At 41.7% G+C, this 144,179-nt stretch overlaps 3 protein-coding genes across 3 annotated transcripts; 1 reads left to right on the forward strand and 2 right to left on the reverse strand.

Moving 5' to 3' along the window:
• Positions 1-10,117: 10,117 nt before the first annotated feature.
• ADAM11 (ADAM metallopeptidase domain 11) lies at positions 10,118-79,422 on the reverse strand. Its single transcript, XM_075277158.1, has 27 exons — positions 79,213-79,422; positions 66,417-66,604; positions 60,544-60,620; positions 59,881-59,944; positions 54,312-54,406; positions 52,506-52,566; positions 51,747-51,801; positions 49,465-49,520; positions 46,376-46,450; positions 43,928-43,996; positions 42,094-42,260; positions 37,865-37,949; positions 34,849-34,939; positions 34,704-34,755; positions 32,252-32,351; positions 31,704-31,775; positions 21,765-21,860; positions 21,432-21,512; positions 20,678-20,728; positions 18,119-18,182; positions 16,792-16,891; positions 16,520-16,639; positions 15,917-16,085; positions 14,495-14,609; positions 14,034-14,124; positions 13,867-13,884; positions 10,118-12,098 (listed from the first exon to the last, which is right to left on the reverse strand). Exons 1-27 carry the CDS (start codon positions 79,268-79,270, stop codon positions 12,083-12,085), a joined length of 2,286 nt encoding a protein of 761 aa, XP_075133259.1. The 5' UTR covers positions 79,271-79,422; the 3' UTR covers positions 10,118-12,082.
• Positions 79,423-109,319: 29,897 nt separating this feature from the next.
• Positions 109,320-124,058, reverse strand: DBF4B (DBF4B-CDC7 kinase regulatory subunit). The gene is made up of 13 exons (XM_075278659.1): positions 124,031-124,058; positions 122,526-122,659; positions 120,383-120,517; positions 120,104-120,157; positions 119,108-119,168; positions 117,243-117,298; positions 117,061-117,097; positions 116,771-116,816; positions 114,400-114,519; positions 112,207-112,297; positions 112,008-112,117; positions 110,182-110,899; positions 109,320-110,151 (listed from the first exon to the last, which is right to left on the reverse strand). The coding sequence occupies exons 1-13, from the start codon at positions 124,056-124,058 to the stop codon at positions 109,420-109,422; spliced, it is 2,322 nt and encodes a 773-aa protein (XP_075134760.1). The 3' UTR covers positions 109,320-109,419.
• Positions 124,059-126,706: 2,648 nt separating this feature from the next.
• Positions 126,707-136,878, forward strand: CCDC43 (coiled-coil domain containing 43). Its single transcript, XM_075278660.1, has 5 exons — positions 126,707-126,921; positions 129,113-129,203; positions 130,744-130,879; positions 133,452-133,501; positions 136,297-136,878. Exons 1-5 carry the CDS (start codon positions 126,742-126,744, stop codon positions 136,482-136,484), a joined length of 645 nt encoding a protein of 214 aa, XP_075134761.1. The 5' UTR covers positions 126,707-126,741; the 3' UTR covers positions 136,485-136,878.
• The last annotated feature ends 7,301 nt before the right edge of the window (positions 136,879-144,179 follow it).

Consider the following 144,179-nt stretch of genomic DNA (forward strand, 5'->3'; position numbering starts at 1 on the left):
AAAAATCCTCTGGCTACTGTAGTGAGTCACTACACAGCGTCGATTCTAACAATTCTTAGATTCCATGCTGTATAGTGAATAGGATTGCTTTTAAAATCCGATTTCCGATTAATTAAAAAATGCCATTGACTTGCATTGGGATTGGAATTGGGATCGAGATCGGGTTCGAATGAAAAATGATCGGAAATCGGATTTTAAAATCGATCCTGAAAAGTCAAGATCGGCTCAACCCTAATTGTAGACCCTCCTTGCGGGGAAAAAAAAGTTGTTGTTTTTTTCTGGAGATATAGCTATGTCTTTGTACTTTAGTATTAGTTCATGAATGTTAACAATGTAATATTTATAAAGTAGAAGCTAAACATTTCCTTGTTTTCCATCTTAAAAATAAATCTCCTTTTGATACCATAGTTAGATTGTATGGAAGCCTCCATTGCAGATCCCACACAATATAGCATAATATGCTGCACTATGTTGTCTGGTCAAACACTGAGGAAATCCAGGACGTCCCATTATCACCAGTGGGGTCTGTCTGGAGCTTAGTGCAGGTCCTTGTTCAACAGAGTTATAGCAGGCTTCCTTAGGGTAAGTTCACACAGGGTTTTTTGGACCGGAACCTGAGGCGGAGGTCAATTTTTGTGGGATACTGAGAATTGCGGTCCCATGAGTCCCATTCATTTAAATGGCTTGGCATGTTTTGTAGGGTCTCAAGGTGTTCTTACTAAAATTGCCATGTAGCCTCCAGCCTTCTACTGGGTGGAGAAGGTTGAGGCATAAGGGTAAGTTCACATGGGGTTTTTTGGTCAGGATTTTGAGGCTGTATCAATGGGAGCCACTCAGGTCTTTTCTCTGGGAGCCGTTTCTTCCGGCTCCTGGAAAAAAAGAAGCGAGATGCTCATTCTTCAGGCCGTTTCGCCTCACGATTCGGCCTGAAGACACACCCTCCTCCGGACTAGGCCCATTTAGGTTCCGGACCAAAAATCTCTGTATGAACTTACCCTTAGAAGTCCAGGTTTCATAACACCACTGCAAGTGAAGGCATTGAGGCAATGATGACTGTCTGTCAATTGCAAGGCATCTAATGGGCACCATAACACTTGCTGCTAAGTGTCTGGAAATGTTGTGAGAAAAAAACACTTCTCAGAAAATAAATCTATCTGAGGCCGGGTTCACACGGGGCCACCTTACGTTCCAGACTAAAAAAACGGGTAGCCGCGACTGACTGTCGGTGCACTGGGCCCGGCTGTATGAATATTAGCCCCGTCTGAGCTTATGTGACCTTCACGAAGGGTGTTGATAACGCAGGATTACTACTGCACTTGAAAATCCAGATGCACAATCCTTCATTGTCCTTGTTGTATACATTTTATAAAAGAGTTCACAAATAGACACAGAGGAGCTCTTTATTGGTAGCTTGTGCTACGTTGTGTCTGTAAAGTGTTCAGAATCATTTTGTATATGCAGATTCATTTTACATAAGCCTTGCATCAGCAGTTTCTCTTTTTTTTTGGTTATTTAAAATTTTGACTCTAGAGCATTTCAATCTTCCCACCCTGCGATAAAGATTTTCTCCTTAATCCACTGTCTGCTTTGCATTTTCTTCTAGGCTTTAACCAAAGCTGAGACACAAAGAGAAAAATGTAGTCCTTCATCCTTATATGGTAACAAGCTGAAAAGCAACAGACCAGCGATTAATATGTGACCCACGGCTAGTGGTGACAGCAGCCTAGAATAATGTTGGTGATTTCAGTTTGTCCTCACAATACACCCCCCCTAACATCAGTAGAAGTTTTACCATTCTTGTTATTATTCTTGATAAAAGAATAGCCTATTAATTTAGAATGGAAATATATGAGTGTTCATCTAAAATGTAGAAAGCAATCCTTCTAATTCCTCTGCAAAATAACTAAATGTCAATAAACAAAACACGTATTTGGAGCAGCACTCGCTATTCTGAACAAACTTTTTTTTTTTTTCTTGCAACTTACTCTCGGTTTGCAATTTGTTAGGCACTTTCCTATAGAATTTTGCTATAGGGAAACAAAAACTGAAAAAAGTCACGTACAAACTGTCCTAGCACATGACTTGAGTGCAGCTGTCAGGGGTCAGTTCACTCCACTCACTTGATCTTTTACTCAGGCTACAAATTGAGCATAAATTGCACCCCAACACAGTCCATGCACAACAAATACATGCTGTCATGGCCTATTGCATTAAGAATCGGGATCAATAGGAATCCCAGACATAAACTACAGTTCCCAGTAGTCAAACACACACACATTTTTAGGCTAAGACCTCACAGAGCGTCCTATAGCAAAAAAAAAGCAGGGCTAAACCATGGTGGTAACGTATCGCAGTTTTCCCGGAGTGCTTTTCCAGGTTTACTCTGTGGACTTTCTGCTTCCAATATACCTTTAGGGAAACCACTGGCATTTCCATAGGTATAATTGACATGCTGCACACATTTTTCCACAAAGTTTCCGCAAAGAATTCTCTAGAATCCCATCCACTTTGCTGTGACTGTAAAATGCAGCATTTACGCCACTTGGGGCCCCAACCTAAAAAGATAATGTGTTCAATTTGAACTAGAGGCCGTGCAGAGAAGGGCGGTCAAGATGATTAGGGGAATGGGTGGATTGGAGTACAACGATAGATTAACAAACTTGGGGTTATTCAGTTTAGAGAAAAGACGTCTACGGGGAGATCTAATAACAATGTACAAATACATGAAGGGACAGAACATGATCTTATGATCTAATGATCTTTTTACTCCTAGGCCAGTGAGAGTGACAAGGGAACATCCTCTACGTCTGGAGGAGAGAAAGTTTCACCAGAAACATAGAAGGGGATTCTTTACTGTAAGAACAATGAGGCTATGGAACTCTCTGCCCCAGAGAGCGGCGATGGTGGATTCATTGTGAAAGTTTAAAGAGGGCCTGGATGCTTTTCTCAAACAGAAAAATATTACAGGATATGGGTTCTAGATTTTGGTAAGAACAAGTGGACCCAGGGTTTTATACTGATTGGCAGATTTGACTGAGGAAGGATTGTATCTGCTGGCTTCCATGTGTGACAAAATTCCAAAGCATTCATAGTTTATTGTAAAGTTAATCTCTCGGCTTGTGAAGGCACACCCAATGCCCGGGTGCCCCCTCCTCTCCTTTTTCTCATCTTGGAAAGTTGGTAAATGAACTGTTCCATCTATATGTGGGAAAGATGAATACCCTACAGATGAATGAGGTCACTTTCTGGTCACAACCCCCCTTATTGTGTCTGACTGATTTCTATACGGACAACTAGTTCTAAAGCAATAAAGTGGGGCTTAATAGTGCGTGTAGGGGCCACTATGGGACATAATAGAGAGCGCAGGAATGTGTGTGGGGGGGGGGTGGCGGTCGGGGTCTTCGGCGGGCGTCGGTCCGGGGGGTCCCATGTCAAAAGTTTGCCACAGGACTCCGCCGTTCCTAGTTACGCCACTGCTGTAGATAAAGGTCACAAATCAATCTTGTTTGACATGAATTTCATGATGGCGTCCTTACAAACCCCCAAAAAATTTTGTGTGAAGGAAGCTGTACAACAAATTACTATTAAGGCACTTGTATAAAGATAAGATCCGCAGCTCTTGCTTGTAGTAAAAATTAGCTTTTATTTACTCATATTAAAAAATGGTAAAGACACCATGACGTACAAGTGAACAGAATGAGAAGAAACATATAAGTGGAATAAAAAACGCAGTGGCTACATGCTAGGCTGACTGACGCGTTTCGAGACGCAAGATAGGTCTCTTAATCATAGTCTTGTGAATGCCATCTTGTGAATGGCATTCACAAGACTATGATTAAGAGACCTATCTTGCGTCTCGAAACGTGTCAGTCAGCCTAGCATGTAGCCACTGCGTTTTTTATTCCACTTATATGTTTCTTCTCATTCTGTTCACTTGTACGTCATGGTGTCTTTACCATTTTTTAATATGAGTAAATAAAAGCTAATTTTTACTACAAGCAAGAGCTGCGGATCTTATCTTTATACAAGTGCCTTTGGAATTACCTTTTTCCTTCAAGTCCAGGAAAATTGGATCGTGCACCCTGCTACGTAGATCTGGTGAGCTTATATACTTTATCTTTTTTCTATTGACTAAATTACTATTAAGACTAAAGATACACAATGGGCTGTTTAATTACATTAGTTAATTAATTATTACTGATTGCAATCCTATATCAGTATCCTTGAGCACAAGGCGCGGTTCTGTGTTTGCGTCTTACTGCACTATAGTATGATCGTAATACTGAAAGTTGTCATATCAGTAAATTCCCTGTGCACATTTTGTTTGCTGAAATGTTATTCAGTTGCCGTCTGTAGAGGAAGAAGAGCAGGAGTTGGTTGGACAGACCTTGTTCACGACCCACTTACTCTCTAATTTCAGTCTATGTATTGTTCTGGGGGTTGTCTGATTTGGCTGCCTTCACTGACCACCCACTACAGTATGAGAAGAGTAAGACCAATGTCTACATTAGCCACCAGCAATTAATCGGAGCCACTGATGTTCCCCTCCCTGCAGCCATCCTCTTCCCATCTTACACTGTCATTTTCAATTTGTCTTTTCGCTCTGCTGAGTCCATGTTGTCATAGCCTTGGTTGTAATTACTGAGAAGAACCAGCGGCAAATGACTTTGGATCTCCCACACATACACAGTGGATTCTCCAGCTTGTGTAAAAAGTACAGCAGGTGCCAGCGGCTTCATTCTTTTGTTGCTGGCCCCCTTATCAGTAGACACATCCATCTGGCTTTCTACGGCCTTTGGATATGTCTATTCTCTTAGCCCTTTCCCTGTTCAATTTCTTGAGGTGTGAGTTAAGATGAAATAAGACAAAAAGTTGTGAATTTCTGTCATATATCTGCCATGGTCCTGGTGTAAAAGCAAGTAAAAAAAACCTGTAGGAAATAAATAAGGAAAAAAAACCCAACTTATTCCTCCTTTGATCTGGGCTGATGGATTTTTCACTGTCTGGTGTTATGACTAAGCCTCAGTAATTCTCATGTGCCTGCCCAATTCAACGATTCTCTGAATCAGCTTTGTTAAGAGCAACAACGCAATGCTCAATGCCATAACATCAAGAGGGTAGATTCCAATTTGGTAGGCACAATTTCATGCATGTGGAGAAATCTGGCATGAGCTTTCTGAAATTCGTTTTATATTTAAGATTTTTGAGATTCCTAGGGCTCACTTGGTGGCATGTATGGCTTAGTCCACATGGCATCATGCACAATTTTGTCAAAACTGTCAGTTTGTACTTCTGCAAAATGTGCCCTTTAGCTGTAGCTTTTTCAAAACCATAAACTACTGCAGATATCTCAGCCACAGACTTCTATTAACTTAGGTTGTACAGGAGACGAACAACATGATATTTTCTTACAGAAACAACTCCACACCTGTCTATACCGATCACTTTCCAAATTATGGCAATAGGAATGATCAAACCACCTCTGAATTTGGAAACTTAGGCCAAATGTCCTCATTAAAATACTGTGGTTGCTTTCCTTATTAATTGGAGAAGCCAGTCTGCACGTTCTGGTATTATATTAGGTCTTTCATAAAGAGGACCATTCACCACCTACATCAATTCAAGTTCTTAGCATCTTTCAATAGGTACCACTCCATTGATTCCATCACAGCTGTAATTTTCTCTCTAGCCCCCACCGTTTCTGAGCAACAAGTGCAGTTAATTTTGGTGCCTGATATGTTATTTAATCTCAGATGTAATGTCAGAGGGGCGATGTCAGGCAGGGGGCGTGACTCAGAGTTCCAATCAGAGGCAGCCAGTGTCAGAGGTTAGAATCACACCCCTTGCATGCTCCGGTCTGACACCGCCCTCCTCACAGTACAGAGACTAAACAGCATATCTGGCATCAAAAATAACAGTATTGATTGCTTGGGAATGGTGGGGGCTACAGAAAATATTCCAACTGTGCCAGAATCAGTGGAGTGGTGCCAATTAAATAGCTGGACATTTTATCAAAGGTTGTAAACTTTAAAGAGGACCTTTCACCATTTTGCCCACAGGCAGTTCTATATACTGCCGGAAAGCTGACAGTGCGCTGAGTTCAGCGCACTGTCGGCTTTCCCGATGTGGGCCCGGTGTGAAGAGCTTACGGTCCGGTACCGTAGCTCTTCTATGGTCAGAAGGGCGTTTCTGACAGTTAGCCAGAGACGTCCTTCTGCCTCGCGGTGCCAATCGCGCTGTGCTGTGAGAGCCGGGAGGAACTCCCCCCTCCCTCTCCTGATAATACTCGTCTATGGACGAGTACTGCGAGCAGAGGGAGGGGGCGTTCCTCCCCGCTCCACAGCACAGCGCGATTGGCGCCGCGAGGCAGAAGGACGTCTCTGGCTAACTGTCAGAAACGCCCTTCTGACCATAGAAGAGCTACGGTACCGGACCGTAAGCTCTTCACACCGGGCCCACATCGGGAAAGCTGACAGTGCGCTGAACTCAGCGCACTGTCAGCTTTCCGGCAGTATATAGAACTGCCTGTGTGAAAAATGGTGAAAGGTCCTCTTTAACAATTGGTTCCTGCAGTTTGGTGCCTGTTATAGTGTATACTAGGTGTGTTTAATGTGTGCTTCTCTTTATAACTCTAGTCAGTGTTCCAGATATTCTAGCTCATGTTTCTAATGCCTTGATTTTTATTTATTCTACTTTCCTTAAGGCATTGATTCCCTCTTAAGTTGCAAGTTTTCAGTTCTGTGTAGTTATTTTTTCTTTGCCAAAGTGTTTTCCTGTTGTTATCTTAGGGAGTTTATTAAGACTGATTTTCCCTATTATCCAACCTTTTAAAGAGGACCTTACACCACCTCCTCCAACTCCCACTTTTTGCATCATTCAATAGGCTGTACTCCACTGATTCCAGCACAATTGGTTTTTTTTTCTCTAGCCCCCACCATTCCTGAGCAAACACTACTGTTAATTTTAGCACAATTATATTCTCTACTGTCAGGTGGGCAGCCCTAGGCTCGAACAGAAAGAAAATGAGTGCCCACATGACAGCACATGCGCGGACACTAACAACACTCAGGATTGCTCAGGAATGGTGGGAACTAGAGAAAAAATTCAAACTGCTCCACACTCGGTAGAGTAGTACCTATTACGGTATTCAAGGAGTCAGAGTTGGTAGAGGTGGTGAAAGCTCCCTTTTACTCATTCTGGTGCACTACAGGAAGGTTCAACCATCAGTGACTGGAATAGATCTCAGGTGTAACTCACACCATTTTGCCTCTCAACTCTATCCACATTTTAGTGCAAGCAGAGCGCGGAAAGAGCAAATTAGTACATCTTTGGAGCGAAAAAAAGTGCCATGTTTCAAAGATGCACCACATCTATGCCCATCCATGCCAGAGAAATGCCATAAATGGCCTAGTAAATAACAGTTTTCACCAAGAATATGTTGTGAGACCATGAGGGTTAGCGATCTGGTGTTACAGTCAGCATTCATGAGATAGATCTGGGGAAAGATTTAGGACTAGCTAGAGATGGCGGCATTTTTATCATTTTCTGTATACCAGTAGCACCATAATCTGACTGCAGTGTCATATTTTATTTGTTCCATTACATGACTGATAAACCATCCTGTTACTATTCCAGTCAGTTACTGGTGAGATCCCATTCTATTGCATAGTTATTACGTACTAGTGATACATGTCCCATAAATTGTCCTTTTTTCAACTGGTTGTTGCATAAATGGAGTTTATAAGTTTGTAAGTTCTGGGGATAACTGAATACAGGGAGGCATTGATAGTTTCCAAGAAAGTCCAGTTCTGCCATATTGTAACCTGACATATTGCTACATTTGTTTTCTTGCAAGTTTAGGATTGTGGAATTTTACTGAGAGTATTAACAGCATTATAAACAATAGGAGAAATATTTATTTCTAGTGTAACTGGCACCAGCCAACACTGACGAGAATTTTAAGTAATAATGACAATAAAAATAATAGATTTGCAATGTAAATCTGCATGTAACGTATTTATTGTCCTATTCATGGGCTAGTGCCTTGTTCCTAGATTTTTAGCATAGGTAAATTCTCTCTTATTTTTTACAAAATTATATAAAGATTTATTTAGATTCAGATTAGACTCTTGATAAAATGTATACAAATTATCTTTACTATGATTTGAAATGTCTTTCTTATAATTCTATAGAATTGCTCATTTTTGCCCTGTGATATTTTGAGGATTGTATGTACATCAATATGTAATTTCTCTCAATTAAGATATAATATATGCATGACAGAATTGGAGCTATTTTTTAGATAACCTGCCATAGAAGTGTGGTATATATATATATATATATATATATATATATATATATATATATATATATATATATATATATATATTAGAACTGCCAATGTTTCCTGAGTGCATTCACCCTAATTTAGGACATCAACGCATCTTGCCCATAACATACCATATATACTCGAGTATAAGCCGACTTTTTCAGTATGGTTTTTATGATGAAAAAGCCCCCCTCGACTTATGCTCGAGTCAGGGTCCGAGTCAGGTTCCAACTCGGGGTCCTGCATATATTAAACGAAGGGGGAGGTCCTTTAGTGCTACAGGTATAGGACACTCCCTCTTCTCTAGCAAGAGAGATGAAAGCCCGGGAGGCCGCTGTTGCTGCCCTGCATCGAGGAGAGGAAGCTAGGATAAAGTGAAAGTAAAACATAAAGTTACCTGCTGGGGTTACTATTTCTACTACTGTTAGGCATTTGAGGTTATTAATTTAGTGTCAGTAACTCCATGTGCCTCACATTAATAGTAGTTAACCCCATCATGTCCCTCATGTTAACCCCTGTGTGCCTCATATAAGGGTTACTAATATGTGAGACACATGGGGGTACTAATAAAGGATCTTAATTATGAAGATACCTAATTATTACCTCCATATGTCCCACATATCAGTAACTCTTATGTGAGGCACACAGGGGGTTAATGTGAGGGACATGATGGGGTTAACTGCTATTACTATGAGGCACATGGAGTTATTATGCTGTAATGCACATGACCAGACTTTTTACTGCAATGATGGATACAATTATGGACTATTATATTTTAATAGGCCCGTACACATAGATGCCGTTGCTTTTGAGGCCATGTGTCTGGGCCAAATTGAAGATCTGCAACTTACGACTAGGCTTATACACGAGTCAATAAGTTTTCCCATTTTTTTTGTGGTAAAATTAGGGGCCTCTGCTTATATTTGGTTCGGCTTATACGCGAGTAAATACAGGTAGTCCTCGACTTACGACGTTGATCCGTTCTTGCGCGGTGTCGTAAACCGAATTTCGACGTAAGTCGGAAACCTACCATACCGACGCCGCGTAGGAACAGATCAACGTGATTTAGTGTGCAGCGGCTCGGAACTACCCCCCCCCCCCCCCGAAACAGAATGTGAAACTTACCGAACGGTGCAGGGTGGGCGGGCATTCAGGCCTCCTCTTCCTCCGATGTTCCGTCCTCCTCCTCCGGCGCTCGCAAACTGATAATGGCCTGGGTGCATGCGCAGTAGCCGTAGTAGAAGCATTATGATACTGCGCATGCGCCCAGGCCATTATCAGTTCGCGAGCACCGGAGGAAGTGGTCAGGACATCGGAGGAAGAGGAGGCCTGAATGCCCGCCCACCCTGCACCGTTCGGTAAGTTTCACATTTTGTTTCAGGGTTTTATTTCACAAGCTCACTTGTTACAGCAAGCTGCCAGCTCTCTTCCGATGAGCAAGGACGAGCCTGCTGCAGAACCAGCATTGATTTGCCGCAGGCTAGTCCTTGCTAGCTGAGAGTGCTGGCAGTTTTCTGTTACAAGGAAGCTCTCATCTCTAGTCGTAACCACGAAACGTCGTAACCTGAGACTGTCGTAACCCGAGGACTACCTGTACAGTAAATGAGAAAATTTTCTTTGACTTTCTTAAACATAGGGAAACATATATTTAGGTGCACAATGAATGGACAGGAGTGTTGTTGAGATCGGCTCCCCTCTATTTACGGGGCACACTATAGTGTTTGGGTGCAAAACAATAAACATAAACCTATAAGAAAAGAATCCGGAACAATGTTTCTTCTAGTCCCGTCACTGTGAGAACATTCATTTTATTCTTTTTGTTGTATTAAAAAAAAAAAACTCAATTAGACCCCCAACTCTTTCTGCATCAAAGTCCTGTAGGAGAAAAGTTTCAAAGTTATTCCAAATCCAATGACCTAACTGAGCTCACCCATCCCCTCTGTGGAAGAAAGACATTCAGCATTGTTTTGTATAGGAGTCTTGTGGTTTTCTAGCCTGCATCCAAGTAATAGATGGAATAATTTGATTTCTTCATCCATCCATGTAGAGTCAATAATCACGCCTTCATGTGTTCAAGACGATGCGATTCTTAATACTCACAAGTGCCAGGAATTCTTTTTCCAAGGTTATTTAATATTCATTTCTTTCAGCACATATCTATTATCATTAGATGTAATGATATGCATCTAAGGTGCAATGTCCCGTCCTTCCTGGGTACTACTGTTTGTGCTGTGTAACATCCATATTAGAATCTTGTTCCATTGAATAGCTGCACACTTCTATTAATCCCATCCATAGTCAGGTTCTCTTCCAGGTGTGTTGTGCTGTCTCTAGTCCAGTCTATATACTGTATTTTGTGCAGATACTTGGAACAGAGAAGATCTTGGCAGTGAGTTACTAGGCTGTAGTAATGGCAAACACCTGGACTGCAGAAAGACTTGAATGCTTATACAGATGCTGGAGCCAAGAGGACTATGTTAGATGATGGTTTTCAGATTTGGTTAAAGAACTTGAGCCTCCTCAGATATGGACTTACTGACATACTGTTCTTTCTGTATTTTGATGCGGGGTATAAACATATTGATCCATGCAGCAATCGGATAGTAGTAGTGTCTATATAAATAGCACTTTTCAATACATTCAGGGCAAGAGATTACTACAAATTTCAATTTTTTTGTTCCCAATGTGTATAAAGCGGTCTTAGTCTAGGGTTAATATTAGCAACATTCTATAAAGTTGGGGATATCTTTAACATAATTCAGTATTCTATGTTTTCAGCAGTGTCGGAAGTATACAAGAGGCAGTCATTGGTCTTTCCATCCCTTAAAAATTCTAAATTCACCCCATTCCCTTCCCATCTGATTAATTTGTTAGTGCAATAAACAGGGGGGAATTTTATTATTTTTAGAGCAATGCTCAATTATTTAAAAAATATGTTATAGATATGCTTAAAATTATATATGACTATATTTAGAGAACACTGTTAGTCAGAACCTTCCTCTGCCACTTGGGTATAAGGGCTGAGAAGTCATTGCCTGGAATCCAAGCATATTTATGGCAGTAATATATGGTAACTGGGCACTAGATTCCAAGGTGGTAAACAGGGGGGGCAATGACAATGTTACTTTTAAGAACAGTCCCTCCTACTATCAGTGTCCTAATGGCAGTGACATTGAAATAGTACCTTTCACCTACACAGGTGCCAATTTTCTATTTGTTGAGCCAATATCCATGACCATGTTTCCTAGAAATGTATGACAAGCGACATCTGTACTTTATATTGGCTTAACCCACAAAAAACTGCTGTTCCAACTGTGTGATGTATTCAATAGCAAAAAATAAAATGTTCTTATGTCAATTGACTTATTTTTAGTGGTTGGTCGCTTCTTCCCAGTAAGAAAGTGGACGATCGGCAGTGACATGTTTTAAAGGGTCAGTCCTTCTTGGTTATAAATTGCAGCAGCCTTCAGGACTGACTGACAAGTTCAATACAGCTTGTGCCATGAGAACATACATGGCAGAACCTACTATGTAGCGTCTATTACTGCCCCAGGAAGAGACAGTTTTATTCCAGGTTTGGAAGACAGGAAGAAAGTTCCCATAAATATTCATTGTAGTGTCCCTGCTGCAGGCTTGTCATACCAATGCATTATCACAATGTTTGCTTAATCCGCAAGGCCTAGAGGTGTCATGGGAATGATAGAGAATATTGACAAATGGCGAGAGAGTGTGTCACAGAAGTTTTGTGACTGGCTATCCACCGCCAGACCTGGAAAACAGACAGAAAATACTTTAGACAATGCAAAGGATCGTTTAAAAATAGTAAATATAGTAACTCGAGAATATGACAATGACAAAATACAATTTACAGTAACTGATAAGCTGCATTTTGGGTGCATTCACACTGAGTAAACGCTAGCTTATTCTGAACGTAAAACACGTTCAGAATAAGCGGCGTCTAAAGCAGCTCCATTCATCTCTATGGGAGCCGGCATACGAGCGCTCCCCATAGAAATGAATGGGCTGCTTCTTTCACTCCGAGCAGTCCCATTGAAGTGAATGGGGAGTGCCGGCGTATACGGCAAGCTCTGCTCATGCCGGAGCGTACACGCCGGCACTCCCCATTCACTTCAATGGGACTGCTCGGAGTGAAAGAAGCAGCCCATTCATTTCTATGGGGAGCGCTCATATGCCGGCTCCCATAGAGATGAATGGAGCTGCTTTAGACGCCGCTTATTCTGAACGTGTTTTACGTTCAGAATAAGCTAGCGTTTACTCAGTGTGAATGCACCCTTTGTCTGTACGTTAAGGACAACCAGGTTGGCAAAGCTCTTTGTTCTAGTTTATATTAGGGATGTCATGGAATCCAACTCACTGGCATCCATATGACCTAGTAGGGTACGTGGAAGGAGTTGTAGCCGTAAGACAACCCGTTTCATGTGACTCTATATTATTTTTGGATTCTTTTCCAATTTTTAATAAAATTCTTCCCTTTAGGAGCTGTGAAGACATTCAGTTTCCTGGAGGATTATCCCATCTACAGACATAGGATGAGTTTTGGTATTCCATCCTTCCTGCTCCAAATATAGAATATATCCTGCGGTAATCTCAGTCTATATTCTGCTGACAGTATCACATCTGGGGGATATACTTTATGTGTTAGTTGACAGTTTCCATGGAGGAAAAAATGTCCTTCTAAAAATGATATTGTACTATTTTGCTTAAGGAATGATGATGTTCAGCTTGTAGTTCGATCACCACGAACAACACTTACCCTCTCCAATGCGTCTGAACAGATGTCTGATTTATGGGACCCCCAGCTATCATAAGAATAGGGGGTGGAATGATAGTGTACATGTGTGACCACCCCTGCTTTCACTTGACTGCAATATGCAAGACCAGTGCTTCATCAGATCCATAGAGATGAATGGAGCTGTGGTCACCCATGCACAGTATCGCTACATTCACACAGGGAACTTGGGGCTCCCATTCTCATGATTGCTGAACCCCCAGGGATCACACTTTTATTATCAATCTGTGGAGAGGGAATAAGTGTTATTAGTGGGATAACCCCTTTAAAGATAACCTAAATGGTAGTTTTCCTAAGACTAAATACTCTGTTTGGAGCTCATAATTCTGTTTTCAGTGGGTGCAATGCCCTTCAAATTATACAGGCTGGATCCAAGGTTATCTAAGGAAGGGATCGATCATGTTGTGCATTTATAATAAGTAAAATCTGGTTATTATCAAGTTGGCAAGCACTAGTGTGGAATTTTGGTCTGGCTGTTGTAATGGTCCTACAGTAAAAATTTTGTCCAGGTCTGCTTCTCTTCCAGATATAATGCCATGTCCGTTCAGGGGCTGCATCTTGTACTGCAGTTCAGAGCCATTCACTTCCATAAGCATGAACTACAATACCAAACACAGCCTAATGGACAGATGGAACAAACTATACAATTCCATTGTTGGAGTGAGCCATTGTGATTGAAGTTCTATATAGCAGGGTGCAGAGAAAACTGCAAATGGCTAGTTCTTACCTTCCTCTCCGAATATTCCTTTGCAGGTGGAAGAGAGAAAGAGAGAGGACAAGAAAATAGCATTATTATTAGCGCATCATGTCGGGTGTTCTATCACATACAATGCAGTATCAGCACATTCGTACATCATAGTAAAATCAATAACAAAAAGGCCTTTTTTCACTTACTTGAAACCCCATCCAGTTCCCCCTAACACAATGGCGGCAATGAGTACAGCCCCTGCGATCGATCCAATGATAATATTTGTGCCACTGGGACCTGCAGTAAAGATGCATTTTAGTGAGAGAAGAAAGGACATAGACCAAAATCTATGTCCAAATAGGAAGCACTTTAGTATACTACTATTTAGACAAGAATTTTTGCAATACAAATGGCAATTTGCCTGTTAAAACCTTTTGGACTTTCCATTAAGTGTTTGCCATGTTAATGGAGCGATCAAGTGTGATCACAAGGAAATTTCCGCAATCCAAAGGAAAATATTTTCTTCTGAGGCTACATAAACATTTACATTAAGTGTGGACATTTATCTTTTCCCATGAAACACTCCAAGATTTGTCCTGAAAACATCATAATAGTTATATCAGAGACAAACTGAAGTTTTGACTTATGGATGAAATACATAATGTACCTTTTGATCTCTCCACAACTCCAGTGACTTTTGGAACAGGCAGCGGATCGTACACACTGCAGTCTTTTCCAGTCCAATCCGAGTGACAAATACATTTTCCTTCATTACTACAAACCTGTATAATGACATAAAACACAAGTGACACAAGTGGTATCTATAATGTCCCCAATTCTGAAAAAATGTACGTGGTATCTACAAGGTGGTAGAAGCCATATTGGGGGCTGAAATCACATAGCTAGCTCCCTTCCCCAGCACCACTGGCAATGCATTCTTTCCTTATGAATAGCCTAAAGAAAATTAAAGGGCTTGTAAGAAATTAAAATAACATGGCTGTTTTCTTCCAGAAACAGTTCCACACTTGTTCAGGGACTGTGCGAGATCTTAGGCTGAGTTCAGAAGTAGTTTTTTGGTCAGGATTTTGAGGCTGAATTTGCCTCAAAATCCTGACCAAATAGACAGATCCCATTGAAATCAATGGGAGCCGGTCAGTTCTTTTTTCCGGGAGCTGTTTGTTCCGGCTGTCGGAAAAAAGAAGCAACATGCTCATTCTTCAGGCGGATTCGCCTCGCGAATCCACCTGAAGACAATCACTCCTCCTGACTAGGCCCATTCATTGGGCCTAATCGGTAGCAGAGTGTGCGACTGGATGCCAGTGCATTGCACTGGCATCAACTCGCAGCTACCTGTTTTTTGGTCCAGACCAAAAAACCCTATGTGGCCTTAGCCACCTTCAAGTGAATGGGAATGAACACCGCAAGCAGCACATGGAGTTCAGTTGGGAGCTCTTTCTAGTTAATCTCCTACATCCTGCCCTACATAAGGCAGAAACTCAAATCTACGCCAGATTTGTGCTCTTAGGTGAGGGCCACAAGCGACATAAACGCCCGCAGTTTCCCTATAGGAATAATGGAAGCAAAAAGTCTACAAAGGAAACCTCTGCAGACTTTCTGTAAAAATACCGCAATGTGCTGCCACAGTGTATTTTCCTGCACTGCTTTTTTGCTGCGGGATGCTTCGTGGGGCAGTAGTCTTAACAATTACAGAAAATAGAAATATATAGAATATATAGAAAATGTACAGGGCTGCAGGAGACCATGCTCCCTCCAAGTAAGCCATGTCCACTTACAAATACAAATTTGCAGGCACACTGTTGGAAACTTTTGTGCTAAACACATGGCATAGATATCATCATAGCTTGTTACATAGTTACTTTCATAGGAATTTAATCACTGGCTTTTTTAATGAATTTGAGGACTTTGACTACTTCTTACTGACCCTGGCTTAAAGAGTCTGAGCAGGAGTCAGGCTCTGGAAAAATAAGAGTTGGCGCCCTGATAAATTCCCTCTTTTTGTTTAATAATTTTCTTCACAAGTAAAAAACAATATTTGCAGCCAACAATTTGATATTTACACCCAACATACCCCATGGTCTGAGCACACGACTCCATTTCCACTGCCTGGGCACGTACTGAAGTTGAATGTAGATGCTGGCAGACACTTCCGATCTAGACACATCATATTGGGTCCACAAGGTGTCCCATCCTCAACATATCCCAATCCAGAGCCATCTGGTAGAATCACCTGCCCACCTCTGTAAATATGAGAAGACAGAAACTAATAGCCTTGTGGTGTTACCATAACCTACAGTGCTTTATAAACATGGAAATCGGCTGAAGGGATTTTCTGACCCCTAAAACAAGCATCTGAATTTTTTTTTAAGATATTCGCTACCAACATATCCTTTTAATAAGGTTTCATAGACTGTAACATTAAATGCACATCCACTACACAACAGTACCTGGAAATTCCCTATTTGCTATCTATACCTACATGCTGCATCCTGAGATCCAAACTTTCTTTCCTGCCTTTGATACACCCATCTATTTCCTGAGATGTCACCAGCAATGTCTGTCTAATGCAGGAATTAATTCTACAATATTTTGTCCTCTTCATTGATCACATCACAATGGGGAATAGTCACTTATGTTTCAGGATAAAGTGGTAACATCCTAAATTTTGTCTCACCTGCAATCAATGTATCTGTTCTGGTGATAGAAAGACATACTTGTGATGTCACCAGTCAGTTCTCCGATTCTTGGTAATCCAGAGATATTGGAACATAGGAGGTAGCCGCAGAGCACATCTCTAATGGGCAGAAACAGGGCACCTTGTTAACATCTGTGCAACATACTAGTACTGACTACTAGTCAGCTGTAGGGTGCTTATCACTGTCCTGAGCCTTGTCAATTAATACAAATCAAGGAATTAGGTTTGTAGATGGATCTATTTTTACTTACGGTTTGCTGCACTGAATCCAGTTATCCCCGTCTCTCCCACAGTTCCCCTTCTCCGTCCCTTCAGTGTTCAGTTTTTCATAGCAGAACCTGTCTGATGAATCTAGAGTAGAGTAAGAATCCTTAGATGCCGTCTACTAGATATCTCAAAGTGTCTACAAGAATGAAGGGGACCTGAAAAATAGCTTTTATTACTTTAAGGGTACCACGTTACAGTACCTGCAAAGTGAATGGGATTTTGGCTCATCCACACATTTCAGAAAAAATCTGCAGCGATATCAAAAACCGTTGCGTTTTTGTAAGCCGCAGTATGTCAATTCTGGCAGTTTCCATATAGGTATAATGGAAGCAGAAAGTCCGCAGAGGAGATCTGCTGGAAAAAAAAAGCGATGCGGCCTTTTCCACAGCGCTTTTTTGTTGTGGATCGCTACACATAGGGTCTAAGGGTTGGTTCACACTAGCACTTGTATTCCGTCCGCAAGGAGTCCGCATGGAGACCCCCCCAGATGGAATGCAATCGCAATTGCAAGTGATGTGCTTGCAAAGCACATGGAGCTCCTAGATTATAATGGGCTCCGTGTGCTTGCCGCGCACTGCCTGCACGAATAAATTGTGCAGACAGTGCACAGCAAGCACACGGAGCCCATTATAGTCTATGGGCTCCGTGTGCTTAACTGCACAGCGCTTGCATTAGCGTTGGTATTCCGTTCGGGGGGGGGGTCTTCATGCCGACTCCTTGCGGACGGAAGACGAACGTTAATATGAACTGGGCATTAGCCTAAATGTGGGTTGGTCTGAAGAGGTTCAGCTTGTTGTTCGTAGGCCTGTTAAACTTAGTTGCCAGAGTGAAAACTGACAGACACAGTACATTTTAAAAATAAGCATAGTGGACATGGAAAATGAAAACTCAAAAATTCTTAAATAAAATGTTTGATATAAAAAACTGTTGTTTTGGGGGGGGTTTGTTCCCTTTGCAAATTAGCAGTATTTGCAAATTTTTTAAACTGGTCAGTATTTGGGAACACCTTCATAATGTTTCTATTCTTATCTCTGCTACTGTGTATCTAGCCAAATATGCTTCCCTTATCATGTGCATAGCTCACTCTATGGCTACATTTTATCATCAGCTATGATGTCTGTTTTAGACTTCAATTCCCCATACCTTCCATGATTTTTATTTTCTAATATCTAATCATTTTTTCTACTATGATCTTATTTTAGCTGTTGTTAATCTACTTCATGATGGCGGGTGAAGTTTTACACACTTGTGAAACAGAAGAAGAGGAAGCTAAAATATTGTCCTAGATTTAGCTACAGATTTAACACTTACTTCGTCCCCATAATATATTACATTGACGATCTCTGGTCTTGCATCGGCCTCCATAACATCGACCCTGGTGAAACAGAAATATTTGTTTTTATACACAAGGTCACATATTTTCAATACTCCTAAATCTATCCCATATTGGAAATGACAATATTATTTTGATAAAAAAATGTATACAAGTGACAAAGCTGCTACTATTTGATTTACATAATTTTAGATACTAAATGACAATGTATAGCTTCCTCAGAGGACCACTTATTTAAGAGAACTACCCCCATTACATAGGTTTCCTCTCTTCTATACCAATATACATGTACATGTTAGTGAGCCAAATGTGGCTCACATTGTTGTCTTTTTAGTGGCCCTTCACTATCAGATCACAGACACATTTGTGTATGGGACAATGTGTGGCAGTGTCCATGCCTAGTGCAGGCCTGATGGGGCAAACATAAGCGATATTTTCTCTATGGTGTTCTTTGAATCACTATCTCATGTACCACACATTAGGACTTGGACTAGGCATGTATAGCATATCTACGATACGTGCCATGAATATGTGATAGGTGGAGTTTTCATTTCTGAGGCCCCATTTATTAGAGGAATGGGGATCTGATCCATTGTTCAGGATGCCAGAAAGAGTGACACAAAACAAAAAGGTGGCCTCTGGTCTCTGAACTGTAGTTTATAGAAGTTGTAAAACACAGTTCTCCTAGTTGGCTGGATTTCCGAAAATAGTACCTGAAAAAGATTGATATCACCTAAACACTCATATGCCAGGAATGTCATACATGGAAATACCCACTATTTTGTGGCTCTTGGGAATGATACAATTTGACAATGTGATCTCTGGACTCCGTATCCATAAAATGGGAGATAACTTGGAGATGGTCAGGGGTTTTCAACTACTCAGGCCTAGTTCATATCTGCACATGGGTTTCCGTTCGATGATTTCCACTTGGCAACCCTCTGAACAGAAACCTAATCTGCATAAAAAACCAGTTACCTTAGGAAACCCATGGACCCCACACTCTGTAATGGGTTCAGGGTGGTTTCCACATGAAAAATGCAGAGAGAAATTTGCTGCTTGCAGGACTTTTCTCTCCGCATTTTTCATGTGGAGAGGGAAACAAAATGACTCAAATGCAGATGTGAATCAGGCCTTAGACCACCACTGATCAGGATTAGTGCCCTGGTCTAAATGTACTCCATTCATAGAAGCTCCGGTGATAGTTCAGCTATCTCCAGTGCCCCCACTGAAATTAATGGAGAAGGCCGCATGTCGCCCAACCACTTTATTCAGAACGGGTAGGAAAAACCTTTCTCCTGATCGGTGGGGGTCTGAGTGGTCCAATCCCCAATGAGCTGCAGGTTTCTCCTTTTCCAATTGAGTATTTAAACTTTACAACATAATAATATTTAAAATATTTTTTTACTGTGGACTTTTATTTTAATAAACTTTACTTCACATTATTGAGACCCGATAAGGGAGTTCACAATATGAATTTCTGATCACTGTTTTGATAGCAGAATGTTCTTGGTGCTGATGGCACATGTGCCCCTCATCCAATAGAAGTGACCGTATATTTACTTCCAGAAATGCACTGCCAAAATGGACATACAGTTACAAGAAGGGGTTAAGCTGTAAAGTTCTTGTTCTAACCTTACTTAGGTGATTGCTGAGCCGGGTTCCTACATTTCCCATCCCCTGATTGAACTTGATGGACATGTCTTTAGTCAACCATACTAACTATGTAACTATGTAACTTTTGATTTCATTTATACACAATCCCGTCATATTAATTTGACCACCCCTACTTTTGATGTCAACGTTAAATAACCAATCGCAGAAGGCATCAGCCATCTGGGTGCACTCATGATTGTTAGAGATGAGCGAGTAGTATTCGATCGAATATCTCCCCTGCATAGTTATTGGTGTACTCGGTTGAACACCACGCAGTAAACGCAGTACAAATTCGATGCCCCTCCCACCTTCCCTGGCGCTTTTTTACACCAATAACTATGCAGGGGAGGTATTCGATCGAATACTAGTCGCTTATCTCTAATCATTGTGGAAGGCACGATGGATCAACACAAGGATGCATCAATCCTTGCAGACTATGTCCACCCCTACATGCGAATTGTTTTTCCTCAGGATGAAGGCATCTACCAGCAGGACAATGCGGCATGTCATAAAGCTTGCAGTATACGTCCATGGTTTGAGTAGCACCAGGATGAGTTTACCGTACTCCCTTGAGTCGGCATGGCTCAACATCCCAGTGAATATCATCACAACATCCCCTCTCTTCCTGCACGTCTCACAGCGGTCCGCTATGCCAAAGGTGGTTATTCTGGATTTTGACAGGTGGCCACATTAATGAGACTGGACTGTGTACATTTACAATTGGACACTATAATGCTAAAAACACTTATGTCTAGAAAGTAAGCAGATATATAATGTGGTAACTTGGCATAGAAAGTGACAGCCACCTGTTCTTTAATGACACAGAACATCACATGCCATGTTAACGAATCATTCTACAAAATGCAGTTTTATACATTTACCTGGTCATTGTCACAGAAGTATCCGTCCTGCTTGTGGAGATTCGCTGGGCACTGTGTAAATACAATGAGACATGGATTACCTTATACAAAGCAGATCACCATTCACATACTGAATACTTCTAATTGTTTTTTCTTGAAGTCAATTTATTATAAGCAGAAATTATTTCTTGGCATAGTAACATTGGATTTGATATTTCCAGAACCTTCAATTAAATTCCTAATAACTGATAAGCTCAGGATCAAAATTAGGCTATGTTCACATGTATGTCTAGCGTGTACATCAGCCCTTAATGGCCATGCTAAATAAGTCCATAGCCTTCTAATTCCAGACAGAGCCCAAAGATTGTCTTACTGACATTCGTCTGGTCAGTATATGTCAATAAGGATATGCTGGAGACCTAAGGGAAAGTTCACACCAGCTTTTTTCGTGCGGCTAGTTGTGACAGGTTGCCGATGCAACTCATCAGCATTCCGTTGCGGCATCCCGCTCCTGATTATGCCTGGATGAATGGGCTGGAGGGTGTCTCGAGCCGCAGATGACTCCATGGAATCCGCGTGATGATAGGGCATGCCGCATTTTTTTTCACTAGCTGAAAAAAATCGCTAGAGGAAAAAAAACTGTGAGTGACTCCCATTGAAATAAATGGGATGCGCTTTTGCAGGCGGATCAAAATCCGCCTGCAAAAAACTCTGTGTGAACATAACCTAAGGTTGTCATCCTATCAAGTGGACAGAGGATTATTCCATAACTCACCACGCTGGAGTCTCCAGGACATGACTCTGGTACATCACATTCATTAATAGGCTCCCGACAAACTGTCCCCCTTGGTTCATACTGTGATCAAAGCAAAAAAGTAATATATAACACAACCTGAAGACTCTACAATGCAGTCTCATAGAAAGTGTCTATGCTTTCGCTTGAGGTCTATGGGTCTTACTTTACATATCTGTAGGACTCTCATAGAGAACCTCCAGTTGCATACCAGAGCACCGTAATAATAAAAAATTAGCAATATCTCTCATAATTTATTCCTCAGTTTCATGCGATCATTCTTGCGGATTGATGATGATCATTCATGGTTCTTACCTTACAACGACGGCAACACAGCCCATCACTACACATTGCATCATGGCTGAGGGTGCACTTCTTACAGCAGTTCAGTGCTCCACTCCTTTTACATTCCTGTCAATTACAATAATAGCTCTAATGACCATGACGTGGATTGTGGAACAACCAGCAGCAATATTATTGTAAAACAGAAAAGAATCAGACAGAAGTGTGTTATGTGCATCATTCCTCCGCTGATATCACATGTGCCAATTTTTAATTCTCGTTATCATTTTTTATTATGTGCCTTACAAAACCCATAACCTTTCCATTTTTCCATTTACCTAGACATATTGGGGTTTGTTTAATGCAAAACATATTGTACTTCAAAATGGTATTTTTTAATACTCTGTACAATGTACTGGGAAACTGGAAAAAAAGATTGGGCTGGAATTGAAATGTGGGCTTGCCATTTTCTTATGGGTTTTGTTTCACAGCGATACCAGATTTATATAGATTCATTCGGGCCTAATCAGGAGTGGGATGCCGTAACGAATGCCAATGTACTGCATCAGCATCCCGTCACGGCTAGCCATGTGGAAGTTTGCACAGCGGAAACTATTTTCCACCATGTGAATAATGGTACATTAATACAGCACATTGAAGGACTTTCTACATTCTCCATCTCTCCCTCCCCTCTCCATAGACTGCATGGTAAACTTATCTGCCAAAATGGACCAAAATTACACAGATGAGAAGGAAAGACAAGTAATACTTAAACACACAGACATTTTCTTTTTTCCCTCAATAGATTTGGATACTACAACTGCCAGCATAACCAAATGGGGTGTGGATGATCCCCTCTACTATCCTAAAAGCCACTATTGACCATATAAGTTTCTACCTGTGGCACAGTATGTCAAAATGTGGCTTAAAGGGGTTTGCCATTTTCAGACTAATATTGACAAACAAATGTACAATAAAAAGATATACAATTTTCCAATATACTTTCTGTATCAATTCCTCACGGTTCTCTAGATCTCTGCTTGCTGTCATTCATTCTGTTACTTCTAGAGGATAAAACTCTGACCATGGTCATGTGATTTACGGTCCATGGTCATGTGATGAGCACACAGGTGCACAGCTGATTACCAGGCAGATGTCTGATTACTGGGCTGTGACTGTAACGAGCTCTGCACCTGTGTAGTTATCACATGACCAGGGACTGGAAATCACATGAATGTTAAAGACTGACTACAAACAAGTTTCCAACTCATAACCTGTTATCCAGGAGCGGATATTTTCAGGTAATACCCCAATAGGAGGGGGGAGCTTATTCAAAGGCTTATAGGGAAGATGTGGGAATTCTTTGCTTGGTACTCCTGCCTTCAGGTAGTTATCAGTAAATCCCGTGGGGGTTACGTGGGCATTGTGATAGGTGGAAGGGTTGATGATTTTTGCTTTGATTGCTTTTATGTCTCTTTGATTTTTCTTGTTTCTATCCAAATGGTTTTATTACTCATCTAACTAACATTTTGACCACTAAACCGCAGGACTTACTGGGTGCCCTCATCCAATTCACCTTTATAATTTATGCCATATGTCAAAGTCAACTGTTATTGGCACTTGACTGATTTATTATGCAACTGTCAGGATACGGAGTCGCCGCGGTCTCCTTGCTGCGCGGCGTCTCCCTGGGAGACTTGTTAAGAGTTCTATTGGGTGTGCTTAGGTCATTAAGGGTTAATCTTTTCCTTGCTTTCAGTCTCCATGTCATTAGCCATCAGGTGTGTTCTCTGCTGCTATTTAATCCCCACCCAGGCATGGATCCTTGCCAGCCATTCACTTGGGTTTCCTGGTCCCCCTGCTCAGTCTGATTCCCTGTCTGTTTGTTTTCCATATGTCTCTTGGTTTTTAGATCCGGCTTGTATTTTTGACTCTCCCTTGTCTTTTGATTCGGTACCTTTATTATATCTCCTGGCTCGACCTCTTGCTCGTCTGACCTCGCCTTCTCTTCTGTGTCTTGCTGGGACTTGTGGTCCTCCCTGGCTCCATGCTGTTTAGTCTTTTGTTTTGCATTGCATTTACACTGTGCTTTCTGTTCAGGTGTGACCCCCGTGACTCCAGTCCCTAGGACTTTCAGGGCCTCCTCTCCCCGTATCCTAGCCGCCGGATAGAAGTGTCAGGAGCCTTGGTAGGCGCACTTCAATTAGGAAGTGCATGGGTCTGCCTCATCTCAGATATTACAGCATAGTTATAGCTGCAGGGCCTACGACTAGAGATGAGCGAACACTAAAATGTTCGAGGTTCGAAATTCGATTCGAACAGCCGCTCACTGTTCGAGTGTTCGAATGGGTGTCGAACCCCATTATAGTCTATGGGGAACATAAACTCGTTAAGGGGGAAACCCAAATTCGTGTCTGGAGGGTCACCAAGTCCACTATGACACCCCAGGAAATGATACCAACACCCTGGAATGACACTGGGACAGCAGGGGAAGCATGTCTGGGGGCATAAAAGTCACTTTATTTCATGGAAATCCCTGTCAGTTTGCGATTTTCGCAAGCTAACTTTTCCCCATAGAAATGCATTGGCCAGTGCTGATTGGCCAGAGTACGGAACTCGACCAATCAGCGCTGGCTCTGCTGGAGGAGGCGGAGTCTAAGATCGCTCCACACCAGTCTCCATTCAGGTCCGACCTTAGACTCCGCCTCCTCCGGCAGAGCCAGCGCTGATTGGCCGAAGGCTGGCCAATGCATTCCTATGCGAATGCAGAGACTTAGCAGTGCTGAGTCAGTTTTGCTCAACTACACATCTGATGCACACTCGGCACTGCTACATCAGATGTAGCAATCTGATGTAGCAGAGCCGAGGGTGCACTAGAACCCCTGTGCAAACTCAGTTCAAGCTAATAGAATGCATTGGCCAGCGCTGATTGGCCAATGCATTCTATTAGCCCGATGAAGTAGAGCTGAATGTGTGTGCTAAGCACACACATTCAGCACTGCTTCATCACGCCAATACAATGCATTAGCCAGTGCTGATTGGCCAGAGTACGGAATTCGGCCAATCAGCGCTGGCTCTGCTGGAGGAGGCGGAGTCTAAGGTCGGACCTGAATGGAGACTGGTGTGGAGCGATCTTAGACTCCGCCTCCTCCAGCAGAGCCAGCGCTGATTGGCCGAATTCCGTACTCTGGCCAATCAGTGCTGGCCAATGCATTCTATTAGCCCGATGAAGTAGAGCTGAATGTGTGTGCTTAGCACACACATTCAGCTCTACTTCATCGGGCTAATAGAATGCATTGGCCAATCAGCGCTGGCCAATGCATTCTATTAGCTTGATGAAGCAGAGTGTGCACAAGGGTTCAAGCGCACCCTCGGCTCTGATGTAGCAGAGCCGAGGGTGCACAAGGGTTCAAGTGCACAAGGGTTCAAGTGCACCCTCGGCTCTCCTACATCAGAGCCGAGGGTGCGCTTGAACCCTTGTGCAGCCTCGGCTCTCCTACATCAGAGCCGAGGGTGCGCTTGAACCCTTGTGCACACTCTGCTTCATCAAGCTAATAGAATGCATTGGCCAGCGCTGATTGGTCGAGTTCCATACTCTGGCCAATCAGCGCTGGCCAATGCATCCCTATGGGAAAAAGTTTATCTCACAAAAATCACAATTACACACCCGATAGAGCCCCAAAAAGTTATTTTTAATAACATTCCCCCCTAAATAAAGGTTATCCCTAGCTATCCCTGCCTGTACAGCTATCCCTGTCTCATAGTCACAAAGTTCACATTCTCATATGACCCGGATTTGAAATCCACTATTCGTCTAAAATGGAGGTCACCTGATTTCGGCAGCCAATGACTTTTTCCAATTTTTTTCAATGCCCCCGGTGTCGTAGTTCCTGTCCCACCTCCCCTGCGCTGTTATTGATGCAAAAAAGGCGCCAGGGAAGGTGGGAGGGGAATCGAATTTTGGCGCACTTTACCACGCGGTGTTCGATTCGATTCGAACATGGCGAACACCCTGATATCCGATCGAACATGTGTTCGATAGAACACTGTTCGCTCATCTCTACCTACGACCCCTTTTGTCATTAGCTGCACAGTGTTGCTTTCCCAGCTGTGTCACTTTGCACTGCCTGACCCTGACTCCAATCCTTACATAATGGCTGGCCCTTACCCTAGACAGACCGCCCGGTGGTTTAGTATGGATGCCGAACACTCCGTAACTGACCGCCTGGACGAACTGTCAAGGCAGGTGCAGTGCATGGCTGGGTTAATTAACCAAGTCTCGCAGCGTCTGGATGCTTTGCCTGATCCAGCATCAGCCGCTGCAGGTTCTTCTATTCAAACACCAGTTTTTCCCACATTGAATACCCGTCAGAATCCTAAAATGCTCTTGCCTGACCGTTTTGACGGTAAACCAGACAGATTCCGAACATTTCGGGAATCTTGCCGTTTATTTTTTCGTTTTAATTTCCTTTCTTCTGAAGCAGAGCAGGTGGCGCTGGTGGTGTCCCTTCTACGAGGGTCACCACAAGACTGGGCCTTGGCTCTACCTGCTGGAGCTCCTGAATGGAAGTTGTTAAATACATTTTTTCAAACATTAGGTCAGATTTATGATGACCCTAATAGAGTTGCCTTGGCCGAGTCCCATCTGTTGTCTATTCAGCAGGGAGTTAGAACTGCCAAGGACTATTCTACGGAGTTTCGCCAGTGGAGCTCGCAGTCAGGGTGGACAGACATACCTTTGTTAACCCTTTTTAGACAAGGCTTATCAGATTCTGTAAAAGATGCTCTAGTAAGTCATCCAGTCCCTGAAAATCTAGGAGACTTTATGTCCTTGGCTATTTCTATTGATAGGAGGCTTAGGGAAAGGCGTAGAGAGAAATTAAGCAAACCTGGGTCCTCAGCTAAATCCTGGTCTGTCCTTTCGGAACCTATACCTCCTTCTGCTGTTCCTACCTCTTGTTCTATTCCTAAAGAAGAACCGATGATATTGGGGTCCACAACCGCCTCCAGGAGAAAGTATCGCCTAGAAAATGCTCTGTGTCTGTATTGCGGCAAACCTGGACATATCCTGAGAAACTGTCCAACCAGACCTAAAACCACCGCCGGGAAACGCCAATGCCTGAGTGATTTCCGGGAGGGTCACTCAGGCACACAGGTACCTCCTAATAATATTGAGAAATGTTTACTCCCTGCTATTCTTGTTAATGGTAATAAAACTTTTGCATATCAGGCAATGGTGGATTCAGGTGCTGCCATGAACTTCATCCATGAAGTGGTGGCGCAAGCTCTAGGAATTGAATTAATTCCCTTGCAATACCCATTTCAGGTATCTAGAGCAGATCTAACCCCTTTGTCTGAAGGGAAAATCTTAGCCCGTACTGCTGAGGTGCAGTTTTTTGTCGGCAGTTTACATGTTGAAAAAGTGTCATTTTTTGTTATGAAAAAACTGGCTGCAGATGTTATTCTTGGTTTACCCTGGTTGCGTGTACATAATCCAGTCTTTAATTGGGAAACTTCGGAGTTGGTTAGATGGGGAGATTCCTGTACTTCTCATATTAATACTATTTGTACTATCAAAAATGATATCAAAATTCCGGAATTTATTACCGAGTTCAAAGACGTCTTTGACAAGCTCAGTGCGGAGGCCTTGCCTCCACATCGACCTTATGACTGCGCAATTGATTTGGTTCCTGGAGCTAAACTACCCAAAGGTCGCATTTTTAACCTTTCAGCTCCAGAGCGCGAGTCCATGCGCCAGTACATTAAAGAGAGCCTATCTAAAGGACATATCCGACCTTCAGTTTCTCCTGTGGGGGCGGGGTTTTTCTTCGTTGAAAAAAAAGATGGTGGCCTCCGACCTTGTATTGACTACAGGGAATTGAATAAAATTACGGTCAAAGACCAACATCCTCTGCCACTCATCCCGGATCTTTTTAACCAGGTGGTGGGGGCTCGGTGGTTTTCTAAAATTGACCTCCGTGGAGCTTACAACTTGATTCGGATAAGAGACGGGGATGAGTGGAAAACCGCATTTAATACCCCAGAAGGTCATTTTGAATACCTAGTTATGCCTTTTGGTTTGAGCAATGCTCCGGCGGTATTTCAACGTTTTGTGAATGACATTTTTAGGGATCTGTTAGGTAGATATCTAGTAATTTATTTAGATGACATCCTCATATTCTCACCGGACTGGGAGTCACATCAGCATCATGTAAAAGAGGTTCTTAGGCTACGTCAAAACCATCTCTGTGCTAAGTTATCCAAGTGTCAATTTGGAGTCCAGGAGATAGGTTTTTTGGGATATATCCTTACTCCTGGTACCATTGGTATGGATCCCAGAAAGGTATCTGCAGTACTTGAATGGGAGAAACCTACTACCTTAAAAGAAGTTCAGAGGTTTCTAGGTTTCGCCAACTATTACCGAAAATTTATCCGAAATTTTTCTTCCACTGTTAAACCTCTCACCGATTTGACCAAAAAGGGGGCGGATCCTGCCTCCTGGACACCAGAGACGGAGGTAGCGTTCGCCATCTTAAAACAACTCTTTACTTCTGCCCCTGTCCTGGTCCATCCTGATCCTGAATTACCCTTTATTGTAGAGGTTGACGCTTCAGAAGTAGGTGTAGGAGCCGTCCTGTCTCAGGGCACTGAACCATTTACCAACCTCCAACCTATCGCCTACTTTTCCAGGAGGTTCTCCACTACCGAGGCTAATTATGATGTTGGCAATAGAGAGCTTCTGGCGATTAAGTGGGCCTTTGAAGAGTGGAGACACTTCCTGGAGGGGGCCAGACATAAAATTACTGTACTGACTGACCACAAAAACTTATTATATTTAGACAAGGCAAAAAGATTAAATCCCCGTCAAGCCAGGTGGGCTCTATTTTTCACTAGGTTTCACTTTGTAATTACCTACCGTCCCGGCTCAAAGAATACTAAAGCAGATGCCTTGTCTAGAAGTTTTGGTCTTAGTGGTAGTTCTGATGGGGAACCTGAAAATATACTTGCTCCTGGGGTGGTAGTGGCAGTTTTGACCTCGGATCTTGAAACCCGTATTCTCAACACTCAGGATGCTGCCCCTAGTGCGCTACCGCCAGGTAAATTGTTTGTTCCTAGCCACCTCCGCTTGGAGCTCTTAGAGGAGATCCACTCCTCTGTTCTGGCAGGTCATCCAGGCATTGCTGGTACTGGGAATCTGTTATCACGAACGTATTGGTGGCCATCTTGGCAACGAGATGTTAAAAATTTTGTTCATTCTTGCGAGACCTGTGCCAGATCTAAGGTGTCCCATGAACTTCCAGCGGGTCTTTTACATCCACTCCCGCTACCCAATAGACCCTGGTCACACATCTCCATGGATTTTATTACCGATCTCCCGTCCTCTAAAGGGAAATCGGTAATTTGGGTTGTAGTAGATCGTTTTTCTAAGATGTCCCACTTTGTTGCCTTGAAAAAATTGCCTTCAGCTAAATTGTTGGCCTGGTTGTTTATCCGCCACATTTTACGTCTGCATGGTATTCCTTCAAATGTGGTGTCGGACAGGGGCGTACAGTTTGTGTCCAGGTTTTGGAAAGCCTTTTGTAACAGGTTGGGAGTCTCGCTTTCTTTTTCCTCAGCCTTCCACCCAGAGACTAACGGTCAAACAGAGAGATTGAATCAATCTTTGGAACAGTATTTGAGGTGCTTTGTGTCTGATTGCCAAGATAAATGGAGTGAATATTTGCCCATGGCTGAATTTGCACTAAATAATCATGTCAACTCCTCGACTCGGTCGTCTCCTTTCCACATTAACTATGGTTTTCACCCCAGATTCTCCTCAGGAACAGGCAATGAATTTGCCTTTTCCTCAGTAGAGGACGTTGCTAAATCTCTCTGTACTGTATGGGCTGAAAGCCTGGCATCACTGAAAAAAGCCCAGGCTAATCAAGTAAATTTCGCCAACAGAAAGCGCCGCCCTGGACCTGACTTTGTGGTGGGTGACAAGGTCTGGTTATCCACTAAAAATCTCCAACTTCGTGTTCCATCTACTAAATTTGCCCCGCGTTTTATTGGTCCATATCCCATTTCTGAAATAATCAACCCTGTGTCATTCAAATTATCACTTCCTAGGTCCCTCCATATTCACCCAGTTTTTCATAAGTCCCTACTCAAAAAGTATTTTCCGGCAATGGTCACTCGTTCCCCACCCGAACCAGTGATCGTTCAGGGGGAACTAGAGTATGAGGTGGAACGGGTCATTGATTCACGCAGAGTGCGGAATTCCCTTCAGTTCCTCATACATTGGAAGGGGTATGGACCAGAGGAGCGTGTTTGGGTGGCAGCCAGAGACCTTCACGCTCCTAGATTGGTGGAGAAGTTTTACCGTTCTTACCCTACTAAGCCAGGGGGTCCTCTTGAGGGTCCGGAGGCCCCTCCTCAAAGGGGGGGTACTGTCAGGATACGGAGTCGCCGCGGTCTCCTTGCTGCGCGGCGTCTCCCTGGGAGACGTGTTAAGAGTTCTATTGGGTGTGCTTAGGTCATTAAGGGTTAATCTTTTCCTTGCTTTCAGTCTCCATGTCATTAGCCATCAGGTGTGTTCTCTGCTGCTATTTAATCCCCACCCAGGCATGGATCCTTGCCAGCCATTCACTTGGGTTTCCTGGTCCCCCTGCTCAGTCTGATTCCCTGTCTGTTTGTTTTCCATATGTCTCTTGGTTTTTAGATCCGGCTTGTATTTTTGACTCTCCCTTGTCTTTTGATTCGGTACCTTTATTATATCTCCTGGCTTGACCTCTTGCTCGTCTGACCTCGCCTTCTCTTCTGTGTCTTGCTGGGACTTGTGGTCCTCCCTGGCTCCATGCTGTTTTAGTCTTTTGTTTTGCATTGCAGTACACTGTGCTTTCTGTTCAGGTGTGACCCCCGTGACTCCAGTCCCTAGGACTTTCAGGGCCTCCTCTCCCCGTATCCTAGCCGCCGGATAGAAGTGTCAGGAGCCTTGGTAGGCGCACTTCAATTAGGAAGTGCATGGGTCTGCCTCATCTCAGATATTACAGCATAGTCATAGCCGTAGGGCCTACGACCCCTTTTGTCCTTAGCTGCACAGTGTTGCTTTCCCAGCTGTGTCACTTTGCACTGCCTGACCCTGACTCCAATCCTTACAGCAACACTCTATGTGGATTTCTTGGGAGTTGTCATCAAAAACACTTTGGGAACATGGCTGCCAATTTGTACACATTGGACTTTGTTTATTCTGTTAGCTTTGATCATATATCTACTCTAAGGTTACAGTCAGACGAACAAGGTGCAAACGGCCATGAAATATGTTCTTCTTTTTTTTTTTTTTACAACCGTTTGGCACCCGAGGGGTACCCATTTTAACGGATCCCCATACATTACAGTGTATTAAGAGATTCTTGAAAACGAACAAAATTAGGACATGACTAGGGTTGAGCCGATCTTGAGATTTCAAGATCGATTTTAAAATCCGATTTCCGATCATTTTCCAGCCGATCTCGATCGTGAAATTTGCTCGATCGCCGATCAGAATCCGATCTTTTCCGATCCTGATCCTCAACCCTAGTCAATGCTTTTCTATGGGAAAAGTCACTTTTTGGGTTGAGACGATCTTGCGATAACCCCGATCTCGATCCCGCTGGGAAAGATCGGGTCGAAATTCCGATCTTGATCGTGAAATTTACTCGTTCGCCGATCGGAATCCGATCTTTTCCGATCCCGATCGCTCAACCCCAGACATGACCTATACTTTGACAGTCCATTACAATAATGGTCATGTGAATAACCCTTACTCACTGACATTGAATTCAATGCTGCTGTCTGTTAAAAAAATGGCTCTCACACGGCCAGTATACACTGTCATGTGAATGTAGCTTTGGTTGGAATTTGGTGCAGACTGCACTTGATTTTAGGAAAAAATAAATAAGTTTACTTACACTTAATATAACATACAATAGTACTTGTCACTTAGATACTCACAGTAGGTGAACCACAATCACACTCCTCTCCCACTTCTACAAATCCATTGCCACAGGAAGGAGCATCCAACAGCTGAGAGAGGAAAATTTAAAAAAAAAAGATAATATTAATACAGGATGTATCATGGCAGGAAGACAATGACTCCAGCTTTGGTAGTGTGAGGTCCATTACACCGCACGTATCAACTATACCTAAGCTGTGTCCTTCTATAATCCATCAATATATAGACAATGATGCTCATGAGTAATGCCACTACTTAGGTATCTGCCACAGATATTCCTCCAAAAGACCCCTCCATCTATGTTCTGAAAGGGGAAATGGAGGTGAGCTCCTCCCGAAAAACAGCATCAAACATAGAAAGCATCAAGCATATAAAATTCAAGATGCTTGATCCTTCTTGTGGGACATTCCTTGAGAAGCTCACTTGAAGAGAGTGTGCATATGTTTAATTTCTCAAATACGCAACAGAAACCATCACAAAGGTAAAGCTGTAACACACATGCAATATGTAGCTCCAAACACTTATAAGTTACATGATATAGATGGACCTTATTAGGTTTGTTAAACAAGCATTTCCCTCCTCCATTTTGCAAAAACTGTCTGTATTCATCAGTACTGCAGCGGGAGAATTTCTGGGGAAGGTAATACCTGAAACCAAGCAAATCATTATCAGTGACATCCACAAACACAAGTGATCTGCTTTTATATATACACACATATATGTATACACACATTATCTCTGTACTGTGATATCACTATCTGCATTGTCCCTGTTTATATCTGAACTGTAATATCACTCTGTTTATTACCCCTGTATTGTGACATCACATCACAATGTTTACTATATACAAACATTGTGTTTTCTTTTTTTTTTGTAAAGACATCACAATGTGTATTATCTCTGTACTGTGATATCATAGCGTTTATTATGTCTGCACTATTACATCACTGTGTTGTTCTGTACTGTAACACTGACATGTCTATTATAGTATTCCTGTGACATCACTGTTTATCATCCTCATACTTTTACTATTAGTATGTATACTTTGTCTGCATGTTGCTGCTCACGAAAAAAGAAGCGAGCTGCCCTTTCTTCAGGCGGATTCAGCGGCTGACTCAGCCCCGGCGTCCCCCTCACAGCAGCACGCTCCGGAAGCCACGACAGTCGCAACAGGCTTATTTTGGTCCTATTCTGATGCAGCTTCCCGCGTTAAAATCAGGACCAAAATACACCCCCTTTGCCCCGTGTGAACTAGGCCTACTGTGACCAAAGACTGTTTATTTTCCCTGTAAATGTTAACACTATGTTTATTATTTCATCACTGTCACAACATGCTGTGACATCACTGAGATTATTGACATCCATATGTGCAATGTAATGTGACATCACTATATTCATCAGGGCTGTGAAGTTGGTAAGGGTTTTTTGGGCAAAAAATAAACTAGTTAGTGCTATAAATAGGTTAATAAGTGAAACCATATACCTTTACGCTGGGTTCACACCAGCGTTCGATCTTCATTCTGAGGTTTCCGTCTTCTGCATGCAGAAGACAGAAACCTGTCAGACCGGGTCTAGCCATGAGCGCTGGTGAGCGTTTTGTGCTCTCCGCGGCGAAACCGTTTTTTTTTTAAATCGGACACAAAGTCCGGTTAAAAAAAAAAAACGGTTTAGCCGCGGAGAGCATAAAACGCTCACTGGCACTCTCGGCCGGACACTTTTCAAACCCATTCAAATGGGTTTCGGGCAGGAAACGGAATCCTGCAGAACGGAGACCAGACGCAGATGTGAACGAGCCCAAACAAAGCCCCCTTATCTGTTAATGCTCCCTTATGGCTAATGTTATGAGACATCACCAATACTAACCCACCCCATCATACTTACCTGTCTTCATGTCTGGATCTTCTTGTAATGGGACTGCACAAGTTCAGCATCCATGCCTGTGTAAAAGAACCAGAGTACTGGAATGCGCAATAGCCAGTACTCCGGCTCTATTGCAGAGGCGTGGGTGGCCAACAGATGTCAAGAAGTGGAGGTGCTGGCTACCCATTAGCGACGTCCTATACCCAGAAGATCCGGACTGGAAGACAGGTAGGTATGATTGAGTGGAGGGGGTTATTATTGATGACCTTCCATTTCCGGAAACAGGGAAATGCATTGTCAGTGGTAAATCGGAAAATATGCCTTGAGTGGTCACATGACTGTCCCAGCAATCTATGTAAATATAGATTTTTGGCAACCTAAGTAATTTAGAAGGTAGTTCCTTACGCCAATCTTAAAAGGGGTTATCTGGGGAATGATAAATCTCCCCAGTGCATTCCCTAAACTAGTTAAGCTTTATGACTAATGAAGATCCTGGTCCTCCAGAGCACTGTTTATTACTTTTGCGGAGGGATGTGGGGGAGGGTGTAACTCTCATTCCTCTGACTACCCTGCAAACACAGTTATAACACCAACCCGAGAAACCACACGGACGCCATTATAGTCTATGATGTCCGTGTGCTGTCTTTGCTAATCGCTTTTTGCGTTCAGTATTCCGTTCGGGGGGGGTCCCTAAGCGGATTTCCTGAACGGAATACCAAACGCAGATGTGAACCAAGCCTTAGTATGATTTATTATGTTGAAATTTAGGTTTATTTGTAAAATATGAAAATTGAGGGACAGCTTACACACAGCCAGTCACAACCGGGTATCCACCAAGGACCACTTACTTATACTCGATGAAGAGCTTTTGGTCCAATACTAAAGTATACAGTAAAGGTTGACTATATATATCATATCATATCATATCATATCATATCATATCGCTGTCCTGGTTCTTCTTGATTATTTTACTACTGGAGAGTCCAGCCAGTCCCTTTGGGAATTTGCACCCATCTGTGGTCCCAAGAAGTTCTGCTTGTTTGTCTATGTTATAACTGTCCTGGCTACCAAAGATGCAAAATATCTAAATACCTGGTAGAGAGCAGGTTATGAAACTGTGTGTATAACCTAACACATACCCTGTGTCTTCCATGATGCAGCCGAGCCACAGGTCTGGACAACGGCAGTCACCTACAATAAAGAAATGAACATAGTTATTGTACACCGGTAGAAGCGGAGATGGATATAAAACCATAGAGCAGAGGTCTGTGAGATATATCTTACCTGCAGCCAGGCGTGGTCTATTATACATCATGCCAAGATTTTGGCCCAGAGCCTGTGCTAAAGTCACCGCCATGGCAGCAATGCTCCCAAACTGAATAGGGTAAACATAGCAGATATATCATAACCAATCTATTTTAATCCGTTTAACACCATAACAGTAATCCCATCTTGTCATTTGCATTGTACCATATTAGGAGCTATTCACACTAGTCTTTTCTAAGTTATAATGGATCCATAAAATGTCTGTTGTACCAATAGAAAGCAATGTCGTGAAAAAAGAACAATTACTAGAGCGGTCCAGACTCTACACCAAGATGGGCTAGTGAGACAGGAATCTATTCTATTGTAATGAAGTAGAAGAAGTAAATTCATTATGTGAATTCATGAGATAAATTGCCTTTCACATTAGTAATTCAGCCAAACTATAAGCAGTAAGAAACCGATGGAGCAGGGAATTGTGGTAAAAGGGTCATTGTGAAGAGTCTTTTGGACTCTTAATTCCAAATATAGGAATCTCAAGGCAGCAATCCCATCCTAAACATGTTACCTTCTAATATATAATTATCCCTTATTTTACTACCATCATTACAATACTACAAATTCTCTCCCTGCCCCAGTACACAAAGGAAATAAGGTGCCCAAAGGTTTTATTTACACATCTCCCAGTCATACACCAGCCCAGGATGCCATACTTGTTTCTTTAGTTTCTCAAGCTGTGTCACAAGCACCCCAAGGAGTATACACCATATCTCTAGAGATAATCACATCGCCCATATACTGATCATAGCCTTGGCAGTATGTTGGATGTCATTTTTTGGACTGGAGGATACTTTATTTTTCAGTGTTTTTATAACTTTGCCCTATACCTAACAGATATTTCCAGAAGAAGTTGTGGCCAGCCTAGTAATATACGACTGTACTAAGTCCTCAAGAGTGGAAGTAGCTCTTAGCTAACCCATTCTGTGATGCCCATATGCTCTAATATAACATATGGACTTTTCAAGAGAAGACCCCTTTAGGCTGAGGCCCCACATACAGGAAATGCAGCTTTTTTGTTGCAGATTTTGCTGTGTTTTTTTTTTTTAACCTAAACCAAGAATGGCTACAAAAGGAATGGGAAATATATAGGAAGTTCTTATACTTTTACCTTCCATTCCATCCACTCCTGGCTTTGGCTCAAAAAACGAAGCAAATTCTGCAACAAAAAAGCTGCATTTCCGCAACATGGGGTCTCAGTCTGAAGGATGATTTCACACACACAATGCTGCAACTTTTCTGATACTGTCTTCTACACAGAGCAAATTAATATTTCGGGTGGTATTCTGTACTGCAAGAAGGAATTGGGTTTTTTGTTGTAAGCTTAGTGATAGTGACATAAACTGACATACAAAGTCTGAGATACATTCCAGATAAGAAATTCCTAAAAATGTGGAGTTTAAATAATCCATAACTCAGCATGTACTTCTGGCATATTTTCAGGAAAATTCTATAGTCATAATAGTAACGGTTTCCTTTATTCATCAATCTATGACATATTGGTACCTGGAAAAACGTTATTCTTAAGCAAACAGCTCCAACTAGTGGTCTAGTAGTGCATTACACTCATACTAGAAGGGAAGGACTTAGCACAAGGATTTCCATATTTTAACTTTTAGCTTAATTCAAGTACTTAGTATTAGTCAATATAACGACATTATATCTTAGAAAGTAATTTATGTTGTGTAACCTAAAAACTGATTGGTGGGAGAGCCTGGTATGATCTAATATTCATGACTTCTTCTAAGGACAGGTCATCATATGAAAAGGAATCTGGTCTCATCATTTAGGAATGTGCTCTAGTTTCTGCACCGGCAAAAAATAATAAATGTGATGTAAATTGTTCTAAACTTTTATTATCAAGATATCAGTTTTGTGGCAGTCTGTGTTGCCATAATTTGTACCAAATTTATCAGATGTCTGTAAATTTAACACTTCTGCTCTAAAATGTTACTCTACTTTCTACATCAAAATTTTTTCATCTTTTTAAAAAGTTGCAGACAGACAGACAGGATAACCAAACCCAATTTCCAAGAGCAGAATGATGTAAAAATGCAAAATGTTGCAACATTTTTGCAGAAATAACTTTAAAAATCCCAAACCTCTACTCTGAGAATTGAATAATTTTTACACCAGAATTCTGTACCGAAGGGTGTGATAGATCTCCCCCAACAGCTTAGGATAGAAAAACTAAGGGGTCCTACTCACCGTTCTTTACTTCTACTGGGCTCCAATGTAGGGTGCAGTGATAAATTCTGGGCATCTTCAGGCGTCCTGGATGATTTCAGCAGCCCAGTGGTACCATTGAGCCCTCTGATTAGGCCTCAGTGAACATATTTGGCACATTGACTTCATAAAGTTTAAGTCAAAGGATCATGACATTGATGTGCCGCATGTGATCACCGAGGCCCAATCATAGGCCTCTGTGGTCCCAGAAGCTCACTGATGTCGCCAAGTAGATGGGAACGAACACTGGACACCACATGGGAGCCGAGGAGAGATGAGGGAAGTTCTGAAGAGACCCCAGGGTATAATAATGGCACTTCTGATTCGGACCAAGCAAATCTCCTGAGGCTCAGCCACCTCTAATTCTCTGTATGGGACACAGTAATGATCAGTTCTGCTTTCCTTCTAATGAAACTGGTCAATCTGGCAAAGGCAAGATTTATTTATATAGATAACCAAGCAAGTTCATGAGGTTCAATGCAGAGGAAGCAGGCAGGTAAAGCACTACAATAAAATCTCTGCACAGACGGGTGAATAAAGTCTATTTTCCATTTTTTCTCTACTTATGGAGTGCTGCCATTTTTTTGTTATTTGTGGATAGGTCCTTGGTCTGGATATTTGGACTCTTTTCTATATAATAGTGTGGCTAGTTTTTCTTTTTTGTTTAAGTAAAACTCTAGCAATCTATGTATTGCAAGACCTCATTTTAAGAGGCAAAAACGTATATTTGTATATTTGATTATATTATACCAACCTCAATCACGCCGCCAGCTTTGGTTGGAGAGCACATCCCACCAAAATAAGCTGCCCCACTGCGGCTACTCTTAAAAGTGCGTCCTCTAAATACAGACAAGAGAAAAAGTTAGTACGGTAATTTTCTGTTTAATTACCTTTAAAGGGATAATGGCTGAATATTGCAATATTTATATATGACCAACATGACATGATCTACGGTGGAAATCAACAACTACATTACCACTCAGTCGCTTTTCTTAATGGCTTAACAGAACAGCAATAATCTATCTATAAACAACAATAATCTATCGTACAGACTGCCAATGTTTTTATACCAGTGGTGGTCAATCTGACATATAGTGTAGGTTTTGTGGTCCTTGACTCAGAGAACTGGATGATCATACACTCATTGTCATGCAACATTACCATCTATGGAAGACACAAAAAGAGCAGTATGAACTTTCTGCTGAGGACTGGTCTCCAGACTGTTGGAGGAGGGGGTCTCAAGAAATAGACTCCCACTCATTAGGCGAAGACCCCATGTAGTGAGCCACAGCCAAAAAGCGATGCAGGAAAAAACGCGTCAGAAATGCATCACAGTTTTTCCCGCAGCACTTTTACAGAAAGTCCACAGAGTTTTCTGCAGTCTTTCTGCTTCTGTTATATCTGTACCGAAACCTCCAGCATCACGTGGCATTAACGCAACATGGGGCCTTAATAATTTTTAGGTTGTGATTTGGATGTCCTGAATTAAAAACTATTTGATCTATTCTTTAACAAAAACACAACAAAACAGGAAGCATTTAATCCTGTATAATCTGTTTCATGAACCCCTAAATTTGATATTTTTAAAAACAGAATTACAGTCTACTTTTTGTGTAAAATTTTTAAATAATGGTGAGCAAGTTACAATAGAATGATAGGCAGAACGGGTGAAAATAAAAAAATAAACCATTTCTAGACTACTTCAATGTCCTTTAATCTCTATTGGGTGGCTACTAAGGGCACTTCTACTATGCCAGCTTTTGACGGCATCGCTTCTAGATAAGATTGCAGCGCTGTGATGCAATGTACAGGCTGTTAGTAACAACTGTGGTCATAAGACGCTACAATGAGGGATCAATCTTTCAGCCTATTTCCACCTATAGCCCTCCAACCCCACAATGGCTTAACAGAATGTGATGCTTTATTATAGCATAAGCCTATTAAACAACCCCTCTAATAATTTGCCTGTTAGTACATCAATACAGTATATGTAACGCAAAATAGAACTAAAAAATAATCCTCATTCTGCAAAATAGAAATCCTCATGTAGCTAACTTGACTGAAAAATAAAAAAAGCTATAGCACTGGAAAAGTACTGAAATAAAAAGGCCCCACGTAGTGAGGCGCAGCCCAAAAAACACGGCGGAAAAGTTTTCCTCTGCAGACTTTCTTTCCCTATTATACCTATGTGGAAAACACCAACTTAGGGTGCATTCACACTGAGTATACGCTAAGCTCTTTCTGAACGTAAAACACGTTCAGAATGAGCTGCGTACAAAGCAGATATCATTCATTTCTATGGGAGCTGGCATACATGCGCTCCCCATTGAAATGAATGGGCTGCTTTTTTCCCTATTCCTTTCAATGTGATACAGCCAAATAGCGGCATTTACGCTACGTGGGGGGTCCGGCCTTAAAAAGACATTTTATTGTCCAAAAATACTAAAACTTAAAAAGTATAGTATTTGATTTATTTGACCTCTCTGCATTCGCAACAGAAGAATACAGGTAACTGTTTAACCACATGGTTACCTTCAAACATAAAACAAAAAAAACAGGAAATTAGCACTTGTTGGCCCTTTTGCCTTCACTCTGCGGTCCAGCTCACCCCAAACCATCTCGGTTGGGTTCAGGTCTGGTGACTGTGGAGGCCAGGTCATCTGGCGTAGCACCCTATCACTCTCATTCTTGGTCAAATAGCCCTTATACAGCCTGGAGGTGTGTTTGGGGTCACTGTTGAAAAATATATGATGGTCCAACTAAACGCAAACTGCAGCAGAGGTGACTCTTGGTCTTCCTATCCTGGGGCGGTCCTCATGTGAGCCAGTTTCTTTGTAGCGCTTGATGGTTTTTTCCTTACTTAGCTGCTTTTTTCTTGCCATAAATACAAATTCTAACAGTCTATTCAGTAGGACTATCAGCTGTGTATCGACCTGACTTCTGCACAACACAACTGATGGTCCCAACCCCATTTATAAGGCAAGAAATCCCACTTATTAAACCTGACAGGGAACACCTGTGAAGTGAAAACCATTTCTGGTGACTACCTCTTGAAGCTCATCAAGAGAATTCCAAGCAATTCCAATTCCAAAGCAGTAATCAAAGCAAAAGGCGGCTACTTTGAAGAACCGAGAATATAAGACAGATTTTCAGTTGTTTCACCCTTTTTTGTTAAGTATATAATTCCACATGTTTTAATTCATAGGTTTGATGCCTTCATTGTGAATCTACAATTTTCATAGCTGTGAAAATACAGAAAACTCTTTGAATGAGAAGGTGTGCCCAAACTTTTGGTCTGTACCTTGTACTATATATACTGTCTCATTTGGATGCACCTTAAAGACTTGATTACATTACCCCTGCCACCCTCTCCCCTTTTTACCCATTCCTGTTGGCTACTGTAATGACCGTTTTCTCTACTCTTATTTCTGTGTTTCTTTTGGTACCCTTTAAAAATGTTAATGAAATTTTTTTGATGAAAAAAAAGCACTTGAACTGGTAGAGGTGGTGAAAGGCCCTCTTTAAACCAGCAGATCAAGAGATCTCCAATGAGAATGAGGTTGAAGAACTGATGATTCGCTAAATATTACTGATAAAGAAAAAAATACCTTAGGATTGAATAATGATGGAGAACTACTGCAGATGGAATTTAATGTACTGGATGCTCACTACGCAGAGCTTTAGTTAAGGTTCACAACCAAAAGGAAGAACCTCACCATTCTTAAAGATTTAGTATGATCCCATAGATAGACAGGCTGGCCTAAAACTGCTGGATAAACTCACTAGAGCAATGGGGTCTTAAATGGTAGAAGGACTAGGAACCTTCTGAGGCTTTTGCTTCAGACTTTGGACCACACACCATCCAGAGAACCCTTTATTTCTTTAGAAAATATTAGCAGCAGGCCCCCTGGTCTGACCTGTGATATTTATCAGGCATGATACATCTCAGTAGCCATATAAATCTATTATATAGGAGACAACAGATTTTCCCATATTTCACCTGAAGCATTTGAGTGGATCTTGTATATAGGACTAGTTAAGGTTATGGAAAAGAGAAATTCTAAGAAGGATCTGATCTAGGGTCTAGTAAAGACCTGAAAAGGAAAGAGACTATTCAACAACCTATGCATTGTGCTGATGTAGGGTAAACATTGATTTCATTGTGTAATACTTTATTTTGCCTGTGGTGGTGCTATAGGAAAATTTATTGCTTGCTGCCATGCTCTCCAGCAAAACTACTGATTGTCAGGTCCTATCCTACAGAAGATATTTGTCCACAGTAGACAACCACTTCAACAAGCGAATCTCCACATAGAGTTGACTTTAGAAGCAGGTAGGCCAGACTAAACATTTGCAGATACTATTGCTGACATTGCTATATCTTTCCAATGAGCTGTTAATATAAGGCAGTCTGTGTAATTCTATTGTTGTCTGTTTAGCCCCAAAGAAAAAAATATCGCTACACGTAAATTTTCTCCTAAATCACGGACAGGCTAGCATTCCCTTTAAACATACTTGGGCAGATTTACTATTGAAAATGATGTAGAATTCAGGGGCAATTTTTGCCAAAGCTTGTCGTACCTGCTTTACATCAGTTTCTGCGCCTTGTACAACAGGTGGAAAGAATTTACCAAAAGGGACAGGCTTTGGGGAATGGAAAGGTTGAAGATGTGACCCCAGTACCCAAAATGTACTAAAATATTTGCACTTTTTGTAACTAAGCTAACTGTAGTTGGTGTAACCTCAGACTGGACAGATTTATCATTCGGCATCGGTCACTTTGAGAAATTTTGCACAAACTATCTAAACTTAGACAGAATTAGTAAGTCTGCCCCAGTGTTTTCTGATGACTATATAGGAAAAATCCCAATAATGTAAACAGTCAACTAGTCACAATAGTGAGGTAATGGGGATGTAGCTTGGATGACTGTGGCATGTTTAATGGATTATATAATAAGGTGCAGCTAACCCCATTGGACTCACGAGAAGAGGTGAGTGGTATCACTATGTTCTGGTATCTCCGTGCTCCGATACTTCATGAAATCAGACAGTGTTTGCAGAGGGTCTTCACTAACCGCAACCTTGTCTCCAGAGGTCCACGTTTCCATAGCCACCAGGACGATACTGGTATTCAGCTGTTCCCTGAAAATCTAAGAGGAGAAGCCAGGAATAAACTAGGATGGGCAAGGGGTATTAAAAGGTGGGCAGGGAGTCGAGTAGGGAACCTGTGGAGGTATAAGGGGTAAAGAGGTGCAGGATACTGACAATCCCAAATGATAAAAGGCCAGTTCAGAACGGCTTTGACAAGCTATGGAAGGTCACATATGACATCATCATGCCTGGTCTCTTCTTCAATAAACCATATACCATTGTAAGTAAAGGTAACAGCAAACCATTGATATCCCTATAGAAGAGAAGCTGATTCTAAAAGGAGGGGTTTTTTGTGTATGGGAAACCCATAAATCATCTGATTACTTTTGAAGATCTTGCATTTTTTCCATGATGTTTGCTGATTTGTCTAGAAGTGTCCATACACGTCAGTCTAAAGCTTTCCAAGATGGACGATTTTAACTAAACAATTTTTCACCAAGCAACATTTAACAAAGAATAATTGCTCTGCCATCACTTGGGAAGAAGTTGGCCATGTTTAAAATTTTCACCAAGGTATGTTCAAAGACAATTTAGTCTCAAAGTACTCCATGGACTTGCAGGTGTTGTCCACCATTACACATTGATGACCTATCAGTGTTGGACCCCGCTGATCAGATGACATCTGCATAGTGTACAGAGAAAGAAGCAGACTGATCCAGTGTTCTACTCCAATTGTTTTCAATGGGAGGCCAAATGAGGGAAGAATCTGTTGCTGATTTGGGTGCGAAATATGCTGCAAAATCAGCGCCTGATTCCACAGTGGCCTGATACTGTTAACAGTGCAAGAACACTTTCATCTGTATTAATGGAAGTGCTCAATGCAGAAACTGAGTGGGAACCAACATATAGGCATAACTAGCAAAGACTGAGCACCATAGCAATCTCTTGTCTTAGGCCCCTCCACCCCCACACAGCAAAGCACTCCCTTTTCTGGCCCCTACATGGTATTACGCCCCATTTACACACACTATAATGTCCCACAGATGCCTCCATATAGTATATAATGTCCCATAGTGGCCTCTCCACAAAGTATAATGTACCATAGCAGCCCCTCACCACAGTATAATGTCCCATAGCGGCCCCTTCACACAGTATAATGTCACATAGTGGCCCCTCCACACAGTATCAACAGCTGTTCAGCGTCAGCGACTTCATATGGGACACACAGATCCCTGGAGGGCTGAAGTCGTAGCAAAGCCGCCCATGAACAGAAATGGGCCCATTATCTGCTCAGGTTATTCCAAGAGCCTACTTAAAAAAAACAAAACAAAACAGCAGCTGCAGTCAGTGGGCCCCCTCAGGAGCTTGGGGGGTAAGTGAGAGACCCTGCCTGCATTGCCTGGGCTGAAGAAGGAGATAGTGCAAGACCCTCAGAAGTGGGGCTGAAAGAACACTGAACATTCGGTTCTCCAAGAGTCCAAAACTGTAATTATACAGAATAGAAAATGTATTTTAATACGTAATGATGTGAGTAGGTACAAACATGACAAAAGGTATTGGAGACTGATAACGCCTGCACCTACCATTATCATCTCCGACAGCGGGTAACTTATGGGAGATTTAACCACTAAATCGGGATTAATAAGGTTAGGAAAAATAACTTCAGAAGTCTATTGAGAGGGCAAAGCAAAGCAACTTTGGTAAACACTGGTGAAGTTGTACTCACAGAATCGGCTAGATTCACCACAGATTTGGCATAACTACTTGTAAGACCCACAGATTGTCGGACCTGAAACTAAAAAGGACAAAGCTATGATACTTATAAATTCTTTACTATTTCTTCTACAAACCTATAGTATGATCAATTTATATATAACAATAGCACGGCTAGAATATATATAATACTACTACTAGTATATGATAATAATAGTACTGCTAGATTATACTATATATACTATTACTACTAATAATAACAATAACAGTACTGCAAGATTATATATACTATCTAATAATAATAATAGTACTAAGAGGTTATATATAGCAGTACTACTACTAATATATAATAACAATAATACTGCAAGATTATGTATACTACTACTAATAATAATATATAATAACAACAATAGTACTGCAAGATTATCTATACTACTACTAATAATAATAATAATAATATATAATAACAATAGTACTGCAAGATTATATATACTACTACTATATAACAACAATAGTACTGCAAAATTATATATACTACTAACATTAAAGTATAATAACAATAGTATAGCTAGAAATGTCAGCTTAAATGGAGAAAATTAGTCTTAGGCTTCATTCACACGACAGTGTATACTGTCCGTGTGGCATCTGTTTTTTTATCAAACGTCACACAGCAGCATTAATGTCACTGTCAGTGAATCGAGGTATTCACATCGCTGTTATTTAGACAGTCTGCTGTTAGAGACCATCAAAATATAGGTTATGTCCTATTTTTGTCCATTTCACGGATCCCTCTGTACACTTCAGTATATGGAACATTTGTGCTAAAGCGTGCCCGTGGGTGGCTGTGTAAAATTGATGCCTTTCACAGCCGTTTTGCACCTCTGTCATCTGAATATTTATTTTTTTTTAAAAGGCCTGTTAGTGCTATTAATGCACCCATATACCTTTAGAAGTGATTTCTTGGTGTCTCTGGGAGCTCCTCGCATCTTCTGCATTTGTTTATTTGATTCAGCTTCCTGCTATGTAACTCCTACACAAACTCCTTCTCACCTCACTCCCTCCCTCCCATACACCCCCTCTGTCTCTCTAGCTATTCCGCTCACTACTAGCCCTTCCCAAACTACTCTACTACTGGAGAAGAGAAAGTTTCACCATCAACATAGAAGTGGATTCTTTACAGTAAGAACAGCAAGGCTATGGAACTCTCTGCCCCAGGAAGTGGTGATGGTGGATTCATTGAACAAGTTCAAAGAGGGCCTGGATGCTTTCTTGAAGAGAAAAATATAACAGGTTATGGACTCTAGATTTTAACGACACGTTGATCCAGGGTTTTTATACTTACTGCCAGACTGGAGTCAGGAAGGAATTTTTTTCTCCTGAAATGGGGCAATTGGCATGAGCCTCATGGGGTCTTTTGCCTTCCTCTGGATCAATATTGTAGGGACCTGTAGAGTTGGACTTGATGGACTGAAGTCTTCATCCAACCTCATCTATTATGTAACTATATATCCAGCCCCCCACCCATACCATTATACTTACGTCTCTTCCTTCCAGGCTTCCTCCTGTGGGATGGCTCCTCTTACATTTCTGATTCTGCTAGTGCGTTCTTGTCCCAGCACTGTTTTGTGCTCTGCAGCCGACAATCCACCTCTACTGCGCAGGCGTGGGAGCTGCTTTCAAGCCTGCACAGTAGAGGTGGATTTTCGGCTGCAGTGCACAGAGTAGTGATGGGACAGTAGCGCACTCTGGCAGTCAGAAAAAAGGGAGGAGCTGCCCCGCAGGAGGAAGCCTGGAAGAAAGAGAAGTAAGGATAGTGGAGTGGATGGGGGGGGGGGGAGTAGTAGTGACGTTCCATTTTCGGAAATGGGGAAACAGATCATCACAAGATGACCAGCAAATGTCCCTGGGACGGTTAGATGACCGCCCCAGGAATATGGGTAAATATACCTTTTTGATAAGTTTAGTTATTTAGAAAGTAGGCAGGAGGAGGGGCTTTAGATTAGTGTAGGGATTAGTTTTTATCCCGAACTACCCCTTTAAGTCTATTCCAGTTATCTCCATGTTTGCCTACCAAATGAAAAATCTTCTATTTAACAAGAGATATGCCTTAGCAACAGGCAGATTTACTGGGGAAAGCACCTTTGGGAATTATAATGGCCATAGTGGCTGTTACACAACTTTCCCAGAAATATGGTGTGCAAGTTCACATCTTTGCACCTCTCTTAGTCTTGTTTATTCACTTACTTTGCAGAACGTTTCCTACATTACAATGAATTATGGTGAGTGCAGACAGAATTTATTTTTAGTAAGTTCTGATCAGAACAACAGGCTTAAAAAAAATTTTTGTGAACTTAGTTTAATAATACGACAGTGGAGGATGTATATTTACTGCAATGTTAATATTAGCTCTTTATATAAATATAACCACAGAACTTTATACAGTTTAGGCAGCACAACGTACCATGCGCCAGTCATTGACCACCATAAGCTCAATGTATTTGGTTTCAGACAAAGCAGAGTGCGCACTTGGGCGGACCTAGAGTACAAAAGACAGAGGACACATTTATTCTTATAAATATACAGTAGAGAGTACATAGTATACAGTATACAGTATACAATACACAATTCAGCTTGTGTTTATTAATGGTTAAAATTACATGAGTCACACTCTTACTCTCCAAGAGGTTCTGCAGCAGATGTTATAATTTACAGGTAAAAATGTGCTCCATATTCCTACGTCCACTGTCTGCTTAAATCTAAGGCGCCCAGGTAGCGGGTGTCAGCAAAAAAAGTGTTGTGGGAAAAAAACACAGAGGAAACTGCCTTTTTTCCCACATTGCTTTTCAAAGGTTTCCTCTGCAGACTTTCTGCTTCAATTATACTTATGGCGAATATGTCAGTGTTTCTGTAGGTATAATCGACATGATACAATTTCCAAAACTGTCTGCAGTGTGCATTCTTTTGCAATATGTGGATGCAACCTCCCAACCATCCCGGATTCTGCGGGACATTCCCGGACCCGGGTTTTATCCTGCTGTCCCAGTCGGTGGGAGGTATGCCCCATTTTAAACTCATCTGTGTCCTCCGACGCAGATGAGTTGAATACGCAGGTGAATGAAGCAGGAGCTGTCAGCTTCACCGATGAGCTCCGGCCACGGGCATGATGTGATGATGTCATTCACATTGCGCCTACAGCTCTGTGACTGAGACTGCAGGCAGAGCAGCAGGGGAGCCAGGAAAGGTGAGTATCAGTGTTTTGTATGTTAAACTTTAAGGGCAAATTGAGGGGGAACATTATGAAGGGGGCACATGAAACTAGGGGCAGAAGGACATTAAACTGGTGGCAGATGAAGAGGGGGGACATGAAACTGAGCGCAGAGATGGAGGGGGGACATTAAACTGGGGGCAGGTAAAGGGGGCGCATGAAACTGGGGCAGATGGAGGGGGGACCTTAAATTGGGGGCAGATGAAGGGGTGACATGAAACTGGGGGCAGGGGATATTAAGGAGGACATTAAACTGGGAACATCTGGAGGGGGAGTTTAAACAATGAGGGTTACTGCAGGAGGACATTAAACTGTAGGAGTAGCTAGAGGGGGACCTGTCTCCCTCTAGTTGCCACCAGTTTAATGTGTCCCTCTAGTTGCCCCCAGTTGAAAGTCTCCCTCAAGCTACCCCCAGTTTAACGTCTCCCTCTAGTTGTCCCCAGTTTAATGTCTCCCTCTTTACTCCTAGTTTAACGTCTCCCTCTAGCTACCCCTATGGTTTAATGTCCCCTTCCAGCTGCCCGAGTTTAATGTCCCCCTCTAGTTGCCTCCAGTTTAAGGTCTCGCTCCACCTCCAATTACCCCCACTGTTTAATTTCACCCACCAGCTGCCCCAGTTTCATGTCCCCCCTCTAGTTTCCCCTAGTTTAAACTGGGGCACCACGAGAGGGACTTAATACTGTGGGGCAGTTGGAAGGGAACATTATACTATGGGGACATATAATGTACGGGTGACTGTAGGAGGATTATTCTGTGTGGAGGCACATGGAAAAATGGATGAGAATGGGTGGGGTCAAGAAAAAGTGGGTGGAGCCAAACATGCGCCGCACATTTTGGCCCTCTTTCTGTTTTTCGAAAGTTGGGAGGTTTGTGAATGGGATTTGCTAGAATCCCATCCACTTTGCAGGAACTGTAAAACACAGTGGTTTACACTTTACGCCAAGCATATTTCAGTGCCCCTATTTCCCAGACAGTGCTATCCACAGCCCCTATAAATAAAATAACATGACCTTTATGGCCTATTATGGTGTATTTTATGCGAGTCTTCATAGCCCCTGTACTGCCAGAGGTTTTGCCTCATTTATAATCAGGCATATACTGTATTTTTCGGACTATAAGACACACTGGACTATAAGACGCACCTAGGTTTTAGAGGAGGAAAATAGGGAAAAAAAAATTTAAAGCAAAAAATGGTAAAATATTTAATATATGGGAGTTGTAGTTTTGCAATTTTTTTTTTTTTTTTTTTTTTTTCTAGGGACAGGAGGTGATTTAGAACTTTTATTTATATTTTTAAAGCTTTTTTTTTTTTTTTTTTTTTTTTTTACTATTTTATTCCCCCCCGGGGGCTTGAACCTGCGGTCACTTGATTGCAAGTCCCATAGACGGCAATACAACTGTATTGCCGTCTATGGGACATTCTGTCTATTAGTATTACGGCTGGTCATAGAGACCAGCCGCAATACTAATACAGCAGTGACAGGCTTGGGAGCCTCATTAGGCTCCCGGCTGTCACCCGAACAGGTCGGCTCCTGCGATATCGCCGCACAGGAGCCGGCCTGCAACTCTACAGGTACGGGGCCGGTGGGGACCGGCCCCGGGGGAGAAGGGGCCACCGATACTGACCCGGCATCCGCTGTACTAGAGAGGCGGATGCCGGGGAGGGATAGACGCTGGCACAGGTGCCGGGCCTGAGACATCGCTGCGCTCCTCTGCCCTACATGAAGCCAGCGGCGGGGGGACGGAGGAGCGGAATAGCATCACTCCTCCCGCTGCTGGCTTCATGCAGGGCAGAGGAGCACAGCGATGTCTCAGGCCCCGGCGTCTATCCCTTTCCGGCTTCCGCCTCTCTAGTACAGCGGGTGCCAGGCGCCACATTCGGACTATAAGACGCACCCTTCTTTTCCCCCCAAATTTTGGGGAAAAAAAGTGCGTCTTATAGTCCGAAAAATACGGTACCTCACTGCACCATTCACCATGTGTTTGCATACAGAAATCTATGCCAGTTTGTAGTTGGTATTGATTTCACATATTATTTACGACTCTACACTGGTATAAATGATAATAAATCTAGTGCATGAGCAATGCAAAATAGTAAAGATTTGCATATTTTTGCACAAAATCAAAATTGTGCAAAAAAATTTGACTTTTTTATGTCTTGTACATCAGATAAATGGCATACAAAATATAATACATCATCTTTTACTTATTTCATTTCCCATTCAAAACTTTAAACTGATAAAAAGAAATTTAAAAGATGAATACTAACTCTTCATTGTACTGACCTGTCTTTTCCTCCGTATTTTTGAGCTTCTGGGAATTTCTTGAAGATGCTTACAATCTGTGGGAAATAAAAGTTGCAAAAAATATAAAATAAGATAAAATAAAAATAGCTGTGATCTGGAGGAGAAAAGATCCATAAATGCAAAATGAAGCCCCTAGGAAGGGAAACCTGCACTGCAACTAGGACTGAAAGGGTATATTCACACAAAGGAAAAGGTGGCGGAAACCTTATCCGTCTTGTGAACATTCCACACGGCTAGCCGCAACAGGATGCCGATGCAGCATCAGCATTCCGTCGTGGCATCCCACTCCTAATTAGGCCTGAATGAATGGGCCTAAACAAGAGCATGTCTCAAGCCACGGATGCCGTGGCTGAATCAGTCGCGAAACCGCAGCAAGATTGGGCATCTTGCTTCTTTTTTAAGCTACTAACTGGTGGGAAATAAAAGCAAGCATCTCCCATTGAAGTCATTGGGATCCATTTTTGCAGGCAGATTTGAGGTGGATTCCATGTCAAAATCCGCCTGCAAAAAATTCTGTGTGAACAGACGTTAAGATTTGTCCTGAAAATTGTAATAGTCTGTTATATCATAGACCAACTGAAGTTTTGGCTTTCTAGACCACAAAATTGTCAGCCAGTCAGTGACAGGTCTGCCATGTTGTCTACTTATTATACTCTGGGGTCTTGGGAGTATATAATACTGTGTGGGGGTCACTGTAACTCATATAATACTGTGTGGGGGCCACTGTGAGTATATACCGTATATACTCGAGTATAAGCCGACCTGAATATAAGCCGAGACCCCTAATTTTACCAAAAAAACTGGGAAAACTTATTGACTTATTGACTTAGTATAAGCCTAGGGGGGGGGGAGATGCAGCAGCTACTGGAAAATTTCAAAAATTAAAATGGCCAGAATTTTTGGGTGTAGTAGTTGCTGGGTGCTGGGGAAGGGGAGGGGGTGTTTTGGTTGTCTGTCTGCCCCTTCCCTGAGCTTGAGGACTGGGGTTTTTTCCCCCTACTTGGAACTCAGCCTGGCTGAATATAGGGTATCTGCTGTGCTCATATTAACCCCTTCCCGCCTTAATAGGAGCACTGCAGAGACCCTATATTCAGTAGACACAGGGATACCTAATGTGTATATTTCACAGTAATTTTCTACTTTGAGGGCAGGTTCACACCTGCGCCTGATCTCCGTTTTGCAGGTTTCCATTTCCTGCCAAAGAAACTGGGTAGTAGACGGAAAATGGCAGGCAGTTTTCAAACCCATTCATGTTAGCGTCTTCTGCTCTCCGCGGCAAAACCGTTTTTTTTTTTAAACCGGACACAAAGTCGGACATGCAGGACTTTGTGTCCGGTAAAAGAAAAAACGGTTTTGCCGCGGAGAGCAGAAGACGCAAACCGGCGGACAGTGAATGTCGGTTTCCGTCTTCTGCCGACAGAAAACGGAAACCTGCATAACAGAGATCGGGTGCTGGTGTGGACCCGCCCTTATATGTACTCTACGGAAAGGAGTGATTTAGAACTTTTATTATTATATTTTTTAAAACTTTTATTTTCACTATTTTATTACTTACGGTACTTTTGCTAGCACGCCGGGAAGCAGACACACACCGGGTGACGTGGAAACGTCACCTGGTGTGTGATGGAGCAGTGGGGGGCGGGGGGGGGCGGGGTCTGCGTTCCTGGCCTGCTATCAGAAAATTACCATAATGACTCTAGTATAAGCCGAGGAGCACTTTTTCAGCACAAACACTGTGCTGAAAAACTCAGTTTATACTGGAGTATATATACGGTAATACCATGTGGGGGCCACTGTGGGCATATAATACCATGTGGGGGTGATTGTGGCGCACAGAATACCGTGAGGTGGCCACTGTGGGGCATATTGTGTGGGGGCCACTGTGGACATATAATACTGTCCCAGTATTGTCTACATGCCGGGCGCTACTCACTCATCGTATTCTTGATAACTGCATTTGGAGGTACTAAAGCTGAATCCCTTTCAAGTATCTGAGATGCTGCTACAGCACCCGTGACCATCACTATCAAGAATTCACTCTAGGAAGGGGGTTACGAAAGTTTTCACCGGGGTCCACAAGACCTTAGTTTCGCCACTGCTCAGACAAGGTCTGATGCAGATTTAATCTTGCCCATGGGGCCTCCGGAAATGCACCACCTCGTGTCACTGGGAGAGTTGATTAAGATTGGCATAGGAAACACTAGTGTGTAGTGCTAGAGAAAGTCTCTGTCTAGACAGTTTTTAGCACAATGTTTAGGTACCTGGCTCTTTGCATTTCTTTGCCCTTTCAATCACATGTGGCCACGGAAGAGACTTCTGTAATAATAAACAGGACATCATATCTTGTTAATTTAAATCGTACCTCTAGTTTTATTTTTTAAAAAAATGTTATAGTGCAGGACTTGTCACTAAAATCTTTTCTCTAACTTTGCATTCCACAACCAAGTTTCACCCATGAAACTTGGTCCATGTGTGGGAGGAATTACCGGGAGGACTGGTTTGCCCATATGTTACACCACAATGGAGTAAACAGGTGGAATTTGTCAATATGACACTTACTAAATGCAACATCTCTAGTCAGAGAAATGAAGTATAATTGCATATGTTATGAGTTAAATGACTCTTGTGGCTTGGAAGGCCTCAACAATGCAGGATTTGTCTCAGCTGCGTTGCCATGTAATAAAGTAACAGTGGAGTCTGCCATTCCTCCATAATCCTCCTATGGGTTTTGAAGATCTTACCAGGCCAGTTAATCCACCACAGCACTGATGGGGGAAGTCTATCCCAGGAATGTGTCTTACTTTGGACATGTTGATAAGGAGACATATATTATCTATCTGAAAGTCATAAATGCCTACTGACCTCCACTTCAAGATATTTAACAGACTTACATCATGGCAAGGGTAAAATGCCTGTGTCAAAATAATATCTACTGGTGCAAAATGTGACCATTAGACCAATTCATTTAAAGACCAGAAAATTCCTCAAATCCTATTATGGGGATGAAATTAATTTTTTACCTTAGATTTCTGCTCTTGAGGGTATATTATATAAGTGTACGTTCCATCAGAAAACGCTCCACTAAAAGAGAGCAAAAAATGTCTCACAAAATCCACCAATTGATCAATAATGAGTTAAAAACATAAAGATAAAAGTGACAATGAACCATCTTATTATTACTCACGGACACTGACAATAAATGTGACAATCATCAGTTCTGTTTTAAGGGATTTAATTAGAGATGAGCGAGTACTGTTCGGATCAGCCGATCTGAACAGCACGCACGCATAGAAATGAATGGACGTAGCCGGCACGTGGGGGGTTAAGCGGCTGGCCGCCGTCAAAGCGGAAGTACCAGGTACATCCATTCATTTCTATGGAGTGTGCTGTTCGGATCGGCTGATGCAAACAGTACTCGCTCATCTTTAGATTCTATCATTAGGATACCCTTTTTTAACTAAGTACACATCAGAATAGCCTTAAGAAAGGCTTTTCTTCTCTTACCTTTCTTTTTCTGACCCGAGCCAACGTTTCTGAGAAATATCTTCTTTCTTCCATATGTTAATGAGCCTCCAGACAGCTCTGTGGGCATTACTCTGCACTCAAACATCAAAGGGGTGTCCCCTGTGCTGTCCGAAAACTCTCCAGTGACGCTTCTGTCTTCTTCTGCTGGCCGCCTCTTTGCCACGTCACTGGCCCCATCTTCACCCAAAAGCGCCGACTGCACATGTCAATCAGCCATTTTCCAGTGGCCAAACAGGTACTCGTGTAAGAGGCCACTGGAAAACGGACATGCACAGTTGGTGCTTTTGGCTGAAGATACAGCCGATGACCTGGCGAGGAGGCAGTCCGGAAAAGAAGACAGAGGAGTCGCTGGAGAGTTTTCAGACCGCACAGGGGACACCCCCAGTGCTGTCTGAAAACTCATTTATAGGAGCAGAAAACTCATTTAGCAGATCCAAATAATAAAGGTAAGAGAAGAATAGCCTTTCTTAAGGCTATTCCGACGTGTAGTTAGTTAAAAAAGGGATTCTAATGATAGAATCCCTTTAATAACATAAAGTGACAATGAAGGTGACAATGATCAGGCACATTATTTCTAATGTAAAGTGACAATGACCAGTCCTGTTCTTACTAGAGTAAGCCACTTCATATAGTATTAATGCAGTGATGTGAATGGCTCACTACATGTATGCCAATGCAATAATTGTAAAGGATCTGGCTGCCTCTAGTTATCCATTGACACCGACAGGAATGCGTGCTGGGCACTGGTTTTTCATGCACTTGTTAAGGTATCTTAACCCATAGAAAGAGAAGATGAAGAAGTCAAGAGGAAACTGAAAGGATACTGCCTACTTCTGTTACAAAGTGATTTTTAGGGGGTGAGGGATAACAACGGCTGGTCCCTTGAGTTCCTGAATGTTGTGTCGCATGGCATGAAGAAGCAACAGCATAGCATTTGGGGCTTTGCTATGTAGTTCTCTTTATACACCATATGCCATTCAAATCAATGACTCAATATGGCCCGTCTCCTTCACTTCTGTCATCAGTGGGTGCAACTCTGGGTTCTTTACAGCTTAGTAAGTGTGAAGCACTGATATCATCAGGCACAACTTATTTTTCTGAATCCCGGCATTAGAAAGTCAACATCAACAGCAAACATTCCAGCAATGAGTGAACCAAAAGCTTCACAGTAACATCCTGCTCTGTTCTAACACCCCCACACACCTCCTGCTGTCACCAAATGGTCCTGGAGACACAAGTCATATCACATAAAATAATTACTTCTGTGCACAGAACAGAATGCCAGCCATTGACATCCTCACCTGAGTCCATGACAGGTAGAGACGGCAACCCATGACTGTTCATGCCCGCGCAAATGGCCTTTGTAGTAACAATGATCTCCAGCTTCACCAGGAGCCTGGAAAATAGAAGTACATACAATAAAAACACATTAAATAGGAGGGGGACTAGAATGAAAATCAATGAAAAACCTCCCCTCTAACAAATGTGGAGACTTGAATGGTTTGTATAGGATTTTTAAATAGTCTGCTAAATATGCTTAAAAAAAAAAAAAAAAGAAGCAAAAAAAAAAAGCTTAAATCCGCCACTGTCCCCAACAGTCTTTGCCGCACTCGGTCTCAGCCTCAGCAGTCTTGTGTGTGACCAGAGATTGTCTGCAGCGATCATATGGATTTACAGCACGTCATTGCCAGGGACAAGTAAGGAAAGACTGCTGGGGCCCCCCCAAAGCGGCAGCACTGGAGTCAAAAGGGATTCAGAAGGAAATTGTATTTTTGGGAGGGGAATTTTCTCTATCAGGCAATTTTTTTTAAATTCTGCGCAACCTTTTTAAAAAGCTACTTGGCGCACTTCAAGAGCAAGCAAAAAGTCCCAAGGGGAGGGGGACAGGACGAAATACTCACATATAAATATAGGGCCACTAGCCTCCTAAATTTGTCTAGACCTGTTCTGTTTTTTACTGCACCAAAATTTTCATTGGGAATAAAATAAATGTTCACCAGTCTTAAAAGTAGGCCTATTGTGAATGACAGGCACAGATTAACGCCTTGTATTTGGTTTAGAAAACCCACATACAAATAACTTGTTAGATAGTGTTCACTGCTGGGGTCCTCATCCCTTATCCAGAGCAGAGAGTGGTTGAAAAGAACATTTGGCACATTTTTTCATTACATGAACAACACATTGATTTATAATAGAATGGTGTAATACTTTATTCCCCCAGTAGAGGTGCTACAGCGAAGCTGGCTTGGCCAGTAGGTTACTTCACAGAATACAGCTAATCTCTGGGCATCTCAGCAGCAGGAAATCCAGTGGTCAACTTGTCATTGGAACATTGCCTTTAAATCTGAACCTCAAACAGCCCTACTGAAATATCATGGAGAAGAGACAATGCACACAAGAACGCTTGTTCCAGGATATCATTCACTAAACACTGGATTCCCAGCACACAAAATGGCAGCCTAGAAGGAAGGTGCACCAGGTTAAGTGCACTGAGCCCAGTGTAATACTAATGTCATATAGTCAGGACTTGTGCTTAGGAATTAAGGACTTGGACTTTCATATCATCACCATGCCATTGTAACTGCGACCACCAGACTGATCTGGTTACAGCAAGGCAATGGCTTCCACTCATGGCTACATACCGTCTAACACGGCGTGTTAATGTTTTATATTTCTTCCCATTTGACTTCAGTTCGGTTTTCACAAATAACAATCTATCTATACATAGAAATGCGTATGTTACACTCTGTGAGTGGCGATGTACCGTATAACAGGTCATTTGTAAATGCACACAACTAAAACCCTTCTTGTCCTTGATACACAACATTCACTGACTACGCGCCCTCTTTGTAGCTTTGTATTATATAATGGGTCCAACTGCTGAAATGGAGCAGAAATAATGATAAAACAATATCTGGGTCTCTCCACCTCCCACAGAACATGGCCCGAGGTAAACTGAACCTTCATTTATTAGTCCTGCCTCAGATGAAAGAGAATACAGAAAATAAGAAGCCGGAGAGTGGCTTGAGCTGAGCACAGACTTCTCTGACCCATTTTATCTTTTATTATTAAATAATGTAAAAGTGCTGTGTTATGTTCCACATGTATATTATACATCAGTAGTATATTAGGGTTTATGGGGTGCGTGCTAAGCAGCAGATAACAGAAGACAAGATTAACACTCATTTCTCCTACAAGAAAAGTCTTTTACTATAGTCTACCATTTCTGATCAATCCTGGCCACCTTTTCAGATGCTGAGTGGCCACCTGTAATGGCAGCCATTACTGTGTCTATAGAGGGAGGGATAAACACCTCGCTTTCCGCAGGCGATGGGTCGGCACTTTAGACTGTGGTGTCACATCTCCCTGCTACATCGAGCTCGTCGGCCTTCACGAACACTCTACTCATGGTATAAGATGAACAGCACTATGGTGACAATTTGGTCATGATCCATAGTGAAAAATGCAAAGAAATTTCCTTTTATTCAGTCATAAAACTAACAGCAGTAGCAATGTTTTGGCTACCAAAACCCCAGACTAAAAGCAGAAGAATTTGGTAATGCTGACACCCTCCATTTTTCTTTCTGGTTATGAGTGAGGACTGACCCAAGTCATCGTAGTCATGTAGAACTTAGCACTATCGGGGAAAACAAATAAAGGCTAAATAATGGACTAAGTTAGGACCTAAACTTCATGGTCTTGATTGAGGAAAAGGTATTAAAGAGGGACTTTCACCACCTCCTCCAAGTCCAGCTCTTTGCATCCATCTGACACAGTTAGAATTTTTTCTCTCACCCCCCACCTGAGCAATAAGTGCTGTTAGTTTTGGTTTCTCATATTCTGTTTAGGCTCTGTCAGGTGGGCGGTGTCAGATAGGAACAGGCAAGGAGTGTGATCCTGAGCTCTGACATTGATTGTAGGTCTGAATTATGCCCCGTACTGTATCTGATAGATACATGGTTGTACAGTATGGAGAGATCTATCTAATTGTGTGTTCACCAGATTAAAATCGATTGTAGAGGTTCTGTCATGGAGCCTCCATGATCCGGTTATGACTACAAAAATATAATAGAAAAATTAAGCATGTCCACTAATTATTCTTCATTGGACATCAGTGTATCTAGATAAAAAGATAGACCCAAAAAAAGACAATATGGTGACTCAGTGCAGCGCTGTAGACCTGGGTTCAAATCCTGCCAAGGACAACATCTGCAAGGAGTTTGTATGTTCTCCCCATGTTTGCGTGGATTTCCTCCCATACTCCAAAGACATACTGATAGGGAAAAATGCAGATTGTGAGCCCTATATGGGGCTCACAATCTACATTAAAAAAAATACCTGAAGATCTCTGGGTTCTATCTAATGGGGAGTGTCGCAAGTAAGAAGAGACCCTGTGATTTGTATGAAAAAAGACAACTTCAATTTTGTCACAGATGTATGTAGACTTCTATTTAAAAAAAGAATGCTGGGAAATACTAAATTACATGTTATTTCATTGTAATTAAATATGTCCTCTAGAATTATCTGTCCCTTTGGAATAAAGTCGTTCTGTGGCTTAATAGAGAAATTAATTATAATTTTCCAAAAATAAATTGTGGGAGGGGTGAACATATATTGCTGAGGCAGACTGCCATATTAATAACTTTACAGTTATATTTGTACTCACAATGTCTTTTATCTCTATAATTCATTTCTACAGAATGTGTGTTGGGGACATATGTACAGTCATGGCCAAAAGTTTTGAGAATGATACAAATATTAATTTTTACAAAGTCTACTGCTTCAGTTTTTCTAATGGCAATTTGCATATACTCCAGAATGTTATAAAGAGTGATCAGCTTAACAGCAATTACTTGCAAAGTCAATATTTGCCTAGAAAATGAACTTTATCCCCCAAAACACATTTCAACATCATTGCAGCCCTGCCTTAAAAGGACCAGCTAACATCGTTTCAGTGATTACTCCATTAACACAGGTGTGGGTGTTGATGAGGACAGGGCTGGAGATCAATCTGTCATGATTAAGTAAGAATTACACCACTGGACACTTTAAAAGGAGGCTGGTGCTTGGCATCATTGTTTCTCTTCTGTTAACCATGGTTATCTCTAAAGAAACACGTGCAGTCATCATTGCACTGCACAAAAATGGCCTAACAGGGAAGAGTATCGCAGCTAGAAAGATTGCACCTCAGTCAACAATCTATCGCATCATCAGGAACTTCAAGGAGAGAGGTTCCATTGTTGTCAAAAAGGCTCCAGGGCGCCCAAGAAAGACCAGCCAGTGCCAGGACCGTCTCTTAAAAGTGTTTCAGCTGCGGGATCGGGCTACCAGCAGTGCAGAGCTTGCTGAGGAATGGCAGCAGGCAGGTGTGAGTGCATCTGCATGCACTGTGAGGAGTAGACTCTTGGAGCAAGGCCTGGTCTCAAGGAGGGCAGCAAAGAAGCCACTTCTCTCCAGAAAAATCATCAGGGACAGACTGATATTCTGCAAAAGGTACAGGGAGTGGACTGCTAAGGACTGGGGTAAAGTCATTTTCTCTGATGAATCCCCTTTTCGATTGTTTGGGACATCTGGAAAACAGCTTATTCGGAGAAGACGAGGTGAGCGCTACCACCAGTCTTGTCTCATGCCAACTGTAAAGCATCCTGAAACCATTCATGTGTGGGGTTGCTTCTCAGCCAAGGGAATCGGCTCTCTCACAGTCTTGCCTAAAAACACAGCCATGAATAAAGAATGGTACCAGAATGTCCTCCAAGATCAACTTCTCCCAACTGTCCAAGAGCAGTTTGGCGATCAACAATGCCTTTTCCAGCATGATGGAGCACCTTGCCATAAAGCAAAGGTGATAACTAAATGGCTCAGGGAACAAAACATAGAGATTTTGGGTCCATGGCCTGGAAACTCCCCAGATCTTAATCCCATTGAGAACTTGTGGTCAATCATCAAGAGACGGGTGGACAAACAAAAACCTACTAATTCTGACAAAATGCAAGCATTGATTGTGCAAGAATGGACTGCTATCAGTCAGGATTTGGTCCAGAAGTTGATTGACAGCATGCCAGGGAGAATTGCAGAGGTCCTGAAGAAGAAGGGTCAACACTGCAAATATTGACTTGCTGCATTAACTCATTCTAACTGTCAATATAAACTTTTATTACTCATAATATGATTGCAATTATATTTCTGTATGTGATAAAAACATCTGACAAACACACATAAAAACCAGAGGGCAGCAGATCATGTGAAAATATAAGATTTGTGTCATTCTCAAAACTTTTGGCCATGACTGTATATATCTGTACTGAGGGTGTACATAACTAAGGTATGTATAGCTCAGTGGCTCAGTGGTTAGCACTGCAGCCTTGCTGCGCTGGGTCCTGGTGTTCAGATCCTACCAAGGACAAAAAACCATCTGCAAGGAGTTTGTATGTTCTCCCCGTGTTTGCATGGATTTCCATCCCATATTCCGAAAAGACATACTGATAGGGGGGAAAAAAAAAGTACATTGTGAGCTCTGTGTGGGGCTCACAATCTACATTAAAAAAAAAAAAAAAAAAAAAAAAGCAGTGAGCAATGAAAGCACATGGAGCCCACAGACTATAATTAAAAAATTAAGCACATAGGAAAAATGTTGCAAATGAACAGCAAATATTATAGGATATCCCTTTACAGACACAATACAATGTCTCACTGCTGGACTGCAGCACAATGTCATCTCCATAGCCGACAAGAGATACAAGGTGATTTCCATTTCCTTCAAGAGCCTGGAGGGGGTCACATCATTCAAACCCCTCCCAATCAGACATTGGTGGTATATGCTATTTGCCATCAGAAAATGTCACCTATAAGAATTTGGACAGAAACACTCACCAGTACACGAGAATTGTTGTTATCACTGTAGTGGATTTCTACGTATCCAGATGACAAGAGATTACTAGGAATGGAGGGAAGGAATGATAATGTATTAAGAGATCAGTTTTACAGCACTAAGATCATATACCTTGTCAATAGGATGCATTTACAGGGGCAATATGGATAGATAGATAGATCGATAGATAGATAGATAGATAGATAGATAGATAGATAGATAGATAGATAGATAGATAGATAGATAGATATGAAGATAGGTAGATATGAGGATGGATAGATAGATAAATATAAGAAGCATGAAAATAGACAACTAGATAAGAGACAGATAGATATGAGATGCTTTGCCTGCTTTGGAATAAATGAATATTTGATCATTATACAAGACTTCGCAGTCTCACAGACTTCAGATGCAGAAAGTATGGGAGGAGAAAATAGAACATGTCCTACTTTCCGCATTCTGTAAAGAAGCCTATATACACCGGCTGCAATTTGCAGCATAAATCCCAAGGTAGTGATTCCTATATGATACAGTATATTGCACAGTTCTGGAATCCTTTCTATTCACTGGATAAAAAACACAGCTTAAAATCCCTTGTGTGCCCACAGCTTGACCCAGATTTGGGTGGATGAAGGTAAAAAGTGGAATTATTAATTTACACTCACTGGTTGAGCTCGAGGTCCAGAATAAATTCTTTCTTGAATGCTGGCACCAGGAAGCTGGCACTGGCAAGATGAGACGGCTGCACAAAAGTCACAGAGAAAGTGTCAAATCAGATAAGGATTATGTTTTCTGAAGAGTGGAGAAAGGGAAACTCATTTTACAGGATACCATTCATTTCAATAACTTACAAAATGCAGATGCAATTGTGATTGTACCTTAAGGTGGGGAGACTAAGGTAGCACCCAGTGTTGCAGGCACAACTATATGATGCCCAAGTAGTCTGCCGCAAGAGCTTTATTCTAATATGCTAGGATCTGTGTGCCGTATTTGTGGCCATATGTAAGGAGCCCAACTACCACAGCAACTAACAAAGAGTCAATAAAGGTGGCAAGCAAGAGGCTAACTGAAATGATCCCCTTCCCAATTTTTATGTTAAAGGGGTTTTCAGGGCAAAAAAACTGTTAGTGGTTTTAATGGGTTTAAAGTTTTTACAAGTTACGGCAATAAGAAAGTATCATGTGACTCTTTTTCTTTTTTTTTGGATGACTAAGACCTCTTTTATACAGGCCATTGCGCAGGACATGGACCACAAATAGAAGTGTGACATACTACCAAAAAACCATGGGGCAGTTAAACTATTATGGGTAGTACAAACTTAGACTACACAGGGACCACACGGTGGCTCAGTGGTTAGCCTTGCAGCGCTGGGGTCCTGGTGTTCAAATCGCGCCAAGGGCAAAAAACCATCTGCATGGAGTTTGTATGTTCTCCCCGTGTTTGCATGGATTTCCATCCCATACTCCAAAAAAGACATACTGATAGGAAAAAAAAAGTACATTGTGAGCTCTATGTGGGGCTCACAATCTACAAAAAAAAAAAAAAAAAAACTTAGACAACACAGTCTTAAAGGGAGTCTGTCATCAGGGTGAAGCTTATTAAACAAGCAAGACAATTGTGTATGGGTTTTTATCTCATGAAAACATGTCTTCACTGCCAAGGTATTAAAGGGTCCACAATAAAAAAGGTTTTAATTAGGCCTGGAGAGGTGAAAAAACACATATTTCTCTGTTCCCTGTGCTCTGATGCATCCTATCGTGGTCCGGTCCTGCTGCTCCGCTGTTTTCTTGCCAATCAGAGGCCTCAGTGGTGACATGCAATGGGGATTTCTGCCAGAAGAAAACATTGGACCAGCAGGACTGGAGGCACCCGAGCATTGGGGACAGGTGAGTATGTTTTGGGTTTTTTTAATTTCACTTATTGCAACCTAATTTTAAGAAAAATATCTTAGACAACTCTTTTAATTAATTTGACAATATGCATATATGCAAATTGGAGCACTGAGTCGTGCTTCTGTTGCTCCGAACTGCTACGCCCCCCCCTTACACTGCTCTAATAGACTCTCATTGCCTCTCCCTCACTGTCATTTGTATATTATTAAATAAATTAATATCTCTGCAACAGAAGCACAAATTTTGATGGGAAAAAGATTTTACATTCAGTTGAGACTGACGTAACTGTGTTGCTGGTTTAATACGGTTCAAATTAATGACAGGCTCCCTTTAATCTCCCCCTTTAAAAAAATCCCAACTACTTGGCAGGCAGAATTTTCTCTCTAGAGCCCACCATTCTCAAGCAACATGCAATATCAGGTTTGGTGCCTCATGTGCTATTTAGCTCTGTAACATCAGAAGGGCAGTGTCAGGTGGGTGCGGGGGAGGGGGGATTCAGAGCCGCAATCAGAGGCAGTCAGTGTCAGAGCTCAGAATCGCACCCTTTGCCTGCTCCCGCCTGACCCTGCCTTCCTGACAGTACAGAGACTAAATAGCATATCAGGCACCAAAACTAACTACACCTTTTGCTTCAGAATGGTGGGGGCTAATGAAAAAAATTCCAACTGTGCCAGAATCAGTGGAGCAGAGCTTATTAATGGATTAAGAACTAGACTTGGCAGAAGTGGTGAAAGGTCCTCTTTAAGAGCACTTAAAGATGGAAGTGGGGAATTAAGAATATTTCCTGCCTAGCAATTAAAAAGGCTGCTCAGAAGAAAAAAAGGAACCCACTATGTCAGCATTATTAGGGCATCTACATAATGTAATAACAAAGGGGCTTGTCCAGTGCCATTATATTTATTCTGGGTGGTTCATAAGTATACTAGGACAGTAGTAGTACATTAGGACAGGTAGACTGTGTGTAGGCCTCCAAAGGAGATCTCTCAAATAAAAGGCAAACAGGGTAGTGTGCAGAAGAATATTAGTTTAAGCAAAATCACAAAAGTTATACAAAGTTATACTTTAATCACAAATCACTATAAGACTAGAGAAACTTTAGCTAGCTATCTCGCCAACTAACACATGCATGCTTGGCTCAACCGAGCAGTACACATGTACTGAATTTGGAGAAGGAAAAAAAGCTGAACTCCCCAATAACAAGAGGACTAAAAAGTTTAAACCCTTAAATACCCCAGAATGTATCATAAGGGGAAAATCTAATGTGTATGGACAGCTATAGCCTATGTGAGAAGGTGAAAGGCAAAGTGCTGGAATCATGCTATATTAGCCCGAGAGTCCTGACTTATGTGTGGTCCAGGGCAGGTCTGGAGTTGGCTTCAGCCCCAGCTGTGGGTCATAGGCTTGTTACTGGGCCATAAAAGCCTGCTGAGCCTGCATTTCAGGGCGGATCCTGGGAGGAGAGGAAGTGCCTGGGTCTGTCCTGACACTGAGAGCCTTGTATTCGGTACGGTGTTTTGTTTGGTTGATTTTGTGTGGTTTGCAGTAAGCCACATGTGCAGTTAGTATTTAGTTTAGTTAGCGCTCAGACAAGCAGGATTTTGGTCTGACATTATTTTTCCTGAAGTTAAGGCTGTATTTTATTTTGCATATTTTTGTGCCTGACGTAAAGGTTTATTTATTTTCTGTTTTTCTTAAAGGGGCTCTATCACTGGGAAAAGTCATTTTTAACTAATCACATCCTTGCATAGCTTTTAGAAAATCTATTCCACACCTACCTTTAGTAGATAGATTGCCTCAGTGGTTTCTGAATAAGTCGGTTTTTATTCATATTCTAATTAGACTGTTGCATGATACATCATGCACACCTCTCCTGTTGTTTTCTATGGGAGACTCCTGCTGCTGATGATGACTCAGCTTCCTGTTTGCCTCACACACATAGGATATAATAGAAGAGAGGAGGCTGCTGGGAACTTCCTGTGCTGGCTGGAAGCTCATTAGCATATGAATAAAAACAGACTTATTCAGAAACCACTGAGGCAAGCTACATACTAAAGGTAGGTGTGAAGTAGCATTTCTAAAGGCTAAGCAAGCATGTGTTTAGCTAAAAATGACTTTTCCCAGTGATAGAGCCCCTTTAAATAAACAGCTTTGCTGCAAGATATGTGTACGTTTCTCTGACTGGTTGGGTCCGCACCACTGCTCCACTGCTTCTAGCGAACTACCTTCCCCACACCTTATATACATACAGGCAGTAGTTGTGGCACCCTGGTCTAGCTATAAACTTATAACATTTTATTAAACATAAGGCTCCATCCAGTGCAGGACTCTTACACCTAATGTTTGATATGTTCATCAGTTTTTCTGATATTGTCTGCTCATATTACCTTTGATTTGTAAAGTGCTGTGGACTATATTAGCGCTATATAAAATTATTGTTAGTATTTTTTATGTAAAATGAAGATTTGTGGATAACATAGGACATGTGGTTGTTCTCACATATTCTTCCTTTAACAGCTATGACCTGGCACAAGGCCCGGAATAATGAACCAACAGCAGGATGCAAACTGCATAAATGAGTATGAAACAAAAAAAAGTGTTACACCCGTAAATCAGGACCTTCCCAGTCTACAGTGAAATAAGAGACTATAGTATGGGAATGTGATCTATATATAGAAATGGTCCCTTCTGTGTCCATCCATAAGAACTCAATACAACTGGCAAAGTAATATACAAATAAATCCTCCTTGGTGGTAAAAAAAAAACAACTTGCTCTAGCCCCAATAAATGACAGTTTTTTTTTCTAAAACCTAGTGATATTATTTGAGATCAACTCCAAAAGGAAGAGGGATATTTTGGTTTAGCATTAATAAACCCAGGTGAATCCACTAGGTTTCACCAAAACCAGGCATTGATCTATTGCAGTGATGGCGAACCTTTTAGAGACCGAGTGCCCAAACTGCAACCCAAAACCCACAAAATTTTCGCGGAGTGCCAACACGACAATATAGACTTAATACTATGCGGATCCACAATTGCAGACAGTTACTGACCAAAAATTACAGTCATGTGGGGCTTTACAGAGCTTTCAATAATACAAACAACGTTGTACTGAAATGTAAAGGTCTCGGCATTTGGTACTTTGAACAATTAATTTTCACTATTTACATCGCACAGGATCTGTTTTATAGTTACCGTGTAATATTCTTACATCCTGTACTAATATCACGTCTGCTATAAAACAGATACTGTGTGATATAAATAGTGAGGGGACCCCAAGACAGTATTATATGCTCTGCAGTGGGCCCACCACACAATATTATATTCTCCACAGTACCACAGTAGCCCCCCAGTGTTATATGCTCCGCAGTAGGTGTCCCCCCCCCCACAGGATTATATGCTCCACAGTGGCATCCACACACAGTATTGTGTGCTTATAAATAGGCCCCCCCCAGTATTATATGCTCTTTAGTACACCCCCCAGTATTATAAGCCACCCCAGTATTATAAGCCCGCCCAGTATTATACACTCCCCCCAGTATTATACACTCCCCCCAGTATTATACACCCCACCCAGTATTATAAGCCCCCCCAGTATTATACACTCCCCCCAGTATTATAAGCCCCCTCAGTATTATACACTCCCCCCAGTATTATACACTCCCCCCAGTATTATACACCCCACCCAGTATTATAAGCCCCCCCAGTATTATACACTCCCCCCCAGTATCATACACCCCACCAAGTATTATAAGTGCTCCCCCCAACATCATATACACAGTGAGCCACTCTCATACTCACCCCTGAAGAGCCGCCGGCATCCACCTTCTTGTCACTGGCGGCGCTGATGACGTCATCGCGCCCGCGTCGGGGCAGAGGTCAAACTCTGCAGCCAGTGTAGGCCGCGGTCGCGCGATCCGCGGCCTACCCTGACAGCTTTCAGCTGTATGTGCATTTGCACATACAACTGAAGGCAGTGATCGCTCATCAACGGGGAATCCTGTACCGGATTCCCTGTTGGTGAGCGATCCGGGCGACCGCACGCGTGCCAGCATGGAGGGCTCTGCGTGCCCTCTCTGGCACGCGTGCCATAGGTTCGCCATCACTGATCTATTGAGTGCTCCCTTCCAAAAGATGGCGCTAGAGAAAGTTCTCCTCTTTCCACCAAGGTGAATTTATTTGCATATTCTTTTCCCAGGATCCTTAGCATGATATGTATGGTCTATAAGACCCTGAAAGCAACAAGATCTGAAATGAGACACAGTACTCCTTCTGACAAACACAACTATGAATGCAGGTGGTGTAGAATACAATACACATTTTGCACTTGAATACAGTGTTACTCCCCCAAAAAATGTGTAAGTGGACACAGGCATAGTTGTACAGATCCATTCAGACCTCTATATGCACCATTGGCATTTTTACTCTCAACACATGCTTTATTATTGGGATATTCTTCTCTTGGAGTGTTGGTAAGAATGGCTCAAGGATACAAAAGGTTATTACATTGTTTGATCTGGAGCTGGGAGAGACTTATCCCCAAAGGCAACACATGTATATGTTAATATTTACAGCCTGTTTTCTCTCTACACCAAAAACCATGGCTGAATACCAATAGAGGGAAGAAAAATGAATAATTGAACACTTACAACATTAGAGTTGCCCTCATTTCTGACCCGGGTGTCCAACTGATACGTGCGGGTTTCTGCTCCTGATGTTTGCCCAATTAACCGGCTGGGATGTGTGATCTGGGGGAGTTCCAGGGTCTGGTGCCATTGGGTAAATGATTCAGACTGTCCAGTATCAGTGGGGGAGGTAGAATTTTCTAGAGGAACCCCTAAGATAAAGAATACAGAGATATATTCGGTTACAATCATGACTCAGACTAAGGCCCCACTTTGCAGAAACATTTCTAATAACAGTAAGGTGAATGAGATTATGATAAATCTCATCCACACATTACGGAAAAGCTGCTTTTCTCAAAAACATATGTGTTTTTGAGAAACTCAAAGTGTTAATTTTTGCTGCAGAATCGCAAGTTTCCCCTATATATTTAATTGGAGAAAAACTGCAAAATGCAATGAAAAATGCTGGTGATAAAACACAACACGTTTTTGCTCCTTTTTTTTTTTTTTTTTTTTTTTTTTTTTGCTGTGTTTTGTTACATTAGGCCTTAGAATATTTTAGTATCAGAGATTTTTCTTCACATACTCTTTAGAGCAGGTAAAATCCTACAGTTACTGATGGAAATGTATGCAAAGATTTCATTTATCAAGAGGATATAGTCATATGTTCCAGCTAAGTTCTGCCCATAGTAACATTGTATAAATTCGAGGAAGGGGCAACCTGACAGACATTGTTTATATAGCAAACTGGTATTGATCACTAAGTGGAGGCTAAGTGCAGCTTTATCCCACACCCTTTATCCTGCATACTTTCCTTGTATACAGTGTTTACAAGGTATCAGTGTCCTTCTATAATGTATGACGTTTCTTAAGTCTGGTTCACATCTGCGTTCGGTATTCCATTTGGAGAGTCAGTTTGGGGAACGGAATACCAAATGCATTAAAAAAAGCGGTGAGCAATGAATGCACACGGACCCTATAAGACTATAATAGGGTCTGTGTGTTTTCCGCATGTTGTCTTCCCGAATCATGCTTAGAGGAAAGTAGTGCTTGATGTACGTTTCTATCCTCATGACTCATGTGGACACCGTGTGGAAAACACATGGACCCCATTATGGTCTATGGGTCCGTGTGCTTTCATTGCTCACTGCTTTTTAATGTGTTTGGTATTCCGTTCTGTGGGTCCCCAAGCGGACTCCCGAACAGAATACCGAACGCAGATGTGAACCAGGCCTTAGTTTGTTTTGCAGGTTTTAGCTATTGGTGGCATTTGTCAAGGATTACCAAGGATTGCTGAGCCTGCTGTTACACCAGGCATATACTATCTATACTATATATACTATACTACTATTACTATACTATACTATACTATACTATACTATATATACTACATATACTATCATTGATAGAAATTATGTAACACTTGTGGAGGTGTCTCTATAAGACTACATTCACATGGAGTTTCATCCTACTAATTCTGACATGAAGTCATTGGGGGTCATTTATCATCTTCCCCATTTAGGCCAAGCCCCCTTTTCAGGAAAAAAAGAAAAAGTGGCAAGGACAGCATACCATCTGCATAAAAAAAGGCGCAAATGCTTCATAAATAAAGCGAAGGGCACAAAAAGACCACACAAGTGCAAATTATGCACAAAAAAGTGCCCTATTCAATATGGTGACATGTGGCAGCTTAAGGATGGGTTCATATGGTGCATTTTTAGCAAAAAAAACTGCATGTGCTGTTATATAAAAACTGCATGTGTTATTGAAAAATAGTACAGACGAGAAAATTTGGAAATTTTAGAGCACATATGACATGTAGTTTAGTTTTTGCCAGAAAACTGGCATAAAGCTGTAGAACCCCCCCCCCCACACACACACACACAGTTAGTGTTACAATTCCAAGATCTCTGCTTGATCTTAGCAAACACTTGGCCACAGTCACAAAGCATGTCATGATCACGTCCAAATGATACTTTTGCATGGCTCATTTTGCACGGTTTGTTTCAGATTGTTCTCTTCTAATGAACCAAAGTGACTCTGCCATGTTGATAAGATCAGGACAGACTTTCCCCTTCCCATGAATGTTATATTTATAGAGAGCAACAGAAATCAAAGGTTTGAAAAATTAAGGCTAAGGGGGCGTTCACACTACCATCTGTGTCCGACAGGTAGTGTCCGCTCCTAGTGTTCGTTCAAAATCTGGCACGGACATTAGGAGCGGACACTAGCTGTGTCCGTGACACTTGTCATTCACTTAAATAGCGATCGGGTGCGTTCTTTTGCACTCCGAGCCTGTCCTTCACTGTCCGCATGTAAAGATGTCCGACTTTACAAGCAGACAGAAAAAACCTACATGTCGGGTTTTGCTGTCTGCTTGAAAAGTCGGACATCTTTGGGAACGGACAGTTAAGGACAGGCACGGACTGTAAAAGAACGCACCCAATGTCCATTTAAATCAATGCAAAATGTCACGGACACAGCTAGTGTCCGATGCTAATGTCCGCACGAGATTTTGCACGGACATTAGCATCGGACACTAGCTGTCGGACACCGACAATAGTGTGAACGCCCCCTTACTCTAGATAAGCCACGCTACTTTTCCCAGTCAAAAAAGTGATGATGAGCATGGTGTAAAAGCCATCAGAATAGGTGCAAACACATGACTTATCTTATACACTACACTACTAAAGTTTGGAGTCACACAGACAATTTTGTGTTTTCCATGAAAACTCACACTTTGATTTATCAAATGAGCTGCTAAATTAATAGAAAATATAGTCAAGACATTGACAAGGTTAGAAATAATGATTTTTATTTGAAATAATAATTTTCTCCTTCAAATTTTGCTTTTCTCACAGAATGCTCCATTTGCAGCAATTACAGCCTTGCAGACCTTTGGCATTCTAGCTGTTAATTTGCTGAGGTAATCTGGACAGATTTCACTCCATGCTTCTAGAAGCCTCTCCCACAAGTTGGATTGGCTTGATGGGCACTTTTTGCGTACCATACAGTCAAGCTGCTCCCACAACAGCTCAATGGGGTTCAGATCTGGTGACTGCGCTGGCCACTCCATTACAGATAGAATACCAGCTGCCTGCTTCTTCCCTAAAATAGTTCTTGTATAATTTGGAGGAGGCTTTGGGTCATTGTCCTGTTGTAGGATGAAATTGGCTCCAATCAAGCGCTGTCCAAAGGGTATGGCATGGTGTTGCAAAATGGAGTGATAGCCTTCCTTATTCAAAATTCCTTTTACCTTGTACAAATCTCCCACTTTACCAGCACTAAAGCAACCCCAGACCATCATATTATCTCCACCATGCTTCACAGATGGCATCAGGCACTTCCAGCATCTTTTCAGTTGTTCTGCATCTCACAAATGTTCTTCTGTGTGATCCAAACACCTCAAACTTTGATTCGTCACTTTTTTCCAATCTTCCTCTGTCCAATGTCTGTGTTCTTTTGCCCATATGAATCTTTTCCTTTTATTAGCCAGTCTCAGATATGACTTTTTCTTTCCCACTCTGCCCTGAAGGCCAGCATCCTGGAGTCACCTCTTCACTGTAGACGTTGACACTGGCGTTTTGCGGGTACTGTTTAATGAAGCTGCCAGTTGAGGACCTGTGAGGCGTTGATTTCTCAAACTAGAGACTCTAATGTACTTGTCTTGTTACTCAGTTGTGCAACGGGGCCTCCCACTTCTCTTTCTACTCTGGTCAGAGTACCTGTTTATGCTGCCCTCTGAAGGGAGTAGTACACGCCGTTGTAGGAAATCTTCAGTTTCTTAGCAATTTCTCGGATGGAATAGCCTTCATTTCTAAGAACAAGAATAGACTGTCGAGTTTCACATGAAAGTTCTCTTTTTCTGTCCATTTTGAGCATTTAATAGAACCAGCAAATGTAATGCTCCAGATTCTCAACTAGCTCAAAGGAAGGTCAGTTTTATAGCTTCTCTAAGCAGCAAAACTGTTTTCAGCTGTGCTAACATACTTGCACAAAGGTTTTCTAAACACCCATTAGCCTTCTTACACAGTTAGCAACACTATTACCATTAGAACACTGGAATGATGGTTGCTGGAAATGGACCTCTATACACCTATGTAGATGTTGCATTAAAAACCAGACGTTTGCAGCTAAATTAGTCATTTACCACATTAACAATCTATAGAGTGTATTTCTGATTCATTTATTGTTATCTTCATTGAAAAAAACTGTGCTTATCTTTCAAAAATAAGGAAATTTCTAAGTGACCCAAAACTTTTGAACGGTAGTGTACATGTTATAGGCAATGTATGAAATGGGAGAATCGTTACATACTTTGCCTAAGCATTGTATAGAATACCTAGGCATTCTATAGAATGCCAAATGCTATTTAGGCAAAGTATGAAAAACCAAACCTTTCCCAAAAATTTTTGAAAATACAATGAAAGTTGTACAAAACCCAAAATTTATTAAGGGCCAAAGCAAATGCTGATTTTGGCAGCATTCCCTTGAATTTTGGACAGTTCCTTGACGAATCGTTGTTTCATGTCCTTCTCTAACACTCCAGTTTGCTCCTCCTCCCACATTTTCATGGACATTCATGAACAAAACTAACTAAGTCTAAGCCTGAGGCAATGACAGAGACCGTTGTATCACACGTGGGTGGCGGGTTCATGCTAGGAGCGCGCAATCGGAGATACTGCTAGTGCCTTGCCGAAGCAAGAATGTCACCTATTTCATACTTTGCCGCTTTCTTATTTGGCATTGTATAGAATGCCTAGGCAATGTGTGAAATGACGAATCGTTTCATACATTTCTGGCTAGTTTTAGGCATTCTATCCAATGCCTAGGCATTGGATAGATTGCCGGATTTCATATATTGCCGGTAACATACATACAGCTTAAAACTAAAAAAGGGGCAGAATTAGAAGAAAATAGGCCCAAGAGGCTTGATAAAAGCCCCACATAGTATATGAGAATGTTCCATAGCCTTACATTGTGCAATGACATAGGGCCAACTTCTGCCGAATTTCTTCTGACACTCAGCATGAGAAGATCAACTGATCCAATTATCTAGATCTAGTTCTGTAGCCTGCTGGCTCCTAAAGTCCAGATGAGTGAAACAGTTTACTATAAGATTCTAGGGTGATCTGATTTTAGTCCAGCAGAACCGTGAAGGTCTGAATGTTTTTCAACGTACTATGGATATTAAAATGCATTCTTATTACAAGAGTGTGAAAGCACCTAAGCCTGCAGCTATACAAGAATATCCACAGTTTACTATGAAGTTACCTACAAATGTGTCAGGATGGGGTTAAAGACATGTACAGACAAACTAGCTGATTCATACAAAGTAATAAAAGGAATGGAAAGATTATTAAAATTCAAAAGGTTACAAAGGTTGAAAAATATATTCAGATCCCAAACCTAAATGCAAAAAAAAAAAAAAATCTCAGACTAGCCCCCAAAAGAAATTCAGACCCCTAAATAAATTCAAACACCTGACCAGACACTCAAAATAATTCAGTCCGCTAAATTAATTTAGACAACCCTAAAGAACCCTAAAGTAAATCTAGACCGCCATCCATTACTGACCCTCACTCTTCATCTTCAGATGCCGTTGAACTAGATCCATTAGATGTTGTCCAGTATCAGGTATACAAATAAAACTCAATACACATTGTCAGAACATATTATATATACTAATACAAACACATACATGCACACATACATACACTACACACACACACACACACATACATTTACATGCACACATACATACACTACACACACACACACACACACACATTTACATGCACACATACATACACTACACACATAGATATACACGTACACATACTGTACATACACTACACACACATACATACACACTAAATACACTGTACACAGAGCAGAAACTACAGGAACACTGTATAAAGTAGGGAACACATATGAGTACAGAATAAGACTATACAGGATATAAATGTAAAAATATCCGGCTCACCCACTTGTCATGTCAAATTTCATAGTCCGGGATGCAAGAATACCGATGGACTCTTCTCGGCAACTCAACCCAAAATACGAAGAAAACTCCAGCACTCTCCGGATATATTGTATAAAAATCTTCAACTTTTATTGTTTCATCCTTAAAACCTCCAGTCCATGTACATGAAGTAACCGCAACAGCTGACTTAGCGTATCACTGGTGAAAAATGGCCTACACGTTTCGGATTAGATCCTTCATCATGGCATGGCCATGAAACAATAAAAGTTGAAGATTTTTATACAATATATCCGGAGAGTGCTGGAGTTTTCTTCGTATACAGGATATGTTTGTGGTCCGTTATCATGGAGACGCACTGTCTGCAAAGAAGCTCCAGAAATAAAACGACAGGAAATTCTTCGATAAGCAAAGTTGCTTTATTTCCAGGTGCACCCTCTGCCCACTATGAAGCTATGAAGACTGGCAATAGAAATACCAGTCTTCATAAATCTGCCCCATAATGTCTATGTACAAAAACCTCTTTTATGCTAAGGCCAAAATGGCGTCCCATAGCGAAAGAGTGCTGCGGGAAAAAATGACTTTTTGCTTCAATTATACCTATAGAGAAACTGCCATTATTTCCGTAGGTATAATTTTAGGTAAAAAGGTATAATATACTGTGATTTCCAAAACCGTACCCGCTACGTGTATTTTACCGCAAAGTGGGGATTGGATTTGCTAGAATCCCATCCATTTTGCTGTGATTTTAAAACTCTACGTTAAAGGAAGTCTGTCAGCAGTAAATTGGTTGTAAGCGTAATCCCAGTACCTTGTACAGGTGATTCTACCGTTTCCATATATGCCTCTGTTATTCGCTTTGGAGCCCCATTTTCATGTAAATCACTATTTCATTCACATGCAAATGAAGGAAAAAGTGCTTTGTGGTCGTGCCTTAGATTGTCTAGGATTTGGATATGAATAAAATGACAATTTACATAAAAATGAGGCTCCAAAGATGAAGAACAGATACATATATAGAAACACCTCTATGAGGTACTGTAATTAGGTTTATAACCAATTTACTGATGACAGGCTCCCTTTAAAGAGGAGCTTTCACCACCTCTACCACCTCCATCTCTGCATCCTTCCATACACACCACTCTAATGATTCTAACACAGTTAGGGCAGGTTCACATCTGCGCTCCGGGTCTCCGTTTTGCAGGTTTCCGTTTCCTGCCCGAAACTGGGCAGGAGACGGAAACCTGCACTCGTTTTTCAAACCCATTCATTTGAATGGGTTTGGAAAGTGTCCAGTCGTGTGCTGCAGTGAGTGTTTTGTGCTCTCCGCGGTGAAACCGTTTTTTTTTTTTTTTAACGTGACACAAAATCAGACATGCAAGACTTTGTGTCCGGTTAAAAAAAAATCCGATTTAGCCGCGGAGAGCACAAACCGCTCACAGGCGCACACTATCTGCCAGGTTTTCGTCTTCTGTCAGCAGAAGACGGAAGCAGGAAAATGGAGATCGGGCGCAGGTGTGAACCCGCCCTTAGAATTTTTTCTCTAGCCTTCACCATTCCGCAAGCAAACATTACTGTTAGGGTTCATTCACACGGAGTAAACGCGCACTCATTTTGGCATAATACATGTGTAAAGAATACATGTGTAAAAATAAGACTCCCATTGACTTCATTTTTAAAAAAACATGTCAAAATACACGTGTAAAAAAATGTCATTGAAGTCAATGGGAGTCTTATTTTTACACGTGTATTTTTTACACATTTATTTTGCCAAAATGAGCGCGCATTTACTCCGTGTGAATTGATCCTTACTCTCAGAACAATTATGTCCTCTCTGTCAGGTGGGTGGAGCAGACAATCAGGGACCGCCCACCTGACAACAGAGAACATAATTGTCCTGAAAATAACAGAAATTATTGCTTGGGAACAGAAGAGGCTAGAGAAGCGATTCCAACTGCAGTGGAGTGGCACCTATTGAAAGATGCAAAGAGTTGCAGTTGGTAGAGGTAGTAAAAGGTCCTCTTTAAGCAGATGAACTGTGGGGCCAATCAGTAGGTGACACACAATTGTCTAAGGCAACACTTTGGGAAGATCACTTTGTGCCATTGCAACAGCCCGCACCAGTACTATCATAGCCTAAATTACAAAGGGTTGTGAAGGTCTGCTCAATGACAGGGATCCCATAAACTAGAGTGTTACCAATAATAATCTTTAGAGATGAGCGAGTACTGTTCGGATCAGCCGATCCGAACAGCACGCACCATAGAAATGAATGGATGCACCTGGTACTTCCGCTTTGACAACGGCGGCCGGCTGCTTAACCCCCCGCGTGTCGGCTACGTCCATTCATTTCTATGCGAGCGTGCTGTTCGGATCGGCTGATCGGCTGTACTCGCTCATCTCTAATAATAACCCAACATAATTGATTGACTATCTGAAACTGGATGGGGAACCTTTAGCCTAAGGCCCCATGGGACGTTCCGCAGCAAAAAAAATGCTGCGAGAAAAAAACGCAGCAACAACGCATCAAGGTTCTTCCCACAGCGCTTTAGACAGAAAGTTTGTGGGGTTTTCCTTTCTGTTACAATTATATCTATGGAGAAACCACCGGCGTTTTCGTAGGTATAATTGACATGCTGCAAATTCCAAAATCTTGCCAGTTTTGGAAATTGCGCCGCAGTTTTAACACAAAGTGGGCATAGGATTCGCTTGAACCCCATCCACTTTGCCCTTACTGTAAAACGCTACGATTTTTCCCACAGCATTTCTGCTGCGAGGAAATCACATTTCCGTCCTGTGGGGCCCTGGCCTTAGGAGATGTTCACATATAGGAACTTGACACTGAATTTGTCAATCACAAAATTTCTGCTTCAGGATTTTGAAGCAAATTTTTCTGCGTAACAAAAACAAACACAGATTTTGATGCTGATTTTGAATTTGAAGTGGAATTTGAGAAGAGTATCTCTGTATTTTGCCTTCATTGGGCAGGGCCAAATTACAAATTCCGTGAGCAGATTTTGCCAAGTACCATGCTGACAGAAAAGGTGTATTTTCTGGGTCCCATTCATTTCAAAGGGAGTTCTGAAGAACGAGCAGCACGCTACTAGCTCCCATTGAAATAAATAAGAGGCAGATTTTGAGGCGGATTGCGTCTCAAATTTAGTGTAAAATTCCTGTGTGTGAACACTCCCTTAAGGCCTTTTCAGATCACAGACGAGAAATCCCATATGTCTTTTTAGATCAAATAAAGGTTCATATTGCAGCACAAGGTGAGATAAAACATTCTGTAATATGTCCTTAAAGGGGCTCTATCAGCAAAATCATGCTGATAGAGCCCCACATATGCGTGCATAGCCTTTAAAAAGGCTATTCAGGCACCGTAAATGTTATATTAAACTACTCCCCCTCCCCCCGTTTTAAAATAAAACCCTAAAAAAGAATGTTATCTACTTACGGATCGTGCACGCTGGGCGGGCATTCAGGGTGTGTCTTCATCTTCTTCCACGCCTCTTCTCCCTCCGATGTCCACCGGTCCCGTCCTCCTCCGGCGCTCGCGAACTGACACTGATATAAAAAAATGGCCTGGGCGCATGCGCAGTAGCATGCGGCTTCTACTACGGCTACTGCGCAGGCACCCAGGCCATTTTTTTTTTTTATCAGTGTCAGTCCGCGAGCGCCGGAGGAGGACGGGACCAGAGGACGTTGGAGGAAGGAGAGGCGTGGATGAAGAAGAAGACACACCCTGAATGCCCGCCCAGGGTGCACGATTCGTAAGTAGATAACATTCTTTTTTAGGGTTTTATTTTGAAATGGGGGGGGGGGTAGTTTAATATAACTTTTACGGTGCCTGAATAGCCTTTTTAAAGGCTATTCACGCATATGAGGGGCTCTAGCAGCATGATTTTGCTGATAGAGCCCCTTTAAAGAGGACCTGACACCTCCCAATCTATGTTTTAGTAAATACTTGACTTCCTGTTTAATAACAATTCTGGGACTTATTTTCTTAGAATTCTACGGTATGTTGTGCCATTCCTCTGTTAGGCCAGGGCCCTATGTGGTGTAAATGGAGCAGTTTGGCATAAACCATGGCACTTTATAGTCCCTGCAAAGTGGAAAGGATTCTCGTAAAAAAAATATATATATATATATATATATATATATATATATATATATATATGTGCAGCAGAAACACTGCGATTTCCAAAATCGTCCTGGTTTGTTCTTGGAGGAATAATGCAATGTTACAATGCAGAGTTCTAGGAAAGTTGTTATAGAAGAATAGAGTTATTTACTAAGGATTGGTTCACATCTGTGTCTGTCTGGTGCAGATCCAACAGAAATCACCAGACCAAAAAGTGCTGCTAGCCAGATTTCATCTGGAGATTTCAGTTAAAAAACATGGTTACCCAAAAGACACCATTGTAGTCAATGTGGTCCATTGGGCTCTACTCATGTCCACTATTTTTGTGGTCGTGGTTGTTTCTACTCAGGAGAACTGAAACCTGGCGCAGATGTAAGTGTAGTAATAAGAAAGACATATCATGGGGGCCGATAGGTGTTATATTCGGAATAATTGGCGTCTCTCTTGTGCTTTGTCCTAAAAAGACATACTGGAAAATGGACAGTGGCTTTAAAAAATTTGTCTAAGATAAAGGGGTCTACTTTTTATTTTTCAAAAACAGCATCTCTATGCCAGGCTAATACTGTGCAGTAAATTTATATTACACAGTATACTTGTATTTATTTGTTTACAACGAAGTAGATATAAGCCTCTGTATACAGTTGCATAAGTTTAAGGCACATGTTTGGCGGTAGGTATTAAAATAGGCACATGTAAATATTATGTAGCAGATTTGTCGATATGTTACAAAAGCTCCTTTATTCTCGAGTTGCCTGTTGCCCTACAGATGACATCACAAATGCGATAACCACAATGAATGGAAGAAAGTGCCTGAAGGCAACAGTCACTCCAGAGTCCAGCATGCTAGCATTTGTGCGACCCAATTTCCTACTGAAGGTTTCTTGAGAATGTTCTTACTTTACAGGAGTGACTACTTCTTATTCCATAGCCTGAATAAGAGTGGCATCCTCTGCATCCACTATAGTAAATGTACATATAAAGCACTGTAAGCCTTCTCATCCGATAATATACTGTGTTTCTATGGGGTGGGGAAAGGAAACAACCCAGATGTCATAAAATACAATTTATTTCCTCAACCTAATACAGTACATGACTATATATTATTGTAACATAGGAGACTCATCCCTTACTAGATGACGATATACAGGTAGAAGATGGAGGTAAAGAAAGATAAACATAAAATCCATAACAAGGGCTGGAGCGCTGAACTCAATACACTTGAACAGTCCTTTACATTGTTACTGTATCCTCTGGGATATTAACTTTGGTCCCTCCAATTAGCTGTCCCGAGAGAAGCCCATACAGCAGCGTGCACCCCCTCCCCAAGAAATGAGCAGCCACCTCTTCCCACCCTCTCAGTACAGCATCTATCATCTACCTGATGCATTGCAGCAGATCTGCTGATGCTACAGAAAGCCTGATGATGGGGGGGGGGGGGGGGGGGGTATGGGCCCTTAGAGGAATTATTGGAAAATATTTAATTGATAAATAAGTAGGGCGACTTCTAGTTACATTCTGCTCGGGTTATACTGGTAGTCATACACAGATCTCATATATGGTACTAAATAAAGGTACGATAGGCATAGGTACGATCCTTAAAAGCTTTACTATTAACCCAGGTTGCTCCAGGACAGCTTGCACTTCGCCACTGATGATGCCAATGCAGAGAGATCATGTAATTGCTCTCATCATGGAAGATGGCAATGTATGATGAAAAGGGAGGAGTGATGATAGAATGGATGAGCAAAGAGTGGTGAAGAGAGGAAAAAATAGGGGCGAAGAAAGGAAAAAAGGGTTACAGCAAGGAGATTGACAGGCGCATAGGGTACAGTAATCACCAATATATGGAAGTACAGGGTCAATAATCAGAGGAGAAGGGGCAGGACTCATACATATAGGCAGGTGCAGGGTCAATAACCAGGGGTGCAGGCTGGAGGGATGGGAGCAATAGTCACAGGTGGGGGATCAGTGAGCAGAGTAACACTATGTAGGTTCACTGAAGAATGCAGGAGAAATATATAATGGATGCAAGAAAGAAGCAGATACAGGCTGTAGGCATGATACACATCAGGGCTACAGGGAGTATTCCTGATAGGCTTGATATATATTAGGGGTACAGAGTGCAGGCACAATACAAAATGGGGTTACAGTGTGTAGGTATTATATGCACCAGGGGTAGAGGTTGCAGGCACAATACTAATTTGGGGGTATAGGTTATAGGCATGATACAATTGAGGGGTACAGGGTGAAGGCATGATATAAAACAGTGGTATAGGGTGTATGCAAAACATAAAACAAGGATATGTGGTGTATGCATGATATAAATTAGGACTACAGATTTTAGGCATGATACAAATCAGGGGTAGAGATGTACGCATAATATTATTTAGGGGTACAGGGTTTAGGCATGATACAAATCAGGGGTTCAGCAGCCTTAATATAGGTGAGGAGTAGAGAGCGCAGAGCTAGAATAGATCATCACAGATACAGGGATGAGCAGAGCAGCAGGTAGGTGGAAATGCATCAGAACACTATGAATAGTAGAGATGGGAGAGAAGTGATGATGATGATGGTGAAGGAGCTGCATCACACCTGTAACAGGGTCACAGCAGGGTTAGGGTGAGTGGGCACAGGCTGCAAAGTGCAGGAGCATCCAAGAAGGCATCACCTCCTCCCCTCTGCGGAATAATACTCACCCAGCTCTGACATGGCACAGATGACAGCAGCTACAACCCAGAGCAGCCCTAGACACATCCTTCATACATAATCACTCAGCCCCGGGCACAGGGGACAGGGCAGAGGCAGGAGGCAGCTTCACCCTGCTGGCAGTGGACATCAGCCCGGCTCCTTTGTGTGGCTGCTGAGTGCTGTGTGCAGGAGGATGGATGCTGGATCTGCAGTGTGGGGAGATCCAGTATTACCATAGAGGAGACACGTGAGGAATATTCCCCTCCTCCTCCACCTTCATCTTCATCATTCCTCTCCCCTCCCCCCCCCCCCTGCACTCACCCCCTATACCTATCAATCTTCTTCCATAATCCCAGCTATACCTATATATAACACACTGATCGTGCAACATGTAGCACAATAATACATCATACATAATCCACCCAGATCATCAGAATATTCCACAATAGATGCCCTGTATATTGACCTAATACAGCAAAGCATCTATACATGTCACGCATATTAACCCTTACTATGAAAATACCATCAATCATACGTTTCTTATAGATGTGTGGATCCCTATGTCATGGTTATTGCATTTCTACATTGTAAAAAATATATCTTAATTCTCCTATTTATATTGATATTTTCATGACATGTTGGATAGAATTTGTTCGACTACCATTGCAGCAAACAGATGGACCTGGGTACTCATATACAGGGTCTATAAGTATATCATCTAAAAATCCCAATGACGGTCACCATTTCTCAGATACGACTATCACTTGGTCCAGTCTGTTCAGGACATTGGTGGGGATTGAAGCCACTGCTGCTCATTACGTACTTGTGCCCACTTCTGAAACCAATTTTTTTGCTGGTCAGATACATTTAAAATAGAAACGTGAAGCAACTATACCAATCTTGTAAATGTAATGAAAAATCTCCCACCTTTGCTCATCGCGCCAATGCAGATCTATGTGACTTAAAGGGGTTGTCCAGGCTAAATTTTAAAGTTTAAATCTGCTGAAGGCAGTGAAATAAATAAATGAAAAAAACGTAGTCAACTGTCCCCATTGCTCTATTGTTGTCCCATGACTCCCGGTTCCATTGCTCACCCAGGTCTCTTCTGGTGTAGCACAACATGGTCACGTGATTGCTGTGGCCTCAGCAGGCCTCAGGAAGAAGTCCCGTGATGTCACAGGTAGTAACATTCAGGCCCTTTGCTGATTGACCTCAGCGGCCATGTGACCGCTGAGGCCAATCAGTGGCTTCAGCACAACGCTGAAAGATTCCGTGGGAGCAGATGAATCGGAAGGCGCAGGAGGACATTAGAGCAACAGGGACAGATAATTATGCCTTTTTTAAAAAAAAAAAAAAAAATCACTTTCCCCAGTTTAACCTTTAAAAGGGTTATCCATTTTTACCTGGAAAACCCCTTTAATTCTTACAAATTGCAAATACTGCACCTAGACTTATGCAGTCAGGTGTGACTGTTCTCCTTCACCACCATATACTGCACCATATACACTATTTACCAATAAGTATTTGGACACTTGTGGTAGAATAGAGAAACAACATTTATTCCTATACAATAGTTGGTAGACCCCAGCAGATGCTTCCTTATGAATGGTATTGATCGACACTCCAGGATGCCTGGTGAAACTCCAGGTGTATGCAAGCCCTCGGTTGGGTGCGGTTTCTCTGGCCAGCACTCGTCAGTCTCTATCTCCCAGTTTTGGGGGTCTGCCAACTTGGGGCACATTCTGACAATCACTGTTCACCTTCCACTTTGTAATCACATAGGCCACTGTCGATTTTGGGTAATTCATTTAGCTTGCTATGTCCCTTAGGATCGACCATTTCTGTGGTAGCCCACAATCACCCCTTTTTTGAAATGCGACTAATGCCAATGCTGTTTCCTATTTAACAGCGGAAGGCGTGACGAACATCACAACCGCAGATATCTTCATTTGCATGGGTGTCCAAATACTTATTGGTAAAGAGTGTATTAGTAGGAAGAGTGTGCAGGTTAATAGATGTGTGCAGGATCAGACTACACAGTTTGAAGTCTGTGACCATAGAGACACAGGGCAGTATTTATTAAGACTAGCATTTGTACACCCACTGGCGCAAAATGTGCCCAATGTATTAAGAGGCTCCATCTAAGGATTCAAGTAGATTTCAGGAGTGAGTAAAAGTAAATTTGTTGGGCTGGAGCAGTCCATGGTCTCCATCCCATAACTCCCACTTATATAAAAAAAGGAAAGTGGAGCACAACACAAAAAGAGGCCATTTTCCACAGATGTGCCACGTTTACACCCATCTATGCCACTGGTTTTAAATTAATTGAGAAATGTCAATTTTTATGTAAGAAAGTAACTCAAGACAAGGTTCCAAAATTAACACTCAGGAAGTAAATATACAGTTAGGGCCAGAAATATTTGGACAGTGACACAATTTTCACGAGTTGGGCTCTGCATGCCACCACATTGGTTTTGAAATGAAACCTCTACAACAGAATTCAAGTGCAGATTGTAACGTTTAATTTGAAGGGTTGAACAAAAATATCTGATAGAAAATGTAGGAATTGTATACATTTCTTTACAAACACTCCACATTTTAGGAGCTCAAAAGTAATTGGACAAATAAACATAACCCAAACAAAATATTTTTATTTTCAATATTTTGTTGCGAATCCTTTGGAGGCAATCACTGCCTTAAGTCTGGAACCCATGGACATCACCAAACGCTGGGTTTCCTCCTTCTTAATGCTTTGCCAGGCCTTTACAGCCGCAGCCTTCAGGTCTTGCTTGTTTGTGGGTCTTTCCGCCTTAAGTCTGGATTTGAGCAAGTGAAATGCATGCTCAATTGGGTTAAGATCTGGTGATTGACTTGGCCATTGCAGAATGTTCCACTTTTTTGCACTCATGAACTCCTGGGTAGCTTTGGCTGTATGCTTGGGGTCATTGTCCATCTGTACTATGAAGCACTGTCCGATCAACTTGGCAGCATTTGGCTGAATCTGGGCTGAAAGTATATCCCGGTACACTTCAGAATTCATCCGGCTACTCCTGTCTGCTGTTATGTCATCAATAAACACAAGTGACCCAGTGCCATTGAAAGCCATGCATGCCCATGCCATCACGTTGCCTCCACCATGTTTTACAGAGGATGTGGTGTGCCTTGGATCATGTGCCGTTCCCTTTCTTCTCCAAACTTTTTTCTTCCCATCATTCTGGTACAGGTTGATCTTTGTCTCCTCTGTCCATAGAATACTTTTCCAGAACTGAGCTGGCTTCTTGAGGTGTTTTTCAGCAAATTTAACTCTGGCCTGTCTATTTTTGGAATTGATGAATGGTTTGCATCTAGATGTGAACCCTTTGTATTTACTTTCATGGAGTCTTCTCTTTACTGTTGACTTAGAGACAGATACACCTACTTCACTGAGAGTGTTCTGGACTTCAGTTGATGTTGTGAACGGGTTCTTCTTGACCAAAGAAAGTATGCGGCGATCATCCACCACTGTTGTCATCCGTGGACGCCCAGGCCTTTTTGAGTTCCCAAGCTCACCAGTCAATTCCTTTTTTCTTAGAATGTACCCGACTGTTGATTTTGCTACTCCAAGCATGTCTGCTATTTCTCTGATGGATTTTTTCTTTTTTTTTTCAGCCTCAGGATGTTCTGCTTCACCTCAATTGAGAGTTCCTTTGACCGCATGTTGTCTGGTCACAGCTACAGCTTCCAAATGCAAAACCACACACCTGGAATCAACCCCAGACCTTTTAACTACTTCATTGATTACAGGTTTACGAGGGAGACGCCTTCAGAGTTAATTGCAGCCCTTAGAGTCCATTGTCCAATTACTTTTGGTCCCTTGAAAAAGAGGAGGCTATGCATTACAGAGCTATGATTCCTAAACCCTTTCTCCGATTTGGATGTGGAAACTCTCATATTGCAGCTGGGAGTGTGCACTTTCAGCCCATATTATATATATAATTGTATTTCTGAACATGTTTTAGTAAACAGCTAAAATAACAAAACTTGTGTCACTGTCCAAATATTTCTGGCCCTAACTGTATAAGCCCTTAGATCATGGCTGTGAAAACAACAGAAGCATTACAAGGAAATAGGTGGGGGCCGAGGGACTGCATGAGGAATATTAACATGGAGGACATTACCAATACCAATGAAAGAGCCCTCAGGAGTATTACGTATGGGGGCCCATAATAAAATGGTTCTGGCTACTTTGATTACTTACCTTATTCTCTTCAGTTGATTGAAGGTCCATCACAGGTCATGCTGTGGTAATCCATCAGCAGGTTCTAGGTCCTTCTGATATTCTGCCCAGCAGCTTCTGTCAGCTGATTGGTCAGCTGAGTTTTGGTGGGAAGATTTCTGCCAGAAGTGGATTCTGCCCAGCAGCAACTCTAAACAGCTGATTGGACGGCTGTGTCGGCCGGCGGGAAAATCAACAAATAAAAGGTGGAATTTACCTGGCTGAGGTGTCAGTCGTCACCGTGTCAAGACATGGAACATCTCCCGCCCGCCCACCATCTTTTTGGAAATAATATTTTATTGTCGCAATGCTTTATTAGTGGGGAATTTTAGTCTCCCAGCTAATGCTAGTTGGACTGGTTTCATTGACTTTTTGGTTATTGGTTGTAATTATTTATTGATTATTATTATTATTATTATTGATATTATTAAAGGGATTCTACCATTAAAAAACTTTTTTCTGTGGCTAACACGTCGGAATAGACTTTAGAAAGGCTATTTGTCTCCTACCTTTAGATGGGATCTCCGCCGCGCCGTTCCTTAGTAATACCATTTTTTACCGGTATGTAAATTAGTTCTCTGGCAGCGATGGGGGCGGGCCCCAGCGCTGAAAATGCGATGAGGGTGTCCCTACCGCTGCCTGAGAACAGGATCCTGCCCCGCCTCTGACTTCTGCTGGATCCTCCCCTACTTTCTTCAGCAGCGTCACCTCTGTCGGCTCTTACACTAGTAGAGCCGACTGCGCATGCGCGGCCATAGTTCCGAGTGTAAGAGCCGACAGAGGTGACGCTGCTGAAGAAAGAAGGGGAGGATCCAGCAGAAGATAGAGGCGGCGCAGGATTCTGTTCTCGGGCAGCGGTGGGGACGCCCTTATCGCATTTTCAAAAGTTCGCCACGGAGCCCCGCCATTCCTAGTTACGCCAATGGATGTGATGTAATAAGCTTTTTTGAATGCCGCTATAATGGAGTGTATGTTATATTGAAACATGTTATTAACTTTTTCTGGGAGAAAATGACAAAGAACATCAAGTCTGCAACAGTTTTTTATTATTGATGTTTTTATGGCATTACCATATCATAGACAAGACATGCAAAGAGTCAAAACGATTACAGCAATATTAAAATTATACTTTTTAAAATGTTTTAGTAGATATTAATTTTTGTGTCACCATATTCAAAGAACTATAACTTTATTATTTCTCCATTGATACATGTGATTGGGGCTTATATTTTTGTGGGAAGAGCTTGAGTTTTCATTGGTACTATTTTGAGTTACATAAGACATTCTGATGACTTTATGTCATATTCTTTGACTGGTAAAATGAACATAAATCATAAATTTAGGATTTTTGATATTCTTTTAGGACATTTAATATACAATTTGCATGACATGTTAACCTTATTCCACAATTTAGTATGGTTACAGTGGTACTAAATTTATATTGTTTAATATTTTTATTACTTTTGAGAGAGAAAAAAACACTTTCAATGAAACATGAATATATCTTAAAGGCAACCTGTCACATTGAAAATGCAGCTCAATCTGTAGGAAGAATATTACAGAGCAGAATGAACTGAGCTTATTGCTGTTTAATATTATAAGAAAAGATCCAGCATAAGTTGTCAAATATGCAGTGCAATCTCTACTCTTTCTATCTTGAGATTCTGATTGACAGCTATCTCTGTATGCACAGTCATAGAGGGGAGGCTGTCAGTTACTAATAGGACCGCCTCCTTGACTTTTCAACATAAAATGGGGAGATTTCCATGAACAAATGACAAGATATACAGAAACTTTCTTCACTATAATATTCTGTTTGCAGACTGAATTGCATTTTCTATACGACAGGTTCACTTTTAATCAGATATCCAGTTGTGATCTTAAATAGGATCTACTTTATGGTGTAGTATAGTGGAGCTATCAATCCTCTTGTGTCATTTAGTGAAAAGGTTAAAGTCTTCCACGAAATAGAGATAAGGACAACTTATTTGAGCAACAAGACAGTGAATGATTATTGCATGCAGCAGACAACAGGTACAGTCTTTTCTTTTAAGATGTCAGGGAAGTGTGTTGGCTTCTCAAGCCCTTTGAAGAGGCCACCAAATTTCTCAACCAGGACACCTGCAGCATCAGCAATGTGATCCCTCTATTGTATATCTTACAGGAAACTCACACTCATGCAGCAAGGGACAGAAGAACAGTTTCCTCCTCTTAATTAATGCCATCTCTCTGTATGACAGGCTTTGTTCTCTGCTGCTTTCACAGCAACAAGTGTGTTATGAGCATCAAGCAGAGGGATGAGTGCTCTTAGACCATTGTTATAAAGACAAAGTAGGGGAATTATTTCATGCTTCCCAAAGGGAAAAAATATTCTCAGTATAGGCTGTATGCCCAGCTTACCACAGTGTTTGTAGAGTCCACTGCAACTGCCAGCTGCATACATACCCAGGCTTGCCTCTGCCAGTTCCCTGTCCAACTCAATCAGCTAGCACTCCATCTCCTCTGTCAGTGCCACAGCTCCAAGTGTGAGGAATAAAAGCAGCAGCATCAGCAACCAGTACAGTATCTAGAACATGATGAACCAGAAAATTTTCAGCTTGCAACCCCATCCAAAGCCACAATGGGAAACTGACACCTACCGAATGCACTAGCAGGTACAGTCGTACCTAGAGTTCACCTATATTCCAGTAGATAATTGTGATCCCATGGAATTTTGGGCAAGTAGGTTAGAAAAGTAGGAGTGGTTCCAGTTTGCCATGGGAGTTTTATCTTGCCTCAAGCATAATGTCCAAGAAAGTTTTCAGTGCTGCTAGTGGTGTCGTAACACCTAAAATGAATCTGTCCACCCCGCTTGGAAAAAAGTTACTTTTTGAGAGCCCCTTCACTATGGAGAAACTTGACTTTGCTACGACTGATTTCTATTTACGTACCTTTAATGCGGTTCTGAACAACATTCCCTTCATTCCCTCTTATCTATCTATATGCCCATATAACAGTAATCTTTAAAGAAGGGAAAGATCTTGAACTATGCCCCAGCTACAGACATCTGGGGAGTATGACCTCAGTCACAGGCAGAAGAAGACCGAAGATGATGCTGAAGACAGCCGGATGGAGCAAGGAAGTCAAGGAGAGGTGAGGTATGTTGAGTATAAGTGTTTGTTATTTTCCATCACCTCCCCTGAGTCTCCGATTATTATACTCTGGGGTCTGAGGTGACACCAGTGTAATAGTACTATAAGTAACCGGAGTGCCAAACTTCAAGAATATTCGTCAGATTTTGTGGTGTTCGCCTGTATGGGACCACTTTGGAGAGCATATTATACTGTATGGCACTACTGTGGAGCATATTATACTATGTGGAGGCAACTGTGGAGCATAATATACTGTGTGTGGCCCACTGTGGAGAATATTGTACTTAGTGGGGGCCACTGTGTAGCATATTATATTATGAGGAATCACTGTGGAGCATATTAGACTGTGGGGGGGGGGGGGCACTGTGGAGCATATTATACTGTGTGGGGACTACTGTAGAGCATTATAATGTGTGGTGGTCACCTTGGAGCATATTATACTGTGTGGGGCCCATTCATTATTTACATCACACTCCATACATTTTATAGCAGATATGTGATATTATCTCATGCTGTAATCAGAGTGTATGGTCACTATGAAACAGATCTGTGCAATGTAAATAGAGAAGGGGTGAGGGTGCTCACAATGGTTCATTCAAACAGTTGATCAGCAGGGGTCCTGGGTGTTAGAACTTCACTGATCTCTTAGATTGTTAGGACTCTGAAGATCAGATGTTTACCAAAACACACAGCTCCCTTTTTGTTTACAATCCAGGCCCTATGCTGCTCAATCACCATATTGTTGATAACCACAGTTGTGGGCACTATAGTTGTATGGAACATGTTAATATTTTCCACATTAGCCTCACACAGCATAATATGCTCCACAGCACCGCCATACAGTATAATATGCTCCCCAAAGTGACCTCAAACAGTATAAAATGATCTGAAGAGTCCCCCTTAAGCTGCTTCAGGTGAACCCCTCAATGTTCGAAGAATATTCTTGAAGTTCAGCACTCCAGTTAGTTTTAGTGCTATTATTATACACTGAGGTCGCCTCAGATCTCAGAGTATAAAAATTGAAGATTCAGGAGAGGTGATGGAAAATAACAAAGATTTTAGTAATTGAAAATACATATGTATTCTTATCCATCTACTTCTATGCTGAAGGTTGATCTGTTTGTGACTAGCTTTAGGCCACATTGTATTTTAGTCAATTCTTAGACATGAAAGCTGAAGATATAGTTCTATACAGAGAACCTAGATGAAACATAATACAGATAGGTCTCTGCCAATACAAGTGATTATGATCAATTCTTTAAGTGGATTGGAAAGTGTCTTGAATGTCTCCTTTACAGGAAATAGCTTTACTTGTTATTAAATTATATTAAAGAGGGAATGATCCAGGCATATAATCCTGTTGCTATTTAAAGGCAATTCACCACGTTCCCCAAGCATACTCAACTGTTACCACTATGCTACCTAGTACTTTACCGTAATAAACAACATAACTTTGTTAAGTATGTCACATTTGAAGTTTTGTAGAAAAATATTTTTAAAGTAATATGCAAATGAGGCAGTTGGTGCAATTGGGGTGGACCTTCAGCTCCCTGGAGCACTGTTCTTGCTCTTCGTACCCCTACTGTATTCTGCATGTGTCGCCCTGTGCAATGAGAGTTGATCCTCCCACTACTATGATGTTACCCATCCTAATGAGTAGCAGGCGTGGTGCTTTGGAAAATGACAGTGCACTAGTTGCTTTATTTGCATGTTGCATGTTATTAAGGAAATCTGTCTATTTTCACCCCTTATAACCCTGTTCTTCTACTCCTTATCTTCAATCTGACTGCTGGTTTATATTATATTTGTCTCCATATTCATCCTCACACAAAGAGGTCTATGGGGAATGGAAGAGTGGAGTAGGAGATTATTGCTTGCTGGTTACTTGATTATTTAGGTTAATTTTTTGCACTGGTAGCCTCTTATTTACACCTTAGTAGTGTTAAAAGAGCACAGTATTGCAGCGTGTAGGAGCAGCAATTATTTGGGTGTCTTTTCTAGAAACATCTTCTTACCCTCTCACCTCCACATAGACTAATATGTAGAAAGTAATGCTGCCTAAAAAGTGGAGAAGAAAACCGATTTCTTTAATGCATGTGGGGAATGGTAGACTCCCTTTACGGGGCCTGAAAAAGATATTTCCCTCTTGAAGAGTAGTTAGTTACCCCTCATATATTTCATATTATTTCCAAATGGATTAACACAACACATACATATACATTGTACAATGGACATGTCAGGGAATAATTGGTAGATTACATTTTATTTAAAGGGAACATGTTAGCTTGTTAGGGACCACTAAACTGCCTGCATGCCATTAAGTAATAGGAATTTCTGGTTTCCCAAATTTCCCAAATCTCTGCAACTTACCTGACCATTTCTGATAGAGTTTAAATAGGCCACGCGTCCTCTAATATAATTTAGCTGTCGGACTCTGCCCCATGCACAGTGCAGGCTGTGAAGCCAAGGTTCACTATCTGAACTTGGTGCAAGTGATGAAAGGACCTCCTTAATATTGACCCCTTTTCCATCCAAATAGGTTGATAATGATGTGCTGAATAATACATATGTATAGGACTCCTAGAGGTTGCATGGCTGCTAACAAGTAAATTATAAATTGCTAACCACGTAATTGAAAACAACAGCAACATGCATGGCAGGTGTTGCATCACAGCCGATATGTTTGCCTGCAAGGTGGTGATAGCCATCCCCCTTGGGCCTTGGGGTTGTAGAAGCGCTTCTAGTATACAACAATAAAGTGCTCACTATGTGTATTGTATGGTTCACTAATACTGATGACTCGTGTTATACTGAATAAATGCATTATGCTACTCTCACTTTAGTTGCTACTGCTAAGTCATTGTGCCGCTTCTTGTTCTAGCATATTCTAGAATGGTGCAATGATTCCCCCCTAAGCAGAATTGTTGCACCTATAGGTTGGGCAATATCTTTTGTGCTACCCAAAGCATACTGTAACTTGACATTTTCTGTGACACACAGGCAGGAAAAATACACTATAACAGGCGTTTTCCTATGCTTTTGAGGAGTCCAGTCCGGGAATTTGTTGGGTGCAGTGAAGCCATAGTAGTCCACAAGTAAAGCCAATGTAGGGCAGAATAATGAAAGCCAATGGAACAAACTGTACCAATAACTTTGATAGTAGAGTCTATGAGAGCTTGGCATGCATCTCCTGAGTGAACGTTAGCGTTTCTGGTCTAGCAACTTTATCTTAGTCAATGAGGCCACTATTAGTGTTAGATGAAATTGCTGTGATGTTCTACTGTACCTGAAACTTCCACAAGAAAAATTCCCAGTGATACTATGTCCTACGATTGTCGACCACAGCACAATCTGTGGGACAAGTGAGTATGACTTTTTATGATTTACCTTCCCTGGCCTACTGCCTAGATACTAGACAACCTCTTAAAATAATAGCAGTATGCTAGCTGCTCTGATCCACATTGGGTAGTTGGTAACAATGGGGTCCCAGCTGCCACAGAGCAGGGTACGTGTCCATTACATTACCATTCAACTTGTTATAGTTACAAAGTAATAATATGAGCAGAGTTTAAAAGCATGAAAGCAGAATGGACAGATGATGCTGTAATGTATCTTGTGTCTCTGAAGACATCAGTGCTGGGAAATAAGCAGTACTCAAGTAACAACATGGATTAGAACCAGTTACTCGTATTAACAAATAAAGAAAGTTATCAAATAATTTCACAATGTGATTCCTCCATTAGGCTACAAATGCCTAACAGGAGCAATATGACCTTAACTAAAATGGCTTTGTGATTCTGCAGGTAAGACTGAAGTATTACTCAGTTGTTCCTGCTGAATCGCACAGCAATTCGGAATTACAGGGGGAAAAGGGGTGGTAGGTGTTGGGGCACCACCAGTTTGAGGATTCTGTACCGTCTGGCCATACCTTTAGGTCAGGATCTGCACTAGTTTGAACCTGGCCTTATCTAGGGCCTGTCCACACGAGACATGTTTCCTGCTAATATTCCCTTGCAGAAATCATAGTGGATTTCCCAAATTCCGTTGACCAAAAATTGTCTGAATTTAGGTGAAGTTCAATGGTTAATCTCTGTCGGTATGCAGGTCAGTTTGCACAAGGTGTGGATGAGATTTCTTTAACATAAAAGAAGATTAGTTGTCAGCAAGACTGTGACGTCTAATATCCTACAAGCCTGTCTAGTGTGGACATACCCTAAGAAGTATTGCTCCATACTGCCATGCATTCAGCAAAGCTTGTACCTGCCTCCTCCTCTAGGTGAACCTTCTAGTGCTGCTCATTCCAAGTACAGCACATAGCAGTGATAAAGCATTACTATCAGCCTTAATATCATAGGCAGAGACTACACATCTAATGCATAGCAATGCATAAATAATGAGGATTTCCAGAGAATGTTTCCCTTGCTAGGGGATGTAAATAATTCATTTATTAAGCTTTGATCACGCTGGTTTAAACTGAGGATGATAAGGAGTGTACATAGGTAGCTTGTAGGTAGAAGAACGAAAGGTGAGGGATCTCTCACACTCAGCGGGATACTTAGTACTGTGACAATGAAGATAGAACGGTGAAGATAAGCCTAGGATAGAAAAAGGGTTTCAAATAGGAATATATATATATATATATATATATATATATATATATATATATATATATATACAGTCCTATGAAAAAGTTTGGGCACCCCTATTAATCTTAATCATTTTTAGTTCTAAATATTTTGGTATTTGCAACAGCCATTTCAGTTTGATATATCTAATAAATGATGGACACAGTAATATTTCAGGATTGAAATGAGGTTTATTGTACTAACAGAAAATGCACAATATGCATTAAACCAAAATTTGACCGGTGCAAAAGTATGGGCACCTCAACAGAAAAGTGACATTAATATTTAGTACATCCTCCTTTTGCAAAGATAACAGCCTCTAGTCGCTTCCTGTAGCTTTTAATCAGTTCCTGGATCCTGGATAAAGGTATTTTGGACAAACAATTCAAGTTCAGTTAAGTTAGATGGTCGCCGAGCATGGACAGCCCGCTTCAAATCATCCCACAGATGTTCAATGATATTCAGGTCTGGGGACTGGGATGGCCATTCCAGAACATTGTAATTGTTCCTCTGCATGAATGCCTGAGTTGATTTGGAGCGGTGTTTTGGATCATTGTCTTGCTGAAATATCCATCCCCGGCGTAACTTCAACTTCGTCACTGATTCTTGAACATTATTCTCAAGAATCTGCTGATACTGAGTGGAATCCATGCGACCCTCAACTTTAACAAGATTCCCGATGCCGGCATTGGCCACACAGCCCCAAAGCATGATGGAACCTCCACCAAATTTTACAGTGGGTAGCATGTGTTTTTCTTGGAATGCTGTTTCTTTTTGGACGCCATGCATAACGCCTTTTTTTATAACCAAACAACTCAATTTTTGTTTCCAAAATGAAGCTGCCTTGTCCAAATGTGCTTTTTCATACCTCAGGCAACTCTATTTGTGGCGTACGTGCAGAAATGGCTTCTTTCTCATCACTCTCCCATACAGCTTCTATTTGTGCAAAGTGCGCTGTATAGTTGACCGATGCACAGTGACACCATCTGCAGCAAGATGATGCTGCAGCTCTTTGGAGGTGGTCTGTGGATTGTCCTTCACTGTTCTCACCATTCTTCTTCTCTGCCTTTCTGATATTTTTCTTGGCCTGCCACTTCTGGGCTTAACAAGAACTGTCCCTGTGGTCTTCCATTTCCTTACTATGTTCCTCACAGTGGAAACTGACAGGTTAAATCTCTGAGACAGCTTTTTGTATCCTTCCGCTGAACAACTATGTTGAACAATCTTTGTTTTCAGATAATTTGAGAGTTGTTTTGAGTAGCCCATGATGCCACTCTTCAGAGGAGATTCAAATAGTAGAACAACTTGCAATTGGCCACCTTAAATACCTTTTCTCATGATTGGATACACCTGGCTATGAAGTTCAAAGCTCACTGAGGTTACAAAACCAATTTTGTGCTTCAGTAAGTCAGTAAAAAGTAGTTAGGAGTATTCAAATCATTAAAATGATAAGGGTGCCCATACTTTTGCACCGGTCAAATTTTGGTTTAATGCATATTGCGCATTTTCTGTTAGTACAATAAACCTCATTTCAATCCTGAAATATTACTGTGTCCATCAGTTATTAGATATATCAAACTGAAATGGCTGTTGCAAACATCAAAATATTTAGAACTAAAAATGATTAAGATTAATAGGGGTGCCCAAACTTTTTCATAGGACTGTATATATATATATATATATATATATATATATATATATATATATATATATATAGTAGATTGTGAGCCCCATATAGGGATCACAATGTACATTTATTTTTTTCCCTATCAGTATGTCTTTTTCTGTAGAAAGGGAGGAAATCCACACATACACAGGGAGAACATACAAACTCCTTGCAGATGTTGTTCCTGGCGGGATTTGAACTCAGGACCCCAGCACTGCAAGGCCACCGTGTTTCCCCCAAATAGGAATATATTTCTTACTGTGATAGTGTATACTTTATATAGAAAAAAATATGCAAAGAAGTTTTCAGTGATGGAAAATGGAAGTCTGTGCCTTTAGCCTTTTGGTAGGTTCCTCCTATGGCTCCGTGCCTGGCCTACAGGAAGTCTAGTGACATGATCTGGGATTAAAGCCAAACTAAAATACCAACTCCAAAGGGAAGAGAAACCCATCCACATATGGCGGGTTGATTAAATAGCTTTATTTACAACCAGATGTCAACTTGCAAACATATGTTGTACAGCGAACTCAGCACTGGCTTTACCACAGTATACAGTACAACAGATATCTCAGGTATACTAAGTAGAACAGAAGCGTGACATACAATAAAGGCATAGATCCAAAAGTATACATTATACCCCTGCACTACACCAATAGTCTCATAACGCTTCCTGTATCAATCAATAAACCACAGACAAGTGAAGGGTGGGCAGAGGAAAGAAGAGGAAAGGGAGATGAGCCACAGATCCAAAGCTTTAAAGAAAACCAGACACAACAAGAGGAGAGTCGGAAATAGAGGGTAGCATTCCTCTTCATCGATATCAGAAGTGTCCATGATGGAATAGTTTGTAAGCAGGATGAGCTTCAGTCTGTATCAGTCATGGGTTATTGGTCCCAGTGTACTGATGGACTAGGTGAGAGGCTATGGAGTCAGAAGCGGTACTATGTCTCTTTAAGGAGATTGCTTTTGCAGGTCGCCTTTTAGGTGTGAAGAGTCATATAGTTCGAGCATACCATGAATTCTGATACAGAATATGCAAGTTTTGATTGTTAGGAAAGAGAAACTTGATCCTTTAGCAGCACTTTTTTAAAGCGAGATTTTTATAACTCAGGGTCTGGCCTTCCGGAAGCCTAGTGACATGATCTGCATGTATGTTGCCCTGTAAATTGTCCCGACAGTAGGTCAAAACATGGCGTGTTGTTGTAGCAGTGAAAGTGAGTTAGGCCCGAGGCTTATTCCACCTGGGAGGATTGCAATTTGTTAAAAACTGGCACAGACATGACATGAAGAGTGGTGGTGGACTGAAGGTCAGTAACTGTTTGCTTATTTTAGAGATTGGTGGGTGACTAGAGGCTGGGAGGCATGACATGAGGGCCTGAAGAAAGCTGTGCAGAGGGTTGCCTGGCATGTTGGAGTGAGGACTGTTTCACTAAACAATGTCTGGTTGTTAAGGAAGTGATATAACAATTGACTACTTGTTATCTATGGAGTAGGGAAGTTGGCTGTGGAAGAAGGTGGTTTTCGGTGTTCCACGCAGGCAGATACTTAAGTAGTATAGGCTGAATTTGAGTGATAAGGCTAGCTGGAGGGAGTTATGGAGGGGTGAGTGGTGCTAAGCTCAAACCAGGGGAGGCTATAATTGGGTCTGAAGGAGGATGTAATGGAGGAGTTCAGACTATGAAGAAGCTACAGTGGAGACCTATTTACATGCAGGCCTGAAGTCAAGCCTGAAAGTCTTTCACTCATATTCCAACTGCCAGCTAGCAGGCGCTTAGTCTCCACATGCACACAGCTTTACTCCATGTTTCCAAAACAACCCAGTCAATTTTCTTCACTGCTCTAGATCAGCTTTAGAGGAGCAGGGCGCTGTGGATGACTCTGTTACACAAGTTCAACATCAAGAAAAACAAACATCCATATCCAAAATATAAAATATAGCTTTTAATTAGTATTCCAACAGTAAAATCACTTATATCAGAACACATAAGTACATACATAACATGAATAGAACATGTAAAGGGAAACCATGTAGGTTTAAAGTGCCAGCAAAAACCTCAATGATGTGAATGAGGATCACACTATACAATAAAATAACAATACATCACAGGTAAGATGAGGATCATATATTCTCAGGATATATCAAGGGTGTGGTATCAAAGTCATTCATTCAATAAATGCACCTGAGAGTTGAACTTGTAAAATACAATCCTCTCATCATTAGTATCAAAAAAGACACCCAATGCTATATGAATCTCCCCCCTCCTGATCCACTCCTCAAATCAAACCCATGAAGTGTAAAAAGATATCAAAGTGTGTCACCTCACCGTCACATCAAGAAAGAAATGTCCGACGTACGTTTCGCCCTTGCCACAGGGCTTCGTCCATTGTCCCTGTTGTCTTCCACCAGAAGTAATCGCCGCACTATCTCTGTACGCATTTGTTATTACCTTCGGGTATCCTGTGATTTTTTTAATGGATAAATAAAAGTTAATTTTTACCTACTGGAGATGCTGGATTTCCCTATTTTTGTTGCTGATGTACGTCACTACCTGAATTCGAAGGGATTTGGGACGTCACAGACAGCAAGGAATTTCATTTTTTACCTCCCCCGGCCTATTTGAAATATTTTTTTTTTTCCCGGACAACCCTTTTAAGTAAAAGCTTCACATTCACAATTTTGTACTTCATGTGAGTAATGCAACTACTAAAACATACAGCTTTAGTTCCATTATTTCTACAGTCTTATTGAGTGAAGTAAAATTCTGGTTGAGTTGCATGCATTTACATTGAACGTTCAATTGGTTAAACAGGTTTTTATGGTGTAAAGTAATAAAAGAGCTTATTCTTACCTTACTGGTCTGTGCCAGTTCCTTTCTGATACTTCTTAGGCACTCTCTGTATCCCAGCTGATCATTGGCTGCAGTAGTGTCAGAATTACTTATAAGAATTTATTATTTTATTTTAACCGGTTAAGGACCAGGCCCAGAAGTACATTAAGGACCGGGCCTCTTTTTTCAAAACTGACATGTGTCACTTTAAATGGCAATAACTTTGAGACGCTTTAACTTACACAAGTGATTTTGAGATTGTTTTTTCGTAACACATTATACTTCATGTTAGTGGTAAACACTAATCAATATTTTTGTATTTATTTATAAAAAAACTAGCAAATTTGATGGAAATTTGGAAAAAATTGCAATTTTCAAAATGTGAAATTCTCTGCTTTTCAGGCAGATAGTCATACCATCCAAATACATGAATAAATATTATCTCCCATATCTCTGCTTTATATCGGCATCATCTTTTGATTGTCTTTTAATTCATTTTGGATGTTACAAGGCTTACAAGTGTAACAGAGATTTTCCAGATTTACAAGAAAATTCCTCAAATTAATTTTTTAGGGAACACTTCAGTTCCGAAAGGAATTATAAAGGCCTATATAATAGAAACCCCCATAAATCACCCCATTTTCAAAACTACACCCCTCAAATTATTCAAAACAGCATTTGGGATGTTTGTTTAAGCATTTCATAAGAATAAAAATAATATGGAGGTCAAATTTAGACATTTCATTTTTTTTCACTAATACATTCATTTAGACCTAAAATTAACACATTCACAAAGGGTTAAAGGAGAAAATGCATCTCACATTTTGTTATGCAATTTCTCCCGTGCACAGAAATACCCCACATGTGGGTGTAAACTGATTTTTGGGCACATGGCAGTGCACGAAAGGGAAGGAGCGACACTGGGTGTTTGAACAGCATATTTTGCTGGAATAATTTTCAGGCACCATGTCGCATTTGCAGAGCCCTTAGCGTACCAAAACAATGGAAACCCCCCAAAAGTGACCCCATTTTAGAATCTACACCCCTCACAGAATTCATCAAGGGGTATAGTGAGTATTTAGACCCTACAGTTGTTTCACAGATTTTACTAACATTGGAATGTGTAAAAGAAAAATTACTAAAATGTCACTTTATCCCCAAAGTTTTCATTTTCACAAGGGGTTAAAGGAGTAAAATCCCCCCAAAGTTTGTTAAACAATTTATCCTGAACATGGCAATACCCCATATGTGGCCATATTCTGCTGTATGGGAACATGGCGGGGCTCAGAATGGAAGGAGCGCTATTTGGCTTTTGGATGGCAGATTTTGCTGGAATAATTTTTAGGTGCCATGTCGCATTAGCAGAGCCCCTAGAGTACCAATACAGTGGAAACCCCCTAAAAGTGATCCCATTTTGGAATCTACACCCCCCACAGAACATATTAAAGGGTAGAGTGAGCATTTTGACCCTACAGCTGTTTCACAGATTTTATTAACATTGGGAAATGAAAATGAAAATTTACTTTTTTTCCAACAAACTGTCAATTTAGCCCCAAATTTTTCATTTTCACAAGAGGATAAAGGAGAAAAAGCTCCCTAAAGTTCGTTACACAATTTCTCCTGAACACAGAAATGCCCCATATGTGGCCATAATCTACTGTATGGGAACATGGCGGGGCTCAGAATGGAAAGAACGCTGTTCGGCTTTTGAAGGGCAGATTTTGCTGGAATATTTTTCAGGTGTCATGTCGCATTTGCTGAGCCCCTAAAGTACCAATAAAGTGGAAACCCCCTAAAAGTGACCCCATTTTGGAAACTACACCCCTCATAGAAATTATCTAGGGGTTTGGTGAGCATTTTGGCCTCACAGCTGATTCACAGATTTTATTAACAATGGGACGTAAAAATAAAAAATTACTTTTTTTTCCAATTAATCGTCCATTTAGCGCCATATTTTTAATTTTGCAAGTAGCTGAAGAATTAAAAGCATCCCAGAGTTTGTTACACAATTTCTTCTTAACACGGCAATACCCCATATGTGGCCATAATCTGCTGTATGGGTACATGGTGGGGCTCAGAATGGAAAGAGCGCTGTTTGGCTTTTAGAAAGCAGATGTGGCTGGAATAGTTCTCAGGTGCCATGTCGCATTAGCTGAGCCCCTAAGGTATCAATACAATGGAAACCCCCCATTGTGACCCCATTTTAGAAACTACACAGGTGACAGTAAACTGGAATTCACCAAGAAGTGACCCCATTTTGTAGGGACAATTTTAGGGCCTCTGCAAATGTGACGTGGTGTCCAAAAACAAAGAATCTAAATCTGCACTCCAAAAGCACATATCGCTCCTTCACATCTGCGTCCTGCTGGGTACCCAAATAGCAGTGTATGCCCACATGTATGACACTGGTGTACCCCGGATAACGTACTTAATGCCATATGTGGGTAGAAATGGCTGTTTGGGCACAGCCGGGCACAGAAGGGAAGGAGCACTATTTTGGTTTTTGGAGCACAATTTGGTTTTTGGAAGTCATGCCACTTTTGCAAAGCCCCTGAATTGCCAATAAAGTGGAATCTGCAGACATGTCACCCCATTTTGGACACTAGCCCACTCATGGGATTTATCAAGTGGTGTAGCGAGAATTTTTAACCCCTGAGTGTTGCATTTATTTAGTTTCCAGAAATGAAATCACAGCTGATAATGAAGTTAAAAATGAAAATTTTCCAGAGATTTGCCATTTTAGTGCCCGATATGTTGTGCCCAACTTATGTCAGCAGAGACACTCCAAAAACTGGTAAGCGGGTATCCCGGGCACAACAGCTTTTAGAGCGTTCATCTCTGATACAAGATGGGCACAACATGTTACGCACAGAAATGACGGATTCCTGGAAAAATTGTCATTTTCACCTCTCACAATCAGCTTCGTATTCATTTATAGATAATAAGTTATAGCAACACTTGGGGGTTAAAAATGCTCTCTGTACCCCTGCATAAATCCTTCAGGGGTGTAGTTTCCAAAATAAGGTCTCATATCAGGGGATTCCACTTTACTGGCGTTTCAGCTCTGCAAAAGTGTCATGGCATCCAAAAACCAAACCGTCTGCGCTCCAAAAACCCAATAACCCTTCTTCCCTTCTGTGTCCAGCTGTGCCCTAATATCAGTTTATACCCACATATGACATTACGTCCGTTATCCCGGGTACACCAGTGTCATACATATGTCATACATGTGGCATAAACTGCAGTTTGGACGCACAGCAGGGCGCAGAAGGGAAGGAGCGCGATGCGGCTTTTGGAGCACAGATTTGGATGTTTGGTATTTGAACGCCATGTCATGTTTGTAGAGCTTGTAAGGTACCAGAAAAGTGGATTCCCCAAAGGAGTGACCCCATTTTGAAAACTGCACCCCTCAAAGAATTTATCAGGGGGTGTAGTGAGTATTAGTATCCCGGACGTCACTGCACAGCGGATGGCGAAGAGGGAATATATAAGCTGTGCGGAGGACATTGGGAACACCAAATTCCCTACTATGTCCCAGTAGCTCCTATGATTGGGGGAGTCACTTTGGGGGTCACTTCTGGTGTTTTTTCGCTCATAAGCTGTAAATTTGGGGTGTCCCCTGATATTCGCTCGCACAGCTTATATATTCCCTACCTGCCGCAGCCAGTTGTGTTCTAATAATTTGGCGATTTTTGGGGGGTTTTGCCTTGACATTGCTAGATGCTATATTTTCTTTATTCTTCTGGTGACGTTGCCATATAAGGGCTTGTTGTTTGCGGGATGAGATGCATTTTGTAATGACACCATTTTTGGGTGCCTACAACTTACTGATTACATTTTATTAACTCTTTCTTGCTGGATTAAAAAAAAAAAAAAATCAATCCTGCATTGAGTTTTACATTTAAAATTTTTCGCCATGCAGCGTACAGTATAAGTAACATGTGACCTTTATTCTGCGGGTCGGTACGGTTACGGCGATACCTCATTTATGTTATTTTTTTATGCGATACTAAGTCTGCAGAACAAAAACACATATGGGGACATAAATCAATGTTTTTTGCATCGCCATCTTCTGAGAGGCGTAACATTTTTATTTTTCGGTTGACAGTGTTGGTTGAGGGCTTATTTTTTGCGGGACAATGTCCGCTTTTTATTGGCACTGTTGTGGGGTGAATATGACTTTTTGATCACTTTTTATAGCATATTTTGTAGGATGAGATGGCAAAAAATCATTACTTCCGGCGAGTTTTTTCCGTTTTTTTTTCCCCGACGTTCACCGTGTACATTAAATATTATTTCAGTTTTATTGTACAGGTTGTTACGGACGCGGCGATACCAAATATGCATTGCTTTTTTTAATTTTTAGTGCTTTTTTTTTATATAATTCATTTTGTATAGAAAAAAGGGATTTTTGGACTTTAGAACTTTATTACTTTTTTCATACACTTTTTTTTTTTTTAAACTTTTTTTTTTACTTTTTCATGTGTCCCTTTAGGACACTTGAATCAGTTGATGCTTTGATGAAAGCATCAACTGATTCTGCACAATAGCAGACAGGACACGAGCAGGACATGAACCTGCTCGTGTCCTGTAAGCTGCAGAGGAAGTGAGCTGCATCGCTCACTTCCTCCATCGCCGGGCAGAAGCAGCAGGTATGTGGGGGCTCCGGTAGTCTGGGGTCACTGGCCAGACCCCAGACTACCTTTTACTGACATTGGCACCCCCCGATCTCGCCGCGGGGGGTGCCGATCACTTTCAATTATCGGCGGATCCCTTTCGATCGCGCCGTGATGTTTGACGGCGCGATCGAAAGGGTTGACACGTCCAGTCGGACTCAGTTCCGACTGGACGTTATGGAGGAAGGGGTTAGGTGTTAGTAACACCTAACCCCTGTCCCCCCCGTACCCCTCCCCCCGCCAGAAAGGTACCTAAAGGCCGTACGTATTTCGGCAATAGTCCGGTCTTTAGGTACCAGCACATGAGGCCGTAAATTTACGTACGGCGGTCCTCATGTGGTTAAACTACTACTAGCTTTAAAAAAATCTACTATAAAAAAAATAATAATGTTCAGACGACCCTTGAGGATCTGGGAATCCATGAAACCATATGAGATGAGGGAAAAAGTAGGTCACCTTCATATATTCAAGTATATAGAACAACTCACATGTAGACACTACAGTTTCTGCTCATCAACTTGTCAATGACCAGTCTTATTTATACACAATTCCTTAGAAGTAGTGCTTGTACTATTACAACTCTAGCTTCATTAACTGCAGCGGCAGACAGGCTCCAGCAACGTCTCCTTCCGAACACATACAAGATTACAATAATTGAAAATTAGCCATAGATTGTCTTCTGCTGAATCTCTGCCTGTGACTTCATCTATTCTATTTTCTACAACTCCTCCTGTTCTCCCATTTCCTTCCTTCTATATCTCCTATTACTCCATAAATCCTCTCCCTATATCTCCCCCTATTACTCCATATAACCTCTACCTATATTTCCTCCTATTACTCCATATAACCTCTCCCTATATCTCCCCCTATTACTCCATATAACCTCTACCTATATCTCCCCCTATTACTCCATATAACCTCTCCCTATTAGAGATGAGCGAACACCGTTCGATCCAATAGATATTCGATCAAATATCAGGCCGTTCAAGGCATTCGATTCCAATCGAATACCATGAGGCAAACGCAGTAAAAATTCGTATCCCCTCCCACCTTCCTGCCGTGTTTTTTGCACCAATAACTGCGCAGGGGAGGTGGGACAGGAACTACGACAACGGAGGCATCGAAAAAAAATCGGTGGCCGAAATCAGGTGACCTCCACTTTAGATGAATGGTGGATTTAACATTCAATTAATTTGAGACTGTGAACTATGTGACTGTGAGACAGGGATAGATCTACAGGCAAGGTTAGCTAGGGATTACCTTTATTTAGGGAGGAATGTTACTCACCCAGCTCTTTGGGGCTCCATCTCGTCGGGATCCCTGTCAGCTTGCGATATGCGCAAGCTGACTTTTTCCCATAGGAATGCATTGACCAGCATTGACTGGCATTGACTGGCCGAATGCCATACAGAATACAGCATTCGGCCAATCAACGTTGGTCTGCTGGAGGTGGCGGAGTTTATGATCCGTTCACAGCAGTTTCCATTGTGGTCTGATCTCAGATGTAGCAGTGCCAACACAGCTCTGCTACATGGAGAAGCAGCCGAGCTCAGCACACACAGAGATGAAGCAGAGCTTGCATCTTCACAAGCTGACAGGGATCCCGACGTAATACAGTGACTTGGGCATGTTAGATGCCCCCAGACATGCTTCCCCTGCTGTCCCAGTTGCATTCCAGGGTGTTGGCATCATTTCCTGGGTTGTCATAGTGGACTTGGTGACTCTCCTGAGTCGAATAGTGGGATCCCCTGAAATGAAGCATTTTTCCCCATAGACTATAATGGGGTTCGATATTCGTTCGAATAGTCGAATATTGAGCGTCTATTTGAAACGAATATCGTATATCGAATATTTTACTGTTCGCTCATCTCTACTCCCAATATTTCCTCCTATTACTCCATATAGCCTCTCCCTATATCTCCTATTACCCCATATAACCTCTCTCTATATCTCCTCCTATTACTCCATATAATCTCTCCCTATATCTCCTCCTATTACTCCATATAACCTCTCCCTATATCTCCTCCTATTACTCCATATAACCTCTCTCTATATCTCCTATTACTCCATATATTCTCTCCCTATGTCTCCTCCTATTACTCCATATAACCTCTCCCTATATCTCCTCCTATTACTCCATATAACTTCTCCCTATATCTCCTCCTATTACTCCATATACCCTCTCCCTATATCTCTTCCTATTACTCCATATACCCTCTCCCTATATCTCCTCCTATTACTCCATATAACCTCTCCCTATATCTCTTCCTATTACTCCATATACCCTCTCCCTATATCTCCTCCTATTACTCCATATATCCTCTCCCTATATCTCCTCCTATTACTCCATATAACCTCTCCCTATATCTTCTCCTATTACTCCATATAACCTGTCCCTCTATCTCCTATTACTCCATATAACCTGTCCCTATCTCTCCTCCTATTACTCCATATAACCTCTCCCTATCTCTCCTCCTATTACTCCATATACCCTCTCCCTATATCTCCTATTACTCCATATATCCTCTCCCTATATCTCCTCCTATTACTCCATATAACCTCTCCCTATATCTTCTCCTATTACTCCATATAACCTGTCCCTCTATCTCCTATTACTCCATATAACCTCTCCCTATCTCTCCTCCTATTACTCCATATATCCTCTCCCTATATCGCCTCCTATTACTCCATATAACCTCTCCCTATATCTCCCATTACTCCATATAACCTGTCCCTATATCTCTTCCTATTACTCCATATAACCTCTCCCTATATCTCCTCCTATTACTCCATATAACCTCTCCCTATATCTCTTCCTATTACTCCATATAACCTCTCCCTATATCTCCTCCTATTACTCCATATAACCTGTCCCTATATCTCTTCCTATTACTCCATATAACCTGTCCTTATATCTCCTCCTATTACTCCATATAACCTCTCCCTATATCTCTTCCTATTACTCCATATAACCTGTCCTTATATCTCCTCCTATTACTCCATATAACCTGTCCCTATATCTCCTCCTATTAGTCCATATAACCTCTCCCCTGTTTTTCTCCAAACCTAAAAGAGTAAAATACTTAAATGTATATTGTTTATCACTGCAATGTGCTCTGTGCTCGGTGGTGGCAGTTAGATGTGCTTAAGGAAGGTGGAAGTCTCTTTCAAAATTCCTGGTTTAAAGGGGCTCTATCAGCAAAATTAGCGGTGCCTGAATAGCCTTTTTAAAGGCTATTCATGCATAGGTGGGGCTCATACAGCAAAATTTTGCTGACAGAGCCCCTTTAATGGCGATTATAGTGTGTACCTAGGCAAGTCTAAGCCAGACATTCTCTTTATGCTCCAATGGCTGGTTCCTAGTGCAGTGTTTTCTACCAGTGGTTTGTCTAGTTCCATTGGGCATGTATTCCCCCCCCCTCAATTTCTATGTAGTAATCTGCTCCTTGTCCAATTACTAATTCGGGTCTGCTTAGCTTGTTTCTCCTGTTGTGTGTGATAGGTTACATGGACATGACCATATGCTTTGTCAGTGTGCTAGCCATGTTTTCCATGTCTTTTCTGATGGTCACAAAAGATACAACATCTCTGGATTTTTTTTTTTTGCGAATCCAATGTATCATGGCCAAGGGAGATTGCAAGTTACAGCATGACCTTAAATTCCTTCATTAGATATTATGCAGGCATGGTGATACTGTAGTCTTTCCTGCATAATATGTACTGAAGCCAAAGCCCTAGTTTTCTTCCTAATCCGTACTTTTTTACACACACACACACACACACACATATATATATAATATATATATATATATAATATATATATATATATATATTATACATACACACACACACACAAAATGGATGCCTCTTGCATTAAACGAACTAAAAAGTCCTAAAAACATCAATGTGCGAGTAGAGAGTAATAGTCACCACAAGATTCCACTATGTCATCTGCACATGAAGGCAATTAAATTGAGAGCAGAGAGAAAGAAAACACACATATGCTATTATCATAGAACATAACATCTTGTGCAACATGGATGGGGGTTGAAGGAAAATAGAGAGAATTACTGTACTTCTTGTTGCCTGTGGGTGGAGGAGTAGAAGTCACTGCCCAGGGCTGAATGTTAGATGCTAAGACAGGGCCTTCTGTTCCTGCAACAATATATTTCGGGAGATTACGAAGAGCACAGAATAGTGGCTGTAATACCAAATCCAAACCCCCACCCTCTGCATGTATTAGATAATAATGAGTACAGTATCTACTTCATGTGGGCGAATTAATGACGAGGCGGCCTTGGAATGTTCTGACCAACAAAGGGTTAAAGTACAAGGACTAGTTTTTTTAAAAAAAAATAAATAAAATTGGCACACACATGCAATACTCCCCCATACAATCAATTTTGAGATTTTTTTTCATGGTGGACCCAACATCTAGAGCAGATATTGGGTTCATCACACAACTGGAGGAAGTATCCAAACCAAGCAGATATGGGGGGGGGGGGGGGGGGGGGGGGAGTTCAGGCTTGTTCATCCGAACGAAACTGCAGAGCCTTGCAAATAACCAATAAGTACACAATTACGTTGGTTGATGTTCAGTTCCGGCTGTTTTTCAATTATTGGCCCAGCTCTAGGATAGGACACTCAAATCTCCCCCTCTCTGAGCGCTTCCATTTATTTGAATTAAAGAATCTGCAAGTCAACGTCTTCAGTTGCAATGCAGCCCACCCCGCAGGAATTTTACTGGAATATTTCCTTACCCCACAAACCACATGCTTTGACAGGGTGGTAGCACTGATTCTTTGCCACGCTCGAGTCCTGGGTTCAAATCCAGCCAAGAGCATCATCTGCAAAAAGTTTGCAAGTTAGCCCTGAGTTTGCGTGAGATTTTCTCTCAGTACACCAGTTTCCTCCCACACTCCAAAGACATACTCATAGGAAATTCAGATTGTGACCCCTACATGGGGCAATAACTCTGTATGGCTCTGTGGAATATGATGGTGCTATTTAAAGTAAGCAAAAAAATAAAAACCCCATAGCAAGGTAAAAGACAACTAAATGTAGGAAGAGGATGCTAGAAAGGACAAGGGGTTGTGGGGGAGTTTTTACTCAGCATATATCACATCTGATAAATGAAAAACAAGTTTTATTCATGAAAAATGGAGTAGGAAAACAAATGTATAATGGAAAGATTTAGCATGAAGTTATCATACAGGCCTACTGAGATGGTGGGTGCATCTTGGAAGACAACCACCACAAACTATGAACAAAGACTCCACATGACATCTCAAAGCCTGTAGCCAAAAATGACAGACAGCGTAGGAATGAGGAAAGGTCAAGAATGTTGTGTTTACACTACACACACACACAATTATTTGTATTGAGGTATACAGCACAAGGCTAGTGAAGAATGCCAATGGCCTGTGCCAGGGAAACACACCTGAGTATGCTGCACTGGTGTGGCCATAAACATTAGCCAATTGTAGATGCTCCCTTCATGTTTGTGCAGTATCTGAACAATCGATTAGGATAACCAAACATCTACAGTCATGAAAAACTAGTAATAGGTAGAGATGAGCGAACAGTAAAATGTTCGAGATTCAATATTCGTTTCGAATATATAGTCTATGGGAGAAAATGCTTCACTACAGGGGATCCTACCATTCGACTCAGGAGGGTAACCAAGTCCTTGGTAACCTAAAGTACCTTTATTATGTCGGGATCCCCTGTCAGCTTGTTATATGCCAGAGCTGACTTTCGCATAGGAATACATTGACCAGCGTTGATTGGCCAGTCTACAGGATTCGGCCAATCAACGCTGGTTCTGCCTGAGGAGGCGGAGTCTAAAAATCGATCCACAGCAGTTTCCATTCTGGTCCGATTTTAGACTCCGCCTCCTCCGGCAGAAAAAGCATTGATTGGCTGAATGCCGTAGACTGGCCAATCAACGCTGGTCAAAGCATTTCTATAGCAGAGCTGACCGTGCGGTTAGCCCGTCTACTCCGGACAGATGAAAGAGCTCTGCACTACACCCAACCATCCCTCCAGCTACTCCTCCTGTACTAACACGACTAGCTCAGCTTGGCTATTTCTTAGTACTACTAACACGCTCAGCTCTGCTATTCCTTAGTGTAATAGCCCCGCTGAATGTGTTAGTAGTACTAAGGAATAGCCAAGCTGGCCAGTGTACAGGCATTCGGCCAATCAACGCTGGCCAATGCATTCCTATGGGGAAAAGTCAGCTCGCGCATATCGCAAACTGACAGGGATCCCAAGATAGAGCCCCAAAGAGCTAGGCGAGTGACATTTCCCCCTAAATAAAGGTTATCCCTAGATAACCCTGCCTGTAGATCTGTCCCTGTCTCACATTCATATAGTTCACAGTCCCAAATTAGTCAAATGGTAAATCCACCATTCGTCTAAATTGGAGGTTAATCTGTTTCCGGCCGCCAATTCCTTTTTACGATTTTTTTTCACTGCCTACGTTGTCGTAGTTCCTGTCCCACCTCCCCTACACTGTTATTGGTGCAAGAAACGCGCCAGGGAAGGTGGGAGGGGGAAATCGAATTTTTAGTGAGTTTGCCACCTGGTGTTCGATTGGAATCGAACGCCTCGAATGGCCTGATATTCGATCAAATATCAATTCGATCGAACGCCATTCGCTCATCTCTAGTAATAGGCATTTAGATACAAATTGATCCAATAATTTGCTCCCTTGGGTTAGAGAAACCGTACCAAAAGGTGCGTGAGCCCCTCTCCCATAAACTTGCATGCTCACATAAGGAGGATGGCAGCACAGTCAGTCTGTTTACTGATCTCTCGGAGTCTGTCGAGCCTATAGGCACTGTATAGTGGTGCATAACAGGGAAACCCTAATAACTGGTGGTCCAATGGATCATACATGTATCACCTATCTTGTGGGTAGCGGAGCGGGTTTACTTGTAGGATAACCCCTTTCAGATATATACATTTAAAAACAAGACTTTACTTTGGAAAAGGCAACTGCAAATATAAAGAAAGATCATATAATTCAGCAAAGAGGAAAAAAATGAAAATCACTTTTTATTTTTATAAAAATATATATATAAATAACAGCTTCACATTATAGAGGTAGCAATAATAACACTGGCGCACATAAAATCACAGTGGTGACAATTAACGGCAGAAGCCATTAACTATCAAAGAAATATACAAGACAGAGGGAAATAATGCCATCCACAACACAATAGAAAGAAGATGATCATCTAGGAAATACAGATATTCTATAAAAGAAATGGGAGGTTACACAAGACAAGTTAAATTCACTAACATACAGATCACACCTCATGTAAGGCATTTCTGTAGTATGTGAGGGCACTACTACTACGAAGGACAATACATTGTACATATGGAGTGGTCTTAGCTGGGTTCTGCAATAACCTGTCCACCCATGATATATAATGTATAAATGGAGCTTGGAGACAGATTACACCTATAGCGAGTGTCTTGGCTTACCATACACATTTAGATACAAATTAGTACCTGGTTATTTTAAGGCCTGACCAGCAGTAACTTTTTAAATATCTGTTTTAGGAAAGTTGAGTGACTGCAAATATAGCTTTCCCCGACTCCTGAATGGAAAAAGTTTAGTTATTCAGTGATACACCCATAGATCCCTTATATGTGTACACATTTGGCTTTCAGTGGCAAATTAAAGGCGCATGGCAGACCAGAAACAATCGGTGAGGTCACCCTCATATACATACACATGGCTAACATTCTATCACTATACAGTAGATGTAAAAGAGATGGTGATTTCAGCTACTGATCAGGACATCCGGCATGAGGGTCATGTGGTGAACCTTCATACACAAATTATAAAGGCAGCAGATCTGGTGCAGAAATTTGTGCAATTGGAAATTTCTTATGTATATGTATAGGGATCTATCCACTGCAAGAATATGGATTTCTGCAAGACGCATTCAAATCAACAAATCTGTTGCATGAGAATTTATCCAAACATTTGGCTGGTTCTGGTCATCCTGAGATCATTAAAATTTCATTACGATGGTCCACCAAACTTAAAGGGGATCTATCATTGGGAAAAGTCATTTTTAACTAATCACATCCTTGCATAGCCTTTAGAAAGGCTATCCTACACCTACCTTTAGTATATAAATTGCCTCAGTGGTTTCTGAATAAGTGTTTTTATACATATGCTAATTAGACTGGTGCACGATGCATCGTGCACCCCCTTTGCTATTGTTTCCTATGCATAGGCTCCTGCTGCTGATGACTCAGCTTCCTGTTTGCACACACACATAGGAGATAATAGCAGAGTCGAGTGCTGCTGGGAACTTCCTGTGCTGGCTGGAAGACCATTAGCATATGAATAAAACGGTCTTACTCAGAAACCACTGAGGCAATCTATATACTAAAGGTAGTTGTGAAATAGACTTTCTAAAAGCTTTGCAAGGATGTGATTAGTTAAAAATGACTTTTCCCAGTGATAGAGCCCCTTTAAGAATGAAAAACTGTGAGATGATCATGTTAAAGGGACATTTCACCTTGAGATTAATAGTGTCTTGCCACATAAACACACATTTAATAGGACAGTTTGTAGTGTGAGCCATCAGGGCATGTACTTTGGGTTTTAGATCTGACCATTTAGCTTAACTATTTATGGGGGGCTTGGAACTTGCCAGACTTTAGAGGAGAGCGTGCCTGTTGTTCAAGGCAGTGCAGGTATAAGATCTGTCTGAAGCGTCTTGGTTCTTGGCAGGATTAGAAGGTTCGGCATTAAACTCCAGCTAGAACTTCTCTATGCCATTAAGAGTCATTAAGATGCACTTAATAGCTGTGGGCAGAAGCAGAGGGATCACTAGCTCATCCATCCCGGAAGGAGAAGGAGTGGGGGTTGGGCTAGAAATATATAGAGCTAGTGTAATGGATAAAATGGAAGTAAAATAAATATACAGGGTACTAAGCAATGTAGGAACGATAAGCAGCTTAATGGCAGTACACCAGAGGATGAGGACACCAATTATCAGCCCCTTCAGGATTGTACCCCACCAAGATAAATGTCATATGACATATGTGACAGGGCTACAGTCTGTGTAGTTCTGTGAGACCCCAAAGACTGCTCATGATCCAACACGGAGCAGAGCTGTTTGCCATACCAGCTTTCATCTACACTGACCTGGGCATTTGTCAGTTCTCCAAAATGATCAGTCTGCTGAGGTTTAGTGTGACGCTGAGACACAAGCTGGGAATCCCAGTCAGATTCTGAGGAGGCTTCATACTGTACCAGTTTAGGATTGAAGCAGACTGTGGGGGCAGAACCTTCACCCTTTGTTACTAGATTACTGCAGTCTCTAAACACTGGGATTGATGGTTGGTCCATAGCACTGGGAAGCTGGTGAAATACCCACATAGGCATTGGTTGGCAATGCAATGGTTGTCTTTTAGCTTGAGGGTGACAAGGAGACCAGCAAGGCTTTCGTTTTCCTCCACAACAGTCTGTATCAGGCAGGGCTGGCTCTAGGTTTTGTGCATCAACCACATTATCCAAATGTTCAGTACTAGGTAAAACAGTGACATTACCGTCTTCAGCTGGATAGAGCAGCATCTCTTTATTTATGGATAATTTGTTACTTAGGTCTGTCTTTAATTCACATGACGCATTTCCTAAAAGCATAGGTTGGTGATAAATTGCAGATTCTGCCCCCGTTGCAGTATCCTGGTGAGGTAACGTGCACACACTTCCAGCAGCGGGCCCTGGAGAGGGCTCTGTTAACAAGCTAACATTTAGTGTAACCTGTGGTTTATCAGGCAGCAAATCATTGGTTTGTTGAGGAGCTGCATTAACCATTTGAGGCTCAGTAACCATTTGAGGTTCTGTGTGTGCAATGGCAATATGATCTCCTTGTACTGTTCCATTAGATGCTTCACTAACACCACACTGTGCCAGTGCATGAAGAGAATCTCCTAGGGCACTGAGGAATAATGATGGTTGTACCGATGCATTGTCCCTGGCCAGCTCTGGATGTTGATCCAGGACATGAGCTGGGGGTATAACAAGTGACTGGACAGTGTACAAGGATGTCAGCCCTGCTTCCTCTGTGTACCAAGAGACCTCAGTAACAAGTCCCAAGCCAGAAGCCTCACAGTCATCTTCTACGGGTAGATTACACGGCACCAGTGCATTTGTTCTCACTGTACTTTGGGGTCCACCATCATTGACCAGTACATTTTCTGCTAAACTCCCAGCATGTTCTTGTGGCGGATCTATCACCATGTTACCCACTGGTAGATTTTTAGACAAAACTGGACTGTTGTTCTTCATGGAATATGCTGCACCTTGTTTCACACGCAGTCTCTCTGATAAAAGCAGGTTTTGCTCCTCTGTGGGTAGATGTACAATGTGGTCCATGGCATGTTCCTTGGATTCGTCTTGCCTGTGCTTTTCCTCCAAGCATTCCACTTTGGTAACACTCTGTGGTGGGGCTTCACATTTCTCTTCGCCAGGTTTAAACCTTCAAAAAAGTTGAAAAATCTCAATGTTAGAATTTATTCCCAAGGATAAATCTGTATTTTCTCATTTCAAGGCTATCAGAATTCTCCTTGGTGTCCTATATCACTCAAGCACAACATTTTCTAGGACTCTTTTCTAACTTGAAAATGGAGGGCGTTGAATGCTTCATTTTCTTGTGCATGAATAATTTGTGTTTATTGTATACTGCACTGCTAATTACATCTGTTTTACTACTACAATTCTGCATGTTACATTGTCATGAATAGAAGTTGTCCATAAGAGAGAAGAACACAGTAAAGCAAAGTCACACAGGTCACTATTCAAACTGGAAGCTTCTAATTCACAGGTCCCCAGCACACAGGATGCTATAGGGGGTTGAATTACTGATAAAATCCTATTTCTGGAAATACACCTCAGTGACCAGTGACAGAGAGGTTGCTTGGATCTGGGCCGAGAGCCATTGTGTGTGGATTGTGGCCAAATAAGTAATCAGGGCCATGAAGAAGGAGTCTGGCTGAAAGAAGCAGCAGGAGGAATGATCATCTCAAAACATTTAATGCAACTATATTATAAATAAATTAAAAAAACAAAAAACGATAGATAGATTTGTCTATCCATCTATGAAATATATCCTACTGATCTGTGCTTGATAGTCTAACCTGAAAAAGGGCCTTCAGCATATTGAACCTGAAGAGCTCTGATAAGATATTAAATGTCGATTGTCAATGTTTCAAATCACAACCAGAAACAATGTACTAGCTGTGTACTTCTAGTATATACAGGGCCCCTTGTCCAAGCAATTCAGCTCTTCTCAGCTAAAAGCACACGAGTTACATCTCCTCTCATTTAGTACCTTGCTCTATACTCTGCTCACCTCAATATAAGTCCCTGAGGATCAAATAAATCATTAAGAGCATATCGGTGAGCACACCATCTGCAGTCATGTATACAAAGAAAAGGCTGTATAACACTCCTGCTGACACTGCAGGATAGGAAAAGGCTTCTAGAAGCAAAGAGCCTTGAGGGTCTTACTACTGAGCCAAGACTTTATAAAAGGGTCTGGGCAACAGACCATAGAATGAGGACGTTGAGGGAACTTACAAACTTACCCATCAGGCAATGGAACGAGGTCGCAGATGAGATGAGATGTGATGTCATCAACGACTTTGTAATTGGATGCATCGAGAGCGAAGAGGCAGTGGTGTTTGCTGACCAGGTGCTGTAGAAAGTGAAGAGACTGCACTGTGTGACCTTGTACCTACAAATTCACTTCGTACTTTTTAAAAACAAGAATAATATTTATCTTACCTCACTAAGCTTTTTGTAGGTTACCCTGCAGCACTCACAATATCCACTCTTCTCCCAGTATTTTGGTCTCTTACGCTCATGTTTGACCCTACTAATGAAGGAAAACGTGTATCAATATACACAACAGCCATTCCCCGTGTTCCTAATAGGTCGATTTCATGGAAGCAGATCAGTTTCCGGTGAGCTTTCCTCCGGCAGCTGATCGGCCTAAGCAGTCACGTGACCACTGAGGCCAATCAGTGGCCTACGGAAAGGGACATGGGATGGCACAGTGCAGTGGGAACGTCTGCCGGAACAACGCACTCGAGCAGCAGGACCGGACCACGCCGGGAGAGACCAGAGCACTGGGGACAGGAGAGTATGTACAAAGTTTTTCATCTGACAGAGTCTGAAAGAACGGTTCATGTCCATTATTTTAGAGGTCTGTGTATCTATTGTTCTGATCCTCCAAAAGAAATAAAAATCAATGAAATAGGGAGTTTTTACACATAACATTAATAAAAGGTGGAGCAGTATTCTTTAGGTAATTGTGACGCAACTGGAATAGGTTAGCATTATAAATAAAAGTAACCAAGATTAAATAAAAGTTTTAGAATTAAAACAATACCCCCACAACCTTATTTGTTTTGCTTTTTGATACATTTATACATTGGTATGCGGGCAAATTTAGGGACTTTCCAAGAACCCAAGTATGCCAGTGTTTGACAGCATGCCCCAAACTGGAGTTACAGTTTTGAAAAGGGAAACTGTCTTTTGACTAAATGTCCTGGTTGCACATCTGCCACATTTGTTAAATAAAATGTTTGTTTTCAAAACATTTTTACTCTCCTTACACTAGGTTCACACCTGCGTTCTACTCTCCGTTCTGTGCTTTCCCTCTTCTGCATGCCAGAAGACGGAAAGCACAGACCGGGTCTGGCCGTGAGCGGCGGTGAGCGTTTTATGCTCTTCGCCGCGAAACTGATTTTTTAATCCGGACACAGAGTACTGCATGTCCGACTCTGTGTCCGGATTAAAAAAACCCGGTTTCGCGGCGGAGAGCGCAAAACGCTCACCGCCGCACAGCTTTCTCACCCATTCAAATGAATGGGTGAGAAGGCCTCCTGCAGGTTTCCGTCTCCTGCTCTGTTTTATGCAGGAAACGGAAACCTGCAGTACGGAGAGCAGAACGCAGATGTGAACGAGCCCTTACTCTACCCAACCCTGAGAAAAGGTGCACATGAAAGAACAAATGAGAAGTGTCCAATATATATGGCCATATAAAGTTGTCCATAATCAGGTTCACCTAGAAAGAAGATGGGTTTAGACATACACTGAAAGAAACAAAAGTCAACTTATATCAACAAAGGCCAGGAACAAAGCGTTGAGTATATCTTCGATAAAGTCACTGAGCAGGTGCCCAGGGGCCCCAGTATAGGCTTTAGTCTTCTCTTCCAACCTACACCGTAACATACCATGCCACTCCTGACCAATCCAGCCAAGGTGCAAATAGTTTTTAAGTTTCTGAATGGCACCTCTCTTTAAATATATGCCCTCTTCTATGTCCAATAGCCAGCTCATTTTACCCACCTATACACTAGAAATGGGATCCCTAGCAGCTAACCAACGCAGGGCAGGAAAATTGCATTCTAGTGTCGTTGTTTGGTAAAGCTTTCATATAACCTTTTACGCATACCAAGGGTGATACTGTGACGTTAACTGTGTATGCCCTTTTAATAGTGGCCACCACATAGCTACAGAATTGTTCCAGCTCCAAACATGATCACAACATGTGTAGCAGATCTGTCAGTGGAGATTGACATCTCAGGCAGAGGGACTTGGAGCAAACCCTATATCAAAAAGAAATGTAGGAGTCTTATGCTATTTGCTTACCATTAGTAATGGAATTACAGAGCAACAGGTGACACTAGAGTGGTCATGGAGTTGACATGAGACCCTAGCCAAATGGCTAGAATCTGAGTCAACACAGCTATTCTCCTGCAGCTGAGCTCAGATCAACAAACGAATCTCACAAGGTATTTATTGCATTGCTTTGAAATGTTAGCAAAACTGATCACGAAGCTCAGAGAAAGGATTGTATAAGAATATAAAATTTACAATGTCAAAATGCATAACATTCCTTCATTACATGGAGTGCTCACATACATCCATCCCTTTGAAGGCACACTTAAAAGTACAGAGCAGCGGACATACCCATAGTGTCTGTGTTTTTGCGTACTATTTTTGCGAATAGTTTCAAAAGGACTCCCATCTGATGAGGTAAATGAGCACTCAGGGAAGCTGGAGAAAGAGCAGTGGAGTGGACGGTATTTTCTGCAGAAACAGAGAAAATAAAAAAAACCTTTACATAAAGGCAAAGTAAAAAAACAAAACAACACAACTATCAATCTTAATAGTTATAGAGTCCTTGGAACATTACAGTATATTATAACCAAAGGCAGGCAAATTCTTGCATTGTAAACAGAGAATCCGTCGCCACTTAGTTCGCGTGTAAAACAGACTCAGCTGACTTAACTACAGCCAAAAGGTGGACAGACCCAGTCACACATGTATAGGACTGCTCAGCCTCCCTGAATGCATACTTATAGTCTCTTATAACAGTTAGGTAAATATCGAGAGAAACAAAATTACACTGTCCCAAAGCAGGCAAAGATGATACAGTTTCTAGCTGCCCATGTGACGCTGGGTTAAGTTGTGATACATTTGAGAATGTATACTATAAAGTACAATGTTAAGGATTTCAACAAATCAATATTTATAGCGTTGGCCCTTATTTTTCAAAACTTTATCCAATTTTTCCTGGCAAGTGAAGATCGCTTGAGAAGTTGGACAGAAAAACCCTACATGTAGGGTTCTTCTGTCCGCTTGAGAAGTCGGACATCTTCACTTGCGGACAGGGAAGGACAGGCACGGAGTGCAAAAGAACGCACCCGATGCCTATTTAAGTGAATGACAGGTGTCACGGACACAGCTAGTGTCCGCTCCTAATGTCCGTGCCAGATTTTGAGCGGACACTAGGAGCGGACACCGATGGTAGTGTGAACGCCCCCTTAGACATCAACTTCTGGACAAAATCCTGACTGGTGACAACCCAATCCTATGTATCAAGTGCATGGAGTTTATCACAAAAGGCAAAGATAACCATCAAGCTGCAAATAAAGTATTGTTTATCACCAAATTGCTCCTAGATCATTGTGAGAAGTTGCTCATGGAGGAGTTTTAGAAAATCAGCAAATGTCAGGACCATCTACTTAAAAGGAGTCGGCTACAGGATCAGTTCAAAGACCAGTGTAAAGTTTGCTAAGGAATGGCAGCAGGCAAGTGACACAGTGAGGCAAAGGCTTTTGGAGGCTGGCCTGGGTTCAAAAAGGGCAACACAGAAGTCACTTCTCGTCAAGAAAAACAAAGAAAGACTAACATTCTGCAGGGATTGGGCAGCAGAGGTCTGATGTATATACCGTATTTTTCGGACTATAAGACGCACTGGACTATAAGACGCACCTAGGTTTTAGAGGAGGAAAATAGGGAAAAAAAATTTTGAAGCAAAAACTGGTAAAATATTTAATATATGGGAGTTGTAGTTTTGCAACAGCTGCAAGGCCACATTGACAGGTGACCCTGCAGCTGTACGGGGACGCATAGAGTGTTTTTTTTGCGGGGCCAGAAGTACTTTTTAGTTATACCATTTTGGGGAATATCTATTGCTTAGATCACCTTTTATTGAAAAAAAAACCCGGTGGTTTATGATATATGATTTTCTACTTTTATACATATATATTCTAGGGACAGGAGGTGATTTAGAACTTTTATTTATTTCATATTTTTAAAGCTTTTTTTTTTTTTTTTTTTTAACCATTTTAGTCCCCCCCGGGGCTTGAACCTGCGGTCACTTGATCGCAAGTCCCATAGACGGCAATACAACTGTATTGCCGTCTATGGGACATTCTGTCTATTAGTATTACGGCTGGTCATAGAGACCAGCCGCAATACTAATACAGCAGTGACAGGCTTGGGAGCCTCATTAGGCTCCCGGCTGTCACCCGAACAGGTCGGCTCCTGCGATATCGCCGCGCAGGAGCCGGCCTGCAACTCTACAGGTACGGGGCCGGTGGGGACCGGCCCCGGGGGAGAAGGGGCCGCTGATACTGACTGCAGACCCGGCATCCGCTGTACTAGAGAGGCGGATGCCGGGGAGGGATAGACGCCGGGGCCTGAGACATCGCTCCTCCGTTCCCCGCCGCTGGCTTCATGCAGGGCAGGGCAGCGATGTCTCAGGCCCCGGCACCTGTAATGGCGTCTATCCCTTGCCGGCTTCCGCCTCTCTATTACAGCGGATGCCAGGCGCCACATTCGGCCTATAAGACGCACCCTTCTTTTCCCCCCAAATTTGGGGGAAAAAAAGTGCGTCTTATAGTCCGAAAAATACGGGTACATACACACAAGAATAAATAAGAGATACAGAAATTTCTATATCTTATTTCTTCTGGTAAATATATAGAGCTTATATTTTATTTCTTCTGGTGAATTTACAGTGTATGTAAGCAAAGGAAACACATTCGCTCACCGGCTCTGGTCCTCAATCTTCAGGAAGGGGATTTGCAGCTTACCAACTGTGAAATACATAAAGAGAGAATGTAATTACAAGATTGTGACAGAAAACTCCAGCCAAGACAAATCATTACACAGAGAGGAAGCCAGTTCTCTACAAACTAGCACTAGACTGGTCAATGTTTACCATCATACAGGCGCCATTACCCCTTGGGCTTCTAAAATGCTGCTTAATAAATAATTACAAGGATAAAACTCCTCTCCTTTCAGGGTAGAGCTGAAGCACAGAGGAGTAGTTATACATACCTTTCACAGTCTGTTCTGCACTACTGGATCTTTTGCCCTAAAACACATAAATACACATAGGATTTCTTTGTGGAAGCTATTACGAGAAGATAAGAGTCCCTATGGACAGTAATTTATATATTACTCCTGTAGATCATCTAGTGACTACAATAATGTATTGTTTTGCATGTCACACAACTTACCACACTGGGTCTGCTAGCTCGCCTTTGTGTGGACCGCTCAAAATAATCTAGCACTTCTGGAATATGGCAGGTTATGGAATGTAGTGGAAAAAAAAGCAGCACATTTTTTTTTCTCCATTTTCATTTATTTGGCAGAAGCATGTAGTGCCATCTACAGACTGAGAGATGGTACTGCGCTCACTAAAGATAAATCTCTCCAAATTTATTTAAGACTGTTAAATACACAGACTAAGGCTTTTATGCACACTACCGACTGAGTAGTCACAAGTTTTCCAATACTACATTCAGTTATGCTATAGGACCGGCTGTAATAATATTGGAACGGAACACCGTAAGACCTACGGATTGCACCGTTTGTTGACTGCATGAATCCTTACCCTGCATTCACATGACAGAGTTTCCCCCTGTTGGATTCTGTTCGTGTATTGGCCCTTGCACTGGAATGAACAGTATACTGGGAAAGTGGGTCCTGGCAGCATATATAACCATTATGCTTGAAGTCTCTTTGTTTCATGGGTGAATGTTGATTATGTGAATGTGGGGTTAGGCTATGATCATGATTGCATGGTCTCTCTCTCACCTGGAGAAACCTGGGAACACTGAGAATAATGTTCTTTGATTTCTCCAGTGCATTCAACACCATTCAGCCATGGCTACTGAAGGACAAGCTGAACCTTGTTGGAATGAACCACCACCTGTCCGACTGGATACTAGCCTACCTCACAAACAGACCTCAGTATGTGAGAGCCCAGGGCTGTGTGTCTGACACTGTGATCTGTAGTATGGGGGCACCAGAAGGTACAGTTCTTGCCCCATTTCTCTTCACACTGTACACTGCTGACTTTAGGCACAATTCATCCAGCTGTTTCTTACAGAAGCACTCCGATGACTCTGCTATAGTAGTCCTCATCATTGATGGTGACGATAGGGAATACAGAGACTTAAACCAGGATTTTGTTGAATGGTGCCAGCAGAACTACCTCAGGATTAATGCTGGGAAGACCAAGGAGATGGTGGTGGACTTTAGTAAATGGAGAAGTGCCTCGATCCCGGTGAAGATCCAAGGGACTTTCATTGAGATAGGCAAGACCTATAAGTACCTGGTTGTGCTCCTCAATAATAAACTAGACTGGGCTGATCACCTGGAGGTGCTGCACAGAAAGGGCCACAGCAGATTCTACCTACTCAGGAGGCTGAGGGCCTTTGGAGTACAGGGGCCACTTCTTAAGGCCTTTTTCAAGTCTGTGGTTGCTTCAGCCAGTTTTTTTTTCAGTGAAGCCTGCTGGGGAAGTAGCATACCAGCCAGGAACAGAAACACTTGACAGGCTGATCACAAGGGCCGATTCTGTCCTGGGGAGCCCTCTGGACCCAGTACAGGTGGTGGGTGACAGAAGGATACTGTTCGTGGTGAGCTCCATGCGGGAGAATGAATCCCACCCCATGTATGAGACCTTGATGGCACTTGGCAGCACTGTAAGTGACAGACTGCTTCACCCCAAGTGTGAGAAGGAGCTATCAGAGATCCTTCCTCCCAACCGCAATCAGGCATAATCTAACAATCTACATCAGACCAAACAAACATTACTCCGTACAGAGAACTAAATGACCCTGAAATCTTCCTTCTTTCTTCTCTTACTTAGCTGCTATAGACTCCTAGTATATCTTCTTTTTCTCAGCATACGAGTGACTCCTTCTGTAATATATTACTGTTTATTATCCAGTACCTGTATTACTATGCTGCTGTAACATACTGAAATTTTCCCACTGTGGGACTATTAAAGGATTATCTTAATTGTTTCGATTAGTCATAGGGCCAGAACATGTGACTGAAAAATGCTAATACTTAGGTCTACGAAAAAGGATACCATCAATATGGAGAATACAGACTCCCCAAGAACGGGCACTGGAAAGTATACTACTGCACTCCTGGAATGGGAGAGAAAAGCACAGACTTATCTTTAAAACTATAGAAGGATCATAACAACAATACAAAATGTAAAAATAAGAACAGGCTTACCAACATTGAGTAAACAGGAAGTCCAATACTTTTTGAAACTAAATATATCTCAACACACACTTCTTTCCTGGACCCAAATAGTGGTATAAAAATCCTATATACCAAATCAAAAGTCCTATACACCAACAATTATTAATTACAGTAAATAAAAACAAATTAAATATCTCTGAAACCATAAAGTAAATGTGGTCATGGCTGGGCCCTCAAATAACTAATCTTGTAAGTTGATCCCTGAATAAATACAATAGTAACCTAATATTCATATATTAGGTTAGTATAGTATTTAGAGATTAAGGGCCCATTCAGACAGTGGAAAATAAAGAGGAATTGAGGCAGACTTCCGACTCAGATTCCTCTTCATTTTCTTGCCCTTCGACTTTCCGCCACAGCTTTCACCCACTGATCAGTCATAGATTTCACAGGAATATCAAGTGGCACGCTTATTCTTTTCCAGCATCCTGCCTCTCATTGTAAGGGCAGAATCTGGCCCTGATTTTTGAGGCAGAATCTACCGCATAATCCGCACCAATTTCCTAGGTGTGAATATACCCCTACATGTCAAAATTCCAAAGTGGAATGTCCATCATCCAACTCAGCTCCTTTAATAACCTAATCGGCCTTTAAGTTCAATACATACGCTGTCTTGCTTCAATTATATAAGATGTATACACTGTATTGCTTAGGTTACGCAAAAAATCCAATACTTATAACTAATGATGTTCAATATAGTGAGAGAGACATAAAATTGCAGGTAGTATGAGGGGAGAGCATTGATCAAAAGACACTGCGAATTGAAAGATGATAACACAAGCGGAGTAAGAAGGCAAAAGGATATTAACCATACCTGGGTCTGCACAACTTTCTTCAGCAGCTGCTTTCCCCGGCTATACGGTGTTCTCTGTGGAAGGGACAAAATGAATATAGGGAACAAGGAAAGTCTGTATAATGTTATATATATGAGAACCGATATACAGCAGTACTGAACTCCTGTGTGAATACATTAAGACTCACAAATTCTTGTCATACAGTGTGCAGGAAATATGTTCTCAGTCCTATATGTATAACAGCTAGATACTACAAAAGCACAGAAAAAAAAATTGCAAATGTGTGAACGAAGCCTCACCTCAGTTTTTTCTGTTGCAGGATGTTGAGAGTTACCCCCTTTTCTCTTACATGAATCTTCATTATTAATATCCGCAGCTTTTTTGTTCCCAGTCACCACATAGTTGACATCTCTGCTCAGGAAGCTCTCAATAACCTTTAAAAGAGAAGAACAGAGACATAGTGATGAACAACTATTTCCTCCACATAAGAGTGCATTCACATCACATGTCGGTCCCATGTTAAGTAAATAAGTTAGGAAACAGATAAATAACTTAAAATACATCAATAAATAAGCAAGCAAACATAGCTTAGGCTCCGTTCACATCTGCATTTGGGGAATCCATTAGCTCCTATGCATGCAGCACTTTCCGCATTTTTTTGCAGAAACCCCACGGACCTCATTGTAATCTATGGGGTCTGTGGGTTTCCTAAGGAAACTGCTTTTTTATTCTGATTAGGTTTCCGATCAGGGGGTACCCAAGCAGAAACTCAAACTCAGACATGAATGAAGCCATACTGAGTTTTTTCATCCTGTGGTTCCCAGCAAAAACAAGATAGCAATCTAACAGGCATGATCTCTGTTCAGTGACTAATAGCACACCCATGTGTCTGCTGTTCTGGTCTGCTGGAGGACCCTACTGACTATTATTGTGGGTCTGTTCTTTTAAACGGAAACTGTCGGAAAAAAAAAAAAAAAAAGTCGGATTTGCAGCACTTTTTCTTCCAGCGATGCTGCAGCTTTGAATCTCACTTAGGGCCAGTTGTTGCTGACCACAATGGTGAGGTTCACAATTTTATATTTCATATCTACATATAAAGTAGCAGAACTTTACAAACACATTATAGTTTTTGTTTTCTTTTTACTCATTATACTTCAGAGCTGCATTCACAATTCTGTTGAAAACAGTTGAGATGCTTGTTGCCACAGACCTTTATTAACAACCACCCGCTGGCTTTTGACAGCGGGTAGTGAAGGCCCTGACAGACATTGCTCAAGTTCTGCTACTTGGGGGGGTGGGAAGAAAAAAAAAAAAAAAAAAAAAAAGAAAAAGGTAGGAACAGAGTGTGTTTTCCTGGGGAGAAGAAAAACGCAGTTCTTTTGAATCCAAATTGAGCTCACTGTGACTTCTGCTGATATGTTATATTGGTGCCATTAGTGTCAGTACTGCTATCACTGCACTGGTAGAGAGGCCGGACTCACAGTTCAGGATTCCTCACTGGGTGGTGAGGAACATCTCCCCCCCCCCCACATAGCCATGGTGACCTAAGGTTAGGCCATCAACTGTGGAAAGTGGATAACCCCCCCCCCTTTAAAGTCCCCTGAGGCTTTGACAGGAGTAAAGACTGGATGCTGCTGCATGGCCATGGAGAGGCGAGGATGAGTTTTATAATTTTTCCATAGCCACTTCAGTCTTTACTTAGGTTATTGTTCCTCATCACCCTGTTGCTAATTACCCACCTTTTCTTTATGGAGAGGTTGATGATATAGATACTGATATTACTCCTGAAGAATGAGGATTTTTACTGTTATTTCCTTGTTGCACCTGCTTTAGCTACAATAAACATGTTTATTCATTCGTTAATCTAAGACTGTGCAATTGGAAGATTCTACAAGGCTTTCTTGGATCAGAGGGAATGGAGGCTGTTTTACAAGCCTCACTCCTCAAGCCGAGTATGCTGTATTTTTCTGTTGCAGGAGTTTTCTATCTCAGCAGGGCAGATGTCCTCCTGTCTCCTCTCCTCTCTAGTTTAGAACTACATCTAGTAGTGCGTTTTCTACTTGTTGACCAAGAGCCAGTCCTCTTACTCCACTGTCCAGTTTTGCTGGAAGTCCCTGCCACATTGACATCCCTTGTCCTTTTCCTTATGAAGCCGTTTGGCCTCAATGGTCACATCGGAAGGGAATTCCGCCACAAGAAGACACCTGCGCAGCAGGGACAGGTGAGATTTTTTTCCCCACCTTCCCCAGCCAAATAGATATCCATCTATCTAAATCCTGGATAACCTCTTAAAGGTACAAGTCCAAATATGATCCTTGGGAATAGCCCTTTAATTCACCATCAGTATAGCACCTCCTGGAACAAATTCTGATGTATGAGGAAGACTTTCTAGAAGGTACATGTAAATGACCACTGGTCTTGGACAGAGACCCGTGTACTCACCCCACCCAGGCTGCATATAGTTTTAGTGAGAAGTTGAGTCTGCTTGTTTTGAGGAAGATCCAGGTAGAACAACTTTCCTGCAAAGGCGATGCTTTTCCTTGTGTTCGGTGTCAGGGCCTTAACCAGATGTCGACCTGTACACAAACACAAAGAGATGTTCAGTTACCACAAACATTAAAAACCCACCAGAAGAACCTGAGGCTTCATAGCCTCAGTTTCTTTAAATTATTATTGGTACAATAAAAAGTTTCCAACATACTTTCTGTATCAATTCCTCTACATTGATTCCTCTAGATCTCTGCTTGTTGTGATTTATTGTTTACTTTCAGTAGGGGAGGGAATTTCTCTGTGGTCATGTTATGATCACGCAGGTGCACAACTCATTACAGAGACAAAACTCTAAATTACTGTGCTGCGACTGTAACAAGCCATGCACCCGTGTGTCACATCACCATGGACTGATTTTTATCCACTGGAAGTAAACAAATAATGACACCAAGCAAAGATCTAAAACCAGGAGGAATTGAAAATATACTGGAACTTTATACAACTTTTTATCATACAAACATTTATTTTCTGAAATTGGACAACCCCTTAAACAGGGGCTCAAATCATAACAGGTTAAAAGGCTTCCCAGAGAAGTTTTATACAGTCCCCAATAAGTATTGAATGTAAAAGTACCAAAGTCTGTAGAAAAAGTCTCTAGACCCTTCTGATACCTTTCAGAGGCAGTGTTGTCAAGGAGACCTTGGGGTACACTTATGGGGTACACTTATGTAGCATTATTAAAAAAAAAAAAATTTGCAATCCTTGGATGTGCAACTTTTTAAATGCCACTTGCATCAAAAATTACAGCAAGGGAGGATTCTGGAACATGAACGCAGCATGGATACAATTCACGAGCTCTTCGCAGGTTGGCACAGGTGTTGCATACACAACGGACTTGACATGTCCCCACATCCAGGCTGCATTCATCGCAGTGAGGGCCATGCCAGGAGTCTGTGCACGGGTGTATCAATCCATCTCCCGGCGTTGCACTGCTTGCATCGAGGCAGGCGGCCAGCACTTCGAGCAATTTTTGTAAATAAGTAACAGTGATTAAACTGACTTCCCATTAAAGTGCTTTCTCTTCTTCGTTTCTCCTTTCACATGGCGCAGTGAGGGATAAGAAACTGACATCTTGGTCTACCTGCAGCACCACAATGATGCATTTCCAGTCACATGTTCATTAATATAAAACGCTTCATATACCGGCTAAAGTCCACCCTTTCCTTATGTGTACTTACTTTCCGGACACCCTAGATTATTATTATTTTATTTTTTAAAGACACCGGGTAGAATCCAGATGTTTTAAATATATACCCAGTCTCCAAGATAACACTGCAAGAGACAGGAATCAAAGAGAGACATGCTGTCAATCTGAAATGGTTTCACGTTTTCACTGTACAAGGAAGGTTCTCTGTCATTCTATTGAAGCACACAGTAGTTACAGAGTAAGTACATACCAGACGGCATGGGGCTCAGCGCAGCCATTACACCTGTCAGAGAGAAAATACAGTTACATAAACTCCTATTTATCTATTTGTCCTATACATGAACCAACTCATAGTCATAATGTTATTTGCACTTTTCTACAGGGTAACATTGAGTCCATTCTCTACCAGCGTGTGCATATTATCTGATCTGCATTTATATTAGATTTCTAGGAATTATAATAAGCATTTGATACTTCAAGAACTACTGAGAAGACAGCAAGCAAAGCTGCTAAAACAAGGATATGGGAAAAACCTTTTAAAGTTTATTAGTAAAACTGCTGTGGGTAAAAGGCATCCAACCACACAACAGTCACCCTACAACAGTGATGGCAAACCTTTTTGAGAACAATTGCCCGAACTGCAACCTAAAACCCACTAAATTATCGCAAAGTGCCAACATGGCAATTTAACCTTAATGCTCTGCGGATCCACAATTGCGGACAGTTATGGACCCAAAAATTACAGTTGTTTGAATGGGGCTTTACAGAGCTTGTACTTAAAGGTAAAGGTCTCTGTATATTGTACGTGTGAACAATTAATGTTCACTATTTACATCATACAGGATCTGTTCTATAGTGACCGTGCAAAATTATTACAGCCTCTACGAATATCACATCTGCTATAAAACAGATACTGTGTGATATAAACAGTGAAAGGACCCTACACAGTACAATCTGTCCTGCTGTGGCCCACTCACAGTATTATATGCTCCACAGTAGGCCTCCCTCACACACACACACAGTATTAAGTGCTCCACAGCAGCCCCTCGGAGTATTAAAGGGGCTTTATCATTGGGAAAAGTCATTTTTAACTAAGCACATCCATGCATAGCCTTTATAAATGCTATTTCACACCTACCTTTAGTATGTAAATTGCCTCAGTGGTGTCTGAATAAGTCCGCTTTTATTCATATGCTAATGAGCTTCCAGTCAGCACAGGAAGTTCCCAGCAGCACTGTCTCTTTGCTATTCTCTCCTATGTGTGTGTGCAAACAGGAAGTCATCAGCAGCAGCAGCCTGTTCTTGTCTAAAAATGACTTTTCCCAATGATAGAGCCCCTTTAAATGCTCCACAGTAGCCCACCCAGTATTAAGTGCTCCATAGTAGCCCCCCTCCTAACACACAATTATACTTACCTGAAGTCCCATGAAGAGCAGCCGGGCGTCCTCCTCCTTTTGACTGCGAGCAAATGCACGTACAACTGTAAGAAGGGATCGCCTACTAACCGGGAATCCTGTAGTGGATTCCTCACTAGAGAGTGATCTGGGCAACAGCCATAGGTTCATCATCACGGCCCTACACAGTATCAGTAGTCTTTGGACATGTCCGGTCACAACACAAACAGCAGATTTTTTGCTTTTGACTTGCTGGTGGATATTCTGTTGCCTTGTATAGGATCAGCAAAATGTATGCAAATGGGAAGGGTTAAAAGGGCACACCTACAGTCATTAGGTAATGAATTGTATTGCAAACGCAGACTATTTTGAGAGTTTCATAGTGAAGGAAAGTCAGCACTAGACATACCTGAAGGATGGCTGCATGCGAATGTATAGAAAAATCGCACATGTTACACGTGTGCTAAAGAAATAATTCTATATCTGTGTGGAGGTCAAAGACATTGTACTCTACAGCTGCAGTGCATAATGCAATGTTATCAGATACAAAACCTGATTAATAGGTTTGCCACAAAAAGTCATACATAAACCAATGGGTCCATTACTACAATTTAGTATTACTGGCTATTATGGGCCTGGCATCATCTCAGGGGTCCTATCATGGGTAATATGATTTGCCCAATACTATGTGATAGATGTAATTGATTCTTATTTGTGCCATTGGTCACTCTAGAAGGTTATAAGTTGTGAGCGTTGGACATTTGGTTATTTTGTGGGTCACTAACGTTATTAAGCCCATAGTACTTGCTTGATACACAGATATAATTGTTTGAGACCTTTACTTTATTTTGGGGGCCTTATTTTGGCCGTTGGCTGATATATAGGGATACAGGTTAAGGTTTGGGCATATATTATCAAGCCTGGCTGTCCATTATGTATTCATATAAAAGATATATGAATAAATACTATTAATATATACCCTTTTCCCATTTGTCTCTGGTGCACTGCACACTCTGCAAGTCTTATTGTTGAATTCTTATTGTTTATTTTTCCTCCATAAAAAAAAGTTACAAAGATGTAACACAAAACACAACATAATAAGAGTATTGAATACACATCCATGGTCACAATAGTAATGTAATGTAGTAACATCTTCATATGAAACCAATACCACTCCAAGCAGTCCACAGACACGTCACTTTATAATAAAGAGAAAGGGACTACAAGTCCCAGCAGGCTCGGACACTTTACATAAGTAAAATAGATTCGAGGAGTTATAGTACCGCCACAGCTGGTTATATGTGCCGTCTGTGCCCCATAGCCCTCACGGTTGCCAGCACTCACCCGGTCTCTCAGTCGTCTCCTCCGTATCAATCTTTCAAAGAAAAGCAGAATTTTAAACTCAGTCACTCCCGCCTGAGCATACCATTAACGGCAAGACAACAGGACCAAACTTCCTCGTAAAGCGGAGCCGAATAGAACGCAAGCGCAATTGAGTCTCGACTTTTGCCTGTAAGAGCGCCGCATAGCCCCTCCTCTTCGGGTAGGTCCCCAGCCCGGCTGGAAGATGGCGGCGCCCAGCGAGCAGGTGGCAGCCGGTGATTTTGGGGCATGGCTAGACGAGCGGCTTGAGGCTCTGGGGATGGATCCAGAAGTGTACCCGGCATATATCAAGGGGGTACTGCGGGAGGAGGACAATCCTGAGGAGAGGGACGAGGCGCTCAGAGGCATCCTGTCTGCTTTCCTAGTGAGTACAGCGCAGGACGGTCTCCATACTGGAAGTCTCCGACTCTCTACCTGTTGTCAGACTGTAGCTGTTGCTGTGCTGGGAGTTGTAGTTGTCTTACACAACAGCTGCAGAGTCTCAGTTTAGAGTCTAGAGTTGGGATGGTCGGGGAGATAATATTGGGGCGGGGGCTGTGATGTGTCCCCAGTGCTGAGGAGCCTTATTAGGAAGCGCTGAATCCCCTCTCACCTCCTCAAGGATAAGTTTAGCTAGTCCTACCAATACTGGTAGGACTACAAGACCCAGCGTGGATTGTTCCTACATCAACAGTCATAGGGTGGGTGGAAGTTCCAGCTCATAGTATAATGGAGAAGATCTATAGAAATGAAAGGTGGAGTAGTTACTCATGGCCCCTTGTCAGATTCCACCGCCCATTAGAAGTCAGCGTCCTGATACTGCCATGGACAACCGCACCTCAGTGGATACATAATAATAATACATTTTATTTATATAGCGCCAACATATTCTGCAGCACTTTACAATTTGTAGAGTTCAAGTACAGACAAAAAGATCCATTACAGTGAAATAGTCACTTCACACAATGGGACTAAGGGCCCTGCTCGCAAGAGCTTACAATCTATGGGGAAGGGGGGCACAGGAGGTAGCATTGCTTATATGGTGCTCCCCTAATTATTATGCCACAACAGACTAAATTTACCCTGGGGGCACTATTGGGTCAGTCACCTTTTCTGAGAGCGTTGGCCGTTACGGTTCTTGCAGCCATTGCAAGTTTTTGCAGTTTTCATTTAATCTTCCACCCCCTCTTTCCTTTCACCGCCCAGGGCTAAACTTGAGTAAGCATCATGTGCACAGCTTTGAAAGTTTAATCCTTAACCCAACAAAGAGGTGAAGCGGGACAGATTGTTCATGCTGTAGACGTCTAGTATGTATTACCTTGAAGGGTATCAGAAAATAGATCTTAAAGTGTAACTAAACTTTCCAACAACCTTTTTTTCTGCCAGGATTTGTAACATTAATAAATGTTGTTATATACTTTAGTCATGGATTTTGGTTCCTTTGCATGAAATCCAGTTCTGTCCCATCTGTAGTCTTTGCCTTTTCTCTCGCGAATAAAACACTTGTAATGCACTTCTCTCATGGAGACTCAAAGCGTAGGGAGTATTGTGGAGTAAGTGAGTTTGTGGCTGTCATACAGGTGATCATCCCCAAAACCCGCAAGGTTCAGTTGTTTCTATAGGGAGACAATTTAACTGTCAGTATATTGTTTCGACATCCGAGAAGAAACCCATGCAAACCCTGGGAAAACATACAAACTCCATTCAGAGCAGATGTCACACATGGTTGGATTTGAAACCAAGACCCCAGTGCAAGGTAGCAGTGCTATCTACTGAGCCATCATGCTACCCAGCGGAAGGAATTTAAAGGGGTTCCCCATCTCCTTTTTCAGCAGCTTTGCCTGCTGTCTCCTTTACGCACTCCCTCACTCACTTACTTCCTTCCTTCTGCTACCAATATAGGAACCTTGTGATAGGAATAAGTTTGGGCGGGTCGTTTTAAACAGTTATATCTCTGCCCTTATAAAACAGGACAGTGCTTTTTCTCATCTTTTACATAACACTAATATTGTCTTTATCAATGAGAAAAAACATTCAGGATTGAGATATTTATATCGAGCTGCAGCAATTCCCAATCTCGTCTTTCATGACAAAATTTGATGACCAGCAGAATCACTGTGAAAACTGCTGCGCATGATGTCACACTTTAATAACACCATTGTATGGAGCATATAAACCCAAAACAGAAAATTAAAACTTGACCACACGTTCCATTGTACTGCAGAAACCACATCAACTTTAAGGTGGTTGCCATTTATTTTTATTTTTTTTTGAGGTGGTAAAATGTCTCCAATTCCTCTCCTTGTAGAGTTTTTTGCAGAGAATTTAGCATTGGAGCGCCGCAACTTCTTCTTTCTGACTATAAAAAATAAAAACAGTCCACAAATTAAAGCAAACCTTATTTGGTAGATGAACAATTAGGACAGATAAACCACCATGTGTGCAAAATTGCTAAAAAGTATAAAAAGTAGTTGAGACCTTCATTTGACACTTGTTGTTCCACATTAGACATTTTTCTCCTTTATGTAGTGTTCATCTGGAGACTGTTCAGACGGTAATGTCTTTTACTGTACCAGGAAGAAGACTCCATAGAAGAAGTCTGTCTAGAGATAGTCACCAAGTGGTGTGAAGCTGAGAAGGCTGCAAGAGTCAACGCTAAAGCAGAAGGTAACCTATATGTGACACCGTGTCTGTAAGAATACCCATGCACCTTCAAGTGGCTTTGATGAATATTCATTTGACCGAGAAATATTTCTCCTGACACTCTCATACACATGCCTGCTTGGTTTGGCTCAGAGTGCATGTGTGTCAGTGGGAAGGGGTCACTGCTATACACCTGCCTGCAGAACATAGTTGACTAGTCCTGACTATAGGTGGGTTTTGATAGTCACTTTACTGGGAACTGGTAGCTACCTTTCCCTAGTGTGTATGTAAGCCTCCTCAGAGGAACTTGTCCTACCAGGAGTGAAAAGTGTATCCCAGGCAATTGCATTTTCAGGATCGATCTTTAAAGGGGCTTTCTGGGCAAAAATTTATTTATTTTTAAAAAGGTCTGTTAGTGCTATTAAAGGGATAATAAGTGGTCTCAAATACCTTTATCAGTGTTTTGAGTCATTTCTGGCTTTCTCTGGGAGCTCTTTGTATCCTCTGCATTTGTTTACATGGGTAGTTTCCTGCTGTCTTACCCTACAACTACTAGTTTATGCTAGATGACCACTTTAAGATAAATCATCACTGTCAGATCAGTGGCGGTCTGTCAATAGACACCCTTGCGATTAGCTGATCTAAGGAACAGCTACCACTTTAACTATACAGTGGACAGAGCCAGAAGCAGATGGTTCCATCTCCTGTATAGTGGCAGTGCCGGGATACCATAGGTCATCCCCATTCATTTTACAGTCTGTCTGCTTCTCTTCTCGGGGATTTATACATTAGTTTCTGTACATTTTATCTGGTCATAGTGTCACATGACCTAGCAGAAGGGAAGGGTTCAGATTGAAAGAGTTAAGGTACCACTGGGAGAATATGACCAATATCAAAATCCAGATAATTTGAACATTTTACTTCAATTATGATTAATGAACAATTATTTTAGGACCCTCCTTTTTTATACATCACTTTCCCTATTTATGTGCCACACAAGGCTACTGAATTATGGTTTCATTATTCACATATCAGCAATACAGATTAGTGTACAGTTGGTGACCTATCCATTAGCCAATGGCCGTGTGAAATAGGATGTCGGCAAGTTCATATCCGTTATTTAAGCCGACTTTGGTTTTCCTGTTGTTTTTCAGTTAATCGCCCAGCCCTAAGATAAGGTAATACAAGCTGAATTATATATGTGTATAGGAGGAATAAGTACATAACAAATGGGAACAAAAAAATTCACCAGATTGCTTAAGAGTCTATTCACACAACAGAGTACATCATGCTCAATTTTTTGCATAGATTGAACTATCAGGAGCATCAGTTCCATACAATTATTGAGGTGAAGGGAAAAACCGGTACTGCACAATCCTGCAAGATACATAGCTGAATTTTGGCTCAGCTGAATACAGCCTAAAAGCTTTATTCTTAGCCTCAATATTTATTCAGAATTACTCGATTTTCTCATTGCTCGGATATGTGAAAATTTTGATAACAACCTAGAAAAATAGAGGAGCGTTTATACCGTTTGTCTTACTGTTTTCCTGTCTCTTTTTAGATGAGGTGGAAGCTCTCACCAGTATGATAGAAAAACAGGCACAAATTGTGGTGAAACCCAAAGAAGTATCTGAAGAAGAGCAGCGGAGAAAAGCTGCCCTCCTGGCACAGTATGCCAACGTGACAGATGATGAAGAATATCCTTTACATTGACTGCACTAGTGTGTCTATGTAGCGGCATAAAATTGCAATCAAAAATAATTGTTGGATAAACAAAATAATTGAGCCTAATGTTAGGTTCACACTTGCTCTTTCCATCCATCCAAGGCCGAACCATTTAAAAAAACAAACCCACATTGGTCCTATAACTGATTCCAAACCGTTATACAGCGGATTCCTGAATCCATCTTTTTAGACAGATTAATCAGTGGGGGGGGGCTGTAAAAAAAAAAAAAAAAAAAAAAACCTAAATTTTTGACAAATCTGTAGCCCCTCCCCCCCTCGTTCATTGGTAATCCATTTGTGTCCATCCGTCCACCATAGACCTCAATGTAAAGCGGAAGTAATTAAGAGAATTCCCTCAGGCCAAGTACACACTAGGTAATATGGTGCTGCTGCAAGTTATTGGGATGAGCTCTAGATCCTTGCAGAAACACAGATCTCCTGACACTTTCTTACATCAGGGTACCAGTCTCTGACAGTATCTGGTGATATGTCACTTGCGCTAACGGCTACAGGGGAGCCACTGATTTTAACTATTGAGCTATAGCTGTAGTCCAAATGGAAAGTAAGAAATCTTCTAGTTGGAGCTGTCGCTCAGTAGTGACAGGGGAGTTGGTCCTTGCTGATGTTCTTTTCTACTTATGACACTTAAATAGTTATTAAGTTTTCAACAAATTTTGCATAAAGCGACTATTAAAACTTTTTGGAGTATATCTTATCAGAGAAAAATTCCTTTCTCCACCTATAAGGCTCTTTTTCATGCTCCACTATTCTCAGCTAAAGTGTCTTTTATGTCAAAATATCTACTTAATTCCATTTTGCTAGACCAAAATGGAAGGAAGTTCACAAAGGTCGTTTTCACACCCAATGAACCCCTTTCAGAAAACACATGCCGTATTTCCAGGACTGCATTCGCTTTTTCTACTTTTCTATAATGTTCCATATTATCCTACCTTAGGCCCTATTCGCATCTGCGTTCGGGTTTCCGTTTGGGGATTTCTGCAAGCAGTACTCTCTGCATGTTTTTTGCGGAAACCATACAGACCCCATTATAGTCTATGGGGTCTGCGGGTTTCTTTAGAGAACTGCTTTTTTATGCGTATAGGTTTCCGTTCGGGGGGTTCCAAAACGGACTCCCCAAACAGAAACCGAAACGCAGATGTGAATAGGGCCGTAGCTGCTGGGTGACAGTGAGCAGATTCCCTCTACTTTGTTTCTATGGGCAACAGAATACAAGTCCTATAATGGTCAGAGATAGTTAGTTATTATATACACACCCTGTACTATTCATTTCTAAAATGTACTAGATGTTTAGGTATACCTATTTCAACATTTTCCTGACTTTGTATTATTATGGTAGATGTCGGGGATATAAATCCTGAGTAGCCACCATGTCTCCAGTATATTTTACAATGGTGACAAAACCTGTGATCACTGCCCTCCCTGATTATGGGCATTAACCTTCTTAAAACCTCGGTCAAAGCTGAATGAGGCACTATTTTCCCAGTGGTGCATGGCTCCTGATATTTTGCAATGGATCACTGTTCCAGGGAATGACATCCAAGCCCGGCAATCTGTTACTAGGATAGTCAGGAACCTGTTGAACATAGTGTATTGAATTCAACAGTTGATTATTGAATATGAACAGTTGATTATGGCTTTTGGAAGATGGGGTAAAAAAACAAAAATCTAAAAATAGCTGCGATGGGAAGGGATTAATCAAACAGCCCCTTTCCTGGGCTATTTTACTTGAAGGTACCTGAGTTTTCATGAAAAGTTGAGTATCTCTGCAGGATCTTGCTGGACAGTCTGTTTTCTGGTCATATAAGCCTTCATGCATGGTTAGTTTTGCTATTAATAGCCACATTATTGCTTCAGCACATTTTACATTTCTCTGACAGGCTGGGGGGGTGTACAATAAGGAGTAGTCTGCCCCCTCCCCTATCCATTACTAGCACTACTGGTTTTACATGCAATTCTGCCAGGAGTAACTGTAAAATAAACAAATAGCTGAAGAGAGCCCAAATGAACATAATATAGGAGATGCAGAAACCCTGGACTGGAAATACAGGGCATGATGCAGCTAAACAGATCACATAAAAATAGAACCAGGAACCAGTACAACCAGGAAAGCTGCTTGCTGTCTGCTACTAACCTCTAACCTTCCATCAATAATAACACAAACAACCTAAAGTAGAACCACTTGATTCCTCGCCCCTTCCCCTTGGCAGCTTTGGGGGGATAAAAGGTTAGGCAATTTGGATTTGAACATGCCTATTCTTTTGTTATCAGGGAAGATAAGTCACTGTTAGAGGAGTCTGGTAGCGACTTGTTCCCCTCTCCCCAATTGAAAACATATGTACATTCAGCTAAGTCAAGGTTGGATGTGCAGAGGTGGGAAGAATAGCTGTCAACTGCACGGTGAGCATTCACCCAATAGTTATGTGAAGGGTAGAGCCTGCTTTACGGTGTATCTTTCTTTTTGGTTGTATGTATATGTGTGTGACAATATTTAATAAAACAAATTATTTCCTTAATTATTGTTACTGCAGATGAAGATGAAGACACTGCCAGCTATGCCCCAAGCGGTGAAAAATGTATCCTGATTTTATACAGAAATTACACTATATATTCATATATATCTTCTAGGAAGTAATGTATTGTTTTATATTAAGACTCCCTGATAGCAGACAGAGAAGAGTACAGGTGTTATGGTGGTGACTTGAATCGCTGAACCATACGACTTCAGTAGAAAACAATGGGATTCCTTGTGGAAACCAGTCTGATGCTGCTTTCTATTTTGAAACTTTCCAAAATATTGATTGCAAACTATATGATTGCCATGGGCAATACTGTGTGATTTATTCTCTCCCTTTTTTTGTTTAACCAATTAGGCTATGTTCATATCACCTCTGTAGCCTAGTTTTGGTTAGCAAAAGCGCCTAGTCAGATGTATCCATAGAATTCTATACTGTCAACAGAAGCCACAGAGGTCTACCACCGTCAGAAGCTCATATATAACAGATTACGGTGTACTTCCAAATAGATAATAAAACGTAACTTTTAATAATATTGTTACCATCAGAGCTACGCCGGGAACTGCAGTTATCACTGCATTTATTATTTTTCTATCTCCTAACTAGCTTGGCCACTCACTATAACATCTAGGGTGCAGGATAGTTAGTGCATTACTCCTGACGAACCTGAGAACACAGGGGAAACGCGTAGAGTAAAAATATAGAGAATATTTATAGCATATACTACTATTAGTCCAGCTGCCTAAGAGTTTGCTAAAGGGAGGAATCGGGGCATATTTTTTCACTTGATGACTCTATATAGCTGTGAACAGCAGGAGATCTGAACATAATATTGAAATTATGGGGCCACACGGTGGCTCAGTGGTTATCACTGCAGCCTTGCAGCGCTGGGTCCTGGTGTTCAAATCCCGCCAAGGGCAAAAACCATCTGCAAGGAGTTTGTATGATCTCCCCGTGTTTGCATGGATTTCCATCCTATGTTCCAAAAAGACATACTGATAGGGGGGAAAAAAAAAGGACATCTATGTGGGGCTCACAATCTACATTAAAATAAAAAAAATAAATATTGAAATTACGAACTGGCACTGACCTAGCCACGGGGAATATATCATAGTGGCAGTGGGAGATTGGATATCTGACTATCTGGTGTCCTGTTAGGGTGTGTTTGACTGCATTAGTTAAACATGGTACCTCAGCACACACATACTGCATAATTAAATACTGAGACACAGTAAGTATAGTGAATAGTCAGAGTCATTGGTTATTGGCTATCAGGTGAACTGTAGCTTCACACATCCACCTGGAGGAGAGGTTGTCATCTCATTACTCTCTCCAGATGATTGTGCTGCAAACACAAGGGATACCCAATCTTTAGAGTGGATGTTTAGACTTCTTAATTAATTTGCCTCCATATTGGGAGTTTTAACAATATTATTAAAAGTTATGTTTTATTATTTATTTGGAAGTACAGCGTAATCTGTTTTATATATATATATGTATATATATATACTGCCAACAGAGGTTAAAAAAAGTAAACATTGCTACTATATAGAAGTATACATTTTTTAAAATTATAAATGGAACTTATTTTTAATGTATCTCATGATGGTATTTCACAGCATTATGTTGGCCATATATATGGGGAGATCTTACCAATGTACAGTATACACTCAACATGCTCAAAACCTGATGTGAACATAGCCTTAGAAAGCTAATAGTTGAATTTTTAGATGCATTTTTATACAAGGGATTGTCTTATAGATGACTGAACATATCACTAGAGTTTACCATTCATATGCAAGCAGTGTAGCCCCCTACAGTTTCTCGGAGAAAGTGACAGAAGCTTATGCTCCATGACGTCTGTTCGCGTCTGACTAGAGTTGTGACTCGCGTGCTTTGGAAATGCTGAGCAATAATAAGGTGGGATAGTGCTGTTCTAGTGCTTCTTATCCCTTTACTTTGGGATCAGCACTATTGGACAAGGTGTATACTAGTGAAATGCTATTAAAGACCTCTTAGGTGGATTTTCCGTCATACACTGGCTTTATGATGTGTAGGATCAAGTAATTCCGTTTTCATTTCTGTTCCTCTGTAATCTTTTTTGTTTCAGCAAAGTGAAGTTATAAATGTCTGAAAGCATAAAAAGTCATATGTGGTTTAAACCAAGTAGTCACAGTGGGCAGAAGAAACTTCAGCCAAGTCACACTATCTCCTTGCTAATCACACCTTATGGAAGTTACTGACCTCTCACTCATAGTCCTCTCACTCTCTGATGTCAAGAGGGAGATGATAGTCACATCAGGAGGAATTAGCAAGTGGACAGCATGATTAGACTGAGGCTTCTCCCGCCCACCATGACCACTTAGGATATTCTGCATATGACTTTTTATGTTTTTAGACATTTATAACTTCACATTGCTCAGGAAAGATTACAGAGGGACAGCAATGGAAAGGTAAGCACTGGACCCTGCTTGAATATGATAGGAGCAAAACCAAATGAGGCCCGATTCATATCTGCACTTGGGGAGTCCGCTTGGAAGCCCTCACCAGCCTGTCCCCTTCCCTAAAGGAAACCGCATAAAACATGTGGAGAGAGAAAAAGTGCAGAATCGTGGCAGAATCAGCGCCACTTTACTCTGTGTGAATGCCCCCTTAAAGTGATGATCCCAAAGGACAGGTTTTCCTGCTAATGAAGTTCATTAGATGTATACTGTACTAGCCAAATCTGATGATTTTGGCAAGTTCATTGAACTGATGTTTATAGGGGCCTCCTTGGTCATACTCTACTGCACTGACAAAACTCGAACACATGCATATATATCCTCACACCCGCAGGATCTTTAACTTCAGTCCAGCACTTTTCAAGAACACTAATTTAGAAGATCTTGTGAGTGCCAGGAAACTAGAGCGAGATGCAATGCGGGAGGCATCGCAAAAGAAGAAAGAGCAGGACAAGCAGCAGCGGGATAAAGACAAACAAGCCAAGCAGGATCGAAAAGAAAAGGAGAAGAAACGCACACAAAAAGGAGAGCGCAAGCGATAAGTTACCTGCATTACAGACTTGCCATGGGCTGGGTGCATAAACTTATGTTGGATATCTATAACATAATTCAAGGTCCTTCCATTGAACGTATTCCTCATAAGCGAGTTCAGATCCAATTTCTTATGGTAATAACTTGCAATTGAGAATAACTGGTGTAACCAACTTATCAGTGTGTGATATACTGCATTAAAGGCCAAGTAACAAAATAACTGATGAAATTGAACTGTTATTGTTCTCCCCAATCCTACCAAGACTGTTTGGTGCATGAACAATACAGCTTGCATCTCACAGGACAGGTGGAGGGTAGATGTGTTTAATGGTTGGCTCCTCTCCTTTGCACTGAAACTATATTTATACATTTGTAAATGAAATAAAATAAATACTGCCCAGCATGTTAACCTTTATAAAGGGATGGAGTTGTTATTTTGGTGATATAGAGTTGTATGGCTACTAAAAGTGGAAGATCTTCAAACTGACAATGTATAAGGGTAAGTTCAGACGGGTTTTTTTGGATCGGAACCTGAGGCAGAGGCCGCCTCAGGTTCCGATCCAAAAAATGGGCAGCCGCGACTGAATGCCAGTGCACTGGCATCCAGTTGCGTGCTCTGCTCTGGATTAGGCCCAATGAATGGGTCTAGTCGGGAGGAAGGAGTGTCTTCAGGCCGAATCGCGAGGCGAAACGGCCTAAAGAACGAGCATCGGCTTGTTCCGGCTTCTGAAAAAACACCTCAACGGCTCCCATTGATTTCAAAGGGAGTCGTCTTTTTGGTCAGGATTTTGAGGCGAATACGGCCTCAAAATCCCAACCAAAAAAAAACAGTGTAAACTTACCCTAAGAATGTGTTTAGATGTGTAAATCAGGTGTAATGTGTTGTCGTAAGTGAATTAAAGGGGTTATTTGACTCATTCCTCCCACTTTCTGGCCCTCAGACTGTGGGACCTGCAGATATTGCAGTAGATTCCACAGCTGAATATTGAGCAGGATGCTTAGTTTTTTTTGTTGTCTTGCTTCCTGCCTATCATTGTATTAGGCTATAATGTTATTTTTCCATCAAAGGAGATATGTGAGACTTGTTTTCCATTACATCCTCCATGATAATTCCAGCAGAGGGTGCTTCTGTAGTTAAAGGAACTGAGGGTGTTTAAATGTCCTAGCCCTGTGCCTCCTTTTGGTGTTTTCTGTCCTTACAAGGGTCCATTGCACTGACAGATTCCCTTTAAGCTAAGGGGATGGAGCAGCACCAACTGCTCAGCACTCCATTCCCTTGAAGTGATGCTGGGAAGGCGCCACGTGACACATCTTACTGATATGTAGCGGCAGCAGCAGAGTTAGATAAGCCTACTATATTACTATGGCAACTGTCACTGTTATTTTTGCTTTGAGGTTGCTTCTCTGTTGGTTAAGTTTAATCTTCCGGTTTTCTGAGATCCTGACTGCTTTTCTTCCCTCAGTAGCGATCTTGAGTTACCATGGCAGCAGCACCTGTACATTGTATATGTTGTTATAGGTTTATGGGCAATTAGCTCTTTGGGTCCTCAGTGTCCCCCCTCCTCTTACAGACCATAAAAGCACCTTACACACGAGGTCCAATCCTCTATAGCAATGGTAAGCATCAGCTCTTAAAGAGAAAAAAACTTTGGCAAAGGAGCCATGTTGTGGAAAAGGTTTTTTTTGGGGTTTTTTTTGTGTGTGTTTGGCTGCAGTTTTTTTTACCCAGCACTAGGACATATTAAGGAAACATTTATAGAAATAAAAAAGAAGAAAACTTTTCTTTTGAAAGACTTTACTGCAAAGGGAGGATTTAGCCTTAAAGAGGACCTTTCACCAATTTGGGCACATGCAGTGTTATATACTACTGGAAATCTGACTGTGCGCTGAATTCAGCGCACTGTTGGTTTTCCCGATCTGTGCCCTAGGTAAAGCGCTATTGGTCCCGGTACCGTAGCTCTTTACAGTCAGAAGGGCGTTTCTCACAGTCTGTCAGGTACGTCCTTCTTCACAGCAGTTCTCGCCCATAGACGAGTACTATCAGGAGGGGAGGGAGACGTTCCTCACCGCTCACACTGTACAGCACGATAGGCGCTGCTGGGAAGAAGGGCGTCCCCGACAGACTGTCAGAAACGCCCTTCTGACTGTAAAGAGCTACAGTACCGGGACGAAAGCTCTTTCCACGGGGCACAGATCGGGAAAGCCAACAGTGCGCTGAATTCAGCGCACTGTCAGCTTTCCAGCAGTATATAGAACTGCCTGTGCCCAAATCAGTGAAAGGTTCTCTTTAAAGAACTTATTACTGAAGAATAGAAACTGGATGATAACGGCGACCAGAAGAACAAGCTATATAAATCCAGTACAGTGCTGTGAGATAGACCTAGAGCCCCAAAAAGCTGTACCAAGGCTAGCCGCAAGGTCAGATGCATTGCTGAATTTGGACATCTGAGTTATCACCATTACAAACTGTATTAGGAAATACATGCTGCACTTAGAGAAAGCTAAACCTAAACTCACAATTCACTTACTAGAATATCTAGAACACGACCTTTTTGGCTGGTCCAGGAGATCACATCAGGACAGAAATCAGTAGACACACTGTGTCCAATAACAAAAGCCAGTGGGTTGGTCTGTAAGGGCAAGAATCAGAAGACAAGTAGTATCTGGTAACAAAATCCAGCGGGTCGACAGCACCACACACAGAAAATGGGTCTTAAAGCCAAACCGGAAAATATTTTGAGGCAGGTGGGTGAGGAGAAAAGAAGCTTTAGGCTAAGACCTCACGTTGCAGAAACACAGCAGAAAAAAAATGCTGCTTTTTACAGAACCAACAAAGTTAATGAGATTCTGGCTATTCCATTCACACACTGCGGAAAATCTGTATTTGAAAAAGGCAGCGTTTTCCTTATAGATTTAAAGGGGTTTTCCCTTCTCAGTGTTTCATCAGTGTTTCATCAGTTTGCCTGCTGTCTCTAAACCCCCCTCCCCCCCCAGCTTGCTGAACAGGATACTATGATGTAACAGATCAGATAATACGCAGGCACTCTTAGAGAACAGACTCCTTGTTACCTGTGCATTTACATAGAGAGGTACAGACTGCGCTTTATCATCAAACTGCAATTAGCAGAACTGATTGTCCTCCCAGTGAGAGCAGTCAGTGATGTCACTTGTCCTAACACGCAGATCCATGGTTATGGGAATGCTGTGTAAACAATGGAGGAATAAGTTCGCATAGCAGGCAAACAAAGCAGCATTTCTAAAGCAAAATAATAATATAATAATAAAAGTCAGGGAAATGGGAAAAAAAATTATTACTAATATTATTTAGAAAGTAGGAGGGGGAGGATGTTTAGATTTGTTACCTTTGCTTTGTGTTTTGGGTCATTGTCCTGCTGGAAGACCTTGCCATGACTCATTTTTAATGTCTTGGAGGAGGGAAGTAGGTTGTCACTCAGGATTTTATGGTACATGGCTCCATCCATTCTCCCATTATAATAATAATAATACATTTTATTTATATACCGTAGCGCCAACATATTCCGCAGCGCAGTACAATTTGTAGGGTTCAAATACAGACAGAAAGATGCATTACAAAGAAAGTCATTTCACACAATGGGACTGAGGGCCCTGTTCGCAAGAGCTTACAATTTATGAGGTAGAGGGGTGACACAAAAGGTAGCAGGGGCGGTATTGCTTATGCAGAGGTCAGACACTTTTGTAATAGAGGTTACTGTCATTACACAAACGTAAAACTTTATGACCATCACCAATCGCGTCCTTTAACATGTGGATGGAGCTTGGACCTATAAAGTTAGCCTGAAATGGCATCATATGTGGGGAAATGTGGGAGCAGGGACAGAGGAGGGTTACATTTTGGGGATTCTAATTATAGTACGGAAGGGTTTGCGTTAGAAATTGTGATAGGCCTGACTGAAAAGATGTGTCTTTAGTTTGCGTTTGAAACTGTTGAAATTGGGAGTTAATCTGATTGTCCGGGGTAGAGCATTCCAGAGAAGTGGTGCAGCTCGGGAGAAGTTTTGTATACCAGCATGGGAAGTTCTGATAATAGAGAATGTAAGTGTTAGGTCATTGAGTGAATGGAGAACACAGGTTGGGCGGTAGACAGAGATGAGGGAGGAAATGTAGGGAGGTGCAGCATTATGGAAAGCCTTGAGAGTAATAACTTTATATTTTATTCTATAATGAATAGGCAGCCAATGTAGTGACTGGCACAGACCAGAGGCATCGCTGTAGCGTCTAGACTGATAGATGAGCCTGGCCGCTGCATTCAGAATAGATTGTAGAGGGGAGAGTTTAGTGAGGGGAAGACCAATTAGTAAGGAGTTACAGTAGTCAAGGCGAGAATGAATCAGAGAGACAATAAGTGTCTTTAGTGTATCTCTGGTAAGGAAAGGGCGTATTCTGGAGATGTTTTTGAGGTGGAGGTGACATGAACGTGCGAGTGATTCAATATGAGGGGTGAAGGAAAGGTCTGTGTCAAACATGACCCTGAGGCAGCGGGCATGCTACCTAGGAGTTATAGTAAGGCCTGAGACTACAATGGATATATCAGGGACAGATCTATTAGATGGTGGAAACAGTAGTAGTTCAGTCTTAGAGAGATTTCGTTTCAGATAGAGCGAGGACATGACAGCAGAAAGACAGTCACTTGTGTTCGGTATTAGTGCAGGGCTGATGTCACGGGAAGATGTGTATAATTGGGTGTCATCAGCATAAATGATCATTGATGCAGTGAAGTAGTCCTGTGCCCTTAGCAGAGAAATACTTCCAAAACTTAAGGTTTCCACCTCCTTGCTTGACAGTGGGGACGGTGTTCTTGGGTCATAGGCAGCATTTCTCTTCCTCCAAACATAGCGAGGTGAGTTTATATCAAAGAGTGTGTTTATGTCACTTTCAGAATCATCTAGATGTTCATTTGTAGACTTCAGACGGGCCTGCACATGGGCGTTCTTGAGCAGAGGGACCTTGCAGGTACTGCCATAACGGCTTAATGTGTTACCAATGGTTTTCTTGATGACTGTCGTCCCAGCTGCCTTGAGATCACTAACAAGTTTCCCCGTGAAATTTTAGGCTGATCTCTCACCTTCCTCATGATCAAGGATATCCCACGAGGGGAAATTTTGCATGGAGCTCTAGATTGATGTCGATTGACAGTCTTTTTGTATTTCTTCTATTTTCTTATTATTGCACCAACAGTTGTCTCCTTCTCACCCAGCTTCTTACTTATGGTTTTGTAGCCCATTCCAGCCTTGTAAAGGTCTATGATCCTATCCCTGACATCTTTAGAAAGCTCTTTGGTCTTGCCCATGTTGTAGAGGTTACAGTCTTTTCTACAGGTGACAATTTAAGACAGCTGTCTAATGCAGGTAACGAGTGGATTAGGTGCGTCTAACTGGTGTGTAGGAGCCAGAACTTTTAATGGTTGATAGGGGAACAAATACTTATTTCTCTATGCAAAATAAAAATTTATACAATGTGATTTTCTGGATTTTATTTTTGATATTTGTTCTCTCACTGTTAAAATTAACCTACCCTTAAAATTATAGAATGTTCATGTCTTTGTCAGTGGGCAAACTTACAAAATCAGCAAGGGATCAAATAATTATTTCCGTCACTTGTATGATTATGTTAAAAGCAAAAGTAGCTGCCCCTGAGGTGGCTAGAACCCTGTCTTTTGGCTTAGTCAACTGGAAGCTCGTCTTAAGAGAGAACTTCTACAGAAGAAATGCCACAAGGTTCCTGGCATACTCTTTGGTGGAGTCAATCTACTTTGAAACTAGAGAAGAAGCTCTATCAAACACAGTGATAAAGTGCTGTGGATGATATATTGGAGTGGATATACTGGGTCAAAAACAAAACTGTAGTATCCAGTTTAATTTAGAATGTGTTGGTCTCAATCTGGACACTATTCTTGAAAAAACAGCTGACAAGAAGCCTATTACAGGAGGTAAATCTACCAAAAATAATTATTCCTCTTGCTTCCAAATGTTTCAAAAGGAAAGGGTATATCTGGCTGCTGAAGCTATCCCAAAGGGGTTAAAGGTAGAGGATTTCAATTTAACCCAATAACTGCAAAACACAAAGTAAATGGAATACAAGTCTTCTTCACGAGTTTCTGCTCACATGTGTAAAAATGTAAACTTTCTTCCTCAGATTTGTGTTCACTGCTATTCTGTTGCTACTGAAGAAAAAAAAAAAACAACTAATGATATACAACCTAAAAATAATTCTGTAGTTTCTAAAAAAAAAAGAGTAACATGCAGAAGATGAAGATAATGAAAAAAAAGCCTTTTTATGTATTTTTTTGTCTATTATGACATGCCTTTTCACTGCTTCTCTCAATTTCTTAGATTTCTAATGGGGAATAGACACTATATGTTCTGTTCAAGGCTCTTCCATTCAGTAACCCTTCAGCCCTGTAAATCTAACCAGATAATGATAGACATTGAGATAGCTCTTTGGAGGGAACATTGCTTAGCAGTACCCATATTTAGATGATCTGCTTCTGATGTGAGACACACTAATCTCTCTCACCTTCCACACAGGCTTTATCATAGATTTCCTCTCCAGGAACCAATAACTGTGAGGGAAGGTGGGACAGGAACTACGAAAACGGAGGCATTGAAAAAAAATCGGAAAAAGCCATTGGCTGCCGAAATCAGGTGACCTCCACTTTAGACGAATAGTGGATTTCAGATCCGGTTCATATGAGACTGTGAGACAGGGATAGATATACTGGCAGGGTTAGCTAGGGATTACCTTTATTGAGGGGGGAACCTTACTCAAACAGCTCTTTGGGGCTCTATCTCATGGCAGCCCATTATATGCTAGTCGGGATCCCTGTCAGCTTGCGTTATGCGGGAGCTGTCTTTTCGACCATAAGAAAGCATTGGTCAGCGTTGATTGGCCGAATGCTGTACAGCATACAGCCAATCAACGCTGGTTCTGCCGGAGGAAGCGGAGTGTAACATCCGGCCGCATGCTGCGGCGCAGGAGATGTGTTCGGTTGTGATTTTTTTCCGTTTGGTTCTCCTTGCTCTGTCTGAACACTGCCCTATTCTTTCACCTTGGTAATTGATTTTCCACCACACCCATCTCCTTCACCTTCAGTTTGCTCTGATCCTCTAGAGGTTAATCTGGCCTTGCCCTGTGATTGACAGCTGCCTTCCTGTCAACTCCATGGGCGGGTTCTTCCTCCCTATTTAACCTTGGTTCCTATTCACACCAGCGCTTGCTATTGCCGTGCGCATACCTGCTCTGACTGTCGCTGTTTTTGATTACTCTATTATACTTGACCTTTGGCTTTCCTCACTGACTTCTCTTTTTGGACTCCGATTTGGTACTGTATTGACCGACTGTTACTGACCCTTGGCTAAGTTGACTTCCCATTGTTGTTGTTCGTCTTGTCTGCGTTTTGTGTGTCACATACTCAGGGAGGGACTGTCCTCGTGGTTGCCGCCTATTACGTAGGATAGGGCCTGGCAATAGGAAGGGAGAGCGGGGGGCATAAGCCTAGGGCTCACTGTCTCTTGTGTCCCCGTTCCAGGGTTCCCTAACTCGGAGTCTAAGATTGGTCCACAGCAGTCTCCATTGTGGTCCGATCTCAGATATAGCAGAGTTGACAGAGCTCTGTCAACTCTGCTACATCTGAGATCGGACCACCGACTCTAGCAGAACCAGCATTG

This window comes from Leptodactylus fuscus, chromosome 6 (assembly GCF_031893055.1).
Source record: "Leptodactylus fuscus isolate aLepFus1 chromosome 6, aLepFus1.hap2, whole genome shotgun sequence".
Taxonomy (NCBI): Eukaryota; Metazoa; Chordata; class Amphibia; order Anura; family Leptodactylidae; genus Leptodactylus; species Leptodactylus fuscus.

Excerpts from the sequence above, each read along its gene's own strand:
- DBF4B (XM_075278659.1), bottom strand. The coding sequence starts at position 124,058 with ATGGCTGCGCTGAGCCCCATGCCGTCTG. Across the intron at positions 117,098-117,242 it reads GAGCTAGCAGACCCAGTGTG|GGCAAAAGATCCAGTAGTGC; the intron begins GTAAGTTGTGTG and ends TATGTGTTTTAG. Across the intron at positions 110,152-110,181 it reads TGCTGCCTGATAAACCACAG|CCCTCTCCAGGGCCCGCTGC; the intron begins GTTACACTAAAT and ends TTGTTAACAGAG.
- CCDC43 (XM_075278660.1), top strand. The coding sequence starts at position 126,742 with ATGGCGGCGCCCAGCGAGCAGGTGGCAGCCGGTGATTTTGGGGCATGG. Across the intron at positions 129,204-130,743 it reads AGTCAACGCTAAAGCAGAAG|ATGAGGTGGAAGCTCTCACC; the intron begins GTAACCTATATG and ends GTCTCTTTTTAG. Across the intron at positions 133,502-136,296 it reads TGCCCCAAGCGGTGAAAAAT|CACTTTTCAAGAACACTAAT; the intron begins GTATCCTGATTT and ends ACTTCAGTCCAG.
- ADAM11 (XM_075277158.1), bottom strand. The coding sequence starts at position 79,270 with ATGTGTCTAGGGCTGCTCTGGGTTGTAGCTGCTGTCATCTGTGCCATG. Across the intron at positions 59,945-60,543 it reads CTGGACCTCGAGCTCAACCA|TAATCTCTTGTCATCTGGAT; the intron begins GTGAGTGTAAAT and ends CTCCATTCCTAG. Across the intron at positions 21,513-21,764 it reads TGTGTTGCCGTCGTTGTAAG|TATGAACCAAGGGGGACAGT; the intron begins GTAAGAACCATG and ends CTTTGATCACAG.